At 35.1% G+C, this 116,726-nt stretch overlaps 7 protein-coding genes and 1 pseudogene across 9 annotated transcripts; 1 reads left to right on the top strand and 7 right to left on the bottom strand.

The window, feature by feature from the left end:
• Nucleotides 1–11,498: 11,498 nt before the first annotated feature.
• On the bottom strand, nt 11,499–13,864 carry LOC132173072 (putative pentatricopeptide repeat-containing protein At1g64310 pseudogene; annotated as a pseudogene). Its single transcript, XR_015911775.1, has 2 exons — nt 11,760–13,864; nt 11,499–11,658 (listed from the first exon to the last, which is right to left on the bottom strand). The product of XR_015911775.1 is annotated as a putative pentatricopeptide repeat-containing protein At1g64310 pseudogene (transcript).
• A 279-nt stretch (nt 13,865–14,143) lies between these two features.
• LOC148587100 (uncharacterized) lies at nt 14,144–14,581 on the bottom strand. Its single transcript, XM_088514483.1, has one exon. The coding sequence runs from the start codon at nt 14,579–14,581 to the stop codon at nt 14,144–14,146; it is 438 nt and encodes a 145-aa protein (XP_088370609.1).
• Nucleotides 14,582–50,236: 35,655 nt separating this feature from the next.
• LOC132173489 (histone deacetylase 6) lies at nt 50,237–54,508 on the bottom strand. Of its 2 annotated transcripts, XR_009439322.2 has the most exons (7): nt 53,898–54,508; nt 52,956–53,396; nt 52,711–52,853; nt 52,276–52,366; nt 52,061–52,176; nt 50,988–51,093; nt 50,237–50,411 (listed from the first exon to the last, which is right to left on the bottom strand). XR_009439322.2 is itself a non-coding variant. In XM_059585003.2 (6 exons), the coding sequence occupies exons 1-6, from the start codon at nt 54,435–54,437 to the stop codon at nt 51,039–51,041; spliced, it is 1,386 nt and encodes a 461-aa protein (XP_059440986.2). In that variant the 5' UTR covers nt 54,438–54,508; the 3' UTR covers nt 50,843–51,038. The 2 variants fall into 2 exon arrangements, 1 of the variants encoding a protein (XP_059440986.2); XM_059585003.2 differs by lacking the exon at nt 50,237–50,411 and having other exon boundaries at nt 50,843–51,093.
• Nucleotides 54,509–55,013: 505 nt separating this feature from the next.
• LOC132173490 (histone deacetylase 6) lies at nt 55,014–59,239 on the bottom strand. The gene is made up of 8 exons (XM_088514139.1): nt 58,652–59,239; nt 57,602–58,042; nt 57,346–57,488; nt 56,891–56,981; nt 56,746–56,791; nt 56,076–56,658; nt 55,780–55,951; nt 55,014–55,692 (listed from the first exon to the last, which is right to left on the bottom strand). The coding sequence occupies exons 1-8, from the start codon at nt 59,195–59,197 to the stop codon at nt 55,225–55,227; spliced, it is 2,490 nt and encodes an 829-aa protein (XP_088370265.1). The 5' UTR covers nt 59,198–59,239; the 3' UTR covers nt 55,014–55,224.
• Nucleotides 59,240–75,210: 15,971 nt separating this feature from the next.
• LOC132175549 (uncharacterized) lies at nt 75,211–76,905 on the top strand. Its single transcript, XM_059587517.2, has 3 exons — nt 75,211–75,606; nt 75,716–75,845; nt 75,959–76,905. Exons 1-3 carry the CDS (start codon nt 75,474–75,476, stop codon nt 76,788–76,790), a joined length of 1,095 nt encoding a protein of 364 aa, XP_059443500.1. The 5' UTR covers nt 75,211–75,473; the 3' UTR covers nt 76,791–76,905.
• A 7,744-nt stretch (nt 76,906–84,649) lies between these two features.
• Nucleotides 84,650–86,811, bottom strand: LOC132174850 (uncharacterized). The gene has a single exon (XM_059586552.2). The coding sequence runs from the start codon at nt 86,772–86,774 to the stop codon at nt 84,936–84,938; it is 1,839 nt and encodes a 612-aa protein (XP_059442535.2). The 5' UTR covers nt 86,775–86,811; the 3' UTR covers nt 84,650–84,935.
• A 1,674-nt stretch (nt 86,812–88,485) lies between these two features.
• LOC132175997 (spermidine copper dependent amine oxidase 2) lies at nt 88,486–96,910 on the bottom strand. The gene is made up of 12 exons (XM_059588098.2): nt 96,297–96,910; nt 95,391–95,500; nt 94,971–95,276; nt 93,505–93,617; nt 93,065–93,395; nt 92,755–92,970; nt 92,424–92,660; nt 91,865–92,050; nt 91,036–91,176; nt 89,928–90,196; nt 89,236–89,317; nt 88,486–88,706 (listed from the first exon to the last, which is right to left on the bottom strand). The coding sequence occupies exons 1-12, from the start codon at nt 96,562–96,564 to the stop codon at nt 88,572–88,574; spliced, it is 2,394 nt and encodes a 797-aa protein (XP_059444081.2). The 5' UTR covers nt 96,565–96,910; the 3' UTR covers nt 88,486–88,571.
• A 15,546-nt stretch (nt 96,911–112,456) lies between these two features.
• LOC132175202 (large ribosomal subunit protein uL15x) lies at nt 112,457–113,080 on the bottom strand. The gene has a single exon (XM_059587074.2). It carries the CDS (start codon nt 113,030–113,032, stop codon nt 112,592–112,594), a length of 441 nt encoding a protein of 146 aa, XP_059443057.1. The 5' UTR covers nt 113,033–113,080; the 3' UTR covers nt 112,457–112,591.
• Nucleotides 113,081–116,726: the final 3,646 nt, after the last annotated feature.

The raw sequence follows: 116,726 nt of genomic DNA, 5'->3' as shown, positions 1-116,726 counted from the left end.
GACCATGTAACCCATATCCGGCCGACTCTTTACTTTATATATATACTTTTATTATTTCATTTAAATAATTTCCTTTTCAATAATTTTTGTATTCTTTATATTGAGAGAAGAGAATGTTAGAGAAAAAAAAAATACTTTTGTTTTTGCATAAGGTGATCAGTACGGTGAGCACTATTCAACTACTAAATGTTTCTCCAATATGTACGTAGAATCGTAGATATGAAAATTGTTGTATGTTTTTCTTTGACGTTTTTGCAGTACTCATATTTCGTGCCATTTGTTGTAGTATAACTAAAAAGATAAAAATTTGTGTATTCAGTTATTAATATATGGATATTAAACTAATGTTTTTGTGCTACTTATGCAGCTAGCATCACTTCGTGAAATGCAAGAATAACAGGAAGAAGATGGGATAAATCTTCTCAAAACGCTAGAGCCAATCTAAACTTTTATGACATTTTTTTGGGTCTTAAAACGTCACTAAAGTTGAGTCACCAATATATATATATATATATATATATATATATATATATATATATATTTTGTAGTGTGCCCACTCTATCAATATCTATCCGATGGTAGTATTCAATGACTTATTACAAATTTCTAGTAAATTGACGTGCTAGGTCACGCAATAGTACTTACTATATATATATACGTTAGTTGCTTTTGCTTATGTTGTGGTACGTGACGCTCATATAGACTATTAGGTAACTTTGTAAAGAAGTTCCAGACATTTTTTGTTGGTGAACAATGAATCCTATTAAAAAGTAGTTTTATGTTGTTACTAAAACTTTACATAAAAAGGTCTACAAGTCGCAACCTATTCAATCCCACACTCAAGATTTGCATTCGATCCCATATTCGACATGGTGGTGGCTTTAATTAATACCAAATTAATGATAGAAATTTTGAATAGAACTCACATTTAAAAATTGGTTTGCAAGTAGAGGGTAATCAAAAACTTATATACATATGATTAAAATTGTACTAATTAAGTCATGTGAAACACTTAAAATCATAACACAGTATTTAAAACAACATAGGAATCACCAATTAAAGCAGAAATATAATTCAATTGTTTAGTCTGGCACTAGCTTGATCATAGAGATCTAGCTTTGTTCTCATTCTCGATTAAGCTGGGGTGCTGTAGTCTATTTTTCATTTCAAGTGATCATCAACCGGCACCTATATATTCCTATCAAAATCAAGTGTACTTATTGGCCATTGAGCCATTGATTTGAAGATCCACATGGATTTATCATAGATGTGGCATGTTTAGAAATTGTTAAACTATCATAAGAGTCAGTGCTGATCATATAAAAGGATACATGCATGGTTCTGCCATGGATGATTCCACCAGACCCACTTTCAAACAAGGGTGATTTCCTTTGAGATTTTTTTTTTCTCCCGGCCATCTGTAGGCTTATGCTCCGATGGTTTACAACTCTATTTCGACACGGATCCATAGTTTTGCAGGCTTCCTATCACGGGTGATCCAGCTTTATGATGATGATGGAGATGACAACGTGATTGTGACATATACAATATTGGCAATGCAATTGGTAGGCTAAGAAAGGTTAACCTAGACCAATTGATTACTGCAGTACCAGTTTTGGCAGGTTATGAATTGATGGTAGTTAGTTGCTGTAATTGATTTGGTAAATCTACTAATTGAAATAATATTAAAGCTTCAAATGTTATTATCAAGAACTATAAATGATCGTCCCTTTATCATGCACATATCTAAATCAATCAAGTTCGTACATAGACTGATCATGAAATACCTCAAATTTCCTCTTATTATTTTCACAAGCACCTCAAAAAATAAAATAAAAACTTTCACAAGTTTGAACTTGACTTTCGTTTCGGGAATCACATCTCTAGAGAACAAAGTCAGAAACATAGATATTCATCGATCAATCTAAGACGGAGGTTCGGGCTTATTATCGTCCCCCACATACATCCCCTCTAGTTACCGTCGCCCGGTGATGGTCCTTTGTTTCGGCCGGGTGAAGGTGGCTCCAATATACCTCCTCCTCGTAGGCTCCGGAAGTAAACTATCTTCTTACTAGTAATATTGAGACCTTCAGAGCTGCCTTGTAATTTTTGTACTGTTATCATTGAGCCATCAAGCGACAAACTCTTCCGACCACCTTTGAGGCCAAAGAAAGATCATAGCAGGTGAGAAATGAGCTTTATATATATAGAGAGAGCGAAATAAAAGGGGTCAAGTTAATTACCATAAGAAAGTGATGCAGAAGTTGGTGGAATATGTATTCCACCCGCAAGAAGGAATACTGCAACTAGTGTTGCCATCACCTTTGCTGGAAAACAACTCATGATCCTGTAAACTTGAAAACACAAAGCTTGTAGAAGCCAATTTGTTATGAGCGCCAGGACGGAGGAGGAGTAGTCTGAGACGGAGAGACGCAAGCCTTAAGCCCTCCTGACTCCTGTTTTTATGCATGCGGCATATGATTTTATCCATGCTTTAAAATTCTACAAGCTTGACTTTGAACGCGCGGAAACTTCATTGCAAGTGGTGCTGCTATACCAAACAGGGACGCCTTTTTTGACTACAAGATCACCTGCGACTAGGACCGGAATTGGTGCATTGTACAGGGTGTTTGGGATTTAGATGGCCGGGTGCAATATTTAGGTTATTCCACACGATGTCATACATTTTTTTCTTAATATCGTTTATTTAAAATCTTGACAGCAAAGCTTAAAAAAAAAAAAAAAAAAAAAAAAAAAAAGGTTGTTTGATTTTTACTTTGTTGTCAAATTGTTCTTTTAAAATGAACGATCCATCCGGTGCAATACCTAGACCGTTGAATTGCATGGAATCTCAATCCGGGCTGATAGAATGGGAACTTACATGCAAGTCAGCCAATCCACACCAGAAACCACCATCATAAGAAAAGTCAATGTCAGACATGGGCACTGATAGTTGCATATATAGAAATACTCCTTGACCGTTCACTTTTCCCAAGGAATAGAGTTATAAAAGTTTAATCCAAACGGAGATTATCAATTTATCTTTATTAGACTCCGTACTGATCAAATATTCTATTATTGAAGCAGACCATGTTACTAAATGTAACTAAATCAGGTTGGAACAAATTATTGAAAACTCTAATTAGGTGCAGAATTCATGCACTTAAATCTCGAGCACATGCTCAAAAGTACATTTTTTTTTATTATTAAAAAAAAAAAAATAGCAAAGATTTTAGAAATTTACAAAAAATACGTACACTGAATCTTTGTAATTTTTTTTTAATAAATTAAAAAAAGTATTTTGGGAATTTTGACAAGATTTAACTGAAAATCATAACGGATGAGTGACATTGCAAAAACTTGAGAGTTTTTAAACATTGATGAGTAATTTCAAAACGTATAAAAGTTTAGGAGGGTTTTGTGAATTTTTCGCTTTTATTATTATTATTATTAGGAACAACTCCACTTAATATTTATGAACTTTTAGCACTTTTGTAATCATCCCCCAAACTTTAAAAACTCTCGCAAGTTAGTGTATCAACTCTTAAATAAATTTGCAATGTCACCTTTACTATTTGGATTTGAGGTTATATATATATATATATATATATATATATATATATATATATATATATCGGATGGAGAATAAGTGAAATGTCCTTTATACCCCTATATTTAAAAATTCTTATTTTTTAAAATAATTAAAAATTCTTAAAAAAAAATGGAATTACCCACGGCTTGACCGTCAACCCGACAACAATTAAAAAAAAAGAGAGGATATTTTGAGTTTTTTACGTCCTCCATTAGAATTTAACAGAAATTCTTAATGATCGAATTGGTGACATTGGAAACTTTTTAATGTTGGATGCACTAATTGAGAGTTTTAAAAAGTTTAGGGGATGACTGCAAAAGGGCTAAAAATTTAGGGGTTTAAGTAAAATCTTTTCATATTATTATTATTATTATTATTGTTATTCCATATTTGCAAACATTCATCTTTTCTAACCATCTTCTTTTTCCAACGGTTATATTTTCTAATCGTCATATTTTCCCAATTGTCATTTTTTTTCCCAACGGTCATACTTTTCCCAATGACATTGAGAAGAGAAACATTAAAATAACCGAAAAGTACCGCTGTTTTTTTTTTTTTTTTTTTGTAAGAAAAGTACCGCTGTTGAGATTGAATAAAATAAAGCAACATTTTGCTATAATAATTAGCTACAAGTCGAGAATCATTGTAGCAAATTTATTTATTTATTAGGATTAAATACCTTTCTAAAAATTGTAGTTTGCACCAAAATTAAATAGTCATCTGAGTTTTTAAAAATGTCACAAATGGTATATCTATGGTAAACAAATAAACTCACCTGATACTTCCGTCAAGATTTTGTTAAATTTTTTAACTGAGTGTCATGTTATCCTTACACGTGGTGTGATATTTAAATTTTTAGGTGGCACGGCATATTTAAAAAAATAAATAAATAAATAAATAAAAAATAAAGATATGGGGTTTGGCCTTATGGCCACCCCATAGGGCTCAAACCCTCAAAAACAAATTTGAGGGTTTGGCCCTTGGGGGTGGTTCGGTCATCCTCAAACAGCTAGTTTGGGGGTGGCCCAAGGGGATGATTCGGCCAATCCCTAAAGCCAAACCCTCCAAAAAAAAATAATAATAAATAAATAGAAAAAAACAAGGGTTTGGCACTAGGGGTCCGGCTGCACCTCAGCCACATCCCCTCCGGCATGGCCGCATGGGTCTCTCTTCTTTCTCTCAGTTCATAATCCAGTGTGTTTTACTTGTAGATAATTTTCGTGCTTAAGCTAACATGTCTTTCTTTTATTGGTGGCAGAAAACCTCTCTTTTATGCAACGACGGCATATAAGTTATACTATTTCTTGGATTTTCTATCAGATATCCAACAAATATTGAGAGAAATGCAGAATTGACGATACGTTCTAACAATTCTTTGAGATAACTGTGGATTTTCAGCTAAAAAATCTGGTGTGTTTGGTTGAGTGAGACACTCAGACAGAGATAACCTCTTCGTAAGTCTTTCTCTGTAAGTTTCTTTGGATCTGATGAACTTATGACCTCTCTGTTTTTGCTTGTTTGTGTTCTCTCTGTGTGTTTTGCTTTTTTTTTTTTTTTTTTTTTAAATTTTCCTTTCTGTTTTTTTTTAACTGGGCTTTGATGAATAATTATGGGTTTGAAGATTCTGGTCAGTTTTGTGAGTTGGGTGTATTGTAACGTCAGCTTAGAAGGTAGGGTTGCCGACGTCAATGGCCGGGGAGTGCCGGTGATTGGTATGACCATGTTTATGCGGACAGGACGGAGATCGTTCAGGAATGTGACAGCAGTCATTAGGATCTTTGAAAGGGAGTGTGCTAAGGTGGACGGTTGTCGGTTGATGGTGGCTTACTCCAATAATCTCAGCTTTTGTGAGCAGGTTAATCCCTCTCTCTGTTCTTGTTCTTGTTCTTTTTTTTTTTTTTTCCTCGAAAGTTTTTTGTTCGTTATATATACATAGATAAATGCTTGGTTGCAATAAAAAGTCCATCTTTTACCTATTTTAATCCTAGGTAGCATGGCCTAGTTTAATTTTTTATTCTTTAAAATCTATTAATTTTAAAATCAAAATTAAAATGATAAAAAATTAATAAATAAATTAAAAAATAAAAATGGGTGGATGGTCACCCTAGTTGGGCCTTGGGGGTTGCCGAACCACCCCCAAGGGCTGGTTGGGGGTGGCTGAAGCCACCTCATGGCCCTTGTGGGTGGATTGGCCACCCCCAAGCTTGGGCCAAAAAGAAAAAAGGAAAAAAAAATTAATGTGTTTGGTGGGTTTGGCCCTTGGGGGTAGCCGATCCACCCCCAAGGGCCATGGGGGTGGCTTCGACCACTCCCACTGGCTGGTTGGCCCTTTGAGAGTGGTTTGGCCACCCCAAGGGCCAATCCCACCAAAAATAATTAATGGGTTTAGTGGGTTTGGCCCTTGGGGGTGCGAATTTATTGAGCCGACGTGTCCTTTTTTATACACGTTCTAACACATTTTCTATTATCTTTTCTACTCTCTTCAATATTACATTATTATTGCCAACACTCATATTAGTTTCTAATATGAGTGTTGGCAATAATAATGTAATATTGAAGAGAGTAGAAAAGATAATAGAAAATGTGTTAGAACGTGTTAATTTGAAAGACCTCGAATTTCCTCTTATTATTTTAACAAGCACCTTGAAAAATAAATAAATAAATAAATATAACTTTCACAAGTTAATTTGAACATGACTTTCGTTTTGGGAATCACATATCTAGAGAACAAAGTCAGAAACACAGATAATCATAGACTCTAAGACGGAAGTTCGGGCTTATTCCATGGTTTGGTCTGAAACGGAACTAGAATATTGTTTATAGAAGGGGAATGTATAATTCTAAAATAAAATATAAAGAGTAGTATTTTTTTCACAATCAATTTATGACTAATTAAGCTTTTAAATATTTATATAAAAACATGCTTTCCTTGGGGTGCAGTCCCAAAACTTCAAAATATTTTTCAAAATTCTGTTAAAATATTTTTATAATCAATTTTTTTATTTTTTCTCATATTTTAATTTCGTCCCCCACATCCCTCTTGTGACCTTTTGACGCTTGTTCTGTTCGTTGGTTTGGGATAGGTGAAGGTGGCTTCAATATAACTTCATCTCGTAGTCTTCGGAAGGACACTTTCCTCTTACTGGTAATATTGAGACGTTCAGAGCTGCCTTGTAATCTTTGTACTGTCATGGTCGAGACATCAAGGGACAAACTCTTCCAACCACCTTTGAAGCCAAAGAAAGATCATAGCAGGTGAGAAATGAGCTTTATATATATAAATATATAATTAGAAAGAAAAGGGGTCATGTTAATTACCATAAGAAAGTGATGCAGAAGTTGGTAGAATATGTATTCCACCCACAAGAAGGAATACTGCAACTAGTGTTGCCATCACCTTCGCTGGAAAACAACTCATCCTGTAAACTTGAAAACACAAAGCTTGTAGAAGCCAATTTGTTATGAGCGCCAGGACGGAGGAGGAGTAGTCTCAGACGGAGAGACGCAAGCCTTATGCTCTCCTGACTCCTGTTTTCATATATGCATGCTGCATATGATTTTATCCATGCTTTAAAATTCTACAAGCTTGACCTTGAACGTAAACTCCATTGAAAGTGGTGCTGCTACGTGCCGCACAGGGACGCGTTTTTTGACTACAAGACCTGCGACTACCACACAGGGTGTTTGGGATTTAGATGGGTCCAATATTTAGGGTATTCCACACGATGTCATACATTTTTTCTTAATCGTTCACTTCAAATCTTGACAGCAAAGCTAAAAAATAAAAAACAAGGGTTGTTGGGTGGTGGGACAAATTTGATTTTTACTTTGTTGTCAAATTGTTCCTATAAAATGAATGATCAAAAAAATTTAAGGCATCCGGTGCAATATCTAGACCGTTGTATTGAATGGAATCTCAATCCAGGCTGATGGGAACTGACATGCATGCGAGTCAGCCAATCTACACCAGAAACCACCCATCATAAGAAAAGTCAATATCACACATGGGAAAGTTAGACATGGGATGGTTGATACCGAAGGTTCACATGTCTGATATTGAACATGTTTGGGATTGTGTTTGAGAAATAGAGCTTTTAAATAAATAAAAAAATGTATTTTAGCAAAAGCTTCATTTTTAAGCTTTTGCCAAAAGTGTGTTTTGACCATTTTTAAACCCTTAAAAGCGCTTTCAACGTTTTTACCAAACGGATACGTTTTTATTCAAACGACTTTTGAGTGTTAAATATACTTTTAGACCCCTCAAACGCACACTCAAACAGGCCCATTGAAGTAAATGGTTGCATGTATAGAATTAAATATACTCCTTAAACGTTCACTTTCCCCAAGGAATAGAGTTATAAAAGTTCAATCCAAGTGGAGGTTATCAATTTATCTTTATTAGAAATAAGGTTAATAACTTTTTTGGTACGTACTTGGGTTTTAATGTTTTTTTTTTTTTTTTCACCATATGTTTTAAAACATAACAAATCTAGTACCTCACAAATGGGAAAAGACGAAATCACTACCTCCGTTAGTTTCCGTCCATCACAATTAATGGCAGTCCACATCATCTGCTCTTATATCGCAACACGTGTCCTGAAAATAAGAGGTGTGATACAGCCACAACTTAAACCTAACTTTGACCCAACTTCTAGACTAAATTTCTCTTTCTCTCTCTAGTTTAAGGCTCTCTCTCTCTCCTCCACATGCAATTTTTTTTTTAACACTTAAAAGAAAAGTTGGGCTAAAGTTAGGTTTAAGTTATGCCTTTATCATTTTTCTAAAATTAAATAATAATAATAAAATAAACCTTAAAAAAGAATTTTGAAAATTCTATGGGGTGGCCGAACCACCCCCAGGGGGTGGCCGTCCACCCCCAGTTTGGCCTTAGCCACCCTCAAGGCGGTCTGAGGGTGGCCTCGGCCACCCCCAAGGCCAAAGGGGGTGGTAGAGGGTGGCCGAAGTCACCCCCATGGCCACTGGGCCACCCCCTTTTTGGTCCTTGGTGGTGGCCAGCCAGCCCCATAGAATTTTCAATTTTTTATTTTTTATTTTTAGGACACGTGTCGCGATATAAGAGTAGATAACGTGAACTATCGTTAATTGGGATGGACGGAAACTAACGGAGGTAGTGATTCCGTCTTTTTTCATATGTGAGGTACTAGATTTGTCATGTTTTAAAACCTAGAGGAGAAAAAATAAAAACATTAAAACCAAGGTAGCAACCCATTTCTAATAAAGATAAATTGATAACCTCCGCTTGGATTGAACTCTTATAACTCTATTCCTTGGGGAAAGTGAACATTGAAGGAGTATTTAATTCTATACATGCAACCATTTACTTCAATATCAGACATGTCACTACAAGAAAAATGGTCATTAGCGACCAACTGTTTAGTGGCGACCTTGGGGTCGCCGCTAATGATAGGTCATTAGCGGGGCAATATCTAAGTCGCTGCTAATAGTGAATGCTAAATACCAAAAAAATTGGTATTTAGTAGCGAACCCAATAATGTCGCCGCTGTTGAGGGATCAATAGCGGCAACTTTGAGGGTCAGCACTATTGACATGAGAAAAATTATAAAGTCATTAGCGTCGCCGAGATTTGGTGCACAACATCGGCGACTTTGAGGGTCGCCGCTATATATTGATATGAGAAAAATTAAAAAATAAAAATAAAAAGTCATTAGCATGTCGCCGCTATTTGGTGCACAACAGTGGTGACTCTAATAGTTGCCGCTGATGAGGGGTTAATAGCAGCGAGTACGATTATCGTTGCTATTGACATGAGAAAAATTAAAAAGTTATTAGCAGCGACGTAGTGTCGCCGCTATATATATTTGGCGCACAACTCTATTAACATGAGAAAAATTAAAAAACAAAAATTAAAAAGTTATTAGCGGCAATTTAATGTCGCCACTATTTGGTTTACAACAGCTGCGACTCTGGTAGTCGCCTCTGATGATATGAGGAAATTAAAAAAATATAAATAAATAAATTTTGGGAATGCTATTAACCCTACATATATAATAAAAAAAAGTTATTTCACAAAAAGTCACCTCCGATAATGTCATTATTTCTTTTATATTAATTATTGGTGAATAATAAATATTTATTTATTTCCTTTTCACAATGTCCGGAGACCTCAATATATGATTTTAATCCAAACATTTCTCATGTCAATAGCGGCGACATCTAATGACTTTTTAATTTTTCTCATGTCAATAGCGGCGACCCTCCAAGTCCGCATTCCAGTAAATCTTAATTGAAGTCCTCGATAAATTCTGGGAATATCAAGCAGATCACCATGCCTTTCCCCAAAAATTCAAATAGTCATGCATATAAAACTACTAGAAAGTAGAAACTCAGAAAATAATGATCTTTGCCTTCTGTACTCGCAGATTTCAGTATGATCAATGGTATTGTGGCAAGAAAATAATGATTTTGTCATCTGTACTCATAGATTTGAGCATGTGGTCCATTATATAAAAAGTACTTTACCAAGGAACATAGTTGACCTCAAAATTAAAACAAACCAAAGGTATAGTGTTGTTTTTCAAAAGAAAATTCCCTAAAATAACAACACAGAAGAAACCAGTAAGTAATAAAGCAATTATCAGAACCTTAAAAAGGAAATTTTACAACGCTAGAATATTACAGATATAACCTCAAGCCAAACCCCACCCATCATAACAAAGATGGAATATGCTTTCACTGCCAAAAGTATGGCGGGACCGGATCTTAAAACCATCTTGCCATAAGGATAACAGGTAACCACATACATTTACGAAAATATGTGAGTGGGACCTGTCAAGGTTAGCAAAATGGATGTCGAGAATCCCCACTAAAGAATTTTAGTAGTTTTCATGCATTCACACTTCGGGACATGGGAAGCTAGAATTAGGGGTGAAATTTAAAACCGCCTAACCGCAACCGCTAACCGCTAACCGTTATAACCGTTAACCGCTAACCGCCTAACCGCCTAACCGCTTTGAAAGCGGTTAGTAAAAACCGCTAACCGCCTAGGCGGTTGCGGTTAGCGGTTAGTAGGTTTTGGAAATCCGCTAACCGCTAACTGCTACTCGCTAACCGCTTTTTTTTTAAATATAATATATATTTATATATTATATATATATAATAATAATAAGTTGTGAGTTTATGAACTTTTTTTGGTTGATTGAAATGAGCCTCAAGCTTCAAATTTAACCATATATGTTGATTTTTTTGGTTGCTTGTGAGTTTATGAATTTGTTTGTGTTTTATTTTATTTCTATGTGTGAGTTTATGAACTTGCTTGTGAGTTTATGTATAAGACTACAAGTGAAGTGATGATTTTATTGTAATTTTATTTGTATATTATATGATGTGTAGATTTGTAGAAGGTGGCCAACAAGATTTTGGTATATAGCAATTTTTAATGCTAAAATGGCCATGGAAAGGGAAAAAAAAATGTTTAAAATGAGAAAAAAAAATGTTTAAAGTGAGCCCAAAACCGGCCCAAACCCGGTCCAAACTCGGCCCAAAATCGGTCCAAAGAAAAAAGCCCAAAAAAAGCGGTTAGAAAAAAAGCGGTTATTCCAAAGCGGTTAACCGCTAACCGGGCGGTTAACCGCCTAGGCGGTTAACCGCTACCCGGTTAGCGGAGGCGGTTAGTAAAATTTACTAACCGCCTAGGCGGTTGCGGTTAGCGGTTTTAGCCACTAACCGCTAACCGCAACCGCTATTTCACCCCTAGCTAGAATGGACCGAAAATATCCATTTCCTTCCAGAGGAAAAGGAAAAAAGCCTAAAATGAAACCCAGTTGGGATATGCCAAATTCATTCAAGTAAGAACCATAACAAAATCAAGAAATAATATATCATACAGGCATTTCCAGGGAACCTTTCAAAATGCATCATATTTTTATTTATGTATTTATTTGCAAATGAATGTTACTATTGCACTCAAAAGCAGGGCAGGCCTCAAATTTTTAACAAATCCACACGCTCATGCCTCACAAATTCCACAAAGCTCTGGAATCTACAGCCAAAAAGCCTTTTCACACATTGAACCACGAGTTAACAAGCTGAAAATCCCATGCACATGAAATCATATCAGTGAAATGCAATATACAGAACACACCAAAAAACTAGGGAAATTCCATAAAAAAGATAAAACGAAACAGACCCGTTTTCTTGAAAAGAGGCAATGAGAAACACATACTGAGCTTCGTGACCAGTGATAAGACCAAGCAAAGCCACCCAAGATGAAGAGAGCCATGTTCCCAACATTTTCGTCTCTTTGGCTCTCTCTGTTTCTTTTTTTCTCTGAATGGTTCTCGTTTCTGTTTTCTTGGGACGTAACGAGACTTGTTCCCTGTGCTCCCTGCGCTTCTCATCTTGTTTATCCAAAAATATTGGCACAAGATGATATGAAGAAGATATGATCAAGCATGTAGATATCTTTTCAACAGTTAAATACTACTGCCTGCAATCCAGCTAACCCCAGGAATTTTCCTCAGTTCTCCTCCTGTCATATCATTCCTCAGCTTCTGCACGCCATCCCACCTCCCATCAGCTGCATATACGTTAGAAAGCATGATTCTGTAAGCATTTTTCTCAGGATTATCTTCAAAAAGCCGCTGAGCTACAATTTCTGCTAGGTTGGAATTTCCACATGAATCACAGCATGATAAAAAGGCTCCCCAGATGCCACAATCCACTGGTTCTGGCAAAGACTGGATAAGATTGTAAGCCTCTTCCAACTTACCAGCCATCCCGAAGAGTTTTACCATGTAAACATAATGCTCAGTTCTAGCTTGAATTTGAAATTCATCTTTCATTTTTCTGAAAATTTCCTGGCCATCTTGCACAAGGCCAGCGTGGCAGCAAGCACGAAGGAGAGCAGAGAAAGTCGATTCATCAGGTACTGGCCCTTTCTCCAGTATCTCTTCAAACACTTTGAATGCCTGAGAGGCAAGTCCATGCAAACCAAGGCCTGAAATTACTGAATTGTAAGAAACTATATTCCTTTTTGGCGTAATCTCAAAGATACGAATTCCCAAGCCCACAAAACCACACTTGGAATACATGTCTATGAGGGAAGAAGAGACCATTAGATCCGATTCAAATCCATGTCTAAGTACATAACCGTGTATCTCACAACCAGGCCCTACATTTGCTAATTGAGTAGCAGCTGCCAGTACACTGGCAATCAAAATGGGATCTGCCTTCTTACTTTCCATGTTCAGTCTCTTGAAGAAAGACAGAGCCCTCTCATAATCTCCAGATTGCGAATATCCAGTTATTAAAGCAGACCATGTAACTAAATCAGGTTGGAACAAATTACAGAAAACTCTATATGCAGAATTCATGCACTTACATCTCGAGTACATGCTCACAAGTACACTGCCTACATGAGCATTAGAATGAAAGGCAGTTTTCAGACAAAATCCATGTATTCCTTGGCCAACACTCAGCAAGCTGGAATATGCTAAACCTGAAAGCAACCCGACTACTGTATATCCATCTGGCCGCCTCCCCTCACTTCTCATTCTACTAAACAGCTCTAGCGCTTCATCCCAAAATCCACAACATCCATAACCAGAAATCATCGAATTCCACATCACCAAATCCGGCTCAACTATCCCATGAAATACCCTACTGGCTTCACCAACCAGACCAAGTTTGGAATAAGCCATCACGAATGCACTACTACAAATGGGATCCAATCCCAACCCAGAGATTATTACTCTTCCATGAACAAGTCTCAGTGCATCGAAACTGAAGTCCTCAGAGCACGCTCGTAGAATACAAGCATAAGAAAAACTATCAGGTTTAGTTTCAGTTTTAAGCATCATGTTAAAGAGAGATAATGCTTCACCAAAGTTGTGGACTTGCGCATATGCTCGAATTATTGAATTCCAAAGAAACACACTCCGGTGGGGCGTTTTTTCGAACAAGTTGCGCGCAGCGCAAATGTCGTTATTGATGGCATAAAATCTTACTAGTCTGGCTGCATAAAATGGGTCAAGGAGGTAGGTCTTTATGATAAAAGCATGCAGTTGTTTGGTTCTTGACAGTGATTGGTAAATCTTGGAGAGTTCTAAGTGAAGAAAATGGTGGTGAAAGAACATTGGAATTGGATCAATATTTTGCTATATAGGCTGTGATAATTCTACCAGGAAGTGGAATTGGATTCCCTCCCATGATTAATGGTGGAAGGCCGTTGATAGCAGTTATTTGGAAGGGAAGCCGTGGAAGATGGTGGCCGAGTGAGATGCCATGACAAGATTGTAGCAATTAAGCTCGCTCGGTAAATTTGCTCTCTTTATCCAGCAACTTTGCGTAAAATACCTAATAAAAAAATATTCTCTATTTGGGCTATTATTTTTTTAATCGGCTAAATATTTACGCGATTAGGCAATTAGTTACGGCGACTCCAAATAGTAGTAGTAAAATTAAGGCAATTAGTTTTTTTTTTTTTTGAATAAAAAACTGATCTCAGTCAAATTATCTGAAAAGATACAAAACATCTAGAGTCAAAACTCTAAATATCAAGAGCAAATAGCTCTAACCTCCAAAAACAGGTAGCTCTAATAAAACCGTATGACTCACGATATTCGGGATTTCTTCTATCCAAATTTTAGAAACTTCTGTATTTTCCACTATCCTTGCCAAGCCATGAGCTACTTCATTAGCCTCTCGTTTTACGTGCTCCACCCTCCAGCTCCTGAACACCGGCACAATAGCATAGATATCTTCAATAATTTGGCCCAATTTGCACCAAGAAAATCTCCCGATAATAGCTTGGACCACTGTTTTGGCATCTCCTTCCAATATAATATTTTGAAATCCCAAGTCTCTACCATATTCCAACGCATAAAGAGCTCCCATAGCTTCCGCCACTACAGTATCCGGACATCCTTCCAGAAAAAAACAAGAGGCTGCACAGACTTGCCCCATGTAATCCCTTATAATGACACCCACACCCATCCTTCTAGAATCCATTTTTATTGCCACATCTCAGTTTATTTTGTACGTGTCATATTCAGGGGCTTTCCACCGCACAGTAGATTCAGGCACAGTATTTAAACTTTCAGCTGCTTCCTCCTGTTTCGTCAAATTTTGTTCCCACTCTTTCCATTGTTGCACTGCATCCTTGGCCACCGCACTAGGATGTTTAACCTGATCACCATGGGTAACCTCATTTCTTCTCCTCCAAATCTCACGGGTAGTAGTAGCAAAAATACCCATTACCTCCATATTGCTCCTGTGAAAAAAGAACTCAAAAATCTCCAGAAATCCCTCCTCCGTGCAAGCACTTTTTTGCAGAGATCTTTCACTGGCACTCCAAACGTCTTGTGCCGCTGGGCAGTGCCATAAGGCATGTGCAGTAGTTTCAATTTCATGATTACAGAAAATACAGTTAGCCTCCTTCAAGACCCCTCTGTGTTTAAGATTTTCCTTAGTAGGAAGAATATTATTACAAGCTCTCCATATAAACATTTTGGTAGCGTTGGGAGCCCTTAGTTCCCAAATATATTTCCAGATTTCATTAAGCCCTGACTTTTTGGATCCTCCACCCTTATTTTCTGCAATTCTCTCCAACTCCAGGTGGTAAGCACTTCTGACCGAAAATTCTCCTGTGCTTGGGAAATTCCAAATCAATCTGTCTTGATTTTTATATCTGCTCAGTGGGTTTCCACAGATTAGATTGGCTTCTTCTTCCCAGAAAATCTCCCGAATTAGAGGCATGTTCCATCTTAATGATGTCGGCTCAATCAACTCACAAACCTTCCCTCCTCTAGGGAGGGTTCGACATGGAGACTGAATAGTATAAGAAGATGGTTTTGGAATCCATTTATCAATCCAAATTGATACATTTTTTCCATCTCCTACTCGCCAAATTAAGCCCGTAAATAATAAATCTTTAGCCGAGAGTATACTTCTCCAAGCCAAAGACGGTCTACTTCTCACTTTTGCCTCCCGGAAAGTGCCCGCTGGAAAATATTTAGCCTAATTAAGGCAATTAGTTGAAGCAGTAACTAAACTCATAACTTTTTAATTTTGTTATATATATATATATATTTTCCCATTCCTCAATATTAAAAAAAAAATTCCGTATAAATAAAATCTTTCCGGTACAATTTTAAACTTTTATTTTTTATAAAAAAAAAAAAAAAATTGACATTTGTAGTAATGCCGTTTGAAAAACATTAAGGGAAATAATCGAGAGGAATATTTAAAATTAATATTAATTAATTAAATATTTAAATATATAAAAAGGCATCACCAAAATTTGTTGTCTTAGCTTCAAAATTTATCGAGTCCACCTATCCTTTTTTATACACGCTCTAACACATTCTTTATTATCTTAATTTTCTACTCACTTTAGTATTATATTATTATTATTATTATTGCCCACACTCATATTTATATTTGCAGGTTGATATATATATATTTTGTTTCTCAATTTGTAGCCGGCGTGTGTTTTTTCTTTGATAAAAATTGCATCTTCAAAACTAATTAAGAGTTCAACTCCCATTTTCATATTGGGAAAATAAGTAACCTACGTATATAAAGAGGCTGACTTATAAAGAGACTAATAGGTGCTAAGTCTCACATAACTTATTTAGTAGGTGAAACTATATATGCTTTATAAGTAATTCTAAAAAATCTCTAATTAAATTGGCTAATACTTTTGATGTGATAGCACAGATGCGGTTAACGGTTTTTCCTAAGTTGTCACACATGCTCTTTTGGAGTGATATCTCATATTTAATGCTATGTGATACTATTAGCATCGCATGAAGTGGTACTAACGAGAACGTCAGAGGTGTGCTAAGTCCAACATTACTTACTTATTAGCTAAAACTAGCTTTATAAGTGAGTATAAGAAAATTCTAAATTGATTCATCATTTTAGGGTGATAGAGTAGATGTGGTTAATTAGTACTTTTTCCCAAGTCATTTCAAATATAATACTTTGTATTTTGAATTTTAGTGGGCTAATGGAAGACCATAGTCATTAATACTCATACTCCGTGCCTTTTGTTGTAGCTTAACGAAAAATATAAATTGCTTTTTGTATTTAACTATCTAGATATAAATATGAAACTAGTATTTTGTGTCACTTTATCAATAAATAACATAACCCTCCAAAAAAAGAAAAGAAAAAGATATTGAACTATTAATTGCTAGCAATTCTAATAAGTAAATGACGTGGATCAAAAAAAAAAAAAAAACATCGTGCACATATGACATATGACATATCTAAATCAATCAAGTGCGTACATATACTGAAAGGCCTCAAATTCCCTCTTTGATATTTTAACAGGCACCTCAAAAAGAAAAGAAAAAAAAAACATAAAGAAGGAAATTTGGCTTGTTTTTGAGCCACCAAGTCAGAAACATAGAGATAATCATAGAATGGAAGAGGTTCGGGCATATATATTCCATGCTCTTCGTCAGGAACGGGTTTATACTTTATTGAGGGGGCATTTATAATTCTGAAATAAAATATTTTTCATAATCAATTTATGACTAAACTTCTAAACATTTATATAAAAACAAGCTTTATATAAATTTAATACAACCATAGATAATCATAGAATCTGAGGCGGAGATGCAGGCTCAGACTCGATCGGGTTTATTCGGTGAAACTACAAAGAGGTGGCCGGGGAGGCTTAGGCCCCCAATTCCAAACTTCAAAATATTCTTAAAAATTATTTAAAATATCTTTATAATTATTTAAAAATCAAACTTTTGCCTCTTAATTTTTATTTTTTAAACTTTCATCCCCACGTCAACCGGGGAAATAGATTGTTTCCATTTCATTTGAAATTGAAAATATTCATTTAGTGCAATTAAGAGGATAATTTTTTATTTTTTTATTTTTTTGGACAAATTTATCTTTTTAAATGCACTAAATAAATATTTTCTATTTCAAATGAAATTGAGAGAATCATTTTTTGTTTACCTTAGGCCCCGGGGTATGATCGATAGGGGGGTTTCGGGCAGGTGCAGGCATCCCCGGTCCACCTCCTTCTCTTAGGCTCCGGGAGAAAACTATTTTGTTACAAGTAATGTTGAGACCTTTAGAGCTGCCTTGTAATTTTGGTACTGTCATCGTCGAGCCATCAAGCGACAAACTCTTCCGACCACCTTTGAGGCCAAAGAAAGATCTTAGCAGGTGAGAAATGAGCTGCATGTATATATATATATATATATATATATAGAGAGAGAGAGAGAGAGAGAGAGAGAGAAAGAAAAGGGGTCATGTTAATTACCATAAGAAAGTGATGCAGAAGTTGGTGGGATATGTATTCCACCCACAAGCAGGAACAGTACTGCAACTAGTGTTGCCATCACCTTCGCTGGAAAACAACTCATCCTGTAAACTTGAAAACACAAAGCTTGTAGAAGCCAATTTGTTATGAGCGCCGGCCAGGCCGGAGGAGGAGTAGTCTGAGATGGAGAGACGCAAGCCTTAAGCCCTCCTGACTCCTGTTTTTATATATGCATGCTGCATATGATTTTATCCATGCTTTAAAATTCTACAAGCTTGACTTTGAACGCGCGTAAACTCCATTGCAAGTGGTGCTGCTACCACTCAGGGACGCATTTTTTGACTACAAGACCTGCGACTAGTACAGGGTGTTTGGGATTTAGATGGGTGCAATATTTAGGGTATTCCACACCGTTAAATTATCATTCATCTCAAAAGTTTAAACTTCTAGGAAGAGATAAATTTAATCACTTAATCATTACTTTAATACTCTCTCTCACGTGTGGGCTCAAAGTCTTTTTTTAATAGGTGATGCCTAACACGTGAAATATTTAATTTAAATAAGAGTGAATTGACGGAATCAAGATTCGATTCCAGGACCTTTGGCTTTGATATCATGTTAAATTACCATTCATCCCAAAAACTTAAGCTTCTAGGAAAAGATAAATTTAATTATTTAATCATTACTTTAATACACACGATATCATACATTTTTTTCTTAATCGTTCACTTCAAATCTTGACAGCAAAGCTAAAAAATAAAAATTAAAAAAAAATAAAAAATAAAAAAAGGTTGTTGGGTGCATTGTGGGACAAATTTGATTTTTACTTTGTTGTCAAATTGTTCCTTTAAAATGAACGATCGAAAAAAATTTAATACATCCGGTGCAATATCTAGACCGTTGAATTGCATGGAATCTCAATCCGGGCTGGTAGAATGGGACCTGACATGTAAGTCAACCAATCCACACCAGAAACCACCATCATAAGAAAAGTCAATATCAGACATGGGAACTGATGGTTGCATATATAAATACTCCTTGAACGTTCACTTTCTCCAAGGAATAGAGTTATAAAAGTTCAATCCAAGCGGAAATTATCAATTTATCTTTATTAGAATATTCGGTTATTGAATCGGACGATGTAACTAATTAATGTAACTAAATCAGGTTGGAACAAATTATAGAAAACTCTTATGTGCAGAATTCATGCACTTAAATCTCGAGCACATGCTCAAAATTACATTGCTTTTTTATTATAAAATAAAAAATTGCAAAGATTTTAGAAATTTACAAAAATACGTATGCCTAAATTTTTGTAATTTTTTTTGTTTTTCTTTTTTTAAAAAAAAAAGTATTTTGAGAATTTTGACAAGATTTAACTGAAAATCCTAACGGATGATTGACAGTGCAAAAACTTGAGAGTTTTTAAATATTGAGGAGTAATTTTAAAACACGTGAAAGTTTATGAGGGTTTTGTGAGGTTTTTCGCTTTTTTTTTTTAAAAAAAAAAATTAATTATTATTAGGAACAACTCCACTTAACATTTATGTACTTTTTAGCGCTTTTGTAATCATCCAACTAAACCTTAAAAATTCTCAAGTTAGTGTATCAACTTTAAAAAAAATTGCAATGTCAACTTTACCGTTAGGATTTGGAGTTACATTAGATGGCCGGAGAATAAGTAAAATGTCCTTTGTACCCTTGTATTTTTAAATTATTATTTTTAAATAATTAAAAATTCTTTAAAAAAAATGGAATTACCCACGGCTTGACCGTGGGTCAGCCTGACAACATATATATATATATATATATATTGGGTTTTTTTTGTCTTCCATTAGAATTTAACAAAAATTCCTAATGAATTGGTGACATTTGAAACTTTTTAATTATGGATACACTATTATAACCTAATTGTCTTTGGAAGAAAAAAAAAAAAAAACAAAAAAACAAATCCTAGCAGAGCACAAGAGGCTTCCCTGAATCGTTTCCCCCTCTCTTCCTTGATCCTTCCCCCTTCCCTTCCCCGATTCCTTCCCCCCTCTCTTCCCTGATCTGTCTTTCTTTTCTGTTTATTTTTCTTTTTACTAGTTTTTTTTTTTTTCCTTTTCTTGCTAGGTGTTTGTTTTGGCACACTTTGTAGGTGATGCTCTTGGGAGATTCACTCAAACTTTTCCCTAGTTTTTGAGTGCGCTACCGATCTCCTCCGCGCCATTTTGCCTTCCACAATCCTCTGCAGGGTCTTTTAACGCGTCCCCCACCGCTTCGAGCTTTCAATGCCTCCTTCGCTTCGGTGTTCGGCAAGCACGCGATCGGCTTTTTTTCTTGCTGCCAACTTCCGCCTAGTATGCTCCTGTTTTTTGTTTTGCCGGTTGTTTTGCTTTTTCCTGTATTTTGGTTATATTGTGTTGTGTTGTCTTTCTGCTTTCTTGTTGTTTTTTCCATGTTCATCTATTTTGCTTGTATTTCATGTTGCTTGTAATAAGGCTCTGTCCTCTCTTAATCTGCTCGCCTTATGATTTGGTCCAGACCCTTGGGGTAGTGGATGTGAACAGTATTCTAACCTTTGGGTTGAGGAGGATGAGTGTCGGCATGAGGTTTTTTCTAATCTCAGGGTCGAGGAATAAGAGCTACCTATGCATTGGATTGTCTGCCTAGAGCAAATCTGCTATTACAACTGAAGATTAATCATGGGTTAGCAGATGTTTGGCATCATAGTTTGGACTTCAATATATCTGTTTGTTATTGCCCTCTATAATGTGTAATATTTTAACTTCTGCTTTGATCTTTCAGTTTCGACTTGGATCTTGATTGTAAGAGTTTTTGTGCTTTTTGAAAAAAAAAAAAAAAAAAAAATGTTGAATACACTACTTGAGAGTTTTAAAGTTTAAGGGATGACTGCAAAATGGCTAAAAATTTAGGGGGTTAAGTAAAATTTCTCCATTTATTATTATTATTATATTCCATGTTTGTAAACATTCATCTTTTTCTAACCATCTTCTTTTTCCAACGGTTATATTTTCTAATCGTCATATTTTCCCAATTGTCATTTTTTCCCAACGGTCATACTTTTCCCAATGTTGAGAAGAGAAACATTGAAATAACCGAAAAGTGTTGTTGAGATTGAATAAAATAAAACAACATTTCGCTATAATAATTAGCTACAAGTCGAGAATCATTGTAGCAAATTTATTTATTTTTTAAGTAAACCAAAGATAAGCCGTTAATTGGAGGTGATTTCTCACCCATTATAGCTAAATATACACAATATGGCATGGGGCTTTTAGAGCATCTGCCGGAGATGCTCTAGCTGTCCACTTTTTCAAAAAACTTATATCCAACTCTTTAGGATCTATTTATCCACTTGTACTATTCTATGTAAATAATATTTTTCATGATTTTTTTATTTTTATTTTTATTTTTTATATTAAGAAAAGAGATAATGTTAGAGATTAAACAATGCTCTGTTTTTGCACTTGGTGAGTTTGATGAGCACCGCTCAACTCACCAAATGTTTCTCCAATTTACTTTTGTGCAATATTCATAATTTGCGCTGTTAGTAGTAGTTTAACGAAAAAGATCAAATTTTTGTATTTTATTATCATATATAGATATGAAACTAATGTTTTGTGCTACTTTATTAAGAATACTATAACCATCTGTAAAAATTTTGATTGGGTACGTACTAACTATATTTGCAAGTTGATATATATTTTGTTTTTCAATTTGTAGTCGGTGTGTGATTTTTTCTTTGGTAAAAATTGCAACTTCAAAACTAATCAGAGTGTAATAACCTCTTCCGTTCTCATATTGAGAAGATGAATAACCCACATAGAGTGTCTGACTTATAAAGAGACTCATGGGCGCTAAGTCCCACATAACTTACTTACTATGTGCAATTGTGCTCTATAAATAATTCAAAAGAAGCTTCAAATTGATCGACTAATCTTTTTGAAGTGATAACGCAAATGTAACTATCGTTTTTTCCTGAGTTGTCACACATGCCCTTTTGGAGTGAGCTCATATTTAATGCTATGTGGTATTGTTAGCATCACATTACGTACGTGGCCTTGATGATCAGCAAGGGTAGATCTACCCCAATTTTTTTACAAATTTGCTTAAAATATACTAATTTTATAAATTTGTCCTCCTAAAATAATATTTGTGTCCCCCCCCCCCCCCCCCCCCCAAGTAATATTTTTGTTCCATTTTAATTCTTTTTTTTTTTTTAGTTCCCCCCCTCTCCAAGAAAAAAAAAAAAACTAATAATATTTGTGTCCCATTTTAATTTTTTTTTGTTACCCCCTCTTTCAAGATAAAAACATAAAATACCCCATTCATTTTGTTTCCCTTTATATTCTAGTCCGCTTATAACCAGAAGCTCAATTCGCTTTGGGACTCTGATTAAATATATAAAAGGAAAAGTTAAATGGTTTGAGTTATTTGAGTGGCTTTTAACCAACAATCAGTTACAATTGTTTGGCTTGACTCTTAGCATTGTTGTTATTTGGAGCTTTAGAGAACTGTTAGAAAAAAGAGTGTACACCCAAATGTACCTTTTTTCTTAAACCCTATAGATTGTGTTTAGTTTATTTTACTAGTTATTTATATTATTGTATGTTTGTAATTAGGGGTGTAAACGAGCCGAACTTGGGCAAGCTTTGCTTGTCCGAGCTCGGCTCGTTTAAATTTTATTCGAGCCTGAGCTCGGGCTGAGCTCAAGGACGAATTGAAAAAGTGAGCTCGAGCTCAGCTTGCATATTAAACGAACCAAGCCAAGCCGGCTCGACACTCAGCTCAAATAGTAAATAATTTTTGTTACAATTTTTTTTTTTCCCCTGAAAAGGTTCAAAAAGCTGGCTTGTTTTCACGCGTTGACTCATTTGAAAGAAAATGTAACGGAATGGCTTATAATATCTTTTTGATTGACTCAAGGAGTAAAACTTCAAAAAAAATAAATAAATAAAATTGAGGAAGTTTTTGTTTTCACCGTTAACCTAGGGATTTATTATAAACTTTCCCATATATTTTTAAGCTGGATTAGAAGTACTCATACTCCATGTCTTTTGTTGTAGCTTAACGAAAATTATACTTTTTTTTTTGTATTTAGCTATCAATATATAAATACGAAGCGAATGTTTTGTTGTTATTTTGAAAAGAATAGTACAACCCTATGCAAAATATTATGATTAGGTAGTAACCGTATTTGCAGTTATATATATATATAAAGTGTTTTTTTATAAAAAAACTTTTGTGTTTGTATCATTAATCTAGACTAACAATGCTCATACTCAATGTCTTTTGTTGTAGCTAAATGAAAAATATAATATATTTTTTTATTTAGCTGTCGATAAACTAATAACAAGTAAATAACGTGGATCCCAATAAAAAAAAAAATCATGGACATATCTAAATGGAGAGTGCTTTTTTGCATTCTACCCACCATCTCTTCTCTCTATACAATTTTTGTTTTTTTTGGAAAAAATCTAAATAATGAAGTGAAGATGGTGGGGAGATGGTGGGTAGAATGAAGTGAAGCATTCCTCTATCTAAATCAATCAAGTACGCACATAGGAAATACCTCAAATTTCCTCTTATTATTTTAACAAGCACCTAAAAAAAAAAAAAAACATAACTTTCAAAAGTTTGAGTACATGACTTTCCTTTTGTGAATCACGTACATCTCTAGAGAACAAAGACAGAAATAATTCTAAAATAAAGAAAAACATAACTCATAGAATCGAAGACGGAGGTTCGGGCTTATTCCATGCTCTTGATCTGAAACGGAACTAGAATGTTTATAGAAGGGGCATGTATAATTCTAAAATAAAATATATAAATAAAAAAAATTAAAAATTAAAAAAAAAAAAAAAAGATTTTTTTTTTTTCACAATCAATTTATGACTAAGCTTTTAAATATTTAATATCTTTATAAAAACATGCTTTCGTTTGGGTGAAGCCCCAAAACTTCAAAATATTTTTCAAAATTATGTAAAAATATTTTTATAATCAAATTTTTTTACCTCCAATTTTTATTTTTTCTTATATTTTAATTTTGTCGCCCACATCCTGTCTAATCGTGGTTGCCAGGGTTTGGGTTTTAGGGGGGTGAAGGTGGCCTCGATCTAACTGTTTGTAGGTTCCGAAAGTAAACCATCTTCTCACTAGTAATGTTGAGACCTTCAGAGCTGCCTGTCTAGGTCTCAGCAGTGTCCCGACCAGGTTCCAACAGTGTCCTTGAGTGTAACACTTCGGTCCCATATTAAGAAGATGAGAAGAAGCTCACATAGAGTGGGTGGTTTATAAAGATAGTCATGAATGCTGAGTCCCGCCATATTGCCTACTTATTAGGTGAAACTGGGTTTTATAATGAATTCTAAGAAAGCTCCAAATTGACTAATCTTTTTAGGATAATAGCACAGATGTAGTTAGCAACTTTTCCTAGGTCGTTACATTGACGGTCAACTCTTTTGGTCTTCTGTTGCAAGTGGATCATGTGATTTGGGACAGAAATTTCCTGTTGGAGAAATTGCCATGGAAATTTCCTGACGAAGAACTTTCCATGGTGTAAATTTCTACAAGCTTGACTTTGAGGGTCAACTCTTTTGGTCCTCTGTTGCAAGTGGTGCATATGATTTTGGACAGAAATTTCCTGTTGGAGAAATTACCATGTGTCATATTTACATATGAGAAGCTAATTAACTATTATCTTCTTCTTTATAACAAATGAAAGTATTTCTCTAACCTGTAATAAGTCGATATCAGCACCATTCAACAACTTTTCAGGCTCAATCTCTAAGGTAATTAGTCAATTTCAATGTTCCCAATTTTCTCAATCGTTGTTCATAATTTAATTACGCTATTCTTTCTGGTAATTCCACAGTAAAACAAAGATAACCCTCTTGCCCATGGTTGTATATATTCCTCAAATTCCGCAACTTTTTCTGCACAATAGAACCAAAAAGATTGCAAACCCTACACTCATTTACCCCTTTGAGTAAAAAATAATTTCATTTGTTAGAAGAAGGAAACAATTAACGGTGGGAGAATCAATTAAGTTATTAAAAAAAAAAAAAAAAAAATTTGCCTCTCAAATATAAAATCGACGCATGACAATTTTTTAGACAGATCATCCTATGATTTTATCCCTGGTTGGGTAGAGGAATAAATAGCCATGTTTAAAATTCTACAAGCTTGACTTTGACTACAATACCTACGACTAGTAGAGGAGTTGATGCATGAGTCTAGAGGTGTTAGGTATTTAGATGGGTTTTAGGGTATTGCAATTTGCTCGTACATGATGTAATAAATTTTTGGGAAAATTTTAAAATATTTCTCTGAATTTTTACTCTTTTAAAACTATTTATTTGAAGTTCAAAAAATCTCAATTTAAGGTGTCGCAATATTTTTGCAATGTCTCTCCAAAGTTAGGATTTTCTGTTAAATATTTTTAAAATTCTCAAAATACTTATGTTTTCTTTTATAAATAAATAAAATAAAATAAAAAATTGCAAGGATTAGGTGTTGGTCAAGATTTAACAAGATTTGCAAAAATACTTATACCTGAATCTTTGCAAATATATATATTTATTTAATTTTTTATAAATCATTGCAAAAAAATTGAAAAGTTTGATACTTTAAATTGAGAGTTTTTAAACTTTGAATAATGTCATTTCAAAACGTGTAATCTCAAGCAACCACCATTATAAAAAAAGTCACTATCAAACATGGGAAGTGAATCAAGTGATATATATATATATATATATATATATATATATATATATATATAGCTTTGTAAGAGCATTTTTAGCAGATATCTAATACTTTTATTTTTAAATTTATTTATTTTTTTGTTTATTAAGTCAAAAGTGCTATGATACCCTATTACAACTCAAATATATATGTTGTAAATATTGTCTCGCTTCTCGGCAGAGACCTCTCCATTGTTTTTTCTAATTTTTTTTCTTTCTAATTGAGCTTCTCCATTCATATATATGGAATAATGGTTACACAAATATAGAGGAACAACAAATTTGACGCTAGCCTTTTACAATTACAACTCTGAGACTATTTACAATTATGAATGTGAGTTTAAGAAATAATGCTAGAAATTTTTATTGTATCACTTTAAAAATGAGGTGATTTTTAAAATCATTATTTGATCAAAATTTAATAATGATCAATTACAAGTTTAATTAATGATTATTTTAAAAATCACATTAATTTTGAAGCGACACAAGAATGATTTCTAGCATTACTCGAGTTCGGTGTAGACTACAAGTCTTATCTGGTAGCTTCCGCGGCCTCTTTTCAATTGACTTCTCTTCAGTGGTGGGATAGATTGACTTGAAGTTGGTGTTTATACTAACTTCAAGAATTTTCTTGCAATTCGGTTCTTAAGAAATTTATGCTCATCATATAATTTGAGGAGGAGGTGCGGGCTCGGGCTCGGGCCCGGGCTCGGGCTCGGGCTTGGGCTTGGGCTCAGGTTTAGGCTTGGGCGGATACTTATCACTAGGCCTGTAATGTTTGTTTCGGTGGGGTGAAGGTGGCGGCGATAGATCACTTTTTAGGCTCCGGAAGGAAACTATGTTCTTACTAGTAATGTTTAGACCTTCAGAGCTGCCTTGTAATCTTGGTACTGTCTTAGTCGAGCTATCAAGCGATAAACTCTTTCGACCACCTTCGAGGCCAAAGAAGGATCATAGCAGGTGAGAAATGAGCTTGATATATAATTAAAAAAGGGTTCATATATAGGAATAGTTTTAGAAAAAAATTGTTACCGTAAGGAAGTGATGCAGAAGTTGGTGGAATATGTATTCCACCCACAAGAAGGAAGAGTAGTAGTGTTGCCAATGCCATCACCTTTGCTGGAAAACAACTCATCATGTAAACCTGAAAACACAAAGCTTGTAGAAACCGGCCGTGAGTTTGGAGCAAGATGTAGATACGTTTTTATGCATATATATTATCTTATCTATGGTTTGGTGTAGAAGAACAAGTGAAGACTTTACCCTTCTTCGATCTATATAAGTGGAAATTGAAAGGACCTGATTATATATATATATATATATATATATATATATATATATATATATATATGAGTGTTTACAACAATTGGCATTGTGAATGGGAAGTAAGCACGCGTGCTTCAAGTGACCAAGTAATTATGCCGAGGGAGATTATGACGAAGAAAAAATAAAGGCAGTAGAGCATTCGACATTAATTATTTTATCTTCAGTTTTTATGGTACACTTATTTTCACTTTTGTCCAAGGTGGTGCTGGTACCACTTAGGGAGTCGCTTTCTCCAAACATACTTTTTGAAAGTTAAATGCATTTTTAGGTCCTTCAAATGCACTCCCAAATATGTCCTAATTCACTACAAAAAAAAATATAGTATTAGTAACGTGTGTTCATTATTTTTCGCCATGTTACCATTTAGTAACGTATCACTTTACCCATGTTACTAAATGGTAACATGTCAAATTTGACAATGGTAACGTGTCAAATTTGACATGTTACTAACTTGAAAACTGGAAAAAAATAAAATTAAAAAATAAAAATTCGAAAACTTTAGTAACGTGTCAAAGTTGACACATTACTAAATGGTAATTCAAAAACTGGAAAAAAACAAAAAATAATAATAATAAAAATTAAAAATTAAAAAAAAAAATTCGAAAACTTTAGTAACGTGTCAAAGTTGACACGTTACTAAATGGTAACGTGTCAAAGTTGACACGTTACTAACGGGCATTGCTTCCCTCTTTTTTTCATTTTCTTTCTTCAATTCTTTCCTCTTTTTAATTCCTCCCTACCGCACTTTTTCTTTCTTCTTTCTTCTTTTCTTTTTCTCTCTTTTGCTCTCACGCCAGTATACCCCATGGCATCTCCCTCTTCTCTCAAATGGGAAGAAGAAAAAGACAAGGAGAAGAGAAAAAGAAGAGAAGATAAGAAGAAAATGAAAAAGAGAAGAAAAATTTTTATTTGGGTGTTTGAAATTTTTCTGGGTCCGATTTTCTGGTTTGTTTAGTTTAATTTTTCAGGTTGAATCCACTTGGGGAACGGACATCGTATACTCTAATGGGTAATTTTTTTAATTTTTATGGTTAATTTTTCTGATTTTTTTGGTTGATTTTTCTGATCTTTTTATCTCTTTCAAATTAATTAATTATTTGCAACTTGTTTGGTTTCTTTTCTTAATTACATGAGTATTGTTGACCCAAGACACTATAGAGTAGTAAGGCAGAGACCGTGAGGAAAATGAGCAGCTGAGATTCGAGACCCACAAAAGTAGCAAGAGTTTGGCTTGGGATCATAGCAAAGGCTTTGAAATTCTTTTTAATGAAAAAACACAACTTGCAGGCCTAAGAGCACTACTCGTCCAAATTCCGGAAATAAATTTTTTTAAAAAAATTACTAATTTTTTAAACTTTAGTAACGTGTTAATTTGAGACGTTATTAAAGTTTAGTAACGTGTTAGCGAGTTAATTTCTGACACGTTACTAAATAGACACGTTTAGTAACACCTAAATTAGTAACACGCCGCACACGTTACTAACTAATTTTCTGTTGGTTGGAAGATTAGGATATGTAGAAGATTCTTGCTACCCATCATGTGTTTTGGATTTGTGGCTAACGTGCAGCCAAAGAAGAATTTAGTCACTAACATGACACTCTTCTTCAAGCAAAATTCTCCTATAATGAGAGAATTTTCAAATATGGTCACTCAATTCTCTTCCTTTTGTCAATTCAGAGGCTCTTCTTTGTAATATGGGTAACTGTGAAATCTATCAGAACAATTCTTCTCAATTCTGAAATTGCATAGAAACCTTTCCACTTGCTACTGTGCCAAGCGGAGTATGACAAATTATCACCAATTACGACATGGTTCTTCTTGGTATTAAATTTGGAGTTTAGTTCAAGTGTGGAAGGTGATACGGGGCTGCACGGGCTTTTACCTTTCCCTTTGCAGCCATGTGGCTATATATGGATAGTGATACACCTAAAATCCACCTATTAGGGCTTGGGTTAATCACTATTGACACGTTACTAATGTGTTGTTACTAATCAGAAAAAATAAATTTAATCACTTATAAGTGATTAAATTTATCTTTTCCTATAAGCTTAAACTTTTGAGATAATTAGTAATTTGACATGGTATCAGAGACAAAGGTCCTGAGTTCGAACATTAACTCTGTCAAATCACACTCCTTTTAAATTAAATATTCCATAAATGACTCAAATCTTAATAACAAAGCTAAGCGCCTGTTTTGGATTGTGTTTGAGAAATAGAACTTTGAAATCAAAAAGAGCTTTTGGGCAAAAGCTTCATTTTTAAGCTTTTGCCAAAAGTGTTTTGTAGCCATTTTTAGGCTTTTTGAACTATTAAAAACGCTTTTATTTTATTTTATTTTTGCCAAACGAGTACTTTTTTCTTCAAACAGACTTTTTGAATATTAACAAAGCTATTTTAGGCCCCTCAAACGCAATCCCAAACAGGCTCTAAGTCAATAGTCGATTTATAAACTTATGTGGGTCTCACACAATTAAATTCAATTGTGGATTCACCCATTTATTGTACGGAGATTGGTAAAAAATAGGATGAAAAATGATTTTTATCATTTCTCGTAATTTAGACCGGAGAAAAAGACATCACAAACATATCTAAAGAGTAATGCTACATGTCATTTTTATGTCCTTATGCCCCCTTAAAATTAAGGTGACTTTTAAATAATTATTAAATTTTGATTTAACGGTGATTTTAAAAGTAAAGTCAATTTTGGAGAGATACAAGAAAGACATAGGAATGACATTTAGAATTACTCAAAAGCAAAAAGAAAAACATAAAAATGACACTTTTTTAAAAATGCCCAAAATGTCCCACATGTAAAAAAAAAAAATAAATTAAATTAAATTAAATTCAGGCGACCCATAGCCACGCCGTGGGTTTAGACTCGATCACCCACGGCCACACCATGGGTCTGGACTCACCCACGCCTTGACCAAACCCAGCTGTGAGTTTAGACCGAATCACGTGAGGGTCACTAATATAATTTTTATTTTTTATTTATTTTTTTTATTTTTTAGGGTATTAAACGGGGACATTTTGTGTTTTTTTTACCCCCCCCAAAAAAAAAAAAAAAAAAAAGTGGCATTAAAGGGGGCTAATTCTGATACAGACATAAGAAAAATTAAAATTTTAAGGTTATAATTACAGAAATGGTAAAGTCTATGTAATCTCTCAAATTACCATCAAATTGACAATGTTCTCTTAAGCTTTCTATTATAATAATGTCCTCCCAAACTATCAAAACATTATTAATGTCCCCCCAAGACTAGTAATAAGACAAAAATGCTCCTATAAATTTCTTAATAAGACAAAAATACCCCTATAAATTCAAAAAATAAAAATAAAAAATAAAAAAATGAAAATTTTTAATTTAAAAATAATATTTTTTTAGAAAAAACAAAAAATTTTATTTTAAAAAAAAATTATTTAGTTTTAAAAAACAAAATTTTTTTATTTTTTTAAACGAAAATTTTTATTTTTTTTTTAGAGATTTGATACAGACACAACATAAACCCAACTCATGGCCAACTTCTTTCATACGTGTAAAAAAAAAGTTGAATTTTAAACCAAACAAATTCAACTTATAGCCAACTTCTCTCCTACGTGTCATTTAAATAAAAAAAATTGATAGAGAGGATTTTGAGATTTTGAAAATTTGGAAAAAAAAATAATTTGTTTGGTTTAAAATTCAATTTTTTTTTACACGTAGGAGATAAGTTGGCCATGAGTTGGGTTTGTGTTGTGTCCGTATCAAACCTCTTTTCCAGGGAAAATGTTAAGGTCACAATATAAATCCAACTTATAGCCAACTTCTCTCCTACGTGTCATTTAAATAAAAAAAAATTGATAGAGAGGATTTTGAGATTTTGAAAATTTGGGAAAAAAAATAATTTGTTTGGTTTAAAATTCAATTTTTTTTTACACGTAGGAGATAAGTTGGCCATGAGTTGGGTTTGTGTTGTGTCCGTATCAAACCTCTTTTTCCAAATCTTCAGAACCCCAAAATCCTCTCTATCAATTTTTTTTTTTTTTAAATGACACGTAGGAGAGAGTTGGCCATAAGTTAGATTTATGTTGTGACCTTAACATTTTCCTTTTTTTTTTAAACGTAAATTTTTATTTTTTAAAAAAATTATAAAACAAATTTTTTTTAAAAAAAAAAAAATACGAAAATTTTCAACATTTAAAAAAAATCGATTTTTTTTTTTAAATGTTTTTCTTATAAAAGGATTTTTTTTTTAAAATAAAAAATAAAATTGGCCACCGTTTGGATTTTTTTTTTTTTTCCATTAGTTTTAGGTTTTTTCTAGAAATTTTAATATTTTTGTTTTTATCTTACTACAGGTAATTTCGTTATTGGAGGGAACATTGGCAATTTTTGATAGTTTGAAAGGAACGTTGTCACAATTGAAAGTTTAGGAGAGACATTATCAATTAGGTGGTAGTTTGAAGGGGTTCTCCTTACAAAAACGTTATGCTTGAGGGGTGTAATTGAAGCCAATAATAATAATAATAAATTGGCATGTTTGTGGGCCGCCAAACATGATTTTCCTATTGGGAATCACATCCGTACGTAGAGAACAGAGTCAGAAACATAGATGCTCATAGAATCTCTTTGCGAAAAAAAAAAAAAAAAGGAGAGTTTCGGGCTTATTCCATGCTCGCTCTTGGACGGAACCAGAATGTTTATTGAAGGGGCTATATATAATTTTTTAAATACAATATAAAAAATATATATATATATATATTTTTTAACAATTGATTCATAGCTAAAATTTTAAATTTTTATATAAAAACATGCTTTATATAAATTATAAAATGTATTTAGTATATAAGATAATTACAGAAATATATTATAAAAAAATTAATTACTATTAGTACAAATTTGTTTCAACAAAGTGCATATAAGATAGTAGCAGAGAGGATAATTGCAATTTTAAAGATGTATAATTGTCTAAAAAATTCTTAAAAAAATTGATGGTATCTAGGCGAATAAATATGTTGCATCACAAAATTAGTTTTAATGAAATGAATTATAAAATATATGCAACAAAGATGAATCACATCTCAAAAAGAAAATTTTTATCTCAAACAAAAGTGTCTCATTCAAGCAAAATATAGTTTAGAAAAATATAGCTTTCATTGAATCATGTCTTATAAAGCGAATGTCATTAGTTTGAATCTCACCTCCTCCCTCTTGTGCAGACATGTCAAAAAAAAAAAAAAAAAAAGAAAACTTCTACTAATATATTAATCTAACGTCAATGAGTAATTCTAAAAATCTCTTTTGTATCACTCTAAAAATGATGTGACTTTTAAAATTACTATTTGATAAAAATTCAATAATAATCAATCATAAGTCTATTGATGATTTTAAGAGCCACATCATTCTTAGAGTTCTAGCATTACTCAACGTCAAGTAACTGCCACCCTCGGAGCCAAGTAACTGCCATTCTTTCTCTTTTTTTCTTTCAAGATTGATGCCCATGATTGGGGGACAAAGGAGGGATGACCAAGATTGATCATTGTCATAATAGCAATAATATATATAGTATCGGCCAATTCCATTCTAAAAAAAAAAAAAAAACAACAACAACAACAATAGTACTATCCAATTCCATTATTTCATATAATTAAACCTTCCATTATTCATATAAACCAACAAACCCGCACAAACATCTAATAATTCTTTGTGAAAATGTTACCCAATATTTCAGAAAAAAGAAAAAGAAAAAAAGAAAACATTGGCCAATAGAGCTATATGTCTTAGGCAGAGAATTGGTAGTGATGAAATAAATGATGGAAAAAAGAATCAAACGGGTGGTGATCCGTTTCGGACGGGTGAAGGTGGGGCCGATGTACCTTCTCGTAGGCTCCGGAAGGAAACTATTTTCTTACCAGTAATTGTGTTCAGACCTTCAAAGCTGCCTTGTAATCTTGGTACTGTCTTCGTCAAGCCATCGAGCGATAAACTCTTCCGACCACCTTTGATGACAAAGAAAGATCATATATAGCACGTGAGAAATGATTTTGATATATATAATTATAACTAGAAAGAAAAAAAGGGGAGAAATGTTACCATAAGGAAGAGATGCAGAAGTTGGTGGAATATGTATTCCACCCACAAGAAGGAATATTGCTACCACTGTTGCCATCACCTTCGCCGGAAAACAACTCATCCTGTAAACCTGAAAACACAAAGCTTGTAGAGTCTTCTCAGATGGAGAGATCCTGACTCCTCTTCTTATAAATATTATTTTGAGGCCATGGTTTGGTAGAAGAAGAACAGGCCATGGTTTAAAATTCTACAAGCTTGACTTTGAGGCTACACTTCTTTTGCCTTTTGTTGATGGTAGTGCTGGTACCACTTGGGGACGCGCTTTGACTACAACATTTTTATAAAAACAGAAAATTATATATTTTTTTATATTTTACAATAGATCTCATAACCAGATACTTAATTGATAATGAATATTTGGAAGCCTCCCAAAATTTTGGATAATACTTCCGACCGTTTATTAGGACATGCGAATGTCATATATAATCTCTCTTATTAGTGTTTAAATTACTAGTGTTACGGGCCTTCGTAACGATGGATGAATAATCAACAAAAACGATAGATTTGTGGTAGGATAATTCGAAGAATCTTGGGCTTTCTAATTTTAGGGTAGTTTGAGGAACCCTAAACCTCCTAAAACAACTACTATAATTGAATATTAAACTTCTCATATATTTTATTAATCGTTTATATAGACTATTACATGACAGAAATAGAAATATACATAGATAGGAAATATAATTTTAATAGGAGACAAATTTCATATTTCCTACTAGAGATATTGCTTTATGAGCAAGTCTCCTTATTTTCCTAATAAGGCTAATAAATCTATTATTCTCTTAAGAGACAATAATCATTTATCTTATTCTAAAAGAGTTATGCTTTATAAGCAAAACCCCTATTCTAATGGACTAAACTATCTTATTTCATGGTCATAGACCCGTAACAACTAGCAATTTGGACAATTAACTGCAGTAGATATTAATTGACATTGTTCGGGCGTGCAAGGAGTTGGTGGTGTTTTGTCGTTATATGATCTTTGTCCGTTTCGGGTGGGTGAAGGTGGCAACTGTTTACCTCCTTCTTTTAGGCTCCGAGAGGAAACTATTTTGTTACGAGTAATGTTCAGACCTTCATTGCTGCCTTGTAATCTTGGTATCGTCTTCGTGGAGCCATCAAGCGAGAAACTCTTCCGACCACCTTTCAAGCCAAAGAAAGATCATATATAGCAGGTCAGAAATGATCTTGATATATAATTAGAAAGGGGGTCCTATATAGAAATGCTTTTAGAAAAGTAATGTTAATTATATATGTATATACTTTAGAAAAAAAAAGGGGAGAAATGTTACCATAAGGAAGAGATGCAGAAGTTGGTGGAATATATATTCCACCCACAAGAAGGAATACTACTACTACTATTGCCATCACCTTCGCTGGAAAACAATTCATAGTGTAAACCTGGAAACACAGAGAGGCCTTTAAACGGTGAGAGAGTTTGGAGAAAGATGTAGAGTCTCACACGGAGAGACCTTGAGCCTTTAAGCCCTTCTGGCTCCTGTTTTTATGCATATCATTTTGTCTATGGTTTGGTAGAAGAACAAGTGGCCATGGTTTAAAATTCTACAAGCATGACTTTGAGGGTACACTTCTTTTGACTTTTGTTAAAGGTGGCGCTTTGACTACAAGACCTGCGACTAGTAGAGGAGTTGGTGCATGAGTACAGGGTGTTAGGGATTTAGATGGGTGCAATATTTAGGCTGTTAGAATCAAATGCATAAGATACTCCTTGAACGTGCACTTTTACCAAGAAACAGAGAGCCTTCTCATAACCTCCAGATTGCGAACATCTGTAGTACATGCTCACAAGTACACTGCCTACATGAGCATTAGAACCATCACTATCAGGTTTAGTTTAAGTTTTAAGCGTCATGTTAAAGAGAGATAATGCTTAGCCAAAGTTGTGGACTTGCGCATATGCTCGAATTATTGAATCCAAACAAACACACTCCGGTGGGGCGTTTTCTCGAACAGGTTGCGCGCAGTACAAATGTCGTTATTGATGGCACAGACTTTTACTATTCTGGTTGAATAAAATAGGTCAAGGAGGTGGGTCTTTATGATAAAAGCATGCAGTTGTTTGGTTCTTGACAGGGATTGGTAAATCTTGGAGAGTTTTAAGTTGAGAAAATGGTAGTGAAATTAAGAACATTGAAATTGGATCATTATTTCGCTATATAGGCTGTGATAATTCCACCAGGAAGTCCAACTGGGGGAGAAGAATTAGCTCTCACAGAGAAATTCACGGCAGCTATTGTGCATCTTCGCAAGGCCCATGACCACCGTCGGTTTTCGCTAGGCCCGCCGCTGCCGTGGGTCACCAGACCTACTGCAGCGAACCCGCAGTCATCGTGGGTCTTTGTAAGACCCATTGCTTTTTTTTTCTTCGTAATTTTAGGATTATTTTTGTCTTATTAAAACAAAAATTGAAGAGTATTTTTGTCTTTTTATGAACAAAAAGAATTCAATGCAAATTTTGGTTGTTTGAGGAAACATTAATGCAAGCTTTAGTTAAAAAGATATTGCAAATTGAGTGTTAGTTTGAGAAGTATTGTAGACTTTTTCTGATTTTTTAACTTGTTTTTTTTACATTTTTTCCTTTTTTTTTTTTTTTACGAGCAAATTTGTCCATTAAATATAATTGTACATAGGTTAGCGGAAGCTTGAAGTCATTTTTATGACTTTATAATTTTCATAGCTTTGAGCTATGATTTTTCAAGGTTATATGCTCTGTGATGTAAAAACTTTATACTCATAAAATTTTATGAATAGAAGTTTCATATTAAAATAAATAAATAAATGTCTCTTTAACTAACAAAAATACACATTATATGTTTTTTTCGATGAAAACTGTAGACGGGAGAAAAAGACATCATGATTCACGCAATCACGCACAAATATATCTACATCAATCAAGTAGGTACATGGATAGAAGATCTCAAATTTCCTCCTAAGACGAACGTAAAAAGTAAAGAACCATTTCTCTTTCAACAATTAAGCACCTACTAACAAAAATAAAAAAATATAAAACGCCTTAAAAAGAAAAAAATAAAATAAAAAATTAGAAGCCGTTTGAGATTTCGTTTGCAGAGCCAAAAAGCGCTTCTAAAAGTTTAAAAATCCATTTGAATAAAAAAAAAAAAACAACTGTTTGATAAAAAATTTTAAACGCTTTTAATAGTTAAAAAGCCCAAAACAACAGTTTGGCCAAAGATGAAAATCGAAGCTTTTTAGAAGAAGGAAATTGGCTTTTTGTAAGCCCCCGAGTTGGAACATGGCTTTCCAGAGAACATAGATAATCATAGAATCTGAGGTGGCGGAGGTGCGGGATCGAGACCGGGGTCGAGCCCAGGCTTATTCTGGCGGTTTCCGGTGGGTGGAGGTGGCGGAGATAGACCTTCCTTTAGGCTCCGGAAGAAAACTATTTCCTTACTACTAATGTTCAGACCTTCAAAGCTGCCCTGTAATCTTGGTATTGCCTTCGTCGAGCCATATTGAGGCGATAAACTCTTCCGACCACCTTTGAGGCAAAAGAAAGATCATAGCAGATATGAGAAATAAGCTTGATATATATAATTAGAAGAAAAATGGGTCATATATATATATATATATATATATATATAGGAGGAATTGTAGAAAAGTAATGTTAATTACCATAAGGAAGAGATGCAGAAGTTGGTAGAATATGTATTCCACCCACAAGAAGGAATACTGCAACTAGTACTGTTGCCATCACCTTCGCCCGAAAGCAAGTCATCCTGTAAACCTGAAAGCACAAAGCTTGTAGAAGCCGGTTTGTTTATGAGCGCCAGGACGATAGAGTAATAGTCTCAGACGGAGAGATGTAATATCCTTAACCACTCCTGAGTCTGACCCTTGTCTTTATGCGTACATTAGTTTAAATATGGTTAGGTAGAAGAGCAACTGGCCAGCCATTTGGAATCTCACCTGTCAGGCTATCCCTCTGGCCTCAACTGCAACTCGCACATCCTGGCTGCAGTCTAAAAATAAAAAACGAGTAAAGCTAGGAGTATTAGAGTCTTCTTAATGTCCTGAGATTTTTAAAAATATTAATAAATTAAAATTCAATAAATATAATATCAAATAAATTTGTAAGAATTTCATAATTAAATAAAAGATACCCCTTGGGGTCGGGGGATATGGGGTAGCCCACGAGCCACCCAAGAGGTGGCCGGTGCCAACCCCGGCCAACTCTTGGGTGGCTCGTGGGCCACCCTTCGGTGGGGGTCGCCTTTTGGGCCTCCCCCAAACCCCCCCCCCCCCCCCTCCCTTATATATATATTAAGATTTTTGTGGTGGGTGAGAAAGAGAAATTGTAGTGTTTTTTTATAAGTGTGGTGTTGAGTGAGTCCCAATTTCGAGTGCCAAATTTTAAAAAAATTAGTTAGTGTTGTTTGAATATTAACATTATTCAAATGACACCTTATATAATGAATAGTGTTGTTTGAAATAATGATATTGTTCAAGCGACACTATCTGGCGCATTAATAGTGTTGCTTGAACAGTTAAAATACATATTTTAGTATTTTTATTTTTTGTCAAACGTGACTATTTCAAACATCATTAAATAATAATAATAATTATTATTATTATTATTATTATTGCAGTGGATCACTGGGAGGAAGCCCTCTCAATGTATTAATGACATTGTAAATGAATGAACCTATATTCTTTCTTTTTTCCTCATAAATGAATATGAATGTGAGAATAATCTTATATATATATATATATATTACAAGTTTATAACTCATATTTGCGCATTCCTTAGATCCCTTCGTTAATTAAGTTCATCTGATGAATTGACGGGAGAAAAAGACATGATGCACATTTAACAAAGCACCTCAAAAATAAATAAATAAACCATTAAGAAGGAAATTGGCTTCTTTGTGAGCCACCAAGTTTGAACATGACTTTCCTTTCGGGAATCCCATCCAGAGAATAAAGTCAGAAACATATATAATCATACAATCTGAGGCGGCGGAGGTGCGGGCTCCGGCTTCTTCCATGATATTGGCCGGTTTCGGACGGGTGAAGGTGGCGGCAATAGACCGCTTTTTCGTAGGCTCCGGAAGTAAACTATTTTCTTACTATTGATGTTCAGACCTTCAAAGCTGCCTTCTAATTTTGGTATTGTCTTCGTCAAAACATCGAGCGATAAACACTTCCGACCACCTTTTCGGCCAAAGAAAGATTGTAGCAAGTGTGAAATAATGATAGAAATAGAAGAAAGGGTTCATAAATATATAATAGAAGGAGTGGAGGACATTTAGAAAAGTATTGTTACCATAATAAGGAAGTGATGCAGAAGTTGATGGAATATCACCCACAAGAAGGAAGAGTAGTGCTACTAGTGTTGCCATCACCTCTGATGGAAAACGACGACGCATAGTGTAAACCTGAAAGCACAAATTAAGCTTGTAGAAGCCGGTCGGTTCACCTTGGTTATGATCACCGGGGCGGTGAGAAAGGTTGGAGCAAGCCCTCCTATATATATATATATATTATCCGTGGTTAGGTAGAAGAACAACTTGTTAACCACCAACATATATATATCTTACCCACGTGATGATGAGAAGAAGCAGACTAGTCAAAGGAAGAATTTTCGATAATGTCAAATGTAGCTGGCGTTGATAGTAATGGAAACAATCTCACAACAGCTATATATGACTATTCAAAGAAAGAATTTGGTGGTTAACAGCTAGGATATATCAAAAAGACTTGATTCATTTCTAAAATATATATATATTTTGTAGATTTAGATTTAATGCAACAGGAGAGGGTTAACATTATAAGCTTTTGAAAGATAGTAACCCTAAATTAATATTTCTTTTAAGTTTAAAAATATGATTGCAAAAGTGATGAAAAATTAAAATCGGTGATAAGTGGCGTTTTTCATAGTGATAGAGTTTTAAGATAGTTTACTAACTTGGAGCATTGACGAGCTTTGATATTCACCCCTTCAACAGCCTACATTTCATTCATCACATGACATATTCACCCCCTTTGCATGTTTTAAAAAGTTCTTTAATCTAAGGTTTTCCAATAATTAGGAGAAGAGAACAATGCTATATATTCAGAAATTTATATTCTAGACAATCCATCTCTCACTCACTCTCTCTCTCTCTCTCTCTCTCTCTTTTAAAACAAGAAAATCCTATCCTTTCTTTTTTAAACAAGGCAGCCCTTGGCCTCTCCATTTTTCTTAATTGGACCCATCACATAATTAAACAAAACTAATACATACATATGTGCTGCTCATGTAGAGTTTGTTGGATTTTTAGTGATCATGTACGTTATGCTAGCTCCATAACCTTTCCAGCTTATTTATTCGACAAGTAATGTAATAAAATGCCAATCCAAATCATGTAGCAAATTTGACCAATCCAACACAATTGCATGCAATGCATTACACACAAAACTGTACAACTTTTCATTAGTGATTAAAATTGTGTGTTTGGCTGTATTTTTTTAAAAAAAAAAAAAATCTCATCTCTGAGTCATAACTAGATAGAGTTATTAATTCCAATAAACCTATGGTCACCAAAACACCATGTAACCATCTTTAATTTGTTAATTTATTATCAATTAAGCCCCAATTACGTTATCTAGTATATTAACAATATTCCCACAGAAAATCAAGAGCTATACAAAGAAAAGCCAGCAGCAAGAGGCCATGTGACCATATACCAAAAGAGACGACAGTGGTAGGAGGGTAACTGAAAATGTGGGCAGAGGCTCGGAAAATGGGGTTCTATTTGAAAGCATTGTAAATGGAACTTTGAGGTACTTGGGTATACGGGATGATTATTCCATTAAGAAAAATGAATAAGTTTTATTATTAAAAATTTATAAAAAAAGTAAAATAACATAGTCTTGGTGGTAGAGTATATAATAATGATAGACCCTAACACTTGGAATAGCTATTCTAAGGAGAATAAATATTCTTTAAAATGAGAAAATGAATAGTTATTACCATAGAAATGGTTACCTACACTATTATATAAACCCCGTTTGGTTGATGAGAAAATAAAGAAAAAGAAGAGATAAATCAAACTAAGACTGCTCTTGGAATATTCTTACATTGCTTCTATCTCTCAAAAAAATTAAAAAAAAAAAAAAAAAAAAAAAAAAAAAAAAACTAACTAAGCAAAGAAGTTGTATTGGGGTCACGTGACCAAAGGAAATGAAAGATTTATAAAATTCAAAAATTTGTTTGTATTTTCCTTTCCTGAATTTTCTTGGCAACCAAACAGTCAAAGACAGAGAGGGGGAAATTCACAAGAGCTGAAACAATAGAGAGATGAAGAGGAGGGAAAGAAGATTACCTAAGTCTTCTTTACTCCTCCTTATTTGCGTCGATCGTGTTTTTGATTTCCAGAGGAAAAACTTTGCACCTCTATAATAGAGGAAGGGGATCCAAAATAGAGAAAGTCCCAATGTCCCATTGACTTATTAAAACTACACATTATCTATTACAACTCACTTTTGCGCTTTCCTTTTTCAGATCCCTTCGTTAAGTTCGTTTGGATGAATAACGTAGACGGGAGGAAAACACATCATGATTCATGCACGTATCTAAATCAATCAAGTACGTACATATATAGACTGAAACACCTCAAAAAGAACAAAAAAAAAAACATAAAGAAGGAAATTGACTTGTTTGTGAGCCACCAAGTTCGATCATGCAATATGACTTCCCTTTCGGGAATCACATCCAGAGAACAAACTCAGAAACATATAGATAATCATAGAATCTGAGGCGGAGGCGCGGGGTGATAAGGCATATTCCAAGCTACTGCTCGGTTATGGGCGGGTGAAGGTGGCTTCAATTTTCCACCTTCTTTAAGGCTCCGGAAGGAAACTATTTTCTTATTACCAATGTTCAGACCTTCAAAGCTGCCCTGTAATCTTGGTACTGTCTTGGTCGAGCCATCAAGCGACAAACTCTTCCGACAACCTTTGAGGACAAAGAAAGATCATAGCACGTGAGAAATGATCGATGTTGAAATATATAATTAGAAAGAAAAAGGTGAGAAATGTTACCATCAGGAAGAGATGCAGAAGTTGGTGGAATATGTATTCCACCCACAAGAAGGAATATTGCTACCACTGTTGCCATCACCTTTTCTGGAAAACAATTCATCGTGCAAAGCTGAAAACACAATCTTGTAGTTGTAGAAGCCGGTAATTAAGTTGAGCTTTGTTATGAGCTCTTGGAGGGTGAGAGTTTGGAGCAAGATGTAGAGTCTCAGACGGAGAGGCGTAATTAGCCTTAAGCCCTCCTGTTTTTATGCATATCATATTACCTATGGTTAGGTAGAAGAACAAGTGGCCATGGTTTAAATTTCTACAAGCGTTGACTTTGAGAGTAAACTTCTTTGAACTTTCGTTTAAACGTCAGTCAGTGTCGGTAACACTTAAGAACTCACGGCTTTAATATTATATTAAGTTATTATATTTTTTAAAAAATTTAAGCCGATAACAAATGATAAATTTAACATTTTAATCAATGCTTTTCATATCTTTTATTTTGTGGCCACATTTTAAACGGTTTATTTAAATGAACAATCTCAAAAAACAAAAAAAATATAATAATAATAAAAAATGCATTTCATCCTATAGAATACCTAAACCTAAGTATTATATTGCACCAAATCTAAATCGGTGTTGCATGTCAACCAATCCACGTGGGCAACCACGTACCATTATAATAAAGAAAAGTCAAAGTATTATCAGACACGTGAAGTGATCATTGCATAAGGTACTCCTCGAACGTTCCCTTTCTCCAATTTCTATCCCTCCTAAAATAAGTCAAGTTATATTTATGGGAAATGGTAGAATGCAATTACTTTTCCACAATTTTTCCATCAAATATTGAGGTGACAAGCTCACTTATAATATTTTATTATTTTTTTTAAATAAATTAAAATCAAAATCAAAATTAAAAAAATTAATAAAGAAAATTAAAAAAATAAAATGAGTGGGGTAGCCAGCCACCCCAGTATAGCATAGGGTGGGTGGCTAAAGCCACCCCATGGCCCTTGGGGGTGGATCGGCCACCCCAAGGGCCAAAATTTTTTTAGAGTTTTTTGTTAAAAAAATGAGTTTGGCCCTTGAGGGTGGCCGATCCACCCCCAATGGCCGGAATGAGGGTGGCTTCGGCAACCCCCAAGAGCCAAACCCATTTTTAAAAAAAAATACTTAAAATTTTTTTTTGGCCCTTGGGAGGTAGTTGCAATAGCCACCCCAGCAGGGCCGGCTCAATGGCCAGGCCATTGAGGCGGTCGCCTAGGGCCCCAGTTAGTAAGGCCCAAAATTTTTTTTAATAAGGTCCAAAAAAATTTTTAATAAGGCCTAAAAAAAATTTTCATTTTATTTTAACTTAAGACCTAATTTTTTTTTAAAAAAAATAAGGCCCACAATTTTTTCCCATAAAAATTTAAGGCCTCGAAAATAATGCCCCAATATAATAAGCCCATTGTAAAATAAGACCAATTAATCCAAAAAAACAAATATGCCACATCAATTTTTTTGGGCAACTAGTTAAAAGTTAAACTTAAAAGTCATGAAACAGCAATGAGAATGAAAATAATAATAATATTATAAAAATATAATAATATTATTAAAATAAATATTATTTAATTAATATTTAAATATTAAAAAAAATAAGGTCCAACTTCAAAATTTCGCCTAAGGCCCCCAAATACATTGAGCCGGCCCTGCACCCCAGACCGCTTGTCTAGGGTAGCTAAAGCCACCCCTATGCTATACTGGGGTGGCAGACATCCCTTCTATTTTTTTAAGTTTTTCATTAACTTTTCTTTATTTTTATCATGATTTTAATTTATTTAAAAAATAATAATAAAATATTGTAAGTGAGCTTGTCACCTCAGCTTTTATGGGAAAATTGTGAGAAATTGATTACATTCTAGCATTTTCCTATATTTAATAGTAAGTCATCGCTTGGATTAAAAAAAAAAAAAAAAAAACAAAAGTCGTCCCTTGAAATGCACCCCCCCTAACCAAAACCCTTGCCTTGTTAGTGCTTGTTCTTGCCAATATTTGTCTTCTTGCCTTAGCCGACAAAGTCCTTCTCGTAGGTATTTTGCTTTGGTGAAAAATCAACCTAATTAACGGGAGTAATGTCACCCCTTTATCATTTACCTCTAAAATTTAAATATATAAAGAATGAAAAGGATGATGAAGACAAATCTCTCACAAGAAAACACGCCAGACATGCTTTCAATTTGCAGCCGCCCTGCCGAACACAGGAAAGACTTTAAACAGCCTATCCACAACGCATGTAATTTTTCCTATTTCAATTGACTTCCAAAAAAAAAAAAAAAAAAAAAATTCTCGGCTTATGTGGCATTGACTGAATGGACACTTGAAAAAACAAAATCATTTACCTTCATCCAGCTTATGCAACATCAACTATATGAAATGAATGTGATAAAATGAGAGTGAAAAGTAGAATTACTCTTTTAGTTTTGTCTGATTTTTTTTTTTTTCTTTCACCGTGACTTTTTATTCCAATATTTTGTCAGTGAATTTTTTTTTTCTTATTATTTCCGTCCATGAATATAAGTTTGTTAAGACGAATAATGTAAATCTTAGTATGTTTTATGAACTTATTTTACTCTTTAATTTATTTTCTACTTGTGATATGAAACATCAATTTATCACAACATTTTAAAAGTTGAGATAAACGAACCCACCTTTTTCAAATAGGAAAAATTGATTATTTAGTCTATGGGGTTTGCAGTTGTAACAAACTGATATTTGGGGGTAAGCTATTTATCCAAAATAGTCCTTGTAGTCCGCTATTTGATAGAAACTAATAGATGCGCATGTGCGTTCATGTCACAATGACCAATCGCCAATTGACACATGCATGGTTAATGACTCAACATATTGTAGAATTACAATTTTACTCTTCCAAAAATGCTAAGCCAAGAAAGATCGACCCGCATTAGGGGGAGCAGCTGACTACCCTTCACCCTTCCTCAAAAAGGGGTGGCTAATCGCCCCTCACTTAATAAGGGGTGGCCTCTCCTCGAAGTTAGGTGAGAGGAGACCCCTTTAATTTGACAGATGAGGGACGACCAGCCCTTCACGAATGTGGAGCAACTGACCACCTCCCTTTAATTGAATGGTGAGGACGGTCGATTTCTTCGTATGAAGAGAGAGGTTGCCTGCCCCTCTGCTGGTAAGGGGTGGCCATTTTTTTTTTTTTTTTTTGGGAAAATTTGTAATTTTACAATAGACTAAGTCATTAACCATGCTGGTGTCAATCAGTGATATATTGTTTGTGATCGTAGATCTGCGTGTGTATCTAACAATTTATGTCAAACAGCTTATAGTAGGGACTATTCTAAACAAATAAGAAATAACTAATCTTAGGGATCAATTTGGTATTTTAGGATATCCGAGGGATTAGTTTGGTACAACTACATACCTCATAAATTAAATAATTAGTTTTCCCTTTCAAATAATAAAGTGTCACATGGCATACGTGTAACGCCCTGGACTAAATTATAAATGCACGCCAAGTGAGCATCCTGTCTGGCCAAACCCCACACACTGAGTGACATGTGCAGATGCGATTGGTCGAATGAGATTATAATTCGTTCGAAGAAGTTTTGTGTTTCTTTTATTTTCTGCGTGTTTTCCCCCTTGATACATGGAGATGTTATGTCGTTCAAACAAGATTTCATTTCGTTCAAACAAAAGTGTGTTTTTTTTTTTTTTTAATTCCACATAAGTCCTCAACTAACATGCAAGTACGTATGTCAAAGATGTTGTTTCGTTCAAACGAAACTTAGGGCTTGTTTGGAATTACGTTTGAATGGTCTAAAATTGCTTTTAACACTCAAAAAGTTCGTTTGAAGAAAAAAATACTCGTTTGGTAAAAAAAATTAAAAGCACTTTTAAAGGTCCAAAAAACCCAAAAATAGCAAAAACGTATTTTTGGCAAAAACTTTAAAAATGAAGTTTTTGTCCAAAAGCTCTTTTTAACTTAAAAGCTCTATTTGTCAAATGCAATTCCAAACAGACTCTTAGTTTGTTCGAACGTAACCATACAACTCTAAATTTCTTCCATGTTTCCATCCCTTTTTCACATCATTTTGATTTAACACTCACAGGATCCATCGTATCTAACCTATACGGCTCATGATTCTCTATTTTATTCATTTTCATTGCAAAAAATTCTCTTTTATTTTTGGTTGTAACAATTTTCCTCCATGCGTGGCTCTAATATCTTTGGAATGGACCAAGTGATATTGGAAGGTTTAAGATCGTAGCTAAGGTGACAAGAATATCAAATAGAAAATAAATTGGATACTTTGAGGGAGTCATGGCCTCATAATTTTCATACAAGATGAAAACATATTTTTTGAAATAAAATATTGTATGATGATATTATTCACGAAACATAGGGTTTTATAGATAAACCCTTGTAAGATGGTAAAAGGCATCAAGGAAAATACATCAATTTTCTCATAAGAGATACATTATTTGAATGAATATATATAGTACTCCATATATAATTTTCTCCCTAGAAATTACATTATTTAAAAAGAAATATACTAACTATTTAGTTCTTGCCAAACTAAGTAACTTGGCAATATCCATAAACTCTTGAAAAAAAAAAATTAAGATAAGCAATTGAGTATTTAGCGTTACTCTTGATTATTAGGGGGAGGGGGAGGCGCTGTCCCGGTCATCGCTGGTGCTTTATTTTTTATGGGTGCAGGTGGAGCGGATAAACCTCCTGCTTTTAGGCTAGTGTTCAGACCTTCATAGCTGCCTTCTTCTCTTGGAATTGTCTTTGTGGTGCCATCTCTAGTACTGTATACAAGCCATAAAGTCTTCCTGCTGCCACCTTTGATCATGCCAAAGAGAGATAGTAGCCGGTGAGAAATTAATGATCAAGACTCAAGAGCCATGATATACATGAAAATATTGGCATCTTGGAATCAACATATATAAGATCTATAAACTAACATAGAGAATCATAGAAGGACTTTTAGGGTATGATAACAGTAAATTAAAAACTATATATTATTACCATCAGCTGAAGTTGTTGGAATAGCAGCCACGAGAAGGAATAGTACTGCGACTATTACTGCTGCCATCGCCTTTGCCGGAAAACCGCCCATCAACTTGTAAATGGAAGCCGGTGGTGAGTTCACCTTTGTTATGAACTGTAAGGCAGTGAGAGAGCCAGGAGCAAGATTTCAAGGGGCAGGAGAGAAGCCTTAAGCCATCCTGCTTTTATATCTATATTATTTTGTCTATGGAGAAAAAGAAGTAGCTAGATATGGTTGAATTTTTTATTTTTTTTTATGAGTAGATATGGTTGAATTTAAATGCCTACAAGTTTGACTTTGAGGATACGTACACACCCTTAACTTTTTCTTGAAGATGGTGGCACCACTTAGGGACCTCTTTGACAATAAGGAGATGGAGGGGTCAGTGAATGAGAGGCTTAATCCTAGAGACGCTGCTTAATTACTTATCTGAAAAGTGTAGGCTTATAGAAATGTGGATGAATTTAATCATTCTAGTTATATTATAGCAAGAACAACATTGATTTGGATTAAAAGTTAATTGAAACTTTCTTAGCAATTTGATGAGCATAATAGTGCATGTCCTTAATTTCCTCTGTCATTTAGTATATATCTGAATGCTAAGTGAAAAGTAACCAGAGATTTTAGTCACATATGTAAGTTATGAAAATGGGAAGCTACAGCCTACAATACGTGGGTTAAAAAAGAGTTGAAGATTACTTAAAAAAAAAAAAAAAAGAAGAGTTGAAGAGTATGCTGACGAAAAAGGTAGCTAATAAGTATATATGGACGAATACAATATTCATAATGAATGTTACAATCCATGCACAGCACGCGCCCACATTTATTGAAAATTATTCCAGGTCAACTTGTGACCTTTGTCTTATAATATGACCACGAAAGCAGTCTGGAATTTTGTGCAAAGACTAGGAACCATCATCATTCTCTTCTCATATTTGACTGTGTTTGGCTCCCCTCCAATCGTTATGTTTTGCTTTTTGGATATATATATATATATATATATATAAATGTTAGGTGCTCCCTTGCTGTTTTTTTGGTCCTGATGAAAAATAAGGACCACTTTTTTTTTAATATTATTTAAAAAATAATATTCACTTAAGATTAAGAAGACACCCGAAGAACACCAAAAAAAACACCTAACATTTCCGATATATATATATATATATATATATATATATAATCGTTTAATTTTGGAGTTGTATTTTTAGATATTTTGCAGTATGTTTTTGACAGAAAATGAGAACGTGGGCCTGAGGACCAAATCATGGAGCTGCTACGGCAGAACGATCATGTGGTAATGTACAGCCAGAACTAGAGGTCGACGAGAAGATCTCCACCTTCCAATTACGAAGACGTCGTGATCCCCGCGGAGCAATTGGCGGCCAGGGAGATCTAATCGAAACAAGAATCGGCCGCTCACAACCATAGTTAATTAATTAGATTAGTGCGTTTTAACTGGTAATTATATTTCTCAGTCAATCTACCTTGTTAATTTGCTAACTCTGACACTAATTTGGATGATTTACAGATATTTCAAATTAATCTTCAATTAAGGTGTGGATTATCAAAGTACATAATTTGTGGGAGACATCGTATGGTAATTAATGAAACCATAGTTTAGAAGTGATCTTGCATGTGGATCACACGTGATCCACAAATTAATAGAAAAAATTTATATTTATATCCTTATTGGACAAAAACATAAATAATAAAAATAAGGAATATAATACTAAAATCACGTGATGCCTTTCTTTCCATCCCTTCCTCAATAAGTTTCCAAACACACAACAAAGAAGAACACTACAATCTTTTTCATTCCAAATACCCCAATTTTTTATTTTCATTTCGTTGGATTCCATGTTAATTTATTATTTCCATTCCATTACTTTCCTTTAGATCCCAGACACACAAAAAACACTACTTGATTTGTTTTGACCAAAAGTTTCACATAGTTTAGCTGTCACGGGAAGCAGGTCTGTTCAAAACCTTGTCACAATGTGCATTTGGTTTCATTAACTTCCTATTTTATATGAATCTGTCGATTTTATTAATTTACAACTTGTACTGACCAAAAAAAAAAAGTGTTTGGTTTCATTCTCTTACATATTTCTTATTTATCTTCTTTCTTTTTCTTTTTTTTTTTTCAAATCCAATATTGAATCTGTCCCACAGAATATTCAATGATAGAGAAAGATAAAAACCAAACATTTCTCTAGAACAAAAAAAAAAAAAAGAGAAATCTAGCTTGTTTATTAGGCGCCGATCGATCGAGTTTGAGCATAAACTTGCTAATTCTGGGAATCATTACATCCACACAACAAAGTCAGAAACATAGGTAGTGATGATCATTGGATCTGATCGGGGGGAGGTGCGGCCGCCCGCATCGACGATTGTCGATTTTTGATGGGTGAGGGTGGCGGCAACAAAACTCCTGCTCGCAGGCTAGTGTTCAGAACTTTAGAGTTGCCTTCTCCTCTTGGAACTGTGTTCGTGGAGCCATCTCTGCTGTATACAAGCCATAAACTCTTCCTGCTGCCACCTTTCAGGCCAAATAAAAATGGTAGCATGTGAGAAATGATATTCCAAACATATATAATATCTACATATGCATGTTGAAATGCTAACATATATAGAGGGACTATTATAATTACCATAAGGAACTAATGCAGAAGTTGTGGGAATATCACCCATGAGAAGGAATGCTGCCACTACAATTGCTGCCATCAACTTCACTGGAAAACTACTCATCATGGGAACAGTGAGAGAGGCAGGAGCAAGATTTCAATGGGCAGGGTGCCTTAAGCCATCCAGCTTTTATGCATATTATTTTGTGAATGGTGGGGTAGGAGAACAATTAGATATATTTGGATTTAAATATCTACAAGCTTGACTTTGAGGATACACCGACTTTTTGTTGAAGATGCTGTTACCCCTTAGCGACCCACTTGGACTATAAGGATTGCAACTAGCTGAGGGAGGACTATAATCGAGCTGAGTATTGAACGTTTAAGTTCTATTTATTTAATTTTTTTTTCGAACATAAGTTGAACTTAAGCTGGGCTCCAAGCTGGGCTCCATTATATATATATATAAAAAATAAATATCATGAATTTTTTTTTTTCGTAAATTCATACTAATTATTATTAAGATTTTATCATTTTAAGTTAATTAAACAAATTAACTTGGAAGTTAAATAATTCAATCTTGAGTTTATATGTATGGTTGATATATATATATATATATATATATATATATAAAGAATAGAATTTCATGTTTTAATTACGAAATTAAAATAACATTATAAAAAATAATAAAAATGAAGTTATACAAGTTAAGCCGAGTTTATATAAATATAACTCATTTCTTAAACAAACTAAATTCAGATCAAGTTTATATAAGCGGGTATCGAATAAATTGTCAAATAAACTTGTCTATTTACAAGCCTAAGTGGAGGAGTTGGTGCTTGAGTAGGCTTAACCCTAGAGGCAGGCACCTTAAGCTCAAAGCTCTAATGTGCTTGATTAGTTACCAAAATTGCTCCCTTTTTTCTTTTCTTTTTTATTTTTATTATATATATAACGTTAAAATCCATACAGCTGGAGTAGTGCAGATTCAATGAAGTCAACTATTCCTTGGCAACTCGTGAACCTGATCTTATAAAATGGCCAGGAAAGCAGGGTGGAATTTTGTGCAAAGACGAGGAACCTTGCTTACATTTGGACAAGGATCCCTAGTTGCTTCGCGGAGACCTCCCCATCTTTTGTGCTTCTAATGCTTCCTAGTCAATTACAAAAGCAATCAAACTTAGGGGGCCTCTCAGCTGAGCTGAAACTTCTGCTACTAAAATGTATAAGTTACAGATTAGGGGGGGATGGAAATGGATTGAACGCAAAGAATGAGGGAATAGAGGTCCTTTGAGGCTGGTAAGTGCGGGAGAGGATCCGGTCTATTAACTCTAAAGCCTGAGAGGCTCAAAGTTTGCCTACTAAGAACTCAAAGCATATATAAACAACTATGCATGCCACAATAAAATATTTTACAGAAGCATGAGGTCAAAATACGTTAAAACTTTCATAACATAACTAGAATTGTCACAGTAATTGTCCAAACGTGCCCTCAGGCACTTACTAAACATCTCAAAACATAGCATAATATATATATATATATATATATATATATGGGAATGCATTTCCCCCTAATGAAATCCTAATTCCTAAACATTTCGGTCTCCTATATCGGTCGCTCTATTTCCTGAAAAAGGGAAAAAAATAATGAGTGAGCGAAAGGTTCAGCAAGTAGCATTCTCAACCAATTAAAAACAGTTGGTTTGAACATCTTGTAAGTAAAAAGTTAAGAACTTAGATAACATGTCACGAATAACATAAATTTTTTCTTACTGAATTCAAAGCATTTGCTTAATATTTCTTAATAAAACACATGTTCAGGGAATGAATTCAATGCCAGTTTAAGATTTATGTCCAACTTATCCGGCTTGTAATTAAAACCGGAACTTATAACAGGCATCCTGCATCTACCTGATTTCTAAATGACCAGTTCAGTATGTTGACGGCAACGTAATTGGATAAATGCAGGAGTCCTGGACAAAGCAATCTAGGTAAACAAAAAATTGACTCTAGTCTCTAGGCATGCATTATGAAAAACGTAAGTAACCGAGTACTGTGTATTCAACCTAACTCTGATTCTGGTAGATTGTAGCATCAAAAACAAGTTCAAAAGAAAAAACACAACAAGGGAGGGGGGTGGTCGACTTGACCATTAGTAAAGTGCCTATTCTAATGCTTTCATGTCCAGATTATAAGCTCTGACCTAATCTGTCCAAATGAGATACAACTATAGAAGCTATAAAGTTAATCCATATCAAGATACAGGATGGTCTTCGCGTTTATCTTCATCCATTTCATCAACTGCATCTCTGCATACACAATCACATAAGATTATATCAGATGGAATGTAAGGTACAGTTAGATAAGCTCCCTAACAACATATTGGGATATTAAACCCCCTTTTTATTTTGTCATTTTTGCTTTCTATCAGAGATTATGGAAAGAAGGTTACATATGCAGCTCATTCTAGATATTAACCACCGGGCAACCTCCTAAAGCAACCCTCAAGTTGATCATGCAACTCTCTGTTTAAGTTCTTTATTTGTATGTGGTTTGAATGTTGTCAAGTAACAACTAGAGAGATGCTAGTATAGATACACCAACTTCTCCCCACTATCAACACTTGGGAGCACCAGTTGGTGACTTTTAGGAAGGTCCCAATAAACGTGGATCTAAAAAATTAACCTGAGGTTTTGAGTTTCATTTGCCTGACACTCAGGAAAGGAATTCAAATGAATTACTGCAGAGATTTCAGTTCTACAGAAACATATAGTATACATGTTATGTACATAAATGCAAAGAAAAACACATATTTTATAATAGTATAGCTGACAGCAAGTTTTCTAACAGGTTCAAAACTTATCTCGCACTGAATAGTGGACGGCCTTGCCCAATTTCTGATGGATCCTAAGAGATGCCAGTTTATGCCTCATCTGACATAAAGGCTAGAGAGTCCAGATATATGACTAGATCAGTGCTAGTAAATGGATATCATGGATAATAATGGCAAGAGGGTTTCATTGAAAACGGCATAAATTAGGGTTCCCCCATATGATTATCCAAATTTGAATTCTTCGGGTTCTATCTAGAGAAAATCATAAAAAGGTGGCTCCAAAAACCTTTTCATGAGTACAACATTAGAGATGTGACTCACATAACTACCCTATTTGAAGGACCATGTCAAAGTTGTGTTCCAAACAGGGTCATAATTTCAGGAACCTAAAAAAAAAAAAATAACATGTCCCAAATCTGATATGATGAGAAATAAAGCTTTACCTCGTTTCCAAATTTGGCTCAGCATGTTGAGGCTTCTCGTCTTCATCAGGATCAGAGTCATACTCATCACCATTCCATATGCGAGGTTTTGGCCTTTGATCCATGCTCTCTTCCGCCTACATCCAACAAACCCCCAGTAAGATCAAAACAAAGAGAGATAGTGAAGAGGTGATACTGAGAAAATATAAATGAGAAATTCAATACATGCCACCAACCTCTTCCGGGGCTTGTGTGATGGGTGGTGTTGTCTGAAAAGGTACACTAGGCACATGTGGTAATCTTGAAAGTTGCTCTAGCAGCGTATTCCTGAAAATATGTAGATCAAAATATTTTTCAAATAAAAAGGTAAATGAAAGTAGAACATAGCTACACCAAGAATGACAGTGATAAACTCAAACAACCATACAATATGTTGGACAATGGACAACATCATAGGAAGAAGCTTTCTCAGATATAAACACACAAAACACAAACACAGATGGATTATTTGAGACAAAAGTATGATTTTTCAATTCATGGGTGTCAATACTAAAAGGGTTGGTATAAATTTAAAATAAATTCACTAATTTGAACTATAACAGTCTGTTATAAGCAAGTAATAGACATTATCAGAAGGGGTGTAAAATAAAAGGCAAAAAACCCAAAAGTACCTTATTTTCTCCATATCTTTGGGTGAGTTTAGATTCTCCATGTTGCATGGATCAACATGAAGAGTATAATCTGGGCCAAAATACTCATAATATTCATTGTAAGGCAATTTATTATCAGGCTCCACTCCAACTGCAACTGCTGTCTGTGACAAAGTAACAAATTAACTCATAAAAATGATAACTCATCACCTACACAAGTTATAAAAAAGTTAAGTGAGACAGAGTAACACAATGGAGAGGAATACCTCGTAGCACCAGCAACGGGCAACATTACGGATTGTATACCCTCCACCACCCAAGACCATCAGAGGTGCATTGAAAGATCTAAGAAAACGAAGGCAATCCGCATGGCCCTTCACAGACAAGTTGAAGCACCCCAACCTGTCACCAGACAATGAATCTGCTCCGCATTGAAGAACAACTGCGTCCGGCTGATAGATCTCCATGACTTTTTGAATGATGGGCCGAAACAGACCACGGAAACTCTCGTCATCCATTCCATCATTTAATGGGACATTCAGGGCATAGTTCTTCCCAGTCCCCCACCCTGTGTCCTTAATGTGCCCGGTCCCAGGAAAGAAATCCCCAAATTTATGGAAGGATACCGTCATGACTCTGTCAGTGGCGTAAAATGCCTCCTCAACCCCATCTCCATGGTGAACATCAATATCTACATAGAGTACACGCTGCCCAGTGACAACAAATGAAGTGCTTAGCCAAATATGTAAGCCCAGAAACATTAAAATCTAATACCCCAAAGCTCGAAATTCAAAACCTAATAGCAAAATGAGAACAACCAAACAATGTTCGGTTCAAAGAATAATATAATGATAATGATAGCTAAGAGTAAAAAGCCAAGGTAACTAAATATTCAAGGATTTGATTTAGGTGCTGTAGAAAAAACTATAGCATAAAAGGTCTGTACTTTTTTCAACGGACTAAATATAATATTCAAAGCAGAAAACAGAACGGTTCGTAATCATTAAGCTCAGCAACCCAGAAATCAATAAAGCTCAAAGACTTGATCACACCAAATATACACAAAACAATTTTAGAACAATGCAAATCATAATTAACACAAAGCTGAGAAAATCTGAAGCAAATGTATCCGATAGCATATTAACAATGACTTGGATGAAAAAACAAAAAATTAAGAAAAACAGAGAAAATCAAAAATAAAAAAATACCCTGTGAACTTTTAGAAGCTCGAGAATGCCGAGCACTATGTCGTTGACGTAGCAGAAGCCGGAGGCCTCGGCCTTCTTGGCGTGGTGGAGGCCGCCGGCCCAGTTGAGGGCGATATCGGCGTCTCCACGGTTGAGCTTGACGGCAGCGCCGATGGAGCCGCCGGCGGAGGCCTGGCAGAACCCGAAGAGACCGTCGAAGACCGGACAGTCCTCGCCGACATTGAAGCGCTTGAGGTGGCGCGAGAAGACCGGGTCGTTAAGGGTCACCGGCGTGACGGAGGCCAGGAAGTCCACGTACTCCAGCGAGTGGAACCTCCTGATATCAGCGGGCCCCGCCGGAAACGGCCGGTTGATCTCCATCCGACGGTGGAGCGCGTAGTGGACGATGAGGTTGTGGGCCATCCGGATCCTGTGGGGCTTCATCGGATGCCCCTGCCCGTAGTAGTAATCCCCTATGCTCGGCTCGTAGAAGTAGCTTACTCGCCTCTTCTTCGCGTCTGGCCCCGATGGCAGCGACGCGCCCTCTATGCTATCGGCCATAACCACCACCTAAGCGCTCTCTCTCTCTCTCTCTCTGTCTCTCTCTCTGTGTCCGTGTTAACTCGGGAGAGTGAAATTGTACAACAATAACGATAGAAAGCTTCAGACTTGCATTTATATAATGTTTTTCTGATTTTTTTTTTTTTTTTAATGACATGGCAATTCTAATTAATTCTATCATTTTTTTATTTTTTTTAATTAAATTTCGCTTAACAAAGAATATCAAAATAATCAAAATACTCATGTTTAAAAAATAAATAAAAACAAACAGACAGAAACAACAAATAAACATTTGTTGACCCACATTTGTTTCAATTTCCAGGAAAATGTAGCATAATTTCAAAAGTTTCGACAACATGCAGAGAAATTCAACCAAATTACATTAATACAAACACCAATTATTTTCAGAAAATAAAGAAATCGAGAATATTACTACCTCATGGCTCATTGTATATTAAGACCTTGCCTCGGGATTCACTCAACAAGGCAGCTAAGACTTTGCTGCGGATTTACTGAACAAAACAATGATCGAGGACCTTAACAGTGAGTCTACTCATACAACCTCACAACCTCAGGAAAACAAGTAAAATTTCATTCATAACTCTCAGCCTGAAAAGGCAAAGGTTTCATATATTTCACAAAGGTAAAGTTTCCTTCAGAACCTGCATAAAAATTAAAAGGGACGGAAACCCATTACAAAAGAGTGTCCAAAAGACTACAAAAGCAAAATAAATACAAGTTAAAGCGATATCTCTAACTCCCCCGGGGTGCTTAAGCTGGAAACCCATTACAAAAGAGTGTCCAAAAGAGTGCTTAAGCTGGCTTTCAATCGCTGCCTGAGGTCTTGTGACTTGGCCTGCTCTTTTTCCAAATCCTCCAGTGTGCTAACTAGTTGGACCTCGACAAACTCGCGGTTTACTTGACACTCAAAAAGTTCGGCCCGGGCATCCTTAAGTTTGCCACGAGCCTCAACTAATTCGGCCTTACGGGTGGAAAGCTCCTCCTCGACAGAACCAAGATTTGCCCTAACAGCATTAATCTCTCCCCTCACCCGAGCTCTTATAGCAGAGACATTGTCCAGTAGTTCGGCATGCGTCGCCTCAAGCCTACTAGCTTGAGCCCTCTCAAACTCGACTTCCTTACGAGCAACAACGAGTTCTACCTCCTTGTCTTTCAAAGCATCCTCCAACTCAGATCTAGTGCTCTTTATGGATTTCTCATACTCTGAGACAACGGCCATGAGATTTAAAGAACTCTGAAACATTAGACCAACATTCATCGTTACATGAGAAAAATTGAAAGGTAAGTATAAAACAAAGAGCAAAAATGAAGAAACATTTACCTCTATCTGCGAGTGTAGGAACTCTTCAAGTAAACTCTCAGCTGATATCCGGCCCCTCCCCCCCGTGTAGCCTTCAGGAATAAGTCCCATAAGAACCGCAACAGGGACCCCAGGAAAGGGAGCACACCTGTCCATGGCAGTTGTCGAAGGATGCGATCCCAATTGAGCCAACCTCTCTATGTAGTCTTCGGGAATAAGTTCCTTAAGAGCTGCAACAGGGTCCCCAAGAAGGGGAGCCCACCTGTCCATGGTAGTTGTCGAAGGATGCGATCCCAATTGAGCCAACTTCTCTAAACTTCTCTATGTACTTCTCTATGTAGTCTTCGGGAATAAGTTCCTTAAGAGCCACAACGGGGTCCCCAAGAAGGGGAGCCCACCAATCCGCGGTAGTTGTCTTAGGACGCGATCCTAAGTCTTCCCCTTCACTATGATCAGAAACCGCAGGACGCGATCCTAAGTGTTCCCCTTCACTATGATCAGAAACCTCTTGAAGCCCTACCGCACCCAAAGGCTGTGAAGCACCCACACTTGGGACATCGCTCACCTCCGTGACCGGAACTTGAGTGTCTGAGGGACATGAGATTCTGGTTTGGGGATGATTAATCCCAGCAGATCCCAGGACTTGTGTGCCCGAAGTCTGAGGGGTCCCTGCCCTCAGAGCTTGTGCAGTCAAGGGATGCAACCCAGGGGGTCTGGCGGTTGGCTCAGACATCTTTGACCTTAGCTCATCCGAAAGCCGTAGATTTCTGGAAACCGAAGGGACTTTCACTTCCAGAGACTCTAGAAACTTGACCTCATGAGAACCACCTTCAACTTTCCACAATGGCTTAGCTGTCTTGAAGTGTGGCTGGGTGGAAGGCTGATCCAGATCAGGCTTATCTAGAAAAGAGAATAAGTTAGAAAACAAATTTGGATCAGTATGTTGAGGCTTCTCGTCTTCATCAGGATATGAGTCATACTCCTCACCATTCCATATGCGAGGTTTTGGCCTTTGATCCGTGCTCTCTTCCGCCTACATCCAACAAACCTCCAGTAAGATCAAAACAAAGAGAGATAGTGAAGAGGTGATACTGAGAAAATATAAATGAGAAATTCAATACGTGCCACCAACCTCTTCCGGGACTTGTGTGATGGGTGGTGTTGTCTGAAAAGGTACACTAGGCACATGCGGTAATCTTGAAAGTTGCTCTAGCAGCGTATTCCTGAAAATTACACCAAGTTGATCAAAATATCTGTCAAACAAAAATGTAAATGGAAGTAGAACATAGCTACACCAAGAATGAAAATGATGGACTCAAACAACCAACACAATATACTGGACAATGGACAACATTATAGGAAGATGCTTTCTCAGCAGTGACACACAACGTACGCACAGAAAAACACAACACAGAGGAAGATTATTTGAGACAAAAGTATGACGTTTCAGTTAATTGGTGTCAAGGCTTACTAAAAATTTTAAAGAAATTCACTAACATGAACTATAACAGTGTGTATAAGCAAGTAATACATATTATCAGACAGGGTGGAAAATAAAAGGCAAAAAACACACTACTTAAATTGTACCTTATTTTCTCCATATCTTTGAGTGAGTTTAGATTCTTCATGTTGCATGGTTCAACGTGAAGAGTATAATCTGGGCCAAAATACTCATAATATTCATTGTAAGGCAATTTATTATCAGGCTCCACTCCAACTGCAACTGCTGTCTGTGACAAAGTAACAAATTAACTCATAAAAATGATATCTCATCGCCTATAAAAGTTATTAAGGAGTGTGCCAAAAAGGTAGAGAGACAAAGTAACACAATGAAGAGGAATACCTCATAGCACCAGCACCGGGCAACATTGGGGACTGTATACCCTCCACCACCCAAGACCATCAGACGCACGTTGAAAGATCTAAGAAAATGAAGGCAATCGGCATGGCCCTTCACAGACAAGTTGAAGCACCCCAACCTGTCACCAGACAACGAATCTGCTCCACATTGAAGCACAACCGCCTCCGGCTCATAGACCTCCATGACTTTTTGAATGATGGGCCGAAACAGACAACGGAAACTCTTGTCATCCATTCCATCATTTAATGGGACATTCAGGGCGTAGCTCTTCCCAATCCCACTCCCTGTGTCCTTAATTTGCCCGGTCCCCGGAAAGAAATCCCCAAATTTATGGAAGGACACCGTCATGACTCTGTCAGTGGCGTAAAATGCCTCCTCAACCCCATCTCCATGGTGAACATCAATATCTACGTAAAGTACACGCTACCCAGTGACAACAAACGAATCAATTGCTCAGCCAAACATACCAATTTGTAAGTCCAGCAATATTAAAATCTAATCTAATACCCAAAAACTAACTAAGCTTGAAATTCAAAACCCAATAGCAAAATAAGAACAACCAGAGAATGTTCTGTTCAAAGAAGAAATAATAATAGTAATCATTATTGTTAAGAATGATTCAAGCCAAGCTACAAGCCGACAACTAAGTATCCAAAGCAAAACAGAGGATGATTCATAAGAATTTATCTCAGCAACAACCAAAACACTACCCAGAAATCAATAAAGCTCAAAACTTGATCACACCCAAATACACACAAGACAATATTAGTACAATGTATGGCGTAATTAACACAGAGCTCAAAAAATCTGAAGCAAATGTATCCCGACAATGAGTTGGATATAAAAATAAACACAAAACAGTCGCCAAGAGACAGCTCAATCGGCAGTGAACCACGCCTAATGAAGCGGAGTTCACTAGTTCGAATCTCCTTCCCCCTTCCCCTTCCCGTCCCTCTTGTGTGGACATGTCAAAAAAAAAAATAATAATAATAAATAAAAAAATAAACACAAAACAGAGAAATCCAAAAATACCATGTGAACTTTGAGAAGCTCGAGAATGCCAAGCACGATGTCGTTGACGTAGCAGAAACCGGAGGCCTCGGCCTTCTTGGCGTGGTGGAGGCCGCCGGCCCAGTTGAGGGCGATGTCGGCGTCGGCGAGGTTGAGCTTAACGGCGGCGCCAATAGAGCCGCCGGCGGAGGCCTGGCAGAAGCCGAAGAGGCCGTCGAATACCGGGCAGTCGTCGCAGACGTTGAAGCGCTTGCGGTGGCGCGAGAAGTCCGGGTCGGTGAGGGTCACCGGCGTGACGGAGGCGAGGAAGTCCACGTACTCCTGCGAGTGGAACTGCCTGATATCGGCGGGCCCCGCCGGAAATGGCCGGTTGATCTCCATCCGACGATGGAGCTGGTATTGGACGATGAGGTTGTGGGCCACCCGGATCCTGTGGGGCTTCATCGGATGCTCCTGCCCGTAGTTGTACTCCCCTATGCTCGGCTCATAGAAGTAGCTCACTCGCCTCTTCTTTGCGTCCGGCCCCGACGGCAGCGACACGCCTTCTCTGTCATCGTCCATAACCATCACCAAAACCCTCTCTCTCACCTTAATGATTCATGAACAAAAGCTTCGGACTTTGCATTTATTCATTGTATGATATATCCATCGTTATATTTGAATTTGTACGTGTTAACTTAAATGTATTTGCCTTGTGAACTTTTTAAAAATATTGTGGTAAGACGAAAATGAAAATTATTTTTGTATTTATATGAGTTTTATCATGTATGCTTTTGAATTGTTTATTAATGTTTTATTTTAATAAAAAAAATTAAAGATAAAAAAAAGTAAATTCCCGTAAAAAAAATTGTGAAAATTTTTCATTATTCCATTAAACATGAATATTCTATGATCTTACAATATCATGAATAACAACAAAATATTCTTCCGTTTAAATTTTTTCCAACGCTTATTATTGAGAGCCACCTTCGTCAAATAATAAGCGTTTGTATTAGCTTCTTTTTTAACATGGTGAACATGCCATGAAATGAGGCTATTTAATAAAGTCTTCAAATCATTAATATACTGACTCCATGATTCACACAGTTACAAATTTACGTGGCACAAGACTTTTTTTTTTTTTTTTAATTTAAATAAGTCGCGTAGTTGTGTCAATCTTAGATTGTAATTAACTACAATAATTCAATTTTAACGATTTGGTTAAAAGGGTAAAAGGAAGATAGTATTGACATTTGGACAACATTTAAACTACATTTAGAACATATACGAACCAAAAAAAAAAAAAGAATTCTACTTGCATTATGGAAAGGATCAAGCGTTCCAATTAGGGACCCAGGATTTCGTGGGCTCAACAGCCCAATCTACGAACAGTGGGCCATGTGTCTAACAGGATGATGTCCACACACAAGTGGGCCAACCTCGGCACCCGGCCCATCATTGGGAAGCAAACCTCATAAAGGAGGGAGGAGTAGAGCCCATGTCTCATTGGCTGATATAGGGGTGTTCAAAGAGTTATAACCCTCGGTTATTGGCTATAACCATAATCGCAACTGATTTGGACGGTTATTGGTTTTTAATAACCGCAACCGCCTAGGCGGTTATCAGTTATTTTATAATCAACGGTTAGCGGTTATTCAATCCAATAACTGCGCAATTATGACCTTTTTTTTTTAAATGGGCTTTTCGACTTTTTTAAGTGTTTTGGGCCTTTAATTTGCTATTTTTTGTCTTATTTTACAGGTTTAAGGCCAAAATGTTTCCAAAAAAATAAAAAATAAAAATGGCCAAATAAATTATAGCCAAAAAACATCGCTAAAAAAACATAGCCCAAATCCATTAATCCAAATTCAAATGAAAAAATTAAAAAGACAAATCCCAAATCTTACTTCATCTTGCCGTTTTGGATGTTTCATTTAATAGTTTATTAATATAAATATATTTATATTAGGGTTAAATACCTAATACTCCTGGAGTTTAGGAACTTTATTTTTACCCCCCTGGAGTTTCATTTTTATCACAGGATCCCTTTGGGGTTTTGATAAATGACCAAGTTAGTCCATCCGTTAGTTGACCGTTATGACTGACACGTGAACCAATCAGATGTTGACACGTGGCACATATTTAATTTTTAATTTTTTTTAAAAAAAATTTTTTAAAAAAAAAGTATTTTAAAAAAAAAAAAAAAAAAAAAAAAAAAAGGAAAAAAATTGCCCAGGGGGTGGCTCGTCCACCCCCATCCGACCAAATGGGGGTGGCCAGGCCATCCCCAATTTTTTTCCTTTTCTTTTTTTTTTTTTTTTTTTTTTTAATTTAAAAAAAAAATTAATTATGTGCCACGTGTCAACATCTGATTGGTCCATGTGTCAATCCTAACAGTCAACTAACGAATGGACTAACTTGATCATTTATCAAAACCCAGGGGGATTTTGTGATAAAAATGAAACCACAGGGGGTAAAAATAAAGTTCCTAAACCCCAGGGAGTATTAGGTATTTAACCCTTTATATTATTATATATCAACAAAGGCGGTTATCGGTTATAACTGCATTTCCTTACCTTAAAACCGCTAACTGCAACCACCCTAGTTGGTTAGCGGTTTTTAATAACACCAAATTGATTAGCGGTTATTGATTATCGGTTTGCAGTTATAATCGATTATCGGTTAGTGGGTCAGTTATAACCAACCGGCTTGAACACCCTTAACTGGCTCAACAATTTGTCTATATTCTCTGTTCTTTTTAGTTGTTGGATTTGAGCAAGTGATAACCCAATCCAATTGAAACAATGGCCCAATCACGATATGCTACATGTAGGGGCTCTATATATATTGGGCTACAATTGTTTGCAATTGCAATTATTTTCTCTTCATCGCCACCCCCAATTGGTTTAGACAGTTACTTATTTTAAATAATCGCAATTTAATAAGCGGTAAATATTTTTTATAAAAATTCAAAACACCATTTTTTTAGCCATAATTTTCATGATATTTTTATAGGTTGATATTTGTTCAAATTTAATTATATTTTTATACTTTCAATTAAAAAAAAAATAAAAAAAAATGCATGTTCATAATTTATTACATCAAATTTTGATTTTTTTTTTTTTCAGAAAGATTTTTAAATCATGCGAGTATATGTTTAGTAGTGGGAAATTAATCTAATTAATTATTGTTTATCACTATGCTTACATCAATGACGTATAACAATAATTTAATAGATTTTGGATTTTTTTTTTGTTTGTATGAATGATTTTTGAATATCGTACAAAAATAACAAAAAAGTATGACAGATTATGGCCCATCTCCACGTCACCCCACCACAATGTAACTATTTGTCAAATATTTTTTGAACAAAAAATAGTTGATATATTAAGAATTTTTTGAACAATAACCTTTACTCTTCAAACCATATGATCCTAATTAATGTTTAATTGCTTGATCTAAAAAGTAATTGTCTTGTCCCAATGGGTAACTCAATCGGCTGTATATCACGCCTCATGAAGTAGAGGTCACTAATTCGAATTCCCTCCTCCTTCTTCCCTTGTGTGGACATGTCAAAAAAAAAAAGTAATTGTCTCCTACAGATGACACGAGTCCACAAATGTGGAAATTCATCCCCCATAACTATCATGCTAATATTTATTGTATTCACTAAGTTACAATAAAATAAATAAATTAATTAATTAATTAATTAAAAATTAAACAAGATTTATAAATAAGGAGACTTAAGAAGGATTACAAAAATCTAGAATGATATGAATTGCACAGTTATCAAATATTAATTGTCAATGTCCAATAGTAGTTATCAAAATAACTTTCATTAATTTCAGCGTCTGGTTTGACATTACTAACTATATATATTGAAACAAAACCACCCAAAATTCCAATTCCAAAACAAAGGGTGTGAATGTGAAATATCAACGTTGATATATTGTCATTTTCTTGAAAGATATTGATAACTGCTTAATTAGATTGAGATCTCGATTTTAATATATTATTGATTATATATATATATATATATATATATATATATATATATAAAGTACATATTTAAATTTTCATGGAATATTTTGAAAAATATATCACTCAATTTCTACTCTTACTCATAGCATCCGACAATTATTGAAAAATATATTATATTTAAGTTGCATAATATGTGCCCCATCCTTATCCTCTTATTTTGAACATTTTTCAAAATGATATTATTTATACATTTTCCACATACTCTTATAGACATTTTTCATCTATATTATTAACTCTATATTTTTTTTAATATATATATATAGCTGAAAAATGGGTAAATAAAAAAATGTATACGATCATTGGAACTAAACCCTACTCCCACATGGCATGCCGTCCTAAATTTTTAAAAGGGGAAAGTCTACATGCCCATCAAATACCAATTAAAAATGTTCTTCAAACTTTCAATTAGGGTAACTTAAAGAATTTTTTTTTTTTTTTTAAGTTACCCTAATTGAAAATTAAAGAAAAAAATTTTCTTTGTTAAAATTTTTTTAACCATATTACTTTCAATTAAAAATTTTTTAGTTCTTTTATTTTCTTAAAGAAAAAAAAATGATTTTTTTTTTTGAAATTTATTGAAGTATTTTTATCTTATTGAAAAAAAAAAAGTAGGGTAACTTTTATTTTTTTGCTGGCATTAGGAATATTGTCAAATTTTTAGTAGTTTAGGAGGACATTGTACCAATTGAAAGTTTGTGAGACATTATCAATTGACTGTTAGTTTGAGGGGTATATGGACTTTTCCCTTTTTTTTAAAAAAAAAAAAAAAAAAAACCAGAATACCTCTCTTTTTAGAGTAATGCTACAAGTATTTCTTGTGTTATTCTTGTGTTCCTCCAAAGATGATGTAGCTCTCAAAATTACCATTAGCCTTGTGATTGATCACTATTAGATTTTGATTAAATAGTAATTTTAAAAGTCACCTCATTTTTTGAGGGATACAAGAGAGACTTGTAGAATTACTCATATTTTTAGGACTCAACCCCTTCTTCCTTGCTATCCTTCTCACCATATATAAACTTCTATGCTATTTCCTCTCTAGTATATTGTGAGGCTTATGGCAACAATTTTAGATGAGGTTTTGTTTTTCATTAAATAAATATTATTTTTTTAAAAAATTCACTTTTAAGAACGAACATTATATTGTTAGTAATAAATTTGTTTTGAGATTCCCATATCAGCATTATTGAGAGTAATACTGTGAATCAAAAAAAGAACTTATCAAATAATTAGAGTAATGTTACATACCACATTTTTATCACACAATGTTGACGTGATGGTCTCAACTAATCTTTAAATAAGTCCTTATTAAAAAAATAAAAGTCAGCGATAATTGATTAATATTGTCACATCAACATTATAAAATAGTTGTAAGATAAAAAATATTGTATATAAGATTACTCGTCAAGATCATCTATAGTATAATTATATTTATACATTCATACATGCATACACATATATTTCCTTTGTATATATATATTCCTTTGTCGGCCAACTAATTGACAATAAATGAAAGATTAGGATTTTATGTTTGAACATTGCGATTTAAGTAAGATAATATAAGAGAGAAATACAACCAAAGCGATACGCAATCACACACGAATTTGGACTTGTAAAAAGTCATCATTATTGGGAAGAATAAATTTGGAATACATGGAATTTCTTCCTCCTCCTAAAAACATTAGAAAACATGTCGATTTCTAGTAATACGTACGTAATAATGATTCTTTAAGCTCCACCTTCCCCCCACCAAAGAAAATAGCAAACAGAAGAACAAAATTGCATATATGATGATTGTAGCAGGCAATCTTTGACTTTGAATACAGCTGAAGATACACAACGACTACTTTTGAAGTTGGTGTCAACTTTTCTTTTCACAAACTAAAGCAAGCAATATTATTTCACGTACAAATTAAAAAAGGCACATTTCTCTTTCGTTGCCAACGACACGCACACACATATATACACGGCAAGCAGTGGAATTTTCAGTAAATCTTGGCCGACAAACAAAATACACGTTGACGAAGACATGGATGGCATGCACAATCAAATTTCTCCAGACAAGAAAATATTCGGATATCATTATCTGTGTGTGAAATGATCGCCACCTAAGGAATTCTAGGGGAAAGCAATGGCCATTAATTATAGCTGTTTTTTTTCCTACATTAATGTTCAGCCATTTTGTACGTCAAATTAAGCTATCATGTCTTACGTTAAACCTTCTCGAATTACAACTTTTAGGGCACGTTTATTGTCGGCTAGAGTGATCCAGAGAAGCCTAAAGTGAAACCGATTAAGGACCAAAATTGTATTTGAGTTGTACGTATAATTAACAGAGTTCTTGTTGGTGTCAAATCAAAGTTATTATCAATTGGAGACACGAAACTTTAATCAGGGTTATCTCTTAGCTTTATGATTAGACATGGAAGGTATTTTCTTCTCAAGGCACTCTAATTGCAACTTTTGACTTGATTACTAGTGGATTGGGTGCATGGATGGTCTCATGAGGGTCCAAGGGAATCTTGAAACTGTTCACATTAATAGAGGGCCGGGTTGAAATAAGTAAATGACCCTAGTTTTAAGTTAACTTTGGCAATTATGTGATATAAACCCATTCCACTCAAATGATTTGGCAGGAGGAATGGATCAAATGTATCGTGTCCGCTCGATGCGTTGATTTTTCATATTATTGATCATGTTTTAATTGTCTTTCATTATTATGGTCGAGTTAGAATCGTGTCAAAATATGGATATAAGATTATATAAGTCAATTTTAACGGACATATTTAATAAAACCGGTCATACCCTTCAACCTTAACCCATTAATTTTATATTAGGTTTGTGTCAAAAATTAACAACCCTTTTGTCACGTGTCGAGACATGTGTATAAGACTATATATGTCGATTCTAATAGACTCGTTTAGTTAAACGAACCAGATCTTTTAACCCTAACTTATTAATTTTGTGTTATTGTCGACCCTTATCTTAACCGACGATTTCTCGGTCCTTGTGTTATTGTAACTTAGAGGTAGCACAAAAGTTGCATGCCCTTGATGGTGAAGTAGTTAATTATTTTGGGGAGTGTTATTGTAACTTAGAGGTAGCACAAAAGTTGCATGCCCTTGATGGTGAAGTGGTTAATTATTTTGGGGACAAGAAAAGTTGTTTACTTTTTTCTATGGAGACAAGCAAAAGTTTGAGACCCAGGCACAGGGGCTAATCATTTGGGGGAAGGATGAAGGGAAAGAAATGGGTTTCCCAAAGCTTTACTTTCACTATCATTTTGTGATCATCATCACTTGAAAAGGAAGCTTTATTGTTGGTTGATTGGGACTTCAAGAAAAGGACATTGCCTATATAGGAAAATACCTTCCCCTTCCTCTTCCTCACTCTTTTAGGGTACTATGATATATAATAATTCATTTTCCTTTTCATATATATGGTATACAACAATTAATGGCTTCTATATGGTGGATTAGGCTATAAATGTAATTTCAATCATCGTGGTCCTTGAAATTGACCTCCATCCATCTTGTGTAAATTCAGGTAGCTGAAAACCATGATATTGCCAGCCTGAAGGAAAGCTACCAGATGATTCAATTCTTAGGAGGAGGGGTTGCTTAGTTATTGCCAACAAGTACCTAAAATAAATAAATAAATTAGCAAAGGAAATTAAGGGATCACAAATGTTTTCAAATAAATAAAAAAAGAGTATGATGAGTATCTATTCAAAAGATTTAGCTAGATGTAATTAATCCCAATTTCTGATATTATGTCTCGTTTTGGAGTTGATTTACACAAATCATGTCTCTTGCCCCTCGTTTCTAATTATCTTTTTCCTTCAAATCTAGCCGTTGGTGTTCATTTGCCTTTGCCGTTGATGAACCTTTTAGCGGGCCGGCCTTTGATGAGGAAAGAAACAAGATCAGTTTATTAATTGGTTCTGTAATTTAATTTTAGCTTTATTTGTTAATTGAATTATTGAGGTTTAAATTTTTATGTTTTGTCTCTTTTTTGAATTTTTATGTTTTGTTTCAAGAGTAACGTGTTTTTTTTTTTTTTTTTTTTTTTTTTTTTTTTTATAATTTAATAAATTGGTTCGGCCCAAAGTCATTAAATTAGAGATATGATTTGATCGTTAAGTTTATTTAATAGTTATTTGTACCTCAATAAAAGCAGGAAAAAAAAAAAAAAAGGCAATTAACTCCGTATAGTATCAAAATGAATTCAAAGATTCTTGAGATATGCAAAAAAAAAAAATTTATTCCCCAACAGTTAAATTCCATCCACTAACTTAAGATATTCTGAAAGTATGATACTGGTTTAAATATAATACTTATCACAATTTTATTTGCTATAACGTGTCGCAATAACAAAATTTGTAAAATCGATCAACATAATTTGATCATACAAAATCCGAGTTGATTTTGATACAACATAAAGTTACCCGTAAATCAAGATTTTCTTTTTTCTTCTCATATATATGATAAATAAACACACATATTATTTTGATGTGTAAATCGTCTTTCTTTCTTTTGGTTTGGGAAGATTCAACCGTCCTCCATTGTTGACCATAAATAAAACTCTATTATTAAGATTGTGAAACAGGAACCCTCCATCCATGTCGTCTTTTTATTCTTGTTATATATTATAGTTGTTGATATGCATCCAGCCTACATCAGCCGAGAGTGAAGTGGACCATGAGGGGCATGGATGTATGTCGGAGACAGACATCATGGTGACGTAGCCGCACGAGGAGCTAGTAACAGTAGCAGTATGGGTCGCTGAGAAAGTGAGATGGATGATGTCGGAGAAAACAAACATGACACTACCATACGACCACTTGTACGTGATAGAAACCCCTTGGCTCTTGCATTGCCACCGCCGCAGTCGCATCACTTTTCGTCATCTTTAATGACCATTTAATTACACTCTTGCCAGCTGACAATGATACAATACAATAACCAGAAACTGTCCCCAAATGAAAGAAAAATTAAAATCATAGCAATTATAATTTTGGTGGGTAAGCTTAATTGGACAAGCATCATGCTAGCAATTTAAGGAGGTGATAAATAAAATATTATATCAAATAAATTTTGAATTATTTAATTATTTATTTGGATAAGAGATTTCCATATGGAGTTTCTTTTATATATATATATATATATATATATATATATATATTATTTATTTAAATTATTAACAATTCGAACAGATAATTACTATGAATCTTAATCCAGCTTGATTAATTAGTTTGGATCATGTGTAGAGTTGTCAATTTTTGACATGAACTCAACACAAAATTAAAGGATTAGGGAAGAGAAGTATGACTCGTTTAATTAAATGAGTCGAATTCGGGTTGACTTATATAGTATTATACACATGCCTTGATATGACCTGAACCCGACACGCGGCATAATGACGGTTAATTTTTACATAACCCGCGAATTCAATACAAACCTAATACAAAATTAGAGGGTTAGGATTGGAAAATTTTGCCTATTTCATTAAATGGGTTAATTAGGTTATGGTCATATATAGTTTTATACTCATGCTTTGACACGGTCTGAATTCGACACACGAACACAAATTACCACCCTTATATATGTGAGAGAAGTGTTAAAATATTCAATAAGATATTTTAAATTTTAGCTCATATTTCAATTAAATATTTTAGGCGTTAAGTTTTAATTATTAAAGAAAAGTAATAAAATTATTAATAATCCACGATGGTGAGTCTGAGATGTAGTTTGTAACAGAAACAGGGATTTACAACTTTGAGACTAAGGCATTGTTTGTTAAACCCCACCCCATTCCCTGTGAACTGTGTTTGGCAAATGGCCGGACCGGACCTGACCCAAAAACCCAAAAAATTCTTCTCAAAATTAATCCCTACATTCTTACTTTTTACATCAAATCAATCACTTTTTATTATTATTCAAATAAAAAAATCACTACAAAACAAATTTTTTTCATTTTTTTATGCAAAATATTCTTACTTTTTTTCTCTCATATCAATCAAATCTGCTACAGTACCATTCTACTCCCCTTTTTCATTCCATTGCCAAACACAGCCCACATTCCCACCACACTATTTACTTTATTTTTTTCAAAAAAAAAAAAAAAAAAAAAATCTTACTTTTATATCAAATCATTCATTTTTTATATTACATCATTTACTTTTTATTACTATTCAAATAAAAAAATAATTACAAAATAAAATTTTTTACTTTCTAATACCACTTTTTTATTTTCCCATAACAATCATTATTTTCTTTTTTAATTTTTTTTACAAATGAATAGTGCCGTGGTGGGGGTGTGGTTTAACAAACACCCCCTAATAACCAACCAATCAGACTGTAATTTCCCGTTGGCAAAGGTAGTTGGAACTTTCCAATTTTGGTAAAAAACGAGATAACTTAATGAAGACAGGCTTAGATGAAGTAATATGGTGGTGGCCACTAATCTCAATCATTCTGGACCATTAAACGTGAAGTTAAAGCAATAATTTGGTACTTTCCAAACTAATTTTGCAAGAAACTGGTTTCCAATTACTATCAAAATTGGAGGGTTATGCCTCGTCATTGTCTTCTTTTTTGACTCTTTATGTTGTGATAACGAAACCTTTGTGCAAAACCCTAAAAAACCAGCTCAATCTTAGGGCAGAAATGGTATAACACGCAAAGAAATAGGGAGAGAGACAGCTGGGAAAGGGACCTCCTACAAAGGGCATTTTAACAAGTCAAATGGTAATTAAGTTCACTCTTAATTCGTAAGCACCCATTAATTCTTGATGGGATATTGCTTTCACAACAGAGAGTAAGAGCACCCAATTGTATGCATGACATTGATGTAGGATATGACAGTCATTTATCAAATCGCCAAAAATATCATTTACAAAGAAAAAAGAGGCTTTGATCAGACACTTACATGCCCACATTACAGATCTGATATAATAAGATAATGTGAGTTGTTCAAAAAATCCTAAATCTCCCAACAAACCCCAGTAATTTCATATAAAAAAAATTTACTGGTGGTGTTTATTCTTCTTGCACTCATTGATTTCAAAAGAATTACAACCATGACAGACTAATCCTATTCAAGTGTTACTTCTATTAACTTGTGTGTTATTTTAGAGATAATTTATGTTGGGGTGCAACATTAATGCTGCTCTACTCATCTCTTATAAGGTGTGATTTTGAATGTTATAAAAAGTTTTAACTTTTTTCATTAGGCACTAATTAATTTTCAAAAGAGATAGTTAAAGGCACGATTTAACAAATGGTATTGGAGACATGGTCATAGGTTTGAGTCGCATGAGTGTCACGTTGAGGAAATGATTGTTTGGGGTACGGTGCAGCAGTGATGCTATATATGCTCACGTGAATGACTCTCAGGACATGCTTTGTAGGATGACATTCTAAATGCCATAAAAGATTTTGATTTTCCTCATTAGATACCAATTGGTTTTCAAATGACATGATCAAAGGCATGGTCCAACATTATGATTAAAACACATCATAAAAAAGAATAAGAATCACTAAAGTTATGTTTAGTACGCGGAATAGCTATTATATTAATAAGAAGAATAGTTTTTATTAAGAACATAAAAATGTAAAATAAAATAGTTTTGGTGTTCGAGTATATGATTAAGATCTAATACTTGGAATAGTCATTCCCTCATAAGCACTGAGAATGTTTATTCCAAATGTATTTCATTTTATATTCTTCTATCTTCAATAAAATTTATTTATTTATTTAATAGAATATTCCGTATGCATACAAAACATAACCTAAGACTCTATCCATGTATGTTTGTGATATTACCCATCCGATTCCCATGCTTATTTCCATGGGTGGTTACGAACGGTATCTCCCTACTTTAGACGGGTGGACAATTAGTCAAAACCGCCCTTAACTTAGAGCGGATACGAAGACAGTAAAAGGAAATACTTTACTCGTCTAAGTCGTATATAGTGTTAAAGTTTAACAACCAAAAAAATAAAGAAAAATACATCTATACAAAATTTGGCCAAAGAAAAGTTTTGGACAAGGAAAAGTCAAATCAGAAAACTAGGGATATGTTTGTTAATGTTGTAGAGAGTATCTTTTATTTTTGGTTTGAAAAGTATGGTGATGTGTGATAGAAGTAAAACAATTTCTGTATTTTAAAAAGTGTTTGGGTTTTGAAGTGTTTATATTAATTTCTTAGACTTGAAATGATAAAAACAAAAGACAAAACAAAAGTTGTCAACAAAAATTGTCCTATACTTCTTGTCGTAAATGTTACTAACCTATTAGAAAAATCCCATTTGCTTTCAAAATGTGGTTTTAATTAGAGCAACCTAACGTCCTTTAAATAAGAGATTAACTAGTTGTTATTTTTTTATTGAATTTTTTTTTTTCCTTCAATCATATCATATGTAGTTTGTTTTTTTCTTTTCTAATTGAATAATTAACCCAACAACATGGTATTCTAGAATCAATAACTATTTTATTTCGAAGCCAAAACCGACCCTATGATGCTTTCTTTCACATTCCGACAAATAAATTGATCACGTGTGATCCAAGATCTCATGGCGCAATGTTTTCTTCTCATATAAAATTGTTTAAAAAACCACTTTGTAAGCTCCATGCTTTTGAATATTCTAAAACACAAATAATCCCAGCCGTGCACTCAATCATGTTCCTAATTAATCTTAATTAAGTTGTCACTAAGCATAAGTCGGTCAAATAGGGTGAAACCAAAGTCAATGATGTAGATATCCATATGGGTCGCTCGTGTAGCGCAACATGTTATCACTTTTTTTTTTTTTTTTTTTTTGTGTGAATATAAAATGAAGAAAGACAGAAAAAAAAAGTGTTAGGCCACAAGAACTGTACCCATTGGTCGTATGTGCGTGTGATTAGTTGTGTCACGCTGGCTGCGTATTTTCCAAGATTTTTCGCATTTATAGCTGCCTACTTGTAATTGTCGGTCAGAGTTACGTCTATCAAAGCCTCCAATCATTGAGTCTTTTGAGGTTTAACCAGCATTCGCTGCTCGGATCACAAGCGGGGAAGCTGTGACGCCACCTGGGTATCAAACATTAAGTAGTTTGCATTATTTTTTTTTGAAAAAAGTAGTTTGCATTATTGGTTGGGAAAAAATTATTTGTAGTTTAAGATTACATGGTAGGATCGTACGTATAACTTATCAATATTAATCAAAGTCTTCTTTTAAAATGACTCCAGATAATTTTCATCTATTCACTCTATAATCTTACATTTATTCAAAATATGTCACCGTCACCTTTTTTTTAAAAAAAAAGAACTTTCACACACACACACATATATATATATAATAAGAGTAGTAATTTGAATTTGCATGTCGGGTTTTAGTGATGTTGAAACATAGACTAAATAGTATATTGGCTATTCATAATTGAATCAAGACATTTCAATCATAACTCACTAATTTTATGTAGGGTTTGTATCGAGTTTACGGATCATGTTAAAAATTGACAATTTTAAAAATGTTGTGTCTAGTTCAGATCATGTTGACATATGCTTATAAGACTATATAGATTAACTCTAACTTGACCAATTTAATTAAATGTGTCCGACCTCTCAGTTATAATTTGTTAATTTTGTGTTAGGTTAGTGAGTCATGTGAATCATATGCATTTGGAACAGATGTCGATTTAATAAATTAAATTTGAAGAAATTTCATTAACCCAATTTGAAAAATAACTTTATCCATAAATTTGTTAGCAGCGTGACCTCCCAAGCCACAAGTTGGTATCTCCCAGCTCAATTTATACCGTGACAAACTGGGGATTGAATATTAGCCTTCATGAAAGCTTTTCTTTTTGTCGTGTTTAGAGTTGTGCAATAGAGATTTACAATGTTAATTTGCACAATGATACATATTGGCTTGCTTTGAGTTACATTGGGTATTAAATTTCCCCAATTAATTGGTGTTTTGATTCATTGTAACCCTTCCTAATTTGCTTAAATATAGAAAGAAAAAAGGGGGGGGGGGGGGGGGGGGGGGGGGGGGGTTAACACCAAATTTATATTGTTCTTTCCCAAAATATATTCTACAATCAAAGTAAAGAGGAAAGGAAAAAAACAAAAAAAAAAGAGAGAGACAAGTAGTTCAATCACTGATGTGGTTTGGATAGCCTTGAACTCTAAGTTGGAGGTGGTCCTAAGGGTGTTCAAGTATGCGGTCAAAAATTGCTCTACATCTGCTATCCGTTTGTCCGCGTAGGTTGCAAGCGAATTTTCAACCCTTAACTTTGAGCAGGCAAATATCACTTCTACTATCCACACATATGCGGGTAGATAAAAAAATATGAGTAGGTGGAGGCAGATAATATCCACATCCGCATACCCATATGCATATTCAAAATTCTCTTATAAAACTAAAATAATGTCGTTTAAGAAAAGGAATATGGAATGCGGGTTTTATTGCTCAATATTTACAATTCAATTTTATTTTCATATCACAATTTATAAGTGTATTTAGTTCAAAAATTGGATTAAGTCCATCTAAAAAACATAACAAAAAAAAAAAATCATATAAATTAAGTTATAGTTTAAAAAAACCAAAAAAGCCTAAAAGGATCCCAAAATGAAAAACGAATGTCATGGGAAGTTAGTACCAAAAAAACAAAAACCATCCGCACATGTGCAATTATGGGCGGATTTCACAAAAATGAGGATGCAAATGTAGTTACTAAATACAATATCCACAAAGTGCATGTGCAGATTCGAAATAAGAATATATATTATCCGTACAAATATTACAGTTTATAACCATCCCCAAATCCTAGGTAAGAGACGGTTGAACCATCCGAGTGGTTAAATGGGTGACTAAACCATCCCTAATTTTGGAGATGCCACCCCCAAATCATTACTCTCTTTTTTTTCTTTCTTTCTTTTTGTTCTTGTTTTTCTTTTCTTCCCATTTTGTGTTTTTATGTGTCATTTTTAAATGATGTGGTAAAGTTAATTGGTGCTTAGTACTCAACTTCATGTACTCATGTCCAAATTTTTAATGGGTATAAAATGGCTATAAGCTTACATGTCATTGTTCACCGTTAAAAAATCTAACAAAGAGAGAACGATGCATATCATCTTAAGAAGTGATTTGAAGCGTTTTAAATTCTAGAGAGTAATTTGATAAGACTATTAGTCTATTACAATATATTTTTTTTCCATTAAAAAAATGCATTGATACTGCTTCTACCTTTTGATCTTTTCCATTTTTAGCTTGAGTTGAGTTATCTTTACAGAACTGTTAAATAACTATTAATGTTCAAAATGCAGTGACAAGAAGCTGTCTAGTACAAGGTGGACAAACAATATAATTCATAACTTGTTAAAAAGCTAATGAAACAATTAATTATATATACTCCATAAACTGCTCCATCATTAAGAATAATTTATTCCTATCACGTTGTATTTACTTAATAATAAAACATCATATTAATTTTATGTGAAGAAAAGCTAATCAATTGGATATATTTTACAGCCTGATCAGTTTTCTACTATGTGGTTTCAGATTAATATATATATAGTTAATTAATTAGTGTTGATTATTGTATAAACATTATATATTACGCCCACTTGTTATAGAAAACGTAAACCCTACTAATCATATCATGGTAAAGTAAGAAAGTACCGAAAACAGAAAGAAAATCATATGTTTTCTTTTTTCTTGTCTCTCTCTCTCTCTCTCTCCATAACATTTTGTATTTTACAGTGGAAGCTCCTCACGCCACCTCTTATCTTAGAGAGTCAAACATATGCATGGACCCCACCCTCATTGACGCACTGTGTCGGTCGGTCGACTTTGTAGTACTTCCAGGAAATTCTGAAAAGTACAAACTTTTTTTTTTTTTTTTTAACGTTCATATTCCGTATATTTTTATTAAGTTGACGTATTTAATTTATTATTGAGTTTTTTAATTAATAATTAATAAAACATGTAAAAAAAAAAATTAGAGGAAAATCCGTATAAGAGGGAAAAAAAAATTCGTACTAATTACCCCTGTTTCATTAGATGTGGTCGCAGCATTAATATGCCATGAAAAGTGAAAACTCATCAAATGCATTGAACCCATGGTCCGCGTGAAATACGTAGCAAGGCTTGAAGGCCTGAAACACACGACTAAATTAAAAAGCCTAAAGGCCACCGCCAAATTTCCGGCTTCTGATTTTCCTTGTATTTTCTCTTTTATATTGAAAATTTATGGTGGTTTCTAGACAATTAGAAGCAAGAACCCCATGAATAAATTAAATATATTTTTACCCAGGGATAAATGGGTAGAATTTTCCTACTTGAAAAAAAGAAAAAGAAAAAGATTCATTTATATATATATATATATATATATATATATATATATTGTCAAGTTTCAAAGTACTAAATATTATTAATGTAAACATAGACATATAACTGTATTTTTACTCATAATTAGTACACGTTTATGGAGTTGTTCTCGTTTATATCACCTTTTATGATTTTTCTACATAATAGAGATATCTTAAAAACCAATCCAGTCGAATGCAAAAGCAGCACCAGATTTGCGTAAAACCCACTTGATTGCTTCACCTTCCTCAGCTCTCTCTCTCTCTCTCTCCATAACTTGAACTCTAAGTATGAAATATCCCTGTTGCCTTTATATCATCAGAAATTTTGCTTGATTTTTCCACTCTTGCAACAGAGACATATATTCCCACCTCCCAATCTTTTCCATGCCCGAGCAATCACGCAAGCAGAGGCATATATAGTACAACATTGTATTGTCCGTACAATAGTCTTCGTCGCAGGAACATGGGACGCCATTCGTGCTGCATAAAACAGAAATTAAGGAAAGGCTTATGGTCTCCTGAAGAAGATGAGAAACTTTTCAATTACATAACAAGATTTGGTGTTGGTTGCTGGAGTTCTGTTCCTAAACTAGCTGGTATATATCATATATGTGTATATATATATAATTCAATCATCAACTTTGTGTTTTCTTTTTGAAATATAGTGTTTCAAAGAATCTAAACATTTGTGGTTAATTCTTGCAGGATTGCAAAGGTGTGGAAAGAGCTGCAGATTGAGATGGATAAACTACTTGAGACCTGATTTAAAGAGAGGAATGTTCTCACAACAGGAGGAGGATCTAATCATCAGTCTCCATGAAGTTCTTGGCAACAGGTAATTAATTAATTAATTACTTATCAGGATATTGATTGTTTATATAAAATGGAAATGGGTATTCATTGTATTTGAGTTCTGATTTTTTTTTTTTTTGGGTCAATCTTAATTAGGTGGGCTCAAATTGCTGCACAATTACCAGGAAGAACAGACAATGAGATAAAAAACTTCTGGAATTCATGTTTGAAGAAGAAGCTAATGAAGCAGGGGATTGACCCGACCACCCACAAGCCAATAAGCGAATTAGCTGAACAAAAAGATGAGAAAAAATGTACAGAAACATCATCTTTACACATCCCACAATCTCTAGGACTCCCATCTGTCTCAACCATAACTTCCCAGAGTCCAGCATTTCTAGTTGATGACTCCAATTTCTGTGATGGAGGATTAACAGAAGCTTCAAGAGAGCATTTCATGTACAAGCCTGTTTTTGATCCAATGTCATATTTTGAGTTCCAAGCGGTTGCGGATTCAAATGGGTACAATTCATCAACTTTTGTTCCTCAGCATCAGAAAAATTATCATGAGACATATTCCAACTATGGATTCAGTTCAATGCCGAGTCTGACAAATTCCGACCATGGAAACTTGTCCGGAACAGAGTTTTCTGATAACTCTGCTTCAAGAATGAGCTCATTTTTTATGAATGATGTGAAGGAAAATTCAAGCAACAGCTCAAACTTAAGCAGCTATGCCGGATTCCAGGTGAACAATATGGTAGAAAATAATGCAGTCTTCTCATGGGATGAAGAGAACAAGCTAGACTGTTTGTTTCAGTATCAGGTCAATGGGATAAAATCCGAGGAATTGAAGGCAAGCTCTTGGCAAGATCAAGATCAAGGTCAGCTTCATGCTCAAAATTCAGTAGATTTCAGTAGCTATCCGTCAACGTCTCTGTCAGAAGATCTAGCAGGAGCAAATTTTGATGTCTTCCAGCAGATATGAACTGTAAATTTTCCTTTTTTTTTTTACTTTCTCCCTACATAAACAAATACACAGAAAGATGTTGATATTACAGGGAATTTCACCTGAAAGTTTGAGATGAAGTACGTTTTTTTTTTGGTTTCCTAGGAGATAATAATCATTTAGCTGATATTTCTTTGAGATTTGATTTGTATTTCCTTTCTTTCTTTTTTGTATTTGTTTCCAGAAAGTTGAAATAATGTATATGATTGAAATTAACTTAGCTGTCTAACTAATTAACATTATTAGCTGCAGTTATGGTGCCTTTCTTTTTCCTGCTTTACAAAGTCTTCCACTTGTTTTTTTCTTCTTATTTGAATTTCAACCCCAATTAAACCCATCTGAAGTTTCATCATTATTATATTTTTAAACAAATGATATATATATATATATATATATATATATATATATATATATATATATATAACGTACATGTATAAGATAGGTACTGGGGTAGGTTGAGATTGTGATATTTTGAAGCGCTGGCAGAGCTTTAATAAAAAGATTATCCGGGCCTATAGTATATACGAGATGCTGATTTTGTAGCATATGATCAGGCTGCGGGCTCCAGGCTCCCCCATGCATTTTCTGAGTCGCTCCAAAAGGCTAAAATTGGCTGTCCTCTGCATTATCTGCATTATTAGAGAGAGAGAGAGAAAGGTTGGGTCCCCAACCGCAAAAATAGATGGCCTGAATTCGTTTAATCATCTTTGGTTTCATACGTATTGGGATGCTTTTCAGTACTGGGCCTGCAATGGCTCCAAAACTCAAGATAGTCAGAGCCATAAATACAAAAGTTCATTAAATGCATGCAGCTTGTGCATGGCCTCCCCCATCCTATATATTTTGAAAAAGTCAAATGTCCTTTTCTCTCTTCTTCTTTGGCTGCAAAAGACATCTGAAAAGGAAGATCGTGGTTAATCAGTTAGATAAAACTTTTTAAGTGATTTATTAGTGTTACGTTCTTGGAGTTGTTTACTAATGCTTTAACTTTTCGCCCTTCGGAAAGAAAAAAAACAACATTATCAAACGAGGCCGATAGAAACAGAGTTGACAGAAACCCTTCATTTCCATTAACCTAGTTGAGAGTCATTTCAAGTGACAGAAAGCTGCTACAAATATGGAGCAAAGACAACCAAAATGTGTGAGGTCTTTTAAGGTTTAAACATGTTAAAACCAACTAAATTGTAAGAGGCTGAGGATCGGATCCCGTAGTTTGCCATATATATATATATATGAGCTAATCGTCCAAAGCTCATAATTGACAATATGATTAAGACCAATGCCTTTGGAAACTGATAGATTCCAAAGACCATGTTAGGGTCATTATCAACTCAATATAGAGACATTATGTAATGTCATTGTTGGATGTAATCTTAAAGCTTCCATATACAAAATACACAACTTAAACGTTTGCCGACTTCACCATAAAGAAATAGATCTGGGCCTTCACCTTTTTGAAGTCATAAACCTGGACAAAGTTTCACCGACAAGTGAAAGATTTGTTAAATCACCATTTATGTCAAAAGTTTAAGTCGATAGAAAATTATAAATTTGATCGTTTAGTTAATATTTTAACACTCTCCCTCCTCCCCACAAATATATATATATATATAAAGAGAAAAAAAGAAGAAGGAAAAAATGAAAACAAAAGTAAAATTAGGCATGAAACAGCGATGATGAGGGGGTGTGCCTGGCATTCATGAGTGTCCGTTTAATTGGCCCACTTATGGAGCAAATAATGCTTGGCTTACATCTAAGAGTCAATTGAATGAACCTAGACTACAAATTTCGAGAACAAACTTAATCAATGAATTATTTAACTAATAATACTTTAACATAATTGTGTCCAAAAGAGTAATTAAAATATAAGTCATGATGTTTAGAAAATGAGAAATTAGCAAACGATCACTTCTGCCTGCAGGCTAGGTTTGATTAAATAGTACCCCTCAAGATGAAGAAGTAATTAGCAGGTAATTATTAATTAAGATCATATATATGGGGACATTATTTATTCCTAGGAAAAATAAATGGGACAATATAAGCAAATATTTGCTCATCGGATATGAATCTTTTTGGACCCTTAATGTTGTGAGGTTGAAGCATGCAAATCAAAGCTATAAAGACATAACAAACAGTCAGAGTCCTCCTTAAACAAAAAGATTGTTCCAAAAGATGTGAAAGGAAAAGTCCAGGTTTTGTTAAATAGGTTGCGGAAAATGATTTACAGTGCCCCAAATTCAAACCAAGAACAGATTGCATGGACAAAAGCAGAGTAGCTGATTTGCTGTTTGACAATTTGGGTTAGTAGTAATAATGAGGATAAAACGTGAAAGGGCAGAGAAACATAAAAAACATAAAGAAGAGGGTTTTCTTAATTTGAAAGTTTTTATCATAACTTCTCATCAAAGATAAGCTACCTAGTTTTCACGTCCCAATTGATTGATTGATTGCCCCCCTTTCTCATTCAAACCGGAAAAACTAGTGATTACATGTTTGATCATTGTCTGCTCTGCATCTGCAATGCTTTCTGCTCCATTACACATTCTTGTTTATTACTTGGTTTAGCAAGTTAGGTGGAACCGGAATATTTCTAAGTATTTTTGAATTCCTCTCTCTCTCTCTCTCTGTCTCTCTGTCTCTCTCTCTGTGTTCCTTTTCCATTGCTTATGTTTTGAGGCATCAACGTCTGCAAAGGCATCCAATTAGCAGAGGAAAAGTCACTTCGAAGTAACATATATACAGAGTATACAAAATGGCAGAAAGCTAACAACAATATCTAAAAGCTATTTATATCTGATAAGTTTCTATATATGAATGTTTCCAAATATGGAGTATACTGGGAGATACATAACAGAACATGTTTATTTACAACTGACTAGTTGCATGAACAGAAAAAAGAAAACCTCTTTGAATTATGAAGCATGTGCTGTTTTCCCCACGATCAATGTCACAAACTTCAAAATTCCAGAAGAACATGAAATGGCATCGTACCCAAGAGAGAAACAAAAAAAAAAAACTTAGCTTTAGGGAAATTTGCAATGAAATTTTGTACTACTTTCACCTCTTGAATATTTCCTACAGAAGTTGCACTCTATCGTTTGCAACTTTGATCGATGTAGAACAAAAAACGGGAGTGGAGTGCTGTGGCGTCCCACATCGCCAGGGTATGGGGATGAGAATGTGCTTATATGTACATATACTTGCACCCATCATGACAACAACGCGCTTTAAAGCCATGATGGTAATGAACTTATTAGAACTCCGTAGTTAAACGTGTTTCTGCGAGAGTAGAATCAGGATGAATGATCTCTTGAGAAGTCTAGTTCGGAGGAACTAAAAGCGAACAATATTGTGTGTCATTGGGGGTAGAGTGTTATAAGGGTATTTTTGTAGAAGTTGGCTCGAGCCAAGTGAAGACAGAATGCTCCACTAGAAGTGTCCTCTAGCCAAGTCCATACAGACTCCTCCGTTAAAAATCCGTTCAAAATTGGTTTGGGCAAATCCATCTAATGCATAATAGTTTAAGCGATCTTCTAATTTTGGGAACGAATTAATTCCATCCTTCTTGAGTTCTTTGTTAATTTGGTTCACTTTTTGACATTTAAACTTTCCAAAATTTCCACGATTTTTCATTTTTACGTGATTTGGTTCATTTTAGGTTAGTGCTAAAATTAGTTTCTTGTCTTTCTAAGCTCGTAGGATTGTTATAATGGATCATGATTGTATGGAGAATTGCAATTTTTGAGTTCAGTAACAATTCAGTTTTCATTATCAACCTATGAGCAGAAAACACAGCTTTCCATTCACTTTTATTGCTTTCGCTACGTCAAATTCACGTCAATATTACCCAAAAATAATTCCACTTGACAACTGGCACCTACAATACCAGCTTAGTTGTTGGTTAAAAATTGAGCTAGGTCATGCTTCAGGGCTGAAAAGCCTGAAATCAAATCCTTAGAAAATGGAGACACCTCTTCAACCACAACCCAACAACCCTATATAAGCTTTTGTTAATTTTTTTCTTTACGCTCGTTTAGGTAGTTGATAATGTCAAAAGACTTTTATACCCCTTTCTTTTTTTTTTTACTTTTTTTTCTAATCAAATAAGGGAAAGGGAAAGGGGAAAAGGACTTTCATACTTTAATTTGCCATGCTACTAGTAGGATTTGGCCACGTGGATCCTTTTTTCATCTGAAGGATTCATGAAAGATGACTAAGATTTGTAAGTGTAAATTACAGATTCCTTGAGAATTGGATGACCATATCACGAGCAGATTCTAACGGCCCGGCGTTAGCGGTTCGTCGACCGTCGGAAACAACTCAACCAAGTTCTCGTGGACCGGTTGACACATCTCGTTCCAGCAGGAATAGGTCCACAGAAAGTTACACTTACTGAAAAGGCTTTGCCAAATGCTGGAGGCAAAGGGGCAAGCAAAGACCCTGAGAGTATCCATGAGATTTCATCCTGTCAAGGGTTAAAAATTCTTCAAAGTCTTGGTCTAAAAGAATTGCCAATGCTAAGCTTCTAATTGAGGATTCTCATTGGCTTATTGGAGATGGAACTAAAACTAACTTTATAACCGGTCGCTGAATAAGCCATTAAAAGAACTAGCTTATAACCCGTGCTATGAGCACGTTTACATTCTCTTATATATATATTTTTTTTCTATAATGCATATATGTATTGACATGCCAAATTCCACTAATTAAATATGTGAATACCTAGACTGAAGTTCTAGGGCTTGCATCCATTATGATGCTTCAAAAATTGAATAACAAATCATATAGCAAATCTAAAAGCAATGATGGCAGAGATTGAACCTATTTAGCAAATCATATTGCAGATTATGTGTAGGATAAGGTTTGAATCCCGAATCTAAAAGCAGAGTAACATCATCAAAGAACACATGATTGTAATTGCCAAAACAAAACAAATCACATGATATTTCACAGCATTTACATGGAATGTCAATACACAATTCACATGGGGTGGTTTATTTAAGGGCATGAGGTTAGCAGTTATTTAGAGCAATCATTGAACTCGACGGTGATCTCACTGCAAACTTGTTGATAATCCGATTCCCCTCAGATTCACCAAACCCACTGCCAAAAATCAAATATTAACATTGAAAAAGAATAAAAACAAAGAAAAGCATCAAAATCTCCTATTTCCCTAAATTCAGAGAGAATTCCAATGGCAAGAAAACCTCTGAAGGTGACCGACCATTGTTCTCTCCAAAAGTGGTTTCAAACAAATGACAGTTAATAAATCTTAGATTTACTTGGTTCTCTTGCTCTACTGCAAATTGATATTTGCATTTTTCTTTACTACCAATAACTACCAAAAAATGCAGAGATACTATAGAAAGATTTCTGTATTTTCATCCGTCAAACCCATACCTCTAAGTTTCTCCCCAGCAAACTAAAAAACTCAGCTAAATTGCCTGTAAAGCTGTAGACTAATGCATCAAACTCAACTATCCAACAAATCATTCATTGGCCCATGTCATACTAAATTGCCTGTAAAGCTGTAGACTAATGCATCATTGTTTTTTAACAAATGTAAAATCCAAGGTAATAGAGAATAGATGATGATCCTTCTCTCCAAAAGCGGTTTCAAACAAATGACATTAGTCTTTGATTTACTTGGTTCTCTTGATCTACTGCAAATCGGCATTCATACTTTAGATTTACTCTAGACAAATTCTAATAGAATGATTGATTTGTCACAAATCTAAAATCCAACAACTAATTTTAAAATTGAAAATGTCAGGACTAAAGTGGCACTCATGTTAAAGTATAATCATCCCTCAATCAATACATACCTGTACCAAGTTGAAAATACTGCTATTCGATTGTCTATCCAAATTTTTAAGACAAGGAAAAGAAGAGTAAGAGAGGAAAGAAGAAAGAGAGGGAGAGGGAACATCAGCGAAAATTAGAGAGAAAAAGGAGAGACGGTGGGGAAGAAACACCTAAAGGCATGTTAAAATTTAATGAGACTTTATAATGCACGTTTCACCAAGAATCAGTTCAGTCTCTAAAAATCACGGTTCATTACATGTGTCGCAATTCTAGGCCACCTCTAAGGAGGGACTTGGCTATATATATATAATGATATGCCACAACAGATACTCTATGCTTTCCTAAAATTTAAGAATTACTACTGCAGGACCATTCTACTGACGGGCCATTAAAGCCTGATTGCTAAAGAAGCCCAGGGGGGTCTCAAGAAATGCCCATACCAGCAAAGCCAAAACAAAACTTGACGGTCCAGCCCAGGGCTTCAAACCCGAGTATACCCTCGCTCAGGTGCAATGCTTTTCAGTCGATTCCCCCATTGCAAGCTTACTTAACTGCCTGCTCACGTCAGACAACCATCCCCGATATTCTCGAGAGGAGATTTCCATGTCAATAACAAACTACTAGTGGGAGTCCCTAAAACCCTAGAGAGCAATGGTGGGAGCGAAAAATCTATAAAAGGAGGGAAGGCCTCCTTACCACACACTACGCATACATAGATGCACAAAAATATTCTTACCATTTTATCTAGTTTTCTCCCTCTCTAAGAGAGCCTTTACTAACTTGGGTGTCGGAGTGCCTCCGGTCCCGGAGGACTAGGGGCTTTCTAACAACCTTTCCCTTGTTTTGCAAGAAGAACTCCGTCTGACCGTCCGCCAATCTGCTCAACAAGAAATATGGTGAGAGTTGTTGTATACATACACACTTAAAAGAGATTACATTATGTTTGAAAATATAATCTATCTCTTGAGTTCATGAAGTTCATCTTATTCCAACTCCTCTTGCATCCTTCATCAGCTTCTTTGATCTTATCTTCAACAGTTTCAGCAGTTTCCATTATCTTCAGGTGCTATGTTTTGGTTGGGTGAGGATTATCTTCAATAACTATGACATAATGAGCCAACTTCAACACCACCTAGACTCAATCATAGACAGACTTACATTGACCTCAATATAAAAGGATGAGGCCTGTGAATTTTTACACATGGACTTAACCTGGTATATGGTTTTAACTCGCTGCTAAGCTCCCTAAAGCATTGCAGAGAGCACATTATGAGAACTACTAGATTTGGAAGATCGAATAAAAGTATTTAAACTAGTATTTAATGCAGTTATAACTGATCTAAAGGATAACAAATAAATAAATGCAGGAAAGTTTAGGAATGACATGCGTATATGCCATTATATATTATACCTGATTAAACACCGCTGGTTAATTTCTTGCCCAACTCCAAATGATATTGTTGTTACCATGGAAAGACATCATTGTCATGACACAACCGTAAGGCAATTAACCACATAAAGTGACCATAATAGGTAAAAATGTTAAACAAATGCAAATAATTGTGTATTATGTCTATAAGAGGAACAATTACTAAACCATGCCTGACTAAAATATGAAGCCTATAGTAGCATCATATGCTAAAAAGAATGATGACAACTTAACTGAGGAAAGAAGAAGACCATCAATTGTTGCCTCACTCATATGAACATAAAAAACAAGATAAGCTTCAATCTAAGTGACCCTGATAGAAAAATCAGCAAGCTTGTAATGAACACTGCTCAAAAGATGGAACCGAAATTGTTATCTAAGACCAGCCCATCCGAATCAGTCTACAAAGAGCACAAAATAGAACCACAAGGTCTACAACCATAAAACAAACTTAATTACTTACAACCTTGCTTTCCAAATAAAATCAATGTTATTGCAATGTACCCTTTCTACATTGGTGTATGAAAAATAAAAAAGTGGTTCGCTGGGGAGGAAAATGGGGCAAAAGTTAGAAGGGAACAAACATATCATGTGTGAGAAAGCATAGGAGAAACAAGAATTAGCAACTCTTTAAGAATACAACGGTAAAATTCCGTCAAATTATGTGCAATAATTACATGTACATATCAAAACATCCACTCATATAATTGTATTAACTCAACTAATTGATACAGTTATTCGGTATGATGATTCAATACCGTGAACAACAGCCTATTATACAGTCAAATTTTGTGTTTTTAATGCTCAGATTGTAACAATCTGTTCTTGGTATGTTACAATCTAAGACACACTCACATCGAGGAATAATTCTGGCAGCCAACACACTGGCTTTAGGGTGCATAAGGCTGCCTGTGGGGATGAGCTCCAGCCTGATAAAGAGTGAGGTGGTGTATGGCCTCAGCAAACAGTTCCCTCAAACTAGGATTTTGAGCTACAACAGAACGGGCTGCACCCTCAAGAGCATTCAATGCCCGTGCTTGTTCGAGGGCCTTGCTATTGCCAACTTGCAATGCAAGATAACACAACAAAACTAATCCAGGCACTTGAGCCCGTTCATTGGCCCGCAACAGCTTCATTAGCGGCGGAACCCCTTCAAACTCTACAATCGCCTTTGAATGCTCCACGCGATTGAAATTCTCTGGACACACAAATTTTCCCAGCGCAACAGCAGTCTCCATTGCCACATCCACATTCTTACTACCAAGCTGCACAACCAATGGACCAATTATCCGCGACTCCCTCGCAGGGAAAGTCCGTGCCAAACACCCAATTGCTCTAATTGCATAAATTTGCAATGTAGGACTACTCCCTTCTTGAATTACCCTCAAAAGCTGATCCAACACCGCTTTTGCAGGTGGTGAACTGGGCTTAAAAGCAGCTCGCCTAAGGTCGGAATTGGATTCTGCCACGGCGGCTATCTCCGTCACAGTCATCAAACAATTGAGTTGCAAGTCTCCTCTCTCAACCTCAACAATCTTGGCTAAGCAAAGCAACCCTTTTGTCTCTGCAATTTTCCTACTATTTGCCAAACTCTCTTTGGACAATTTACATAGCGCCTCTGCGCAGCTGATCTTGACCATAAGCTTCACCTCAGGTGTCTCCGACTCCCACTCCCTCTCCTTTCTATTATAATGCCCACTACCTTTGCTACTCCCATCGGAATGCGAATGACCCAACGACCCACTATTGTTATGATAGTTTCGTACTACTTTGCCACTCTCAGCTAGCTCTTTGTTAATCTGAACAAGGGAATGAATGCTGGTCTTACCAGACTGAGGCTTCGGATCGTCCAGAACCGTGTCCATGGCCAGCGTCGACACCAGCGGCCTCGTCGCGTTCTCTCGCGCGAACTCCTCCTGCGCCTCGGGGTCCAGGTCGGCCATCAGCGCCACCAGCTTCGCCACGGAGGCCTGAACCCTCGCCGGAGAGTCCCCGAGCACCTGAACGATCACCGGAACTCCGAGTGATTCCACAACGAAGCGCACCCTCGCCCGGTCGGTGGCGATGTTGCAGAGAGCAGTGGCGGCGGCGATTTGGGCCTCGGGGGAGGAGCCCTCCTTGAGAAGCTTGAGCAGCGGTCCAATCCCTCCCTCCTCGACGATCATCTTCTTGTTGCGGTGGTTGTCGCGCGCGAGAGACCCGAGCTCGTTGGCAGCGTCGGCGCGGTCCTTGGGCTGGCCCATCTGGATGGTGGCGATGAAGGACCAGACCCAGGCGAGGATGGGGTCGTTGCTGGCGATGGGGGGGAGGGAGAGGTTAGTGCCGTCGGAGTCGAAGATCGAAAGCAGCCACTTCATGTCGCCGATGGAGGACTCCAGGAGGCTCGAGACCTTGCGGAAGTCGGCGGTGGAGGTGATAGAGAAGACCTGGCGGAGGACGCCACTATGCTTGCACTTGCGGACAAGGGTTAGGGCTCGTTCCAGGTTCTTCGCCACGTCAGCCACGATCCGCCGCACGGGCCGCTCGTAGAGGGTTTGGGTGGCGGAGGCGAGTCGGACCGTGGAGCGGAGCATCTGGGAGAGGCGGTCCACTTGCTTGGCCAGCTCGGCGCACTCCACCTTGGATGACTCGGCTTCATGAGCCGACTTGCAGAGCCGGTCAGCCAAAATAATTGGGAGCGAGAGCTCCTCTTGGAGGGTCTTTTCCTCTCCAGGGGCCGGCGCAGCCATTCCTGCTGCAGAGGAGGAGTTTGGTGACTGAAGTGGACAACAGAAAATCTCTTTATTTATTTAATTAGCGTGATTTGGGGATTACTTTAGTTTAGTGTTGGACTTCGGTCTAAGCGTATTAGTGATAAACATTGCTTTTATTTTCCCTAATAAATAGGACAAAGGGATTATGGTCTGCTGACTCAGTCGTCCACGTCATTAAGGTGGGGGTGCGATTTCTTTAATACGGAGAAGGGAAAAGAGAATGAATGAGCTGTCAGCCTGTCAGGCAAGACCAATTTTTTTTTGTTTTTTGGGTAGGTGTCAGCCTGTCAGCCAAGACCAATTGATTCACTGTATTTAGTACCCAATAATGAATTCCACTTCGGTAAATGGTGCACGTTTATTTTTCATATTACAAGCTAATGGCGATGGCAATCATTGGAACAAAATCTAGGAGTCTGGTTGGGACTAGAAAGTTGAAAAGAGTAGGGTGTCAACTTGGTCCGATTTTTTTGTTTTTGGCTAAAATTGGGAATCGAAATTGGGGTATCCCAGTTCTTGATTTTGGAAAGCCGGAACCGAGAACCGGGTCCTGGTTAACCGAGGTCCCGGTTATCAGTTGGTTTCAGTTTTACCCGGTCCGGTAATCAATTTTTTAAGAAAATTAGTTGTTGGGCTTATTTTAGGTATTGAGCCTAAAATAAGCCCATTTTTTTTTCATAGTTGTCCTATTTTTTTTAAAATCTATTAGTCTTTTTTGTCTAAATTAAAGGGACTTTGTTGTGATTGTTCCAAATAATTAAAAAATAAACCTTAAAAAGCCCAAAAATCCTATATATATATATATATATATATATATATATATATATAAAATGGAAATCCGGTTCCAGTATTCCCGGTAAAAACCAGGAACCGAAACTCGGTTACCTGGTTTTTGAATTTTTCAAACCGGAAGTAGGACCTCGGTGTCCCGTTTCACGGTAATTTTTGACACCCTTAAAAAAGAGTTAGAGCAAAAAATTTATTTTTAAACTTTTGTCAAAAGTGTATTTTCGTTATTTTTAAGTTTTTTAGACAGTTAAAAGCACTTTTAATTTTTTTATCAAACAAATATTTTTTTCTTCAAACTAACTTTTTGAATCTTAAAAATACTTTTAGGCCTCTCAAACGCAATCTCAAACAGGCCATAAACATCTATTCTTTATTCTACATTCGATCGTTATATTTTGTCCACTCACATGAACGGTGAGGGAAGAAAAAGAGATTGGAAATAAAAATGGCACTTTTTTCCAATTTAAATAGTTAAAATTCTACCATATTCGTATTTATTACTTTTTAAATATAGTAAAATATAATAAATACTAATTTTGAAGAAATGATAAATATTGATGTAACAAAATCTTAAACCACTTAAAAGGTCGGGATTTAAGGAAATTTACGTGGTAAAATACCCTAAGAATTCTAGCATATAGCATATTTCCCATGCATCTGCTTTTAATAATGGTCTGAAACATTAAAATGTAGGCTAATACTGGAAAATTTTCCATGAACATGAATGATTAGCGTTAAAATCCATGATCTTTGAAGTACAAACACAAATCCAAATATATCAGAATGAGGTTCCATCTATAAAGATTGAAGTAGTGCACACTGCACAGCTTTTGCTTCAAATTCTGGGAAGGGGAGAGAATCAACTCATTGGCTTAACTTGAAAGGTAAGACCAGACAGAGGAGGAAGGGGAAGGGGAAGCGCCATTATGGCATCTTTCTATTAAATCAAAAGAAAATTCGACTTGGAAGTAACATCTCTTCTCTTCACATCTTTGACAGCAATGCAGGCTGAATTGGCTTTGGTACCCCATTGTCCTTGACATCATTGTCTTTGGGTTCCAATTCACAGGCATTGGGAGGAACATCTACAGCAGGAGAGCAGTTGAAGAACCCATGAGGCTGCACTCACAAACATAATCAGAATCAGTATAGCGTATGAAACGCTTAAAAGGATATGATTAGAAAGTCGATTGAAAAGTGTAGATTATAAAAAAAAAAAAAAGGACCTAATATTATGACCACGTAGTCAACCTGATACGGTGACTATACAAGCAAAACTCAGTGAAGAATGATCTTTTGCTATGATTATCGAAGTGCTTCTAGAATAAGGTACAGAGTTGTAAATGTAATATATTCTAATGAAGAAAGTTGCATACAGTGATCAGAACTGGCTACTTTTTATAGGCTTGGATTCAGATCACTTATTTTTACAACAATCTACACTAAAATGGGCTAGAGCCTTAAGTGTAAGCAACTTGAAAGTCGTAGGCTAAATTCACAGATCAAGAGTCTCATTTATAAGAAATGCTACTAAAACGCTGCATCCTACTCATATGAAAAGACCACACCCATGTGCCTGCAAACAATTAGCCAAATTCTCAAGGACAATGCAGAAAAAATGTACATGGTAAGATTAACCAGTGAATACCATAAGCATAAAACCGATGTGCTCCACCGGCATAACAGGCCAGTCTTCCAGCCGAGGGACGTGTGTGATTCCAAATACATACCTGCATTTAACGAAATTACTTGTTAACTTGTTGAAATAATTGCAATCAAGCCATGATGGTGAAATGCAGCCAACAGCAATGAGAAGAGTTATGAAAAAAAGTTGGGAAAATCGTAATGTAAAGATGATACCACTACAATCATAATTAGGCTTAAATGCTGAACGCATTGATGAACTTCCTCAAGCATTTAAAGGATTTTTTTTTTTTTTTTTTTAAGTAATTGTTGTATATATCAAAACGCAAAGGAGATGCAACCCTAATACACAAGAAGCATATAAAGAGAGTGCCAAGAAACACCCAGAAAAGCCCTAAACTCCCAAGGAGCACCCACAAGAGACCCAAAAGGGAAGCCAAGGCTCACCCACAAACCCACCAGAACCCGCCCAAAAAAACCACAAGAAACCCCACAAGCTAACCCACAAGAATTTAGGGCAAGCAAAAAATAAAAAAGGGACAAAGTTCAGAGACACATCATCTTAATAATGATTTGAAAAGCAGCAATAAGTAAAATATGATTTATTTTTATGTCCACACATGGGGAGGGAAAGGGGGGATGAAAGCAAAATATGATATTAATAGAAAGGAAGAACCAAAGAGAGATGAGACCAACCAAAGAACTACATCTGTTTCTTCTAGAGGTCGATTCTGCTTAACCCACGTAGACAATCCTTCACCAACACGTGGATTTTGATTAGGGAACTCTCCTCCAGGAAACATTTCATCGTGAGCATATGGTGTAACCCAAAGATTATGCTTCAAGAAAGCAGCTCTTCTCAAAAACTTGGCTTCCGAACCAGCTAATGGCGAACAATTTGAACCAGGTACGAGCTTGTAGCCTGTTAGCTGTCCAGTGCGATTGACAGTTCTTGTGTTCCTTACCTGGAGTGTAAAATTGTACATATTTTCAAATAAACGAACTACGAAACTCTAAAAAAAGGGACGCAGGAGAGCATTTTAAAGCATTTTAGGTCAGCCCTGACTTATACCAAGTGCGAACAAACCTCAATTTCACTGTAGCAAAAAGCCGGACCAAAACATCTTACAAGCATTTGCTATGAAAACATTTGCACCTGATACCCTGCCATTATATGCTATTACCTAGAATTTAATCACCAAAATCAATTACCAGACTAAAATATTTTACAAGCATTTGTTATGATGATATTTGCACCTGATACCTTGCTATTATCTGTTATTAATTAAAACACTAAAATCAATTAACCTGACTAAAATATTTGCATTTTTTCCGGCAATATATAGCATATTCTTATATGGTAGTAGTACCTAGAGCTAAAACCAATTACTTGAGGCTGGCCAACTAGGGCTTCACCTGGGTTTGCCATCAAATTAGAGATGGTCAAGTCCAATCAGTTTTCAGGGTAAATGGGTAGTCCTCCAATAGCTCACACAATTTGTTTAAGGAAATTAAACATAAAGCAGTAATGAGATGAAGTCATCTCTTAAAATCCTACAGATCACATGTTGATACAGAGACAAGAAATAAATTCATTTTGAAAGCAAGGAAAATAGATTAAATTGACTTTTACGTTGCAATAAATAAAATATATACCACTTCCATATAATGTTAGAAAGTGCTCATATAATGGCATACAATTAAAGGAATTCAAACAAAAAGAAGAACGAGCTGTAGTTGCATCACATAATAACAGAAAGTAATAAATTTGTACAGCTCTAAAACCAGGATACAGATGCCTTACAATCCAATGGCGAGCAGTCAAAGGATTACAATCACGCATTGCTTCCAACTCAGATTTGAGTAGTCTTTCTTCAGCATAGAATGCATTATTATGAACATTGTTCTCTCCCGGTTCTTCAACTTTGACATTCACCTCTACAACCTACATAATGAAGGGGAAGAAAAAAACTAAAACTACTTAGTAAACAACAGAAAAGCAACTCAATTTTTCTCAATAAGAGTATCTTAGACAAGGATAAGAATCCATTAGAGATATTTTGATTTCTGGGAAGCCAGCCCTTGTTACTTTCAACCACTATTCCTTGGAGGAATAGTGGTTACTAACCCACTAGCATTCCTCATAAAAGGTTCCAAATCTTTAAGGACTACATCAACATTCCACAGACCTCTTAAAAAGATTGCTCAAAAGGTTCCATACTACTTAAATATCTTAAGCCACATAGAAAATAGTCAATTTAAATGCTTCCCTCCTAATGCCTTCAGTGCACCAAACCTTCTTTTGCATCTAGTGATGGCCTCACAGATAAATAAAAACAGAAAAGATTATCCCCTGCATAATTCTTATGCATCCTAAGGATGCTATAATATACTGATACACCATTCATCACAAGGACATCCTACTCTTGTAATGAATTAATGAAATACCCTATTCTAAATTGTTTTTTAAGTTGACCTTTGAAGAATCATAAAATCCAGTTAGCATTCCTAGCAATCTATTTCCTCTCATTTTCAACTGCCACCATCAGCAGAAAGTGAGACTGAATACACTGTCACAATTGGAAACCAAAACTGGCATTAATGGAATAACACAAGTGTTCAAAGCAGTGCACCTGATTGAAAGCTTCACCAGGTTTGCAATCGACAGCCATGTCCAAACGAGCAACAAAAAAGTGTTGATGAACAGGTGCATATAAACCTGGTGCTATCATTGTACCATACTTTCGGAATTCTCCAGGTTGCAATGCTCCTAAGCTGAGAATTCCTGTAAGTTTAACTTCAGCTTCAATTTTTCCATCCTGTAATAGCATATAACTCACAAGTTAGGAGAGCTGACAATCACTTTACCACTATGCCAAAGAAAACAATGAGATAAACAGATGCAAGTAGCTCATAGTGAGGGAGCCAACAGAAGATTTAATGTATAAAAACCTTGAAGTTTCTTACAAGTGGAGTTACAAATGTGTCAAATTTCGCTAAGTACCGCCGGTATCCATTAAGTACCGCTGGTATGTAGAATCATACTATAAATACAATGGACATCTACATAATTTCACTATACAAAACTACTTCCAGTTCAAAAGTGATATTCTGGCCTTCTGGGGTACTTGACAATTATAGAAACACAAGCATACTAGTTTTCACATGCAAATAATGTGGTTTTCAACTTGCCTGATAAAAGTGCCAGTAGAATCCATACTCATAATTAGCCACAGTACATATAAAAGACACTGATAGCCGTCTAGACCTTCGAACTTCTGCTAAGCCAGTTCTCCAGTCTTGATGCTTCCATAGAATTCCATAATCCTCTTCATGCAAACATACACAATTTTCAGTCGTTTCAACACCTCCAGTGAAATTTGTAAAGTGGGCATCAAAGTATTTGATAGATCCCAAACAATCACATCCCTGTAAATGGTAGTTTTGTTTCACACCAATCAAGCTCCACCAAAGGTTATAGCAAGATGTCAAAATTCAAATATAATGAATAAAAAATCTAAACCTTCTTAAGAGAGTGTGCATTTTTTCCAAGGCCATCTTCCCCTGCATCAAAGGCATTTTTTCGGTAATGTGGATCATTTGGATCTCCATACGGAACAACCATCTCCACAAAACTCAACCTGTGGGCCACAGGTCTTCGACCTCGACTACCATCAACATATGCAACAGAATATATAACCAAACCCTCTCTAGAAGTGAAGCCAATACGAAAATTCCACTGCCAACCACAACAGAAAATAGAGGATGTTCTGTATTAGTTCTCTGAATTTAGAACAGATATTATCAAACTAATCTGGAAAACCAACATCTACCTTCTGCCATTCAACAAAGTAGCCATTAACACGAAAGCTTGGACCTTCAGGCTGGACAATTTGTAAAGGCTTTACGTCACTTCGATCAACACCACCTCTGGTTTCACCAGCAGTATAGTTCCTCAATGGATCAGCTGGAGGTAGGGGAATAAATTTACGATCTTCAAATTCAATCACCACCATGTTTTGCATATCAACAAGTACGTAGATGCCCTCAACTGGGCGTGCATATCCATTTTCCATAGGGCAGTCACTCTCAGTTCTACAGAATATAAGTGGTTTAGCAAGTCTTCGACTAGGAGCATCAGCTTCACTGTGATAACCAACACACCTGCATACAGTATATGTAAAAGGAAGGTTAACAACAGAGCATGCAACAAATTAATTACGTATTTACATAAAACATCTGCAGAAACTATTGGGTTAAGAAATTGAATTACCATGGATCAACCATTACAAGATCCATGTCTTCAATACCCCTCCTCTTCATTGCCTCCATAAATGGGGGGAAGTCTTTCACAACAGCTTCACATTCAGCATATTCCACAGCATCCTGATCAATTTTGACCCAAATAACATCACAGTAAGTATGCAGAAATAACAAATCGACATAGTACAAGATCTTTTAGAAACATTTTAGCTGCTAGATCTGGAAAAGGAATTTTTCAGATCAACCCTGAAAGTAGGGCTGGCAGTTTGGACCCAAACCATGTCAAACAAAACCCAACCAAACTGGTTCTCTTTTATCGTTTTCAGTGGATTTGTAGGTAAAAATTGCATTAAGAAAGCATAAAATTGTGAAAATCCAACAGCTGCACATAGGTTGACTTTTAATACGACAATTGTCTAGCATTTAGTGAGGTATAATTAATATATATGAAGCAAAACTATCTCTTATCAAATTGCAGTTCAAGTTTAGAAAAGATAAAACTCAAACTTTTTCTTTTTCTAATAAGTACTTCAATCTTATTAAAAAAATGCAAAGGGACGTAACCCAAGTACACATGGAGTATAAATGTGAGACACCCAAGTATGGAGAAGTAAGAAGAACACAAGTGCAAAACTTGGGGAAGTTAGAAAATAGAAAAGTAATGTGATTCGCCGTCCACACATAGAGGAATTTGAAGAAGAAAAATTTTAACTATACCACCGAGCTCTCACAATCTTCAAAGTTCCGTGCACCTGCTCTAAGTTATACTTCCCATGCATTATTTTAGAGAAAAGATCAAGTATAAATAAGCAACACTAATTTGGACAGGGCTCATCCATAAGTTGGTTTACAACTGAAATCTTTCAGCCCACTAGTTAAACAAGTTGGGTTAGAAGGAGCATAAATGCAACTGAACGTGAAGTAACCTAAACCAAACCAAACAATTGAACCCCCAACTTAAAAATCAATCTTTCGCCAATCAACCAATAACCTCAGAAAACCCCAATCCCCAAAAAAGAGCCCTAGTAGTTACTTGCCTCCCCACTGAAGCATACAAAAACAAAAGCATATGTAGAAGAACAAATGAATTTATCACGCAATGTAGAGGAAGATGTGCCACAGCTTCACATAAATATAGTGGGGCATATACAAAAGTTGTAATTCTTACAAGACTCTAGCAATATGATTTCCTAAGTCTAATATTTAGCATTTATTTTGAATAATAGCAACGTAGTTCTTCCATAAATTAACTCAACTAAAACAGCATCTAAAGTTGTAATGACCAGAGAAGGAGGGGGAAAACCAACTTTTCAATGCTGTTGCTATGATTTTTGTGTGTTCCACAGCAACAGAAAGTTCAGTTGACTGCAAGTGATCCAGAATTTCAAACTGTAGTCTTAAGCTATTATCTGAGCCTATGTGAACACTTAATACAGGGGTATAGCACAAGATCAAATGTGATGGAATAAAGCATACCATCGGAGGCTGAACATCTGGAACAACTTGTGAGGAAATTACTTTTCCTCTATGATGTCCACCACGGGTTACAGCATGTACTTCTGATAACTCAACAATCCATACACTTGTCTCATTTGACTTTTTGTTGTAACAAATAAGTCTAGCTCGCCTTGGAGGGAGCTTGGTTGGGATTACAGGCCCACCTTTGGCTTTTGGAACTAAAGATGGTTGGAAAGGGGGGAAGAAATATGCATCTGCCAAAGCAACGACATGTTTATTTGGTTCAAATAGAGACACTTCTATGAAGCGCATGCTATCTCTGACCTGAAATGGGGAATATTCATACTTGATTAGTATACCACTTCAAAAGCAAAAATAAACTCATTATTATACATACAAACATCTTTTCCCAAGAAATTTTTTTTTGTAATTAACAACCTCAGGTGTGGCTCCAGCTGCCCTGACAGTTGCTACGGCCACAGAGATCTCAGTGGCAGATAAAGGATCCAAAGGATGGCTTGTTTGAGCCCTCAGCATGGTTGGGATCCCTGCACAACCAATGCAACAATCTTGAGCGATCAACAAAGTGGAAAAGAAAATATTTGCCGTTTACACAATAATAAAACAAAGGGATATGGTCAAGCAGTGCGCAATTCAAGAACATCCAGAAGAAGTTGAAAAGGCTGCGTCTTCACCATTGAATTAATGCTAATTCAGGATAAAATCAGGAGCATTCTAATTCCGAATAGAACCAATTTAGAAATTCAGAATTTACCGACAACTGTTATCAATAGGAGGGATAAAAAGCTGCAAATTCAATTGAAGCATCAAGAAATGAATGGAACTGAACAAGGGCTGAGAGGGTAGCAGCTACAAAAGAAGAACAAAAGAACAGAATATACAAAACAATGCCTATACATAAGTGAACATCAAAATGTCCCCTGTAGAGAATAATTATAGTGGAAATAAATTCTAAACAAATGGATATGTTATCTAACTTGAATAAGCTCAGGCAATACCTACACCAGTCTATCCTCAACTATTTCTCTCTGCTTTTCTCTCTTTCCTTTCACTATTCTTATTTACTCAAAGCTCACAAAAGACAAAAATTACAGAAACGAACCTCAACCTCAATCTAAACCTGAGAAACACATTTATAGATTCTCACAAACAACAAACAAACCAAGGAGATAAATACACATTAACCAAGCATCGACCTCCAAGATCATCCATTTTTCACAAAAATAACAAAAAAGGAAAAAAGAGTGTATATACATGTATATCAGTATATGTATAGAGAGATAGGGATACATAGAGAGACAGAGACAGAGACTGAGAAAGAACCTTTGGAAGAGGCATTGGCGGAAGGTTCAGGAAGCGAATCGACGGCGCGGATCATGGACGCCATAGCGACCTTCTTGCCGAGCTGATCATCGCGGTGATCGGTGGAGGCCACGGTCCAATCCTGCGGGGCATTTCCGGCGGAGGCCGATACCGGAGCCGACGCCGCCGATGCCGCCGCTCTGGAAATGGAAGAAGAAGACGACGAAGGAAGGTCGTTGTTGACGCAGAAAGATCCAGACACCGTCGTTTTTTTCGCAGCTGAGGCCATTGCAAGGGGTTCACGAGCTCACCAAATCCGCCGCAATAGGTCTCAATGCAATCCTCTGACATACAGCAACCGAGCTTAGTCTCCCTGCTCTCTCTACCTTCCTCCACCTCTCTCTCTCTCTCTCTCTCTTCTCTGCTGTCTTTCTCTCTCTCTGTGTGGAAGAAAGTCCAAGAACGAGAAAAAATGACCTACAAAAAACTCAAGAAAAGAAAACTCTAGTGCCTTATTTGGACCAATAATGCATTTATATCCACGAATTCAGGGAAGAGACTCGAAGAGTCGCTACACAAACAGAAAACCGTGAAAGAAATAAAAGCGATTTGGAGGCAATAGAGAGAGCAGGAGCTCTAGAGCCAGAGCGAGAGAGAGAGAGAGATATAGGAAGGGGGTTTTATATATACAAGGATACCACGTGCATAGCTTCTCCTTTTTTCTTTTTTTTCTTTTTTTTGTTGGCTTTTTTATTTTTTAATAATTTTTATTTTTATTTTTATTTTTATTTTTGGAAGTGTAATGTCTGTGGGGCCCTTAGGAAGCGGTAGGGAGGCAATAAGATAAGTAGGTGGTGGGGATGATAGGGCGATCTGCTGCTGGTCAGTGGTAATGGGGATGTATTAGGTGAAGGCTGAAGAGTGAAGACAAAATATATTTTTTGATATTAGCGTGATAAGGCCAACAAATGATTCGTGTTATTTTCGTATAAGGACTTCCCTTTTTTGAATTTCCCATGCTTGGCCTTTACCTTTTTTTTCTGTACAGGGTTGGACTTTCGTTAACTGAATCAAAGGGCCAAAATTAGGAGGCTTTTTTCTTTTTGCTTGGTCAAGGGATCATTGATTTGCAAATTTGAAACTGAATTTTGGAACTTGGGGATACTAAAAGGAAAGGATCTTAATTACTTACCCCCCCCCAAAAAAAAAAAAAAAAAAAAGGGAAAGTATAACCAAAAATTATTGAAGGTCATCTTCTGCATTTTCTAGCTTATGTGTTTCATACTTTCTCTTTATATTCCAATTTCTAATATAACTGCAGTTAGGGGTGAAAAGATGGTTGTAGTTAGTGGTTAGTAGCTAAAATCACTAACCGCAATCGACTAGGCGGTTAGTAAAATTTACTAACCACCTCCGTTAACCACTAGGCGGTTAACCGCCCGGTTAATAGTTAACCGCATCCGAATAACCCCTTTTTTACTAACCGTTTGTATTGGGGCTTTTTCTTCTTTTTTTTGGCTAGTTTTGGGGCTCACTTTAAACAATTTTTCTTTTCCTTTTCATGGCCATTTTAGCATTAAAAATTGCTATATACCAAAATCCTTGTTGGTCACCTTCTACGAATCTATACCACATATAATACAAATAAAATTACAACAATTTTTGTAAATCATCACTTCACTTGTAATCTTGTACACAACATAAAAATAAATATATATAATAAAACTATATATATTATATGAAATATATATATATATATATATATATATATATATATATATATATATATAAAGCGATTAGCGGTTAGCGATTTTTAAAAACTCAATAACCGCTTTCAAAAGCGGTTAGCGGTTAATACAGTTAGCGGTTATAGTGGTTAGCGGTTCTAAATTTTCACCCCTAACTGCAGCTAGCATTTGTATTGTGCTGAATGTGGTTGGGTGATTTTGTTTAATTTTCTCTAAAAAATGCTAATTCTTTGTGTTTATCTCTTTTTTCTTTTTTAATCTTAATTTTGAAAGCAGTTTTTCGTCAAAACTGAGTTGGAAGAACTTCTTTTGTTAGTATATAAATTTGTCATGTGTTATTTGAGCATGTGAGAAGCATATGCTTTATAACTATGGCTGACAATTTTTAACATAACCCGCTAACACAACACGAAATTATAGTGTTAGGGTTTGGCATAAACAGGTTTGGATTGACCCGTTTATAAAATTATAAAATATTTTTTATATAATAAATATATGTTGAAACGGGTCAAATAGATTAAATATGTCGCATTTTGGGTCTAAATGGGTCAAGCGGGATGTGTTAGGTCACTCGCAGGGTACGTTCAAGTGTAAAGGTCTGATTTAGTTAAACAAACTGTGTTCGAGTTTATCCTTATTGGGTTGGTGGTTGACCTGAACCCAACCCACCAACCCATTTTACCAAACAGAAATTTGCTACAAATTGATTTGTACCTAATTCATACAAACTTATATAATAAAGTAACAGATGTCCCTTAATTATTAAAAAAACATGTGCTTCTCATATGTTATTAAAAAAATATATGATTCTCACGTGGTAAGGAACATGTGACACTTTACTGGATGGATTTGTATGAATTAGCTACAAACCAATTTGTAGCAAATTTCTGTCCCGTTTTACCAGCCCTACTTGTAACACCTCACTCCCACATTAAAAAGATTATTAGTTCACATACTATACTAAGTTCCACATTAACCCCTTACTAATAGAGATTGAACTTTATAAAAGATTTTATGGAGTTTTAATTGTAATTTGATTAATCATTTTGAAGTGATAATACAAATATGGCTGTCATTTTTTTTGGGTCATTAACATAGTTGGAAGAAATTCTATTTAAAAAGAGAGAGAGAGAGAGAAATGTTTCTTGCATTATGGCATAAATCTCGCGTACATCTCTACTAAGTTAGCACACTCCATCTACCATTAATTAAAAATGACAAAAAATACCAATGCTGAATGGAACATACCAACTCAGCGGAGATGCACACAGGATGAACGCCAGAATGCAAATAAGCATTTCTCATTTAAAAAAATAAAAATAAAAATGTGTGTGATTCTTAATTTGGAAAAAAATAACAAAGACATCTCTAAAATTACCAATTTATGGAATTCGGCTATGTATGGAACGAGGTCTTGATAATATTCTTATTGAGAGTGATGCCAAGCAAATCACGGATGCAATTCAATCATGAACAAGGAATGTGAATAGTTTTGGCCAACTAGTGGAAGGTATTTTCTTTATGGTCGAGTTTATTCCCAATTGGCAGATTTCCCATGTAAGTAGGGAAGCAAATAAGGTAGCCCATGGTTTAGCTTGGGCGGCAATTAGACATGTCTTTGATACTACTTGGTGGGAGGATTATCCATCATGTATCAGTGACATTGTTTTGGTAGAGAAATCTGTCTTGTTGATCGTTTGATTAATGAAAGTTCTTGAATTATTTTACAAAAAATAAAATAAAATTACCAATTGATAATGCTAAAACCATGTTGAACAAACCTCCTTATTAATTGGAATTGAAACAAATTAAAACTCCATTAAATAGCAAGTAACAACTAACGCGAATAAACACAACTATATTGTTGCCATTCAACAACTGGATCTCCTCAAAGATCAGAATTTTATTTTTATTATTTTTGATATTACTGTTAAATTTTTATTTTTGTATAGCCGAAAGACTTGTAAAATTTCTAGGAGTGTAATTTTTTGTACATGTTGTTTAGTTTGATGGGCTGTTTTCAACCGATTGATCTCTTGTTCCATTCGGATCAATAATAGAAAAATCTCCCTTTGTAACATTTTCTCAATTGGCTTAGAAGAAGAAAAAAAAAAACAGCTATATTGTTATTTTTTTATGGGTACAACCATATTGTTGGATGGATACAATTAAAAAAGGTTTATACCTAGGTTGTATGCATGTGTACAAGTAATCAATGTCCATGCTTGAGGTTTAAAGAAGACCAACACATGTCACGTGGTTGGACAGCCTAGACCTGTACTGCACACACGTATACCATTCACGTAACGGGATCAGATCTCCAGCAATAGCTAAGAAATTGCTCACAAAAAATTTTGTAAATCTTGATCATCCAATGTCATTCAACAGCCATCAATTCGCCACGTGTTTCATTAATAATAAAATATTATTTATTTTTTTTAAAAGAAAATATAAAATAATAAATAAATAATTAAAAAATATAGGGTGACTGGCCACCCCATTTTTGTGGCCGCCACCCAGCTCAGCCAAGCCACCCCCAAGGGCCGAACTAGAGCGTACTCCTCGATGAGATTAGCGAGGTCCTCATCATAGGTGACCGATACCATAGCGTCAAGGTCTTCCATAGGCAATTGGCAACAAAGGCTCACATATCAGCTACACAATTCTTCGAGCTTCAATAACAGCTCTGTACCACACACAACCACAAAATTTTTGGTAAGCAATTTCCCAACTATTGTTGAGGATCCCGATGAACCTGATCCATGTAGGGGCGGTCCAATACCATAGCCAGATAAGATACACCTATCCTTTAATTATTTCTTGTCCATGCAAGCAAGGTTATCCTCTTTATCTTTCTATACTGGAAAACCTTTTTAAAGGAATCCCATCCAGAAGTGTTAGGAATATTCTTTAAATGAAGGAGTATTTAATGTAATAAAGATAAAATATTAATCCATGCAGACTTTTTTATTTTCCGTATCAAAATATTTTATGTATCTAATAGAACTGTGCAAATTGCGTGTAATCTAATAGACCGCAACTCTTTTTGGCCCTCACTCTTCCTCCAAACTCTTCAAATTATATGAAACTATATGATCACTGTTAATCAACATGTGTATATTTTAATTAAAAATATTTTTTAGGTTGATTTTAGTTGTTTAATATTAATATTTTTATTTTGTAAATAAAAATTGAATATTTATAGGTTAATATAATTGACCCAAAAAATATAACAAATATTTTTTAATTTTTCGTACAAGCCAAACACGTCAAAAAATGTTTTTAATTGAAATCATTTTACGCCGTAATAAACAAGGCCTAAATCTCGTATTTCTTTCTTTTATGTGCTGGATTGTATAGAAGATAAAGGCCGTCAATTTTTTATACAATGCGAACTCAATACGAACCCAATATAAAATTAAAAAGTTAGGGTTTTGCATAAACGGGTTTAGGACATAAACAGTTTGACCCATAGGTTGACCCGCTTGACCCATTTATTAAATTATATATATTTTTATATATAATATATACATGTTGAAATGGGTCAAACGGGTCATGTTGGGCTAAGTCAAACTGGTCAAACAGGTTACACTTGGTGCTAAATGGATCAATCACGTCAACCTGTGTTAACATGTTTGTGACTCGTTTATTAAACAAGTCAAGCGAGTCGTGTTGAATCACTCGTGGCCGGGTCATGTTCGGGTTTAATGTTTTGACTCGTTAAGCTAAACGAGTCGTGTTCAAGTTTACCCTTATTAATTTGACTGGTAAAATAGATCTACTCGAACCCGCCAACCTTTTTTGTCCACCTTATAGGGTTTCTAAGAATTTCTTGAATTATACAACTCCCTAAAATCATGCTTTAAGTAATCCTTTTATTGATGACGATTTGCTTAAGAGTGCACCATCTATTCTCTTTCTTCTTTTCTTTCTTCGTGGTGATAAATTAGCATCACCAATAGGTCAACTTATTTGTGGAATTTAAGGCCATATCTAAAGTCTCTTGTCTAGAAATAAGCTGTTCACAGAAGCTCTCAATTCTTTCAAACTTATCAAGCTTTGAAAATACATGTCTATCTATGCCTTTTGGCTCGATCAAGAAGTGAAACAGAAGCCTAAATATATATATAAAAATTATTTATTGGCCAGCAAGTCATGCAAATTACTTTATTGTTTCCTCGATGATCCTACTTCCTACCATTATCAACATGTTTGGGAGGACATTTTTGTTGGTGGAAAAGAATAGACATCCACTTCATAATGATGCTTTGCTTTAATCATAGTTATTGACTGAGTCAGTCACCACCTTCACCTACCTTCACTAGGCATTATAAAATTAATTAGTTAACTAACTAATTAAACATTATTAATTACTATTTACTTTATAATTTACTCTTATCAACCCTAATTTTTTTATGTAACTTTATAATGCACTAAATCTTTATTAGGTGCAAAGCACCAAACATTCTGCCATGCCCACGCGAGTAGCTCCAAGAAAATAGATCTAGAGATGCCCATGTTTGAGATATGGGATCGAATTATGTCTTCAACAAGTTTATCACTAGTAAGGGAAGGTGAATCAGTGATTACACGTGTGTTTAGACCCTGATATGTTATATTATTTTATTGTTTAGTGTTATGTTAATTTAGCTGGATTTTATCTTATTTTAATGGGCTATCAAGTATCAACCCAAGTGTCACTAGAGTTATAAGGAACGGACCATCTCCATTTCAAATGAAATAGAGAGCTAATATCCATTTAGTACATTTAAGAGGGTAATATTGATTTTATTTTTTGATCAGGGGTAAATTTTTTGGACAAGTTTACCCTACTTGAGCATAATTTTGTATTGTAGTAAGCAGCTTTTGGTGAATCAAAATTTGATTGACTGTTTGTCGCCTTCTCATTTCTCCCTCTTTTCTTCTTTTTCCCATGCATGGCTTCTTTCTTAATTATTTCCCTCTTACTTCTCTTATACTCTATTTTGAGAAAAATATAAAAAAAGCCCTAAAAAAGAGTCTCACAATGTTCAAAATATACTAAAATAGCTCATCAAACTACTAAAGTGTGTTAAAAATGCCACATCTCTTTATATATATATATATATAATTCCCTTATTCTTGAAAACATAAATAAAAGAGGCAAGCACTAGCTCAACAAAAAGAAAAAAGAAAAAAAAACAATTAAAAGAGGCAAAAGGAGATAAAGACAAATAAGTGGAGACAGCAAAACAAATAAATAATAAAATTGGGTCTACCCATTTTCCATGGCTAGTGTGTTTTGCTTCCACTACTGAGTGTGCATTATACAACTGGCTTGACGTTTGCTCGAATAATAAGCAAATCTCCAAATGGCCTTTTGAATGCCAAATCGAAGAAGTGGCAGTGGATATACTCCAAGTTGGGGAGGGAGAGAGGAAAACCAGTAATATTATATATATATATATATATATATATATATATATATATATATATATATATATATATATATATATATATTCTTGGCAGTGGATATACTCCAAGTTGGGGAGGGAGAGAGGAAAACCAGTAATATATTATATATATATATATATATATATACAAGTCATTTTCCATGGTTGACCCTACCACTAAAGATGAGTAGTATCTATCACATAAAGAAGACATTGGAAGAAATCGGTGTTTCTGTCAAATGAAACATGTTTTGAAAACCAAGTTCAGAAAGTGGGACACTCATTTCTTCTGCTATTTGTGGAGAGGATCGATATAGGAAGAAAAGTAGAGTTAAATGAATGAAAAGGACGTACATAGATCACTCACTCACCAGGAGACGTCAGTCGTGGAGAACAGGAAAAGGAGACGAAAGCCAGACGCAACAAAGGCCAAGTTGACGCACAAATATATATATATAGTGGTTCAGATTCGATTTTCGGTATTTAATATTAGTGTATATGTTGTAATATTAAATAGACATATATACCGTTAAATATTTTAAAATCTAATTTGAACAATAATACAGTTTCTCACTATTTCACTTAAAATTGAGAGGGAGTTATTACTTTACTTATTACTCATGTTAGGGATAAAATCTACTATAGATCCCAATCAAGCAGCCACATAGAAATAAGCTACAACCACAATAGAACTTAATTAGTTGGAGATTATCTCTCAAACACCTTCCGCTATCTCTCAACCACCTTCTATTATCTCTCAACAATGTGGATAACTTATGATCTATTAACCACAAGATGAACGTAAAACGTGTAACGACAGAAAGCAATTACATAAAACCCAATAAAAGGGACGCAATGCAGGACGTAAAGTGATCGATCTATAAGATTTATTGAGAGATAAATATAGCATGAGCTAATTAGCTCATGCTATATTTTGACTCCACATAAGATGAATAACCCAAGCATTGGAGTGTCTCCGGCCAAGGTTGGGACCTTTTGACGCTCTTGTTATTCTGCAGGCAATCTATTGCCGGTCAAGCCGTACCAAAAATTGCATCAACAACTCAAATATTTTTCATTGTTGTTCAATATCAATTTTAGTTACTTGTCAAACTTCTTATAAACATTTTCTCTTAGAGTAATGTGATATACTCAAGTTTCATTTTACTTAAAACAACTGAGATGATATGGTAGTGCCCATTAGCTATTGGATCAAATTTTATTAAACAAAAAAGAAATAAAAATTAAGGGCTCATAAATACGGATAGAGTTTTCCTCTAAACTGGGTCGAAAGAATTTCCTCCAACCTATTCTATAAATGACATATGTCCACATATGAGAATCACATGCTTTTTTAATTACAAGAATAAGGTTAGAATAAATTTTATTCAAAAAAATGTGCTTCTCACATGCTATTTAAAAAATATTTATTTCTCACATGAAAAGTAACACGTCTTTTTTATAGAATAGGTTAAAGGAAATTCCTCCAACCCAATTTAGAGGAAAACTTTGTCCCATAAATATTGTCTCTCATCAGCCCAATTGCATGAGAGTGAAATGAGAATTGGATATTTAGCATTACTCTTTCTATATAATGAATAACATTTTCTCTTGTATAAGAAATAAAAGGATATCTTATCAATCAATATACCAATTGAAACAACATCATGGAACTTAAGATGACTTGTATGTATACTATTAGGCAGATTTTTCAGACTTGGTGGTATATGTAAATGACATAATGATGACTAGGCTGATTATATTATATTCAAATTTCATATCTTCTTAGGGTTAAATTCAAAATTGGTCCCTATACTTTTGGTGTTTACCAAATCAGTCATTGAGTTTTCAAAATTGTTAAAATTGGTCCTTGAACTTTATGGTTGTGTAAAATCACCCATTTGAAAGCAGAGACTACAAAAGAAATTAGGAGAAAGAGCAACAACATTTGACATTTCTCTTTTAGATTTGAGGAAAATGAAGATCTTTTAATATATTTGATAATTGTTGGTCTTTCTCCTAATTTCTTTTGTAGTCTCTGCCTTCAAATTTCTCTAATGAAAGAATATATTTGAATCTAGATTTAATTAAGCCTTTCTTCTACTTTACAATTATGCATTTCCAATTTCCCATGGATTGGCTCAATTTTGGATTCGTCATTCTCCAATTTCCTATCATTATTTCAATTTAGGAGCATGTCTAGTCATAAGTGGAAAATTTTCAATGGCCAACCTTGGAGAAAGGGAACAATGGAGGAAGTAAAGTAGGCTGTACTACATATGGGGCCTTTGGCTGAAGAACAGTCCAAGTCCTTGATGTTACCCATCATTATTGCTTTTATATAGAGAAGGGGCTCAATTACAAATGCCAAAGTCAAGTCATTTTAATTAAATAAAATAAAATAAAATAAAAAATTAGTGTTAGTATCATAATAGTTGCCTTTCTAATTGGATCAAGATGTACGTTCTAAAAAAATTAGGATAACTGCAAAATAAAATTCTTAAAATCCGACTAACTATTTCTAAACTCATTGGTTTGAATTTGCCATCTAAGTATTTATCACATTTAGAATAGTTTTTTTTTTATATAAATAAAATAAAAATAAAAATTCATTACACCTCAATTCTCATAGATGGAAACATTAAATTAGTAAAATTAGAATAATTTAATGGAAAGAATGCAAAGTCAATCAGAAGTGGTTGCATCGATTTGCAATAGCTAATAAGCTCCATATGGTTTAAAAAGTGACTTAAAAACCACCTTGTTAAGCATAAATGACAAATAATTCCTCACCCCAAACTTTGATTTAATATATATTCTGATTGAAAAATCAGCAATAATAATAATATGACATGTGTCCCCTACAATAAAAAAAAAAAGGATAAAAAAATATAAAACAAAAACATAAATAGATTTTACAAATTGTTCAAAGTGAATAGCCAAACTAAGATTTGGGTGTGGTTTGGCAACAGTTTCAGTCAAAACTTCAGACGAAAGTTTGGAATGAAGAGCTATTTGTCATTTATACTTAATATGCGGAGTTTTAAATTGGTGTAATCACATGGACTAAATTTTCATTTTTTCCTAATATAATTAAAAAATGATGATGAAAATTCAAACTCTACTCTAGAGCTAAAAGAATAGTAATCCGATCTATTTAGGGGGCTACATGAGTTGTATAGCAACTGGCGGTACCATTTATTGGTGGCCTCTCAATGCTCACTCAAACCTAATAAAGTATATTACCTCAAAGGTCTATTCGCCTTTAGGATGGACCATGCCTAGTGGGTCAACCCCCCATCAAGGGAACCGGCCACCGACCGACAATCCCTTAACTGCCTGTCACTTGCACGATGGACACGTGCTAAGGGGACCATAAAAGGAAGAATATTTGGCGGTCTTACTTATTTAGAATTTGTTAAATGAAGAAATAATCCGTTGGAACATTTTCAAATAAAAGCTATTTATAAGAATATATCACATTCTATATCAGACATTTGACCTCGAGTCCTCGCTATATCAAACACACTTATCATAACAACAGTGATCTATTAATAAAAGTTAAAGAATAAAACTTAAATAATTTGTTTCGATGGCATGGCCGACTTTATGTCCTCTAGAGGAATGTTGAACACAAATGCTGTCCGAGACTTGGTCTTGATTCTCTATCAATAACATTATTTTACTTGGACTAGGAATATGCAGGATTCAAATGTTTTAGAATTTCTAACACATTTTTAAAAACCAATTACAAAATTATTTTCAAAAATCAAAATAATTCTTAAAAAAAACAATTATATAACTGTAAATGTTTAGGATCAGGCGGGTGATTACGATAAAAATAAATAAATAAATAAATAAAAACTGACGTAGAGGTTACTTGTAGCCGCCTACCCATGATAGTGGTGGCCACCTCGATGGTTGCTGACCTGTCATGCTAAAATCCACTTGTGTATAGACAGATGTGGTAGGTGACACTATTTTCGCACGCTAGAGTTATGTTTATTTTTCTCTCTCTCTCCATATGATATGGTAGATCTCAATCTCATCATATTTGAGTATGGATTGTGAAAAACCAAACAAATGTTGGTACAGAAGTAGTATTTCCATCTTCATGAGGTCCTTGCCAACAAATTACGTAGCCCTTCTGGCCCCTTCATGCAAAAGTAGCACACCAACAATTGGATGGTGACAGATGTCGGCCCCCAGTGGTGGTGAGTTCCACATTTGTTGTATCGAAGAACAGTAACTGTCGGGCTCTTTTCGCTGCCACCCACCCTTTAAAGTTTAAAGCTAAAGTTAGTACTGTCTCTTTTCGCTGCCACCCACCCTTTAAAGCTAAAGTTAGTACTGTTGCATTATATATATATATATATATATATATATGTTAGAATATATAGAAAATATATATATTTCATAATTATGTTGGTATTGAAATATTTTTTATTTATGGGTTGATTGTAATTAAATCAAGGGAATTTGATTACCAAACTTATATTTAGACATTACCCTATAAATAGGGACCTTTGTATTGTAGATAAATTAAGTTAATGAGCACAATGTAGCCCTTAGGGGTATTCCGAGTAGTGGACGTAAGTGTCTAACATCGAACCACCCGTAAGTTTTTTGTGTTAAAAGAATTCAAACAAATGATCTTTATTTTATTAGACGTGATTTTAGTTAATTAGATTATTTCTTGAAAATAGTACCGTTGCATTTGACTTGAAAGTAAGAACCTCTTCAAAATTTAAATTATACTCAAATAAAGCTATCATACAACTATGATAATATAATAATGAATATTAATTATTAATTTTTTTACATATAAATTTTTGTTGATCCAAATATTAATTTTTACTGTAATTATTATGAGAGTTTACTTAAAAAGCATTGGGAAATGAAAAAAAAGGTTGAATCCTTCCAAGTGTTGAAAAATCACTCCAACTTTGAGCCCATTGCTTGTTTGTAATTTTGTTTCGTACGAGTTTCATATCGTCGGCATCATCACGTGTCATTATGGACATTATTATGATTGTTGTGTGGCATTTTCTTCATGTGTTTTTTTTTTTATCCAGTTACGTGTGGTACAAAACAATGTTTGAATATGACCATGACAATCCTTTCAAAATAACGTTAAGTGCAAGTATTAGATGCTCATTAAAACCGAAAGAAAATGCTAGTGTTAGAAAGAGAGTACGGGTGACCGGAGGGTTGACAATTTTTTATATAATTCCCAAATTTGAAACGAAATCAAAGAGTTGAGAAATTTGACTTATTTAATTAAATGGGTCAGGTTCGAGTTGACTTATATAATCTTATATTCATGTTTTGACATAACTTGACATACAACATAATAGTATGCAATTTTTAACTTGACTCGCAAATTCAATACAAAATTAGAGAGTTAGAGTTGATGAGTTTAATCAATTTAATTAAATAGATCATATTATAGTCATACCTCAACACAATCTGAACTCGACACACGAATACAAATTGCCATGATGCTTTCGCTAGTGGCGGGTGAGTCCCATTGATCAAGACAAAATACTTTTTGGGGGCAGATTCGATTTGAAAACGATATCAAACATTTTTTTCATTATAGTCCATTTGTTGGACTTTTGTGACTTGAACAATGAAGCCTGGGGCCTTTTGGGTTTTGGACTCTCTCTCTCTCTCTCTCTCTCTCTCTCTCCAAGCCCACTTGTATTTTAGGAGAGAGTGTTGACCGACTTTACTTTCTTTCTTCTTATAAAAGCCGCAATATTTGGCCGCGTGAAACTTAAATCAAAGCAGCTGTTGTGTTTTGGGTCTTGTAGTGTCGGCGCAAGAGTGACAATAGTGAGCGTTTTTCTTTCTTCTCGGCACCGCACCAAGAAAAGCAAGAGACAGACCAAGAGGCTCTGATAGTGAGAGAGAGAGGGAAAAAAAAAAAAAAAAAATCTACATAACCCCCTCAAACTACCACCCAATTGACAATGTTCCACCCAAACTTTCAATTGTGACAATGTCCCATTCAAACTACCAAAAATTGTCAATGTTTCCCCCAATGACGAAACTACCCTTAATAAAATAAAAACAAAAAATAATAAAACTTCTAGAAAAAATCTAAAACTAATTAAAAAAAAAATAATCTAAAGGGTAGAACATTAAAAAATTTAAAAAAAAAAAAAAAAAAAAAAATCATTTTTATAAGAAAAAAAATTAAAAATTTCGATTTTTTTTGTTATAAAAATTTCGTTTTTTTTTTTGTTTTATAAATTTTTTAAAATAAAAATTTCCCTTATTTTTAAAAAATATTCGTTTTATTCTTAAAAAAATATTCTTATAAATAAATTCGTTTAAAAACTTTTTTTTTTTTTAAAAAAAAAAATTGTTCTTTTGAAATTAATTTTTTTTGTTTTGTTTTTTTTAAAAAAATTTAATTGTTTTTAATTTTTTTTAATTTATAAGGGTATTTTTGTCTTATTAAGAAATATATAGGGGCGTTTTGATCTTTTTGTTAGTCTTGAGAGGACATTGACAATGTTTTGGTAGTTTAGGGGAGACATTGTCACAATTGAAAGTTTAGGAGGGACATTGTCAATTAGATGATAGTTTAAGGGAGTTATCTGAACTTTACCAAAAAAAAAAAAGTATGTTTGAAAATGTCATTAAAAAAAGGTAAAGTGTTTTGGCCATTTTTAGAATAGAAAAATGTCAAATAAGTACGTTTTTAGCAAACAGATGAGCTTTTTATTTGACAGCACTATGGTTGTCATTAATGCAATCTCAAGCAAACTGTTGCCACTCTCTTTAGGCTTTTATTTCTCCTCCACCAAAACAAAAGCATGATCAAATTACATCTGTTAATTAATTATTATGAAGTTGATATTCAATAGCAATTGCTATTATTATTGGGACAAGGAATGTTTTTTTTTTTTTTTTTTTTTTTGGGGGGGGGAAAGGACAAGGAATGTTTTCACTTTTACACTTCTTAACATGGTTCTTTCAACTGTAACATGGATCACCATTGGATCTAATAGGGTTCTTCCAACTGTAACAAAGATCAACCGTGGGAGGCTCATGTTTAAAGATTATAAATAGGGTTGTAAATAAATCAAGTTCGTGAGAACAACTTGCCTTACATAAACTTGAGCCTAGTTTGTTTAATAAACTAGTCGAATTTGAACATTACTTTTGGTTCAAACATAAACAGGTTAAACTCAATGAACTCGACTCGATTTGATTTGAACTCATAGACACTTTGTAAAAGCTCGACTGGGTCAATTTGAGCTTTTTTAGAACTCATATGTATATGGCTGTCGTGGTCGTCATTATTATCTTTATCAAGTATACTATTTTAAAAAAAATTGTATTTCACATAGGCATTTTTACTTTCGACTGTAACCCTAAAATATCAGTCGCCTCCCTCATTCTTTCACCTTCACCCATCATTGCACCTCCTTCAGCCACCCTCACGGCTCACGCTACCACCAAAGCCCCATTGCACTACTTCTAGTCGCCTCTTTCAATTTCAATCAATCGGCAAAATGAAGCAGAAGCACCGGATGTGGAGGGCAGAGGCAAGGTGGCCATATAATGTCAATGCTACTGGAGCAGAATAGATCATGAGGCAGAGACTAAAATTTGAAATTCTTTATAGCAAGCTCTGATTATTGTTGCTTTCAAATATTTTCAGCAATATAAAACAATTTAAAAAGTCAGAAATTGTTTACTTGAGTAGTATTACTGTTCACATCGGCTATGAAATGTGAAATGAACGTAAAGAAGCTTTTAACTCCTCTTTTCTTTGCTTAGCTCAAACTTAGAATTTTGACCAGCCTCGAGAAGATTAAAAAAGGGACCTGAACTTGAGCTGACTCATTAGATTTGTTTGTGTTGAGCTCAAGCTGAAGTTGAGCTAATGTGTATGTCGGGCCGGTTCAGCTCGATTACAACCCTAACAACCAGAATCAAAGTCCTAAGCCTCAGAAAGGTGTGACTAATCAAAAATAATTCTCACCGTAGGAGTTAAATGATATGGATCTCTGGCTTTCATTGAAAAAACAAACTGACAGTACAAATTTAAAAGAACTATGTTTCAAGGGGAAGGGAAAAACACCTCCGATCAGCAACTTCTTCCTCTCAATTCTCACCTCAAAAACCCTAAGCTAAATCATTGTCAGTTTGTCACAAATCAGCAACAGACGAAGAAGAAGATGGAGTTGAAAATGTTGCGGATGGACAAGGCATAACCAGTTAAGAGCACTATATTTAAGATGAAAAGACACTTCGATGGCCTTTCAAGTGAAAGGGGAAAACACCTGCGTTCGGAAACTTCTTCCTTTCAATTCTCACCTCAAAAACCCTAAGCTATTATCTTTGTCAGTTTGTCCCAAGGCATAATTAGGGTTTTTGAGAGGAAGAAGTTGCTGAAAGGGGGTGTTTTCCTTCATCTTAATCTGGATCATCATTCTTTTTAACTGAGATGTCCAATAGTTTTTTCAACCGGATGTAAGCCAGATCCAAATGCTATGGCAGGATTAGTTCAGAAACATGCCTCACTGGCATCAGTTCACCAGAGAAGCACACAAACCTAGATGCCTGCAAAGAGCATTCTAAATTGCTATGCATTTACATTATGCAAATTCTGCCAAATGACTGAGAAATAATAAACAAGACCTGAAATTCATCCCACCATTATTTGACCAGAACAGTGACTACTGCCAACAAATAAAAACACTTCAAATTATAATAAGAGTTCATAATCAGGTTATGCCAAGGATTCCATACACCTGCACTCAACATAAGCAAAAGCAAGGAAATTCACTTCATACTTAGATTCATTTCTGAATCATCAAGCACAACCTAGAATTAACTTCCTAAGCAATATGATCGATCAAAACAAATTTGGTCTTATTTTATCTCAAACATATGGCGTAAACTGTTAAAGTCGCAATCTTTCTTATACGAAAACCATCTTTAACCCATTTTCCATCGCAGAAGTTCACACCCCATAGGAAAACATGAAACTTGTAGCATTTTCTAAAATATATGATATCCAAATATCAGATCCAATTCCAACAGCAATTAAACAAGTTCAGATTAATTAATTAATCAAAACTAAAACCCGCAAAATGAAATACCCAATAACCTCCTAAGCAGTGAGAACGACTGCCCCGCCGGCCTCCTTGATCTTCTTCTCAGCGGTCTTGGACACGAGCTTGGCCTTGACCACGAAGGGCTGGTTCTCAGGCAGGATCCCCTTGCCCAGTACCTTGAAGTAGCCGAACTGGGTCACGTCGAGCAACGGCACGTTGTCCTTGGAGGCCTTGTCCTTCACCTCCTGGGGAACGAGCGACCACAGCTTGTCGACGTTGACGATTGGGCAGTGAAACTTGTTGCGCAGCCTGTGAAAGTACCTCATACCGACCTTGCCGAAGTAGCCAGGGTGGTACTTGTCGAAGAGGATTCGGTGGTGGTGCATCCCTCCGGCGTTACCTCGACCCCCCGGGTGCTTACGGTGCTTTCCGATTCGGCCGTGGCCAGCACTAACGTGGCCTCGCTTCTTGCGGTTCTTCTTGAAGCGGGTCGTCATTTTGGCTCTGCTAGGGAGTGAGCGGCGAAGGAGGAAAATTAGGGTTTGGGGGGATTTTATAGGGTAGGGTTGGATTTATGGGGAAATATCATTTAGGTCCCTTCAAGCCTCATGGGTATTTTTGAAATATTTGTTTATTATTTATTTTGAAATATCATTTATGTTACTATCTTCTTATTGAGGTCTACAGATCATTCTAGAATTTGTAGTAGTTCTCAATTCTTTAAATTTAAGTAATTCATTGAAACTTCAATAGTCTTTGAAAAACAATTAATACACAAAATCGGAAGAAGTTAAGAGGCGGTCGAATCTAGGGTTGGCAATTTTTTACACGCCGGACAAATACGACATAAAATTATAGGGTTAAGATTTAGCATAAAATGGTGCATATAAACGGTTTGACCCACTTGACCTATTTATAAAATTATATATATTTTTTATATAATAAATACATGTTAAAACATATCAAACCATATTCCGATCAAAACGGGTTAAACGGGTTGTGTTGGGTGACTCACAGGTCGTATTTGAGTTTAAGTAGAGATGAAAAGGCGGTTACGGTTACCGGTTATTGAAAACCGCTAACCGCTTAGGCAGTTAATCACTAGGTGGTTAGTAGTTAGTAACTCTAATAACTGCTAACCGTTTTTTAAAAGAAAAAATTTTAAAAAATTAGGGAAATTGTATATAAAATCCTTAGGTAAACGCGCCTTTTTTAAAAACTCCCTGGGTTTTTTTTTTCGAAAATTTACTCCCTGGGTTAATGGAAATGACAATAAAATCCATGCCGTCAAAAATTTTTAACAGCCGTTAGTCAAATTCAAAACGCACCGTTTCACCTTATTAAAATATTAATTTTTTTTTAATTTAATTTTAAAATTAATTTAAATTCCAGAGAGATCGTAAAAATTTCCCAGAATTTCCCAGATCTAGATTGGAGGAAGGCGGTGCTGGATCATTGGGTGGAGGAGGTAAAGATGCAGGTGGTGGAATGGCTCGAGGGGGAGGTGGGGATGCCACCGGAGGTGTAAGGGATGCTTGTGGAGGAGAGCCTCCTAGTGGTGGTGGCAGCGAAGATAAAACTGGAGGGGGTGATCTGGCAAAGGGGCAGATGGTGGGGGTCATGCTGGTAGCGATGGCGGTGGTGAAGTTGATGGTGGTTGGCGGAGAAGGTGGCAGTGAGGTTGGAGGTGGTGTTAATACCGGTGGGGGTGAAGCTGGCGGGGATGGAGGAGGAGCAGCAGGGGCTGGCGGTGGAGGAGACTGAGGAGCTAGAGTTGAAAGGGTTGAAGGGGATGAAGGCGCTGGGGTGTCAGTAGTCTGAGTAGGCGTAGTTGAAGAATTCGACGGAGCAGGGGAAGAAGGTGGTGGTGGTGAGGTGACAGAGGAAGTTGGTAAATTCGCACAGGAGAGGAGGGAGGGGTTGTGGAGTCCATCTTCCTATGGATCTTTCCTAACAACGACAATGCACTACTACAGTTCCATTGTCATATTTGAATGATTAGAGTAATCACAAACATCCAAACCTCCAATTTTTCCTCAAAACAATACATAATTACAGAGCACAATCCAATGCCAAAAAAGGTCTTCCTCAAACCAAACAAAGTAAAAAACACTCAAATTTTCTCAGTATTGACAACCCCAGAAAAAACGCAATTCCATCAAACCAGGCGCTACCAATCTACCAGAATCCCTTTTTTAGATGTGCAATTTTGATGTAATTCCCTTTCTGAGAAGGGCTATTGAAATTGGGCTCCTGAGTCTTGTGTATGAGAATCCAACATCTTAAGGGACAATGTTATGCATGCCTCTGCTAATGTGTTTTAGCCGTCTTAAACAAGTTGGAATCTTTTGACGCCTGTGGAATTTTTTTAAACCTTTCTGATGCTTGCTGTAATTCTCCTTGAAGGCAAGAGGGAAACAATGATCAGATTGACTTGGGTAAACGTTAGCTTGGCTCTGAGGGAAACAACCAGATTCTCCAAACGTTGACATCTGACAAGCTGAAAAAATCCCATATACCAGAAATAAAAAGAAAAAAAAAAGACTAAGCAAAACCCATTCAGAAAATCCTTCTACCAACAAAACCCAGAGCAAGAAACCAAAAACTTTGAGCAATGATCAGATCGACAACAGTCTCCTTTTCTCCCTTTGGTAATTGCAGTAGAGACCCTGAAATTGTAAAGATAAAAGACCATCAAGATATAATAACAAGAACCAGCAGTAAAATTCTCTTTTTCTTGTTCTTCAACTTGAAAAATCAATTTGAAGGCAAGAAGTCACCAACTGGAAATCTAACTGAGAAATCAATTGTTCTCCAACAACTGGAGAAGGCACCACCGAAGCCAAACCACCGTTGATGTTGCCGGAGAGATTCGAGAGCTGGGGTGTGTTCGCCGGGGTTGAGGAAAGAAGTCGTGAGTTGACAAAAGATTAATTTTTTTATTTTTTTATTTTTAGATTTAAATTTTAAAATTAAATTAATAAAAAAAATTAATATTTTAATAAGGTGAAACGGTGCGTTTTGAATTTGACTAACGGCTGTTAAAATTTTTTGACGGCATGGATTTTATTGTCATTTCCATTAACCCAGGGAGTAAATTTTCGAAAAAAAAAACCCAGGGAGTTTTTAAAAAAGGCGCGTTTACCTAAGGATTTTATATACAATTTCCCAAAAAATTAATTTTTTTTTTTTTAAAAAAAAAAAAAAAACCCAAAACGATGTTGCTTTTATGGTAATACGATAATATCATACTACATATAACATCGTTTCATGTATTTTTATATATATAGGCCGTTAGCGGTTAGCTTAAAACCGCTAACCGTAACCGCCTAGACGGTTAGCGATTTTTGCTGACTGCCTTTAAAAGCGGTTAGTGCGGTTAGCGGGTGGTTAATAATTGCCCACCTTTTTACCCCAGGTTTAAGGGTTTGATTCGTTTAGCTAAACGAGGCCGTGTTTAGGTTTTACCCTTATCGGGTTGGCAAGTCGACCCGAACATGACCCACCAACCCGTTTTGCCAATCGTAATTGGATCGTCCTAAGGGTGGTTAGGGCAATTCAATCGATCTCTCTCCATCAAGAGGTGGCCAACTATTCCCTTTAAAAAAATAATAACAAAATAAAATAAAATAACATTTAGGCTTCATTTTTAATGAACAACCAAAATTACAAGAACCTCATCTATCTCACTAAGAGCATTCACCGTGGTTTATGTATATTTTTATGCAAAATGGTTAGTCAAAACTCATTTTATTTAGTTTAACTAATGAGTTTTAAAAGACACTATACATCGATTATATATATTTTTTTATTTATATCATTTTTTTAATTTTTTTTATAAGGATTGTAGTTTTCTTAAAAATCATATTTTTCAACTTTTTGGAAAAAAGATGTGGAGAGATAAATAGTATGAGAAAATTTTGGAAAAAGAGAGATGTGGAAGAGAAATGGTAGGAAAAAATAAAATCGCTCCTGTGAATAGTGCCGCTACATGTAACATTTTTTTTTTTTTCTCTAATCTAATAAAATATTCATTTTTTATTTTATTATTTTTGCTAATCTAATGTGAGGGTTTTTTACAAATCTGATTAGCCATTTTAGATAAAAATACCATTTGACTCATTCATTGTGAGTGCTCTAATAGCACTCATAATGGCTTAGCTATTTCTTACTTTTATCTAAAATAAATAA

The sequence above is a fragment of the Corylus avellana genome, chromosome 3, assembly GCF_965113065.1.
Source record: "Corylus avellana chromosome 3, dhCorAvel1.hap1.2, whole genome shotgun sequence".
Taxonomy (NCBI): Eukaryota; Viridiplantae; Streptophyta; class Magnoliopsida; order Fagales; family Betulaceae; genus Corylus; species Corylus avellana.
Note: the sequence above shows the minus strand (reverse complement) of the source record. Positions and strands in the feature narration are given on the sequence as shown.

Excerpts from the sequence above, each read along its gene's own strand:
- LOC148587100 (XM_088514483.1), bottom strand. The coding sequence starts at position 14,581 with ATGGATTCTAGAAGGATGGGTGTGGGTGTCATTATAAGGGATTACATG.
- LOC132173489 (XM_059585003.2), bottom strand. The coding sequence starts at position 54,437 with ATGGCCGATAGCATAGAGGGCGCGTCGCTGCCATCGGGGCCAGACGCG. Across the intron at positions 53,397-53,897 it reads AGCTTCTAAAAGTTCACAGG|CGTGTACTCTATGTAGATAT; the intron begins GTATTTTTTTAT and ends GTCACTGGGCAG. Across the intron at positions 52,177-52,275 it reads TCACACAAGCCCCGGAAGAG|GCGGAAGAGAGCATGGATCA; the intron begins GTTGGTGGCATG and ends TGTTGGATGTAG.
- LOC132173490 (XM_088514139.1), bottom strand. The coding sequence starts at position 59,197 with ATGGTTATGGACGATGACAGAGAAGGCGTGTCGCTGCCGTCGGGGCCG. Across the intron at positions 56,982-57,345 it reads AAAGATATGGAGAAAATAAG|GAATACGCTGCTAGAGCAAC; the intron begins GTACAATTTAAG and ends TGTAATTTTCAG. Across the intron at positions 56,659-56,745 it reads AAAACCTCGCATATGGAATG|ATAAGCCTGATCTGGATCAG; the intron begins GTGAGGAGTATG and ends TCTCTTTTCTAG.
- LOC132175549 (XM_059587517.2), top strand. The coding sequence starts at position 75,474 with ATGGGACGCCATTCGTGCTGCATAAAACAGAAATTAAGGAAAGGCTTA. Across the intron at positions 75,607-75,715 it reads TTCTGTTCCTAAACTAGCTG|GATTGCAAAGGTGTGGAAAG; the intron begins GTATATATCATA and ends TAATTCTTGCAG. Across the intron at positions 75,846-75,958 it reads CATGAAGTTCTTGGCAACAG|GTGGGCTCAAATTGCTGCAC; the intron begins GTAATTAATTAA and ends AATCTTAATTAG.
- LOC132174850 (XM_059586552.2), bottom strand. The coding sequence starts at position 86,774 with ATGGCTGCGCCGGCCCCTGGAGAGGAAAAGACCCTCCAAGAGGAGCTC.
- LOC132175997 (XM_059588098.2), bottom strand. The coding sequence starts at position 96,564 with ATGGCCTCAGCTGCGAAAAAAACGACGGTGTCTGGATCTTTCTGCGTC. Across the intron at positions 93,618-94,970 it reads CAGATGTTCAGCCTCCGATG|GATGCTGTGGAATATGCTGA; the intron begins GTATGCTTTATT and ends AAAATTGATCAG. Across the intron at positions 91,177-91,864 it reads CTGGTGAAGCTTTCAATCAG|GTTGTAGAGGTGAATGTCAA; the intron begins GTGCACTGCTTT and ends TTCATTATGTAG.
- LOC132175202 (XM_059587074.2), bottom strand. The coding sequence starts at position 113,032 with ATGACGACCCGCTTCAAGAAGAACCGCAAGAAGCGAGGCCACGTTAGT.